Source organism: Spermophilus citellus (genome assembly GCF_964194105.1).
Source record: "Spermophilus citellus genome assembly, chromosome: 6".
NCBI classification, from domain to species: domain Eukaryota; kingdom Metazoa; phylum Chordata; class Mammalia; order Rodentia; family Sciuridae; genus Spermophilus; species Spermophilus citellus.
The window spans coordinates 119,071,237-119,215,415 of record NC_138187.1 but is presented as its reverse complement, the minus strand read 5'-3'; positions in this window follow the sequence as shown (position 1 = coordinate 119,215,415).

The window sequence follows — 144,179 nt, the reverse complement described above, 5'->3', positions numbered from 1 at the left end:
AGATAAGACAGGAGACCTAAGTTCAAGAGCTTACATTTTCAAACCATTCAGTATATAGAGGCCACATGAACAGAAATGCATGTAAGACTGGAAATTTATGCAGCATGCAATAAGCAATTAAGGAGATTTGAAGGGTTCCTGAGTAAAGGAGGGAACCACCAAGTTTAAAGTTTGAGACAAAGAAACAACAATGCCTATTTCAAAAAATAACAAAAAAGGAGAATCTTTATAAGAAACAGTGTAAGTGAAAGATTTCTTTTCCTTTTTAAAGGTTGCTTTTCCCTATTTCCCAATGAATCACTGCTGTTTTTAAAAATAGAAGGTTGTCTGCTACAGCCTAGTGCCAGCTTCACAGAAAGGCCCCAGTTCCCCGGGTTGCTTCATGCACAGAAGCTTGGAAGAGCGCGCTGAGTCAGCTGCGGGTCTGCTGTGCTCAAGACCCCTCTGAGCGCTCCTGGCTGGGGGACCCCAAGGCCCTGGGCGCTCTCTGACCCTGCAGGCAGCACAGACACAGTGCCAGTCTCCAGCCTCCCTGCCGTGAGAGCCAGCGAAAGGACCAATTAGTGCAAGCTGTGATGTGGAGATGGGTCCGCTGAGGACGAAAACCCCTCCCTGTTTTCTTGGCAGAGGCCACTGGCAGGGCCATCAGATGTCAACAGCTGTCCATCACTCCTGCCTGACTCCAGGGGGCTTCTCCAGCATCAGGCCCAGACTCCACCTGGCTGCAACAATTGCTCACCACAGTCCACATCATCTTCGTGTCCCACAGGCTTTCCGATTCTTTACTGGATGTAGAACACATTGGATATCGGTCTACTTTGTTTTTTAAACCCAAAGCAGATTTTTAAGGGAAGAATTTAAGAAAATAAAGCATGGCATTTTACAGAATAAGAAAATGCCTTTGATATAATCAGAAGCATCTTGTTTTGAAAGCATTTGAATGAAAAAAATGCATGTTTGAGGCTTGCTAATACACCCATTCCTTATGTATCTGAAAAAAGAAATTGCCATATAGCTTTCCCAATGTGGGTGGGTGATCAAATCCTGAAAAATTGCTTGGAAATATGGAGTAAAAGAGGACATGGCAAATATTATAAAAATTGCTCTGAGGAGATCTCTTTTTGCACTGACAGGTAGAAAAGCAAGTAGCTCAATAACCAATGTTCTTTTCTTTAATAAACTTTTAGTTTATTAATTCCTTTGAACTGAGAAATGGACATTCAATGCAAGAAATCTATTAATCCAAGATAGTTTCATCAAGTTGGAGAATATATTATATAATTCAACAAGCAACAAACTCCTTTCCTAGTTATTACTTGATGAAACTAATAACAAACTTATGAATACATTTCAGCTTTATTGGGATGTGAGGCATTTTTAAAGCCCAAGGAACCAAAATCAGGATGGTAATGGAGCAAGTCTTCTTAATTTTTTATGTAGGAGGAAAACAAAAGCTTCAAAGTGGTGAATTTAAATATTATGTTGTGCCAGGAGCCATCCGTGAACTGTGCGTGAACTAAAACGATGTTGAAGCCATTAGGCAGGAAAGCCTGGTATCAGGAACTCCCAGCAGCAGTGCTGCTGGCTCCAGAAGGACTGGCTCATGTGGCTTCCTCTCCAGCTCCATCACAAGTTCAGCACAGCATTGGAGGTGGCCTGACCCACTGGAGCCAAACACCCTCTGGGAGATGTGTGTGGCTTGCCAAAATGCCAATCAACATGCCATACCAAGAAGCAAGACTCCTCCTGCCAAAACATTATCCATGCCTTTGATGTACTCCCCCTTAAACAAAGAATTGGAGCCATTTTTCAGTTGTTCAGTTATAGCTCCTATCAGGATTGGAAGATCCATCAGGTGCTCTGCTATTTATATCTAATATCTGGTCACTCCACAATAATGTTGCATATTGCAATATTTATGGTTTTGTTATTCCTTTCAAGACAGAAGAGCATACAATAAGCAGTTAAGGGGATTTGAAGGGTTCCCAAGTAAAGGAGGGAACCGCCAAGTTTAAAGTTTGAGGCAAAGAAACAATAATGCCTGTTTAAAAAATGACAACAAAAAAGGAGAATCTTTATAAGAAACAGTCTAAGTGAAAGATTTCTTTTCCTTTTTAAAGGTTGCTTTTCCCTATTTCCAATGAATCACTGCTAGATAGATATAGTTCTGTCCTCTGAAAAATAACAAAGCACAATTTCTGATCCCAAATGATAGGACTTTCTCTAACTCCCTAACTCATTTGAAATGATACTAACTACATAAGAAAGGACTAGTTTTGAAAGTTTGTGGTGAGTATAATTGGTGCTATTGGAGTTTAGTGATGCACAGGGTAAGCTCAGAATCCAGAAGATTATCAATTTGCTCGTTTTCTAGGACTATATTTGTTGGTTTCCTTAATTCTATGGTCTCCATTTCAGGAACCCACTTTGTTGGAAATACTCCGAACTATTCTTCCTTTGAAATATTAATTGAAATTTAGCACTCTCATAACACAACCTACACTACCTCTAGTTGTCTTCCTCCCTCACTTTGCTTAGTGTATGCTACTCTTGCAGAAATTTCTATGCCTCAATAACTGTGTCTTCCCAATCTGTTTTCACTTCCTACTCACTCTAGCCAAGTTCTTACTTTCCTTCATTCAATCATTATCTCACATTTTGCCTTGCCACTCTGTGTATTGCATATTCAGAAAACTTCAATCCATAAAATATTTAATTGATATGCTTCCTGTGGCCTTCCTCAGCCAGATTAGTGGTCAACCATTTAAGTAGAAAGCTGTCATAAATGAAGACACCAATTTCTTAACTTTTTCATTCAAAAGCCTAAATCCAGGTATCAGACAGGCATGTGATGATTCATATGTTTTTTCTCTATGACCCCTCCTAAGGAAAAAAAATTGCAGCTAGAAACAGGGAGGAGTGTAGGAATGGAGGCAAATGTAAACATGTTCTGGAGAGGTAGGGCTAAATAACTGCTTGCATCAGCTATTTGGGAATCTAAGGCACAGGGTAAGGTCTCAATTTCTCTCTGGAATCCTAGGACACCGCAAGCCTTGCAGATGTGTCTTGCAACTAGAATGGCCTAGATGCAAAGAATAGTGACAGCCAAAGGGTTCTAGAGAGTAGTGAGAGGATAGACTCCTGCAGCCCTAGAATAGCAAAAATAAACATTTACTATTCCCTATATTTCTACCAGCCTCATAAAAAGTTGTGAAAGTTAGACAAGTTAGCTCGTAGATCTGTACAGATATTTGCAATCAGAATGAAGAAAAGCTGCAAAAGAAGAAATAGCCTGGACCAGTCAGTGGAGATCAGGCATTTGTCCTCAAAAGAAGTCACGTGGAAATGAATACCTGAAGAACAAATGGGGAAAGTTATACATCAGTGGAAAAACAACCTTGATCTGATGATTGCAATTTTGCCCAAATACCTCCACTGGAGGGATGACATGACATCATGAACCCATAGTAGAAAGACCATCAGAAAATCCTGAATTTGCCTGAATTTGGAACATGCATGTGAATTGACTGAGTTACCCTGTAATTATCAGACTAAGTTATCTGCCCAGAAAAAGAAACAGGGGACTCAAGCTGCCTATTGCATGTAATTAAAAAACAAAAACAAAAACAAAACAAAACAAAAAGAAACCCTCATACCAGGTCATATACAGGCTTTGGGGACTTAAATTTGTACTTACCACACTTCATAGTTTTTTGATGCACTGTGCACTGACCCTTCAGAACATGAATCTTCCAAATTCTCCACTTCCCACTTTACTTCCCAGGCTACTGAGACCTGCTGAAGAAATTACACCAAACAGTCTGGAGTGTTGGGAGGTGGGAAAGGCGGGGTTTCATGTCTCCTTTCCACTGATGGGCAGTATTTAGACAGGTGAAAAAGGAAAGGCAACAAAATAAGAATTAATAACTATGCAGGTGCTTCAGCTTATAAAGGAAGGCATTTGCACGTACAGAGTTCCACCCAGTGTTCACGATAATCTGGGAGGGAGATAGACTTCCTGAATTTTTATTTGACCACACACAGCTGATCAGCAGCAGAAGCCTAGACTTGACATGACTTTCTTGACTCTAAATCTCGTATTACTCAGGATCCTCCTTTGGTGTGCAGAAATTTTCCTTTGGCTGTTGCAAAGTTTCTGTAGTTCATTTGGTAGAAGGTTGATTTTCACCTTTAGAATTCCATTTGAGCTTATCACTATTGCTCCTATTTAACAAATGAGTAAACTGAGGAATACTCACTTGTTCAGGGTCATGGTACTGTTAAGACATTGAGCCCAGACTGAAAGCAGTTTTTCTGTCTCATGAATTAATGCCCTATCCATTACATTCTACTATTTTTATGTCATACTAGCACATTGTTAAATGTTACATTTTTAGAGAAGCAAAATATGGTCTTTTTCATGGGAAAAATGGATGAGTTGTTCAACTTTTTTCCTTCAGTTCTTATGAATGTCATATATACAGTACAATAGGAAACAGAGCTATAGATATCCATTTCTTTTCAACACACCCCACTAAAATTACATACTTCAGTCTGAAAAATTGAGGAACACAAATATAATTTTTGGTAAATAATGCCTAGCATGAGTGAAGCATTACTCTTTAAGTAGAAAATGTTATTATTGTTAACAAAATGAATTTCTCAATGCTAACTTTAGAATCAGTTTGTTTTTTAAAAATCATTTCTCACGGGCTTCCTTCCCTTCTTTTGCTCATTTTGCTGCACTTGCAATTTGATATCTCATTCATGGCTTCATGGCTCTCCTGTCTGCAAACTCTGTTTAGTGCAAAGCTTTGCAAAAAAAAAAAAAAAATCTCTTATTTGACCATGAACTTTCGATGATCTAGTTAGCGTTACTGTCAAGCTTCCCGCGGTCTTTTTGAAAAGCAGGACTTGTCCATTCTGCCCTCTGGCCAACTTCAGTGGGACTAAAGCGCTAGCAAGAGCCATCAAACTGCCTGACGGCTTGTCACCAGCGAGGCTCCATTAATTTACACACATTTTCCACTGTTTGGCATCTACCATGATAACTCTTTTCTCTTCCAAGCAGCTCCTGTTTGCATTTAACACTTGGGTTAATTTTCATCAGAGTTTAAATTTAGCCATCAGTTATTTCAGGGGAGCTGTCAGCCAACATATGGAGAGAGGGAGAAAAAAAATCCTTCTGAATTCATAATAAAGTGGAATCTGTTGAATGTGAAACAAAAACCAACTGCAATATAGTGAGGCCCCAGTGGGGAGAGCGGGGTCAGCGAAGAATTGCAGAGTGGATTAGTTGTTCTATTCACCAGAGCCGCATCTGGGCACCTCCGGAGCTTCCTGATATATCAAAAAATGATGGAAAGACACAGTTCAATTTGTCCCCCTTTTATAAAGGATAATTAACCTGTCAGTCTTGCTACTTTAACAACTTCATTAAATTGGAGGCGAAATGGGTGCCGAGAAGTCTTGTCTTTATCCAAAAGGAACACAGGGCACTTGTGTAAATGGTGGAAGAAGAAAGAAAACACACTCGCACATACCCCGATAATGCTGTCTGCTTCCTGAAAAATGGAACATGCTTCTTCCAATTATGTAATAATCCTGCTTTTACTATGACCTGCTAAAAGTAATTTTCTTAACTTGGAAGGAAGAGGAAATAATGTCACAGCCCACCTAGGCCCAAGAAGCACACCATTTAAAAATTGAGGTTATAGGGTTTCAAATGCTGTTGGGCCAAACTATTTAAGACCTAGAGGGATGGCTACTAAAGGTGAACAGCATTTCACAAGTAATAAAAAGAAATGAAAACAGAGCTCCCTCAGTTCTCAACCTCTCCCTCCATTGCCCCCACCTTTGGTATTTCCATAACGAAACACATCTTGGACTCTATAAAGATTCTAAACCTTAAAATATATTTATTTGAGAGAAAAGAATACTTCAATCATTTTTAGTGTTTTGTATCCTTGATAATCATGTCTTTTCTTTTGTAAGGTGACCACATTGAATATTTTAAGCAACTGGAATACTATTTAATTATGATTATGCCTCTTTAGAAATTCTACTAAATAAGCACACAGGCACAATAAAAAAATAATTAAAACATTTTTCAAAATTAAAAGTCAAAATTATGTTATTTCCTGTTGAAACAAAAATGGTTTGATGAGCCTTGTCCTTATGTGCTATAACATTTCATTAATATAAGATAATAATTAAATAATCACAAAATAATAAAAATCACAACTAGTTCTAGTAAGAATACAACTTAACATGCTTCTCTTATCAAAGTAGTGTGATCATGTAATTTTCCAAGAAAGGAATTTTTGTATTCATTTAAAAAACATTTTGAGTAATTAAAATTTTTTCTTGATATTTTTCATGAAAAAAAAGTCCATAAATATTTTAAAAGTTAATATTGACCCGTTAAAGTTTATAATCCCAAACCACACTTAATTTATTATCCTTCTAAACCATGATTTTTAAAATTTCAAATTCATTTAAAATGTTTCATTTTTGATAATTTATGATACTAGGAAGACATGGATAGAGAAACATACATTTTTAGTACAATGGATGAAAATCTTTTAATTTTATTACGAGTGATTGTTATAAAAGAGAGTGGCAGTATTATTCACATATTTCATTTGGTGAAGAAGTTAGAGTGCATTTGTTTTCCATTTCTTGTTTTATCTGATATTAGATTTGGTGCAGCTCCTAGAGTAATTCAGTTACTGCAAGAGCTATTTAATTAGTATTTAAGAACGCAATTGTTCTTTTAGATGCTTTTAAAAATGAAAATTGCCTAATTTCGTAAAAACAATCACTTGAAAAACAAAAAGTGACATTTTTAAAGATTAATCACATCCAGAGACTTTCAGAGCATAGTCAGTTGTATCATGTCAACTACAGGATTTTCATTTACCTCATCTAATTAAGGATTGTATTCATCATCAAGAAGACATTTTTTGGTCACAGTATTTAGAAAGAGTACTGGTCCTCAGTTGTCTCCAAAGTGACTTTTTCCTGTTCCTGAACTTGCCTGTCTTGTCTCTACAGTTAGACAATAATTAAGATGATGTGCCGTGTATTGTTCCATGTTAAACCCTGTCTGCATGCATTTGCAGAAAAGAATTAAAAGCTTGATTAGCCTTTCTCCTGCAGTATTGTAAAAACAGAATTGTGATTTAGCATGGCAACTGTTCTTGCCACCGGTGCTTTTTCAAGTTGTACATGATCTCAGAAATCGTGGTGGTGGACAAGAAACACCATGAGTGCCTTTACGCAGCAATGACATCCCACCTTTTTATGTATAGCACTTGGCATGTTTGCTTGCTGTGTCTTTTACAGAAAAGACCCAAGGGCCATTGAGATTAGCAGGCTCCTCAGCCGTGTCACCCTCTCCAGCTGGTCTGGTACCAGGGGCACTGCAGACTGAAAAGTAAATGACTCTGATTCCATCTGAAGTAATGTTGGGAGACTGGAAATGTTAAGAAGGAAAGCGGCATCAGTCAGTGCTTATTGGACATTCACTATCTATAAATGAAATGGAACAGGGCTGAGGGAGAAGGTTTTGTAAGAGAAAATCCTGCTTTAGCATCCAGAGGTAGGTTTATTTTACTGTGTCTCTGAAAGCAGTGATGGAGTGACCCAAAGCTTAATTGTAGAAACCAAGTGATGCTGTGTCTCCAAATAAAATATTCCAAACCTGGAAACACCACTGCCTTATGTCAATGTTGGTTTGTGAGACAATCTGCTTTCATAGTTTGAAATGTATACATGGGACCAAATCAGATTTTGTTTTGAGAGAGGAAAATATTGTTTAATTCAGCTGTGCACATCCTTCTTGTTTTATTCTAAGACAACAAAACACTGCTAATTTTAGAGAGGAAAGACTGAGCCAAATGCTAAAATGAGCAGCTAGTACCACTAAACAAACATGGGGAAGAAGCTCAATTTCCCATTGTAACAAAATGCTTAAATTGCCTCCGATGTAATCACTGTAATTTAGTCATTTTGTGAATGTAGGTCAGCCATTTGTTGGTAGTGATGTTTTTATTCAAAGGGCATATTTTTTTTCACTAATAACCTTCAAATTTGCAGTCAATTTATTCCAAGGAAGTATAAAAATTATCAATGAAGCATAAGTATAATTAGATTTCCTTATATAAAGCACAAGTAAAACTATATACAAAGAGTTGTCTGAGCTTGATTTTAAGATCCAGTCCTCATCATTTGTGACTGAATTAGTAATTGAGGCCAAAGTGGTCATTGTTTAACAGAAATTACTTACGTGTTTGCAGCAACTGTGAAGAACCTGTTATCCTCATTCCATTCTTTTCCTATGTGAATGCCAGATTGTATCATAAAAGTGATTTCTACCACTACTACTTCAATAAAAAAGTAGAGATATGATAATTATTGAGAGGTTTAAATAACTGTATGTTGGGTTAATTATCTGGTTATTTTAAAAATTAATTAATTTGCCTTTATGTCTATAAGGGGATCAAAGCCACAAGGCACAGAGTAACTCAGAATGCCGATTGAAGTTATCACAGAAACATCTATAGGACTCATTCCTTTGGTCAGGCTTCCTTTTCCCACATTTTAGGAGTAGAAATATTTCCAACAAGACCACCAGCTCTCGGCATGCAATACAAAGATTTTCAGAGACAATGAATGAACGACTTCTTTCCTTTTGAGAGCTGGAGGTGATTATACCTTTCAAATAGCATACCCCAGGGATCAGCAAAGAGTTGAAGTTCTATGAGTAGTAAAATTGCAGGCTAACCAACTCCATCTTGCTTTTGAGCAACTTAAAATTGTTATGTTGTAATTTGCATTCTAAATGTGTCATATATTTTGAAATACAAAGTTTTATGGTTATTAGTTTGAACAAATTTAATGTTTTACAGAGCTGAAAATAGATGGTTTTGAAATCATAATTAATTCACAGAGCTTTGTAGTTTGGGTTAGTTAAAAGGTAGATTGTCAGGACTGTAAGTTCACCTTGATTTCTAGGATTTCTCTTTGCTTCATTTTTTTGTGACAAATTTCCAAAATTTTATATGGCAATACCTACATAGCCTCTCTTTCTGGTAAAAATTTTAAAATTTCAAATTCTAGGACTCATTTCTATATGTGTGTCTTAACTTGTGGTCGTTTAGCCAAGCTAGTAAGTGCTATGGGATGTCCTTGTTGAGTGTTCAAAACAAATAAGCACTGTTGTCCCCTGCTAGCTAGCTGTCCAGATTCTCTGCGGGGCCACCACTTATCAGGAAAGGCCAGGGGATCTTTTCTCCTTTGAGACTATATAAAGTGAAGATCACTCACTTTTTTATCCAATTGTACACTGCTTCCTTTTAGTCATTTTCTTTCAGTACAGACTTATCTTCCAAATTATGCATTTCCAACACTTTTGTGTTTTTGCAATCTGATAGGCTCCTGGGTGGGCACTGAGATGTGCTTTGCCATGTCATCCTCCCAATGAGGAAAGCAAGACTACTATTTTCACAAATGAAGGAAAGGAGGTATAGAGTTGTTAACTAACCTGCCTTTGGTGATCTAACTATTCAATGATGAGACTCAGATTTAAAGTCAAGGGTTTTGGCTTTCATATCCCATGTTTACTTCTACCTCACATGTCCACACATCAATTCCAGCACCATAAATGTGGAGAGTGGTGATCTAAATCATAGTTTGTGTGACTCCCAGGGCTGTGTTTGCTCTGGGAGCTGCCTATGCAAAGGTGCAGGTCAAGATGCCCCAGTTGCTATAGTAACGCTGGCCAGGAGGGTTACATGGGAAGGTAAGGGGCTCTATCCGTCAAAGCCTTGAGTTCAGTGCCTTCTCTGAGGGATAGAGAATTCTCAGCAAAACAAGATGACCCTAAATGTCTTGCCAGTCCTGCATCCTTCATTATTGTTTGCTTTGCTGAAACTTTCCCACAATTAACCTTTTGATGATGAAACATATAAACTTGCTAAGCTAGCTCTGAGTCAGTCAGGTCTCACCAGGGCTTGGCTACCACCTGGCTCCAGCTTTTTCTCCCTATATGTATCTGTTTGTCTTTTCTTTACCCCCCCATCGCCCCTGTGTGAGGCAATTAGCACCTGAACAGGCACACATGCATATAGTAATCCACATAGAGAGCAGCAAATAAGAAAGTACTTGCTCTTATGTGTTATATTTTGTCTCCCCAAAATATGTGGAAGATATGATTCCTAGTACCTATTCATGTGTCCTAATTTGGACATAGAGTCCTGTGGATGTAGTCAAGTTAACATGTTGTCATTAAAGTGGGCTTTCTTGAAAACCATGAAGACAGTAGATTTTAAGTGTACTCACCACAAAAAAATAAGTATGTGAGGTCGTGTGTGTTAATTAGCTTAATTTAGTCATTACACAATGTATACATATTTTAAAACATCATTGTACATGATAAATACACAAACTTTTATTTATCAATTATAAAATTAAAAAGAAAGTGATACTGAAAGAGAAAAAGAAAAGCATATAATTAAAAAGAAAGAAAGAAAGAAGAAAAAAAGGAAGAAAGAAAGAAAGAACGAAAAAAAAATTTACTGAGCAGATGTGAGGACCATGTACCAAGTACATGGAGACTGAGCTCTTCCCTCTCTGTGGCAAAAGCCACTCCTATTTTAACGATTTTATACAGTGGGCTCCTGAACAAAATTTCATTTGAAAACAACATCATGCTGTTTAAAAGAAATACCATTGCTTTGATGTTGATTCCTGACATGATCTTTCAAATCTGCATACCCAGCAGTGTAATAGGCAACATATAAATAAGTAGATAGATAAATCCATTCAGTTAGTATTTTTTTTTAAATCGTATGATTTCACAGTATCCCTCAAAATTACTAGATGAATGTCTGAGTATTTCTAAATCCACACTTAGGAACCAGTGATTCTTCTGATCATAACTTGTTTTTCTGTATTCAAACCTTTCAAAATAATTAGTTTGCTGGTATCTCAATTCTCTGATTTGAAAAATGCCAGGACTCTCCTGCACTGAGAACCATTTTTTTTTTTTTTTTTTTGTACTGGGGATTGAACTGAAAAATGCTTACGCACTGAACTACATTCAGTCTGTTCTTATTTTTTGAGATAGGGACTCACTAAGTTGCTTGCGGCCTCACTAAATTGCTGAAGCTGGTCTTGAATTTGAGATCCTTCTGTCTTAGCCTCCGGAGCCATTGGGAATATGTGTGCACCACCACACCTGGTTTCTTCTGCTCTTTTTGGTAATCCTTTTCTTAAAAATGCTTTCCAATAATTATTTTTCATTTTTCCAGTTTTGAAGCAATATTTGTATCTTCTAAAGCCACGTCTATTTTCTCATGTGTAATGCCAATTCTGACTGGTATGTTATCTTCACTTAAGCTGTAAGACCATGTAATAAACACTCATTATAACTAGGGCCTCTGGTGCTGTAGCCACTACTTGAAAGTCTGGCTCCTGGCCAGTCTCGGATGTACCAACAGCTGTGATGTGCTATGTTGAGTTGCATATGATGCAGGGTAAATACAGTTCAGTTTCCATGTGTATACCTCCCCGTTTAAGGACAGGTGCTCTCGGATTCCAATTTTCTTTGCACCCTGCTTTCTTACCACTTCAAAACATGGCCCATTAGGCTCAAGTGCATATGCCCTCATCCCATGCTCAACTACCACTCCATTCCACTCCCATTATTCCTACTTTTGTGTATTTGTTCAGGCTGAGCCTTGTCCAAAGATAGACTACAACCACTTTTACCTTTTAAAAAAACAACCCCAAATTCCTCAAAGTTAACTCAAGCCCCTTGGTCTCCCTTTTCTTCTTTAAAGAAACCAGATGGCCCAGTCCATGATGGCACAAAATGAGGGACTGGTACCATTCTGACTGACCCCACTCAGTGTTCCTTTATCCCGAGTTAGAATGTCCTCAGTGGCAAATGGTGTACTCCTTGACTGTATTACAGTTTCTTGGATGTTTCTCACAATTTCAGGTAAGTCTATCTTCTTTCCCCCAATTATGATAGACCACTTGAGGGCATGAAACAAACCATTTACTTCATTTGGGTTCTTCAGAGAATTAATATTGCTGATCATGCTCAAGTAGGCAATTAGTGTCTAGAGAAGAAACGGATTAAATTAACTGAATTCTAAAGCATCCACAAACACAGAAAACCCACTTACACTAGTATTTCTGCTTTGACTGCAGAAGTAAGAATGATGGTAAAGTCGATTTCAGTGGATATTCTTGACAGGATAATCAAGATGACATTGATGGCAGTATCAGGAATGTACGGGCTCTCAGGCTTCAAATTCAGGCCACTCCTTCAGACTGGTGGTTGGTAATAAATCATTCACCTTTGACACAAACCATTTAGCAGAAGAGTTTCAAGCTAGAAACGAGGAAGATCTTTAAGTTTGAAATCAGGGCCTTGTCACAAACTTTCTTCAATTCTAGGCAATATGCAGGTACTTACTATAAGCCTGTTAAAAACAAACCAACAAATTTTAAGACTAGAGCCACCACCAATGACAATTATCTACAGCACGTGATATTTCAGTAAGCCATATATTCTCATTTCCCCTTATATTTTTGTATTCAGATAAAAAGAAGATAATAGATACTTAAATCGCCTTGAAACAACTCTCCAAAATATGATGCTGAGAGCTACTGCAATTGTCTTCAATGTCCTAATCTAGATTCATGTGTTCAATTTAGAAAAATATTAAAACATAGCCACTTGAACATAAAACAGTATACCAGTATACTCTTCTCTGAACATTTCACAGCCACAGAGAGGAGCAATAGTTAGCATTTATGCTGCTCTCTAAAATACCAGTCTCTTCACTAGTCCCTTTACTGACAAACTGGTGAAAAAGTGACATGTCCTTAATTCAGAACCTGAAAGGTATTTGTGTCATTCACAGTGTTGAATCCATGTGTTCCATGTGTTTGGGTTGGGAGTGTCCACTGACTCAATCCAATTAAATTGTTAATTTCTTATGATCTTTAAAAAAAATGTCCTCTTCTCGATGTTCCACATTTCCTTTTCACCAACTTTGTCTTTCCTTATTATTTTCCAATTTGGAATAGAAAATCCTACATATTTAGAGAGCAGCTGCTGCACATGTCTTATTCATTGCATGCCACCATTCTGTTTCTCCAGCAGTCTGACTGCAAATTTCAGTGATCACATAGGTAATGGGGCATTTGGGATTTCTGGAATAAAACTAGCTGTGTCCCCATAACACTTACCCCAGGATTCCCTCAGCATTCAGATATTGTTTTCAGTTTGCTCTTATCCATATGGTTTTAGCTGGAGCACCTTCATGTATTTCATGTGTTCATCCTGACCTTGCCTGAGGGACTCCCCCTTGTCCTCAAAGGCCAGGAGAATGTATTCTGTATCCCAGCAAATCTGTGAGAAGCTGACAGTGCTTCTGCACATATTAGGGGCAGAGTTAACAGAGGAAAGTTGACTGCCTATTATCTCATTTTTAACGTGGTCCAGGAAAGCAATCACCTACATGTGCATGTGCTTAATGTGTGTGCGCTCTGGCTCGCTCGCTCGCGCTCTCTCTCTCTCTCTCTCTCTCTCTCTCTCTCTCTCTCTCACACACACACACACACACACACACACACACACACACATACACTAACTCTTGTAAGTTTACACATACTTGAAATCCAAGAAATCTTTCACCAGCTTTGCTGACATAGTAAGCCTTCTTAAACTTATACAGGCAAGTAGCTCTTCGCTAGGGTGGGGGACAGGGAAAGATAGTAGCCCCTCTTTCTAATACAGAGGAGCCAAGGAAATGCACCTGTAGTGGAGAATGAATATTCTAATGCTTCCGAACCTTTTGGTGAAGGTGAAGGGGGCTTGTTGAAAACATTGCTGTGAGCAGATGGACCCCTGAAACCATCTGCTATGAAGCAACTAAATGTTCAATGATGCATTACAGAATTATTTAGCTCTCAAAGAGCCTGAAAGTAGTTAGTAATGATGGCATCTGTACTGAGAGCAAACAACCTATTTATATATGATCTATTACTTCATAAACTGTTTGGAGACCCTCATTTCTTAAAGAAGCAGCAGGCTTCTTAATTGTAAGTATAAAATTGTTACTGAAAATCTATACACTGTAATCTTAATATTAGCATGTCTTTTCCTCCTTTTGGGTTATATGAACTTTTTTGTTGAACTCAATTGTTTTCTCATTCCCCTATAAAAGTGTAGCTAAGATAATAGATACAATTTTAATTCAAAGGCAATATTGGATTTTTCATTTCCTAAATCATATTCTCTGGACACTTTAACCTCCATATAAATGTATCATCTTTTCCAAAATAACATTTTTCTCATATTGACCTCTAGTTTTTTAAAAGCTAGACAAATAAGAATAGAAAAATAAAAGAAGTTACTTATTAAAAACAACCACTATTTATTAATTATGTATTTTCCTTGGGTCTTTTTGTATACTGAGTTTAAAAAAAAAACCACAACTAACCATAGTTCTATAATCCTTACAAAAGTATATGTATTATTCTAAAGACTGTTTTTGTGATACAAAAATTGATTGTATATTCCCTTTACTCATGGTCTCCTTGAAATGCCAAAAAGTTGAAACCAACATAGTCATGTCATGGAGTACACCCAAGAATAAACAGAACAACTTATTAATATACACAACAACATGGGTGGATCTTAAATGCATTATGCTAAGTAAAAGAAGCCAGACCTAAAAAGTTACTGTTCTGTGGTTACATTTGTATGGCCTTCTGGAAAAAGCAAAACTGAAGAATACAGAATACATTAGTAATATCTACAGGTTAGAGATGGGCAAAGGGTTTGACTGAGAGGAGATAATATGAGGATTTGGTGGTTTTTGTTTTTTGTTTTTTTTGAGGGTGGTAGAATCATTCTGTAACTTAGTTGGGGTAGGAGTTACATATGACTATGAACCTAAGAAATGTATGAAACTGTACATCAACAGGAATAATTCTTTTTCTATGTGCATTAAAAGAGAAAATTTAAGCATATTAATAAAAGGAGTTTGGACCATAGACGTTATCAGGTTTCAGTTTTCCATTTTCTTAAGAAAATACATTTATTCATTCAACAACTATTTATTCAATATTGATTCACTAGCAGGCCCTGGGGATGGAGCAGTGAATAGAAAGGATCACTTGCATTCATGGAGTTTCTGTTCCACAGGGGAAAGACCGTAAGCAAAATAAGTAAGTGCTAAGGAGAAAATAGAGGCCAAAAAGAAGAGAGGAGAGGGCCTCTCAGAGAAGGTACCATCTGAGCAGTCTTGAGGGAGATCAAAGGTGACATTGGTCATCTAGGGAAGCCAATGCAAGGCCTTGCCGCCCTACGGGAAAAATGTGCTCCATGCAGTCCAAGGTGCCCACTGGCCTGGGGGTATTGGAGGGAGGTATTTGGGAGGTGAAGTCAGAAAGGCCAGGAAGGTGGGTCTTATCAGGATCCTAGACAAATGTAAGGACTCCACTGTATGAGGAGCACTTTTAGAGGTTTCAATGAGAGGGAAGGTGTGATTTTTACCTACCTTTAAAAAGGATCAGATAATCTACTGTGGATTGCTGGGATGGCGGGGAGGGTGGTGGTGATGGTGGTGGTGGTGGCAGAGAATAAAAGCAAAACGAATCAGAAGGCTAGAACAATCTAGGACCAGATGAGGGTAGCTTGGACCAGGGTGGTACTGGTGGAGCTGGTGAAGCACATTTGGATTGCATATATCTGGAAGTAAAGTTAACATAATTTTTATCACAGAAATGGATGTAGAGTGTGAGAGATGGAAAAGCCAAGGAGGCTTGATCATCTGGGAAAACAACTTTTGCTGTTAACTATGATGGAAAAGAGATCATAGCAGAACAGGTTTGGAAGTGAAAATCATGAGTTGGAGATTGTGAGTTCGTTTTTTAAATTTGTTATGTTTGAAATGTGTGCTTCCAAGTGGAAATGTTGGTACACAGTTTGATATATGAGTTTGGAATTCAGGGAGGCACGCAAGATGGAGATACAATATATAGATGGTATTTTAAGTCATTAAACTCATTCAAACAATCTTCTGAACCAGGAAGCTGCAGGCCCCATAAGTATATCCAAATGGCCCCTCATTTACAAAGGGAAAATAGCTCTAAGCTTTGCTATGTATACATTTTTTTATTCTTCTTAATTTTAATTTTATTTTTAAAAAATTTTAATGGTACTTTATGATTATACATAATAGTGGGATTCATTGTTACATTATTCACATATACACACAGTATAACAGCATAATTTGGTCAATTTTATTCCCTATTACCTCCCCTTTCCCTCTACTCCTCCCTCCCCCTTCCTCTATTGTACTTACTACCTATACATTTTTGGTTTGTTTGGGTTTCTTTTGGTACTGAGGGTTGAACGCAAGGACACTTGGCCACTGAGATACATCCCCAGCCCTATTTTGTATTTTATTTAGAGACAGGGTCTTCTCAAGTTGCTTAGAACCTCACTTTTGCTGAGGCTGGCTTTGAACTCGTGATCCTCCTGCCTCAGCCTCCCAAGCAGCTGGGATTATAGGCATATGCCACCCCACCTAGCTTACCTTTTGAAGATGTTATGGTTTGGATCTAAAATATCCCCACAAAGCTCCTGTGTTGAAGGTGTGTTCCCCAAAGAAGCAGTGTTTGGAGGTGGGGAATTGGGGAGGTGATTGAATCATGAGGCTTCTGATCTCATCAATGGATTTATCCATGTATGTATTCATAGCTTAATGGGCTATTAGGAGGTGGTAGAAACTTTAGGAAGTGGGGCCTAGTTGGAGGAAGTAGGTAACTGTGAGTGCTCCCTTGAAGGGTATATGGGGAACCTGGCCCCTTTTCTCTCTCTATGCTTCCTGGCCACCATGAAGTGGGCAGCTTGCTCTACCATGCAATTCCCACCTGCCTCAACCCAGGGCCAGAAATGATGGAGCCAAGGGATCATGAACTCGAACCTCTGAAAACATGATCTTTTCTCCTTTAAGTTGTTTTTCTCAGGCATTTTGTTATAACCATGGAAAGCTGATTAACTGAGAAGGAATGTTACATTTCATGTAGTCTTCAATGAAAATAGTTTTTATTTGATTATTTTTAGAATTATTTAGAGTAAAAAAACTAGATAAGTCAAAATATGCATGTAAATCAATAGAATTTATATTGTGACTATATAAACTATGCATTTACACAAATAGATGTAAGAGAAGATTTAGCTTTTTAGTTTTCAATCAGTAGTTTGCAAGAACTTTTCATATTTCACTCACTTTTATAAATTAAAAAAGTTTACAAAAGTTAGCTATGAAACTGCATCTTTCCATATTATACTAAACTAACACTCTGAAAAGTATTAATTTCTGCCATGAAAAATATAGAAAATGTTATTTTTTGAATTAGCCATCTTCATTTATGTCTCTCCTGAGGTTACTAAAGTAAAAATGTTTTTTTACATGACTTAAAAGCACTGTAATATACTGAGATCTATCCAATATCTTTTTCTCAGCTAAAATATCATCTGAATTTAAACACTGAGAATTTTTCCAACTTGGAGCAAATAACTCTCAATCAATAATCGATCAAATTTTCATCAGGTAACATCTGCTAATCCTGACACCTAGTTGCCTTGCATTTTGATTTTTGAGTTTAGAAATTTTTGTGGCTGTGATTTTTCTCCCTCCTCCTCCTTCTCTGAATTAACAAGTACAATAAAATTTTCACAAAGTGCAGTTGATCTCTAATTTTGATTTTATTAATTTGATTGAGGTGGTTTCATGTAACAAAATATCTTATAGTCAAATGTTCTCAAAGATCTTAAGCAGTCATCCTTTTCATTTTATTAGTAATATAGAACTCATAAAACCCAATGTAATTAAAACAGAAACTTATTTAAAAGTATAAGAATATTATAAAGCAGTAAAAGTGCTAAAAATAGTGTAGAACCTTTTCTCACTGACTTCACAAGCAAACATAGAAAATCTTTTATAAAAAGGATAAGCATACCCCCCCTTTCTGTTTTTGTTTTGTATTATATTGCCTTGAAAATAAATAAAGTTTAAAAAATCTAAAAGAAAACATAGTTCATGAACTATAGTTTAAAAATCTGAAAGGAAACCCATGCATGGTACCTCAAATAAGCTCTTGAAAACTACAGAGGTAAAGCACAAGCCCGCCCCTCTCAGGCTACAGGTGCCTCCACAGCTCACCTGCCAATCAATCACCAGTCAATCAAAGACAGGGGCACAATCAACAGCTTAATGACAGCCAGATGGCACCTGGCTTTCATGAACTGTGTTCCTAAGTCTGAGTCTGCCTGGGACTAGACTCTATGTTCCATCCTTGGGTAATAATGAGATGTTTTTGTATTCAGTGTGAGATATGATGGCTCACCCCTCTGACAGGACCCCCCACCCACCGATCCCTCCCATGAAGAGAGCAGGTTCTCACAGCCACCATTGATTTGACATAAGCAAAGTGGTCTCTGATCATTAAAGCAAGCAATCTCAATCCCTTCATCGAGTTTGACTTCAGAACAGGAATGTGTTAATTGGCTCTGCAAAAGATATAGGCAAATTCAAGGGGTAAATAGCCAGGCCACATTCCCCACGGCCGAGAAGCAGTGATGACTTTAAATACGAAGTGATGTGCTCTTCCTCACACGGGCTTACCAGAGCTTTCAACCTTGACCTGCAGGGAACACCTTTTCTGGAAGTGACAGGTGATTTAGCCTTTTTGCTAAGTTCTGGGGCTCTCTGGTGGTGAATTATGTATGGTGCTTCTATGATACAGACACCTGTCCACTGAGAGCCAAACCAAAGCTGATAGATTCCTCTTAAAGACCTTAGATTAGATATAAACTACCTTTTTCCCCCTAGAAAAGTCGTCATGATGCCAATCACCTCACTTTTCTTTTCTCCCATGATTTCAGGGATTTGAGAGACGCCAAAAACAAACTGAGCAATGTTGGCTTTTATAAAATGATTCTTAGGGTAGCATGCCACTTTCATTTTCTTTTCATTTATCTAAAATAGTCCCCAACCCTTTTAAGTTTGGATAATAAACTTGTGAATTTCAAATTACCAACATTTATACTTCCTTCTCCCATGGTGGGTCTTAACATAATTCACTAAATGTATAAATAAGTGCATTATATGAAGTCAGAATTTTCAGCAAACTTGTCAACCAGTTCACAAGCAGCTTTCAGACTAAAACACTCCCTGAACCCTGGTTGTATCACACTCTATTCCCAGTGCATGATATAATTTGAAGGAGGTAAATCAAATATTTGGGGTCCAAAAAAACAGGTAAAAGGTAACATCAGCAGTACTGCAAAAATCCTACTGGATACAAAGGAACTAGATATATAGAGGGATAACACTTATGAAATGGCTTAAATCTCTCAGTGTGCATGGTGGGGAAGTAGAAGGAGTGAATGAGAATTGCTTTGGAAGGGATCTGCTTCTCCAGAATAAGCTTCATATTTATATTCTGCTCAATTGGCCCCTGGCTGTCCAAACTTTGGAAGAGACTCCATCTGAAATCCATGGAATTGCATCATGCAACTGAAGTGACTCAGGGAATATGGTGTCCTGGAAAAGGCTTGTGAAATGTTCTTTTTTTTTTTTTTTTTTTTTTTTTTTTTTTTTTTTTTTTTTTACTGCACACTATGTATAAGGCTGGTGGCAAAAGAGAAATGAGAACACTTCTACACCAAGGAGCAAATCTCTTTGAAACATGATTCAGGGCCTGGAAATTTGCTTGGAGTGCTTACAGTGAACTGTTCAGCCCAGCACTGACCTTTAGTCCTATTTTCCTTCCTCTGGAAGTGACAGAGACCCCAGTCCCTCTGCAGCAGTGGCTGTTTCCCACTTCTTGTCCAGAAGAGTCCAGGAAGGGAAATATGATCACCTTATGACTCAAGGGCAGGCAGGTCCATATCCATTAAAGATGGGATGTAAATGGGGGAAAATCTCCTGAGACAACCCCTCCCTTGGCCACTGCACTCTGAGTCTCTTGCTGGAACGCAGACAGAGAATCTCATTAGGAATCTAATACAATAAAGACATGTAGATCTTAAGGGTGGGCGCAGAGTGCAAATCAAATTAACTTCATTACTTTATTCTGCACCTCACAGCGCTTCTGCCAGTGGACAATTGCATTAGATCAGAGAGGAGATCAAAAGGCAAAAACTCCCTGGAAATTCATTGTCTGAAGCCAGTCTAGGAGGTGGGGGAGCCCTGGAGGAGGAAGCAGGAGTAAATTGTGTTGACCCAGGACATAAATTTATGACATCTACCCACATTCATGCCAGGTCCTTTTGTTTGCTTTTGCAACCTCCAGGTCAAAGTCTTGTTTTATGTTGGTCGTGGGAGATGGCTCAGGAGACCAAAATCAAGAGGAGAGAAAACAAAACTCCTAACTTGGAGACTGATAGAGCTTCTGGAGTTTTGCTTTTATATTCTTCAAATTTCCAAAAGCCCTTAGAATTGTTAATAAATGCACAAAAATGTTGCTGAAATGTCTCTAAACTTCTTTGTGCCAATAGCTGAAACATAGAAGGAGAAACAAACATATTTGGAAGAGAAAATATAAACATAAAATAAGTGGTGTGTTTTTGCAAGACAGAAACCACAGAGGTGTAATTGTTTTGAAAATTAAGCTGTGAATAAACATGATAGCAAAATAAGCTGTGCTGTGATTCAATACAAAATGGATTTATTTAACAGTTAGTTCACTGAATTGGAATGACATATACCAGGAAATAAGGAAATGCTCATAGCACTCCCACTGAAGTCCCCTAGAAATATGGGCATATCACAGGAGCCAACGGAAAGAGTTCCCAGTGGCCAAACCGGAACAATAAGAGCAAGAAGATAAAGTATTATAATCCAATGTACAAAAGAAATATCTAAAAGCCATGTGTCCACACTGATATAAATAAATTGATAAATGGGAGAAAAGAGACAAATACTATGTACAACAGAATTTTACTTAATTTATGTATATATTCTTTTAAGGAAGAGGAGGATAAATTCCCCACTCTGAAGTGCTGGCTGTGCATAGCGATGTTCTTCCAAAAAAGCACAAAATGAAAAAAGGGCTGAGGGGTAGGGGAGACCAGTTACATAGAGGAGAAACCTAACAAACACTATCACAACCAGTCCATCGAGGTCTACGTCAACCTTGGTAAGTCATGTTGAGAGCACATGCCCTGGGTATGATGTACGAAAATGGCACTTAATCTCTGCGGTCATCCTCCCAGAAACCCACAACCCTAGTGTAATCATGAGGGAAAAAAAATGAGACAATTTCTAATTCGTGGACATCCTACAAAATACCTGACCAGTGTTCTTCAAAACTGTCAAGGTCAGCAAAATGAGGAAACTGAGAAACTGTCATGGCCAAGAGGAACTTAAGGAGACGATTAAATAAATGTAATGTGTATCCTAGATGAGGTTCTGGAAGAGAAAGAGGACAATAATAATGGATAAACCATGGCTTATTAAATGTAGCAAATAAGTCATGCTAATAAAAGATTTTAATAATAGAGGAAGGGCTGGGGTTGTGGCTCAGTGGAAGAGCACTTGCTCAGCATTTGGGAGGCACTAGGTTTGATCCTCAACACCACATAAAAAATAAATAAATAGATAGATAAATAATAGGGGAAACTGGGTGCTTGAGTATATGGGAATATTCTGTACCATCTTCTCAACTATTTTGTAAATCAAAAACTGTCATAACAATAAGGCATATTAAAATAAATGAATAACCTGGCTACCAAGGAGCTTCCAACACAGTGAGAAATAATGGAGATATTTCTATAATAAATTCCTTTTCCTGAGCTTATCAGAAAATCAATCACTAGAGCATTGACAAACTAAAGTTAATTAATTTAATTTTAAGACTAAAAAAACAGGGAATCATAAAAAAAGGCTGGGATTGTGGCTCAAAGGAAGAGTGCTTGCCTCGCATGTGTGAGGCACTGGGTTAGATCCTTAGCACCACATAAAGTAAAATAAAGACATTGTGTCCACATATAACTAAAAAATAAATATTAAAACATAGGAAATCATCATTTACATCATCTGATATTACTAGTATATTATTTAACTATAATTGCTGAAGAAAAGGTAAGAAATCCACTAAGGTAATTTTTTAATCTAAAGATATGTCTTATTTCCCTGTGTAATCATGTGATCATTAATTAAATACTCTTAATACAAATCAAAAAATGGCATACAATACTATTTTGTAGTCATCTGCCTCTTTCTCTCTCTCTCTTTCCTCCCCTACCCATGTAACACTTGGTCCCCAACTGCTTCACCCAACTTGACTAACATAATTGTAAGTGAACCAGTCACATGTGGGGACATAGACCTATCTGGAATTCCATGTAATACACTCATTAACAAATCAACATACACATACTGATAGGCAATTTTGGGTAGTTGCTAAGAGCAATGCAAAGGAGAATAGAATGTACCACAAAAAAAAAAAAAAACTAAAGAAACAAGTAAACAAAAGAGATATTCCAACAGTTGTGTGTTTACTCTTCAAATAAGTGATACAGACAGTGAATGCAATCATTTCTAATGACTTTTCAGGGGAGCACAAATTCTTAAGCTAGTTTCATGGGGGGAAAGTGAACTTGAGCCAGGCCTTGAAAGAGGGTAGTATTGGAATAGGGTGAAAAGTGGGACTGGGGAAATGTGTAGCACAGAGGCATGGAAAATGGATAACATAAGAAACAGTGAATAGTATGATTGGAGAGTGTGGTGGTTCCTGTGAAAGAGTGGGCAGCTAGGGCTGCAGTTGAAGGAAGAGTATAGAGGTTGCCAAGAAGTCTTGTTGATTTTATAGGCAATTATAATATGTAGTCAATCAAACATCAGCACTACACCATTAACAATTCTTTGGTTAGGCCATGCATAAACAGAATGGATTGTGACAAATTTGTTTCTCACATTAAAAATCATGAATGATCCGCCGAGAACTAAAAAATAAATATTAAAAATTCTCTCTCTCTCTCTCTCTCTCTCTCTCTCTCTCTCTCTCTCTCTCTCTCTCTCCCCCCCCCACTCTCTCTTTAAAAATAATCATGAATGAATGTTCAGTCTATTTATCTGAATCTAAGGGGTGTGTGTGTGTATGTGTGTGTGTGTGTGTGTGTTTGGATGTTATGTTATGTAAGCTACATAATTTGGGTGATTCAGCTTCATCAATGATCTATTGATTGATCAATTGATAGTATCTCTTCCATGGCATCTTATTAGCTATTTCACAGTTAGCTATGTGATATACAGGGTGCTCCTATGGTATTCAGGGCTTGGGGCAAATATCTTTGTGGGGCTCCTGTCTATAGAAACAATTTGATGAAAATATTTCATGATCTCATGTGAGATTGAAGAAAAAAATAGGTAGAGAATGGCACTTACATATTTGTTTATTATTCCATCAATATACATGGAAATTTTCTTAGTGTACAGGTACCATCAACACATTTTCAAGTCAAGAAGTCATCCCTTTGTGTTGTTTAATGTAAAATGTTCCATTCCTGGCTAATTTTTTATCTTCTACCATGAGAAAAAAGTAGCAATGCTCTTATTACTATTTCCATAGCTCTGAAGAACCTGCTTATATTAAGGCAATATAGATCTTTACTTCTGTGGTTCCCTAATACCATTTATTCTGTGCTCTTATACATCCTCCATGGTTCTACCCATTAATTCTGGCTTCCAGTGACTCCCTCAACGGTTGTCACTATGCATCATTGAGGATCACCACTAAGGTAAGACTTAGCCAGAGTACACAGGAAAGTGTAACCAATTTTTTATTTCCTGGTCATATTAAATTTACCCATCAGAACTGAATACATAAACAGATCTTCTAACCATGAATACTCTTGAATCCCAGAGCCGTAACATCTACAATCCTAAAATGGGATTCTTCTTTATTGACCACACACCCCTGCCTACTTATAGCCCCTTTCCTTAAGAAACAGGTCTTATGGAGAAGCTGCATGGGAGTAGACTCTCTCAGGTGAGGCTATTGATCTGGTGGAGAAGTGACTATCCGAGGATTGCCTGGCACAGGACACAGACTCTGTGGAGGATGGATGACCATCCTGGGCACCATGCCCAAGTGCACAGAGAAGAGAAAGAGGAAGCCAGCTACCCTAGGAGGCATCATCATGGGTAAGACAGAGGCAAATCTCCAGCTGAAAGGTGGGGCAGTGGCCCTTGGTAGTCCAGAGACCTTATTTAATTCTTCCTTGTGTCTTGAGTGGGAGTCACCCCAATCAGTGCACCAATTTTGCTGCCTAGTCTCTGCTGCCTCTGGGCAGTCCTCTGGGCAGAGTGGAGAGTCAAAAAGTGCCCCACCCCTGGGCTGCTGCACCCTATTTGGTTTCACCCTGGGGGATGGAGGATGGGAGAGCCCATGAGAGCTTGGATAATTTGAGGAAATAGCTACGAAATATGTGTATGGGAGGGTTAAAGATGCTGGGTCTGGGCAAGAGTCCCCTTTCCTGGATCTGAGGGATGGTCTGCTTGAAATGTGCAGCCCTTTTTTTCAAATAAAGTGATTTAATAACCACAACAAAGCTCAATATTGATTTATTGATTCCATAATGGATTTGTGCATCCTGCTTCTGTCCCGTATAAAGGTGTTCATTTAAAATGGGCCCATTTTTGTTGGATGTCATGGATGCCTTGGAATTTAGGCAGAAATTAGTGGCTAATGTGAAAATAATTTATTGAGTTTGGGGAAAAGGGCACACAGAGATTCATGGGTGTGATGGGGATTTATGTTGATCTGGCTGTGATCAAAACCCTTGACCCTAGGATAGAAACCAGAAAGCCAGCACACCATGGAAGGCAGAGCTCAGAAAATCCAGACAAAAGAACTGGCTTCTTGAGTCTGAGGTTTAAGTTAACTCTGGACCTTTGAATAACATGAGCTACTGGGTCCCACTTTAAGTCATTTTGAGATGGATTTTTTAAAAAATATTCAGAACTACAGGGATCCTAATCCAGCCTTAGATGAAATTTTCATCCTATGAAGGAAGTAACTCGAAAGTGAACCTATCTAAAAATACTCTGAAAACTGGGGAGAGGTCCCTGAGGGTCTCTGACATAACCAGAAGGAAGGAAGTGATCAACTTTCTTCTGAATGTCCTTGTCACTTTACCAAAGTGCCACCAGCCGTCATTAATTAAAGCCTTTCATTTCTGTCCTTTCTGACTCTTCCCTGGACTCAGTGACTATATCATATTTGGAATTTGATCAAATGTCACCTTTTCTTTTTCTCATATTGCTCCAAATTTATTTGTATTCTTTCACCAAACAGATGATAAGCTTCCTGCTAGGTAGATTTCAAGAAGGGTCCCCTGTGATTCCACTTCCTGACACTCACATTCTGTAAAACCCTCCCGAATGTGGCTGGCCTAGTGGCTTGCTCCTAACAAACATAATGTGGTAAAAATGATAGAATGTCACTTCTGTCATTAGGTTACAAAAGACTGTGAATTCTGTCTGGCTGGACTCCTGCTCCACAAAGTGAGAAAATCCCTCATTGTAAAATATAACATCAAAGGAATCATTAAAAAATATATGCCATGTGCTGGTTTCTAAATAAACAAAACTGACAAGAATGTCTGTTTTGATTGCCCTTCGATTATCTTTTAGTCTGCAAATGAAAAGATCATCTCCACAACATAAGCGGGTGTCTACATCCTACCACACCTTAAGATTGGCTCTCAGGGGGAGGTTGAGTTAAAAGCATGCATACGTTCATTTTTCTTCTATTATCTTCATTTGTTTGCCTGCCTGCCTTCTGTAAAGCATTTTTGTCACTCTGTTCTGCATCTGGCTGTCTCTCAACTTCTGAACTGCACTTTAGAAAGAGTTTAAAGGGGAGATGATCTGACAAGGAGATTTGCTTGTCTCAAGGCTCGCTGTGCCTGCCTTTAATTAAAAATGGTATTGATTTTTCTCTGTGCTAATGATAGGCACTAGTCTGCCCTCCTGATGTTAGCCACTGACAGTTTAAGTATGAAACAAAGGGCATTTATTCAGCACTTAATGCAAAATTATGACTGATTAAAAAGTGATTTATCATGAGAACTACATCTGTAGAGGTGTTGGTTTCTTTCTTCTTTTTTAAATGCTCATGTTCAACAGAGCTTGGAAGGCAGAGCAGGATGATTGGAGTAATGGAGAAATACTCTCCTTCTCTAATTCAGTTCTACTTCCCTGGTTTCTGCACAAAATGAAACACAAAATTTCCACTGAATTCAGGACCCACAAATATGAGAGGGAAAAGAATCGTAGAATTCAGACTTGTAGCACATCCTCAGTGCAGATTGGTTCATTGCCAGGTTGCTTTCAGGGAGTAAAGCACTCAGTCATGACTTTTCCAGGATCACATTCTTCTGTCATCTGTCTCTCCTTTGCCGTTTCACATAGTGTTTGACATTGTGGTAACTGACCCAACATCCTGATGAAAAAGCACTGCTAGAAGATTTGGAAGGAAGATATTAAAGCAAGAGAAGGAAGATGTATGTACCTACATAATGCAGTTAGCTTTTATTGAACTTTTAAGTTCAGCTTCTTTCCAGCCACAATTACTCCTAGTCAAACTTCCTTTCTGGGAGCAATGAGTAGCTACAGGTCTTCTCTGCTTAAGAACACAAGCTCTGGAGCCAGTCTCGCAAGATTCAAATCACATTTGATCCATGTATTAGCTGTGTGGCCCTGAGCATGTCATTTGTTTATATTTATTTTGTAGTGCTGGAAATTGAACCCAAGGTCTCAATATGCTAGCCAAGCCATCCACGACTGAGGCATACCCCCAGTCCCTTGAACATGTTATTTAATTTTTCTATGCCTTAGCCTTTCTACCTGAAAAATTGGGTTAATGGTATCACTCCATGAAGGGCTAATAGGAATATTAAACTACTGCCAGCTAGCCATGCTGGTGATCTGAGCTAGGTTCACAAGAGCTGGCTGCACTAATAACTTAAGAAAACCAAGAAAGAAGCACACAACACACAGAAATACCTTTAGCTTGCAGAAATCAGGGATAGCTCTTGACCTTGAGGGTCCATTGAAAAAGAGAGTGAGCCACCTGAAAATCCTCTATTTATTGGAGAGAAAGGCATTCAAGAACTTTCAACCCAAATGAGGCAAGGGATTGCGTTTCAGGGGCTGTAGCCCAGTCTCATTGGGTGACACCCACTCTCACAGCATCATTCCCCTGCCCAGCAGAGGTGGGATCCACCTGCTCTCCACTGCAATTGGAAGCCAGTCCTGCACAGCTCCGTTGCTCAAGGCTAAGTAAGGGTCTGTGCTCATTCCTGTGTGGCAGCTCCCAACATTAAACAAAGCAATTAGAATGGTATTTGATTTGTAATAAAAATTTGCAAATATTACTAGGTTTCATGATATAAAAATGTTATAGTTTACTTCTTAATTTCAGAGATGTTAACATGTGAAAAAGATACTTTTTAGAATTAATGAGATACTATAAGTATCTATTGTTGATAATGATAATAATTTTTTTAATAATTATGAGCTATAGACAGCTAACAGACAACTATAGAATATTTCACCCAATGACAGCTGAATTCACTTTCTTCTTACAACTCATGGAATCTTTTCCAAAATAAACCAAATTTTAGGACACAAAGCAAGTCTCAGCAAACACACACACAAAAATTCAATATTATCCCATGCATCTTATCATATTATACTAGAATGAATTTCAAAATTAACAGCAAGAAAACTTATAGAAACCACATAAACACATGAGAATTAAACAATGCTCTTTTAAGTGAAGAACTGTTCATAGAAAAAATGAGAGGATAAATAAAATTCCTGGAATCAAAGAACAGTGGTACAACATAACAAAATATTTGGGACATTATGAAGGTGGTTATAAGAAAAAAGAATTATAGCATTAAGTTACCACATTAAAGAAAGAAAGATCCAAAATAAACAATCTAATGTTACATCTCTAGGCTCTTGGAAAACAAGAACAAACTAATTCTAAAACAGTAGAAGACAGGAAATAATTAATATCAGAGCTGAAATTAATGAAATAGAGAATAAAAACAATACAAAGGTATAATACAACTAAGAATTTGTTCTTTGAAAAGGTAAACAAGATATAATCCCCTACTTAAGAATGAGAGAGAAGACCCAAATCAATAAAATTAGAGATGTAAAAGGAGATATTGCTATAGACATTTCTGATATCCAGAGGAATATTAGGGACTATTTTTTGCAAAGTTATATTACAATAAAGTATAAAAGCTAAAGATATTGACAAATTTCTAGACTCATACAATCTACACAAATTGAACAAAGAGGATCCATAACACCTAAACAGACCCATACCAAGTAACTAGATTGAAGCAGCAACTAAAGTCTTCCAACAAAGGGAAGTCTATGACCAGGTATATTCTCAGCTGAGTTTGGCCTGATCTTTAAAGAATAATTAATGCAATCCTCCTTGAATTATTCCATAAAATAAAAACGTAGGGAATGTTCAAGTTGGATTCTTTCCAGAATTGCAAAGTTTTCAAATATATATAAATCAACATCTGCAATTTATCATATGAATAGAATCAAAGATAAAAATCACATGATCATTTCAACAGGTATAGAAAAAGTCTTTGACAAAATTCAACATCATTCATGTTTTTAAAAAGTAGAGAAATTGGGAATATAAGGAATTTACCTCAACATCATTAAGGCTATAAGGACAAACCCAAAGCTAATATCATACTGAATGAAGAAAAATTGAAAGCATTTTCTCTAAAATAAAAAATAAGACAAGGAAGCCCACTCTCACTCTTTCTATTCAATATAATTTTTGAGACTCTAGCCAGAGCAATCAGGCAAGAGAAGGAAATTAAAGGGATATAAATAGGTAAAGAAAAAGCAAAGCTATCTGTTTACTAATTACACAATGTTATACCTAGATGACCTCTCACACACAAAAGATATCTCCACAATAATATTTCTATATTTGATAAACAATTTCAGCAAAATAACAGGATACAAGAATAACATTCAAAAATCAATAACTTATACTCCAATAATTATTCTTCCAAGGAAAATTATTTCATTCACAATATCCTCCAAAATAAAACAAAAAAACAAAATTTAGGAATAAATCTGAGGACATAAAAGAGCTCTACAAGAAAAATTATAAAACACTGAAGAAATAAATTCAAGAAGGCCTTAGAAGATGGAAATACCTATCATGTTCATAGATAGGTAGGATTAATATCAAAATGGCCTTATTATCAAAAACAGTCTACAAATTCAAAGTCTTCCTAATCAAAACACTAATGACATTTTTCTTAGAATTAGAAAAACCAGTCTGAAAATGTATATGGAAGAATTAAAGAAGACCTAAAGCAATCCTGAGCAACAGGACTTAGTTAGGCTGGAGACATCACCTGATCTCAAGTTATACTATAGATATATATTAACAAAATCTTCATGGTACTGGCATAAAAACAGATTCAAAGACCAATGGAATAGACTAGACAACATAGAGACAAATCCACATAAATATAGTTATCTGATCCTTGACAAAGATGTCAAAAGCATATGTTGGAGAAAAGATAGCCTTTATAATAAATGATGTTGGGAAACCTGACTATCCATATGTAGAAAAATGAAACTATATCCCTACCTTTCAATCTGCACTAAAAAAAAAAAAAACCTCAAAGTAAATCAAACATAGCGACAACACTTTACCACATCGGCACAGGCACTAACATTCCTAATAAGACTACTATCGCTCAAGAAGTGAAACCAAGAATCAACACAAAGGATTGCATCACATTAAAGAGCTGCACAGCAAAAAGAAACAAAAGTGTCAAGAGAGACCCCACAGAATGGAAGCAAATCTTAACCAGTTACTCTTCTGAGGGGGATTATTAACTGAAAAGTATGTAGAACTCAAAAAACCTAAATACCCCCCAAAATTAATAATCTACTCAATTAATGGCAAAAGATCTAAAAAGACATTTCTCAAAAGAAGAAATACAAATAGCCAATAAGTACATGAAAAAATATTCAGCATTATTAGCATCAGGGCAATGAAAATCAAAACTACATTGAGATTTCATCTCATTCCATTTAGAATGGGAATTATCAAGAATACAAATAATGATAATGGCTGCCAAAGACATGTGGGAAAAGGTATACTCATATTGTTGGTGGACTTCTAATTAGTACAACCACTTTGGAAAGCAGTGTGCAGATTCCTCAAGACTAGGAATGGAAACATCAAAAGAGTCAGCTGTCCCAATTCTTGGTATTTGTCCAAAAGAACTAAAATCAGCATATCATAGTGATGCACGAATATTAATTTTATAACATCACAATTCACAATAGCCAAGTTATAGAACCAGTAAAGGTATACTCATTAATAGACAAATGGGTAAAAAAAATGGGGTATAAATACACAAAGTAGTTCTACTCAGCCATAAAGAAGAATGAAATTATGTCATTTGGTAGTAAGTGGATGTAACAGGAGAATATCATGCAAAGTAAAATAAGCCAGACTCAGAAAAGTCAAGGGTCAATTTTTTCTTTCATATACAGAAGCTACAGAAAAAAATAAAAATGGGAATCTCATCAAAATAGAAGGGATATCAGTAGCATATAAGTGGTGAATGAAAGGGGAAGAAGGAGTGGAGGAAAAGGGGGAAAACTGAAGAATGAACTTGTCCAAATTATGCTATGTGCCTGTATGAATATAACACAAAACATTGTAATTTAGTATATATAACTATAAATATATACAGATAACTATATATAACTATAAATAAATAGATAAGTAAATAAAAGGAAGACTAATAGAGTAGAAAAAAAGGTCAGAGTGAGACAGGAGGGGGAAGAAATCAGAAGCAGTGGGAATTGAATAGAGAAACTATACTATATCCATTTATGACTATGTCAAAATGAACCCCACTATTATATATAACTATAATGCACTAAAGCTAAGAAAATTTTTTAAAAAATATATTTTAAAAGAGGACACTACTAGTCCCAAAGTATATATTCTAATGTCTCTAATGTATATTATTTGTATTTGAAGTGATAATGACACATCAATGTAGGTTCAATGTCTGTAACAAATATACTACTCTGGTGGGAGATCTTAATAATGGGAGAGGCTACGTATGTGTAGGCACCAAGGGTGCTTCTGAATTTTGCTATGAAAGTAAATTTGCTCTGTTCTTAAAAAAATAAAGTCAACAAAACAACAACAAAAAAATAAAAACCATCTGGGCACAGTGGAGCATGCTTCTAATCCCAGTAGATTGGGAGGCTGACTAGGAAGATTGCAAGTTTGAGGCCAGCCATGGCAACTTAACAAAACCCTATCTCAAAACAAGAAAGAAAAAAGGATGGTGACACAGCTCAGTGTACCCTTGGTTCATTCCCTAGCATTTCAAAAGAAAGAAAGAAAGATAGACAGACTAACGGTGGCATAGTGAAAGTTGGAAAGATGAGTATCACTTTTTTTTTCAATGAAGAGAACTTTCATAGTCCCTAAGTCAGTAGGCATTCAAGAATAAAGAAGAGAAAAATGTATAGCAGCTAAAGCACAGGTATTGCAAATAGTTGCTACATTCCTTTTGTACTGCCTTCATTTTACAGTTTAAGCAGAAATACAAGCAAGTTAATGACATGCTAAACATGCAAGAGTTTATTAGAAGCAGAGCTTGTAGGCAAACTTGCATCTCACAAATGTCATGACAAGGAATCCTTTCATTAAGATATGAAAAAGAGGTAACTTACCTTTTTAGCATTAAATGATAGCAAGTGCAAAGGGTGGCATGAATAATTATTTAGAGAAGAAGGCCTATGGATCTAATGTTATGATTTTTTGATATGAAGTATCCCCCAAAAGCTTATGTGTGAGATACTGCAAGAATGTTCAGAGATGAAATGGTTAGATCATAATTTAATACACTGATATAGTTTAACTGAGTAGTAACTATGGGCAGGTAGGGTGTGGCTGGAAGAAGCAGGTCAGTGGGGGCATGACTTAGGTGTTTATATTTTGTTTCTGGTGAGTGGAGCTCTCTCTCTCTCTCCCTGGATTTCATGTCCTGGGCTGCTTTCCTCTGCCATGCCCTTCCACCATGATGCTCTGCCCCACCTTAAGCCCAGAGCAATGCAACTGACTTATTATGGACTGAACCTCTGAAACCATGAGCCCAAAGAAATATTTCCTCCTCTAAGTTGCTCTTATCAGACCTTTTAGTTACAGCAACACAAAAGCTGACTTAAAGATGCAGAAAATAAAAATAGATATAATACAGATATGAAATTATATAGATTATAAATCAAGTTAGGGTGACTAAAAGTAAACGCAATGATCAGGAAGGATATTTGAGGCAGCATCTGGGAAAATACTTAAAAAAGGTCAGGGAGTTAGCTAAGCATATATCGGAGCAAAAAGTGTTTCAGGCAGATCAAATGGTTAACAAGAGTGGGAACCTGGCCAGCATGTTGGAGGAACACAAATGAGGCCATTGTAGCTACAGCATAAAGAGCAAGAAGAGAGAAGAAGGAGTCGAAGTCACAGATCATGGTGGACCAGCAAATATAGGAGCCTTGTAGACCCAATCTTGTTAACATGTTCCTTGCTACAAATGACTTCCTTTTGGTGTCCTCACATAGCAGAGTAAACCATCTCTCTCTCCCCTCTCCTTTACCCAGGAAGCCACTAATTCCATTATAAAGGTACTACCCTTATGACCTCATCTAACCCTAATTTTCTTCCAAAGGCTCCATCTCCAAATATTATCACATTGGTTACTGGGGCATGAACACTTGCACTTTGGAAGAAAAAAGTTACTCCACAGCAAACTCCAACATTAAGATATTGGAAAAAAGAAGAGAGACTTCAAAGAAAAATGTGTAGAATTAACCAATAAGTTAGATGGAAAACCAAAAGAAGTTGGTGTCCTGAACTAAATTAAGAGAGAATATCAAAGATGGAAAGTGCTGTTGGGAAAGTCCAATAAGATAAATATCGGCCATTAGATTTAGAAACATGATAATTATTATGGAGATTTATAAAAGAATCTTGGTAAATTTGGGGGATGAAATTTCAATTAGAGGGAGTATCAGAGAGAATGGGAAGATGATAACAAATTTATTGTGAATCTTATTGAAGTTTTCCATGAAACAAATAAGAACAAGAATATTAAAACTAAAAACCCACAGAGAACATCTACAGCAATACTGGATGACATAGTATGCCTAGGTACCCCCAAACACTAAAATGTTAGAGACAAAACATTAAAAACTAAGAGGGCCACATGGTACCATGATATCATGCAGGAAGACAAAGAAAGAAGGCAATGTAATGTGAGAGAAGGAAAAAGAGCTTTTGATATTCTTGAAAATAGAAAAAGAAACCAAATGCCAACAAATTTTCACTACAAAATATGGAGAAATCTGGGGACAGCTCCTAAGAATGAAGGGCATATAATATACAGGTAAGGTAAGTTCACAGGGCGGGAATGGTTTCTGCCCCATGATCTGTCAAAACTAATAACATGAAGCTTATTTCTAGGACAAAGGACCACACTAAGGAGAACCTATTGAAGTAGAACCCCAGTTAATCAGGGTATTGGAAAGAGGAGACCCAGAAAAAGTGAGAAAGGAGACACTGGAGACAGATTTCTGAGAGTAAGAGGGCACATTTGTGAGAAAACAGCAGAAAATGAAACTTAAAGCCAACAAGCTAGAAAAGACATTTTGGTTCATTCTTGTTTCTTAAAAGTACGGGAAGCTCACTTTCTGAGGTATATAAAAGGATCATAATCAAATATCATAAAGAGATTTTATAAAAATAAGAAATAATAATGAGCAGGACCACATCCTTACAGACAATAATAGTACACCAGAAACTCAAGCTCATAGACTTATGAAAGTGAACCAAAAGAAATTTTAAGTGGGGCTGGGGATGTGGCTCAAGCGGTAGCGCGCTCGCCTGGCATGCGTGCGGCCCGGGTTCGATCCTCAGCACCACATACCAACAAAGATGTTGTGTCTGCCGAAAACTACAAAGTAAATATTAAAAAATTCTCTCTCTCTCTCTCTCTCTCTCTCGCTCTCGCTCTCGCTCTCTCGCGCTCTCTCTCTCATCTCATCTCTCTCTCTCTTTAAAAAAAAAAGAAATTTTAAGTGGTAGAGTCTATTAATACTCTTCTTAGAGTATTAAAAGGTAGAAATAAAATAATTATAGAAAATTTAAATTCAGAAAAAAAGGTGAAAACGCAAGAAAAATTTTGAAATATGAGAATTATTTCAGAAATAAAAATTAGAAGAATAGTTGAGTGAAAAATAACCTACAGAAAATAACCTAATTTAAAAGAAACAGAAATGGGAAAGTAGTAAAATTCTAAAGCTTAAGAACTAAAAAAGAAAAAATAATTTGAAAAGAGAGTGATGGCTTTAAAAATAGTAACAGTGCTTTAAAATAAATATCATAAGAATCTCAGAGAAATGAAAAAATATATTAATGAAACAGGATAAATATTAGAAATCTTATTTCAAGGAATCTTTCTAAAAATAAAAGGTAACTTAAAATTGTATGCTGAAAGAGTATACAATTCGGAAAATTGAATGAAAATGGCCAACATTTTTATTCTAGCAAATCATCAGACATTAAGTTTTAAAAACTAATGACAAGACTTTTGTTTCTATGCAAGTAAAATGACTATAAGGAAGAAGATATAGTTTATCATAATGCTTCTCCACAGCAAAGCATATGGTATAATATTAAATATACTCAAAGCAAAACATGGAAGCCAAGAATTTTATATACAGCCAAACTTGCCTCCAAGACTAAAAGTCAGAGACAATAATTTATATGCAAGTCTTTAAGAAATAATATTATTTCAGGGAACGTTTCAAGATTTTTGAAAAAATCTAATGTCGATAAACCTCAGATAACCAGAATGGTGCTAGATAGATATCAAGAAAGATTGGTGGCAAATTTGGAATATTTCGTTATCTATAGAATTAAGTTAAAATAATGTTTTTAACAGAGATATAAAATGTAAAGGTTTATGTTCTAACATTTCAAGTACTGCATAGTTACCAAAATATGGGAAGGGGTCAACTACTGTTTTTGGACATAATGGAGTGATGAAGACTAAACTTGTTCTCCCCAATACAGACACTGTAAATAACTATAAGTAATGATGCAACTGGATAAGGTATAAAAAGCAAATATTTTTAAACATTGGACAACAGTCATTGGAAAAATGTCTGATATCTAAGAGAAAGGAAATTAGCCAAATAAACCCTGTGATTACCCAACTTTCTGCCTGGAACAGCAGTTCAGAAGAGAATCTAAATAGAAGAGAGCAGGCTCATTTCATTTAATAGAAAGAAACCTGAATTTAGGGAGGTTACAGTGGTTCAAATTCAGACAGACTTCTCCTTAATCTTATTTAATCCCCAAAAGATCAAAGTAAACCAATAACTTGGCTATATGGCCAAATTAGTCATTTATCAAAAGGTATCTAAAACTATTCTTTTTATGACTTAAAATTAAAACTTAAAAGGAGCAAACTAATCCGCAAGTAACTTTTCTGCCTGCCAAAATAAAGTTCATTATTATTTTTTAACAGCCCATCCCCAAAATTCCAGCACTTAGCAATCCAATTAAAAACAGTTTATAAAAATTCAAGAAAGTATGGTCCATAATAAGGAAAAAATTGGTCAACAGAAACATACCCAGGGATAAGAATGCTGAAACTAGCAGACAAGATATTTAATCAGCTGTTATAAATATGTCAAAGAGTTTAAGGGAAAATTAACATAACAAAGAATAAAATTAAATATAAAATATAAATTTTTATAGTTAAAATTAAAAATTCACTAGATGGAATTAACAGGTTACATGTTGCAGGAAAAACAAAATCAGTTAAATTAAAGACATATTAATAAAAACTACCCAAACTGAAACAAAGTGAGAAAAAAAGAAAAATAAGCATCTGTGTTTTTAGGACAATATTGTCCTTTCTAACATAAGTGACATTTGAAGTGCCAAATTTGTTTTTATTTAAAGATGATCTTACAAAAAGTAAAAAATATTTTTTTTCAAAGTAATAGCCAGAACATGGTGAAAAATATCAAATCACATTCAAACTTGATAAACTTTAGGCAAAATAAACATAAATAAATCAATAATAAGCTATATCATAACCAATACCTAAAAACAAGTGATACTCTTCAACATTAGAACATTAAAGTAGCCAATAAATATTAATATTGGGACATAAGAACAAGAATGACAGCATGTTATTCTTCAGTCAGGAACAGTGAAAAAAAAATGTTTTTAAACACTAAATGATACAAATGGGAAACCTGGAATTCTTTGGTGAAAACATTCTTCTAATATTAAGATGAAATAAAGACAATATAGGATTTAGGGGTGGAAAGACTGAGAAATGTATTGCTAACAGTACTACAAAAACGTTAAAGCAGTTCTTCAGAAGGAATAAAATGTTACCAAATAGAAGCCTATATCAACTAAAACAATGAAGATATCCAGAAATGGCATATATATGGGTAATTAGAAAATAAAATTTTCTCATTTATCAATTTCTTTAAAAGATAACTGTTTTAAAATAATAGTTATAACAATAAATTTTGGACTTCATAACATGTAGAAGTATAATGTATGATAATAGCTGAATGGCAGGAAGGAGACATTGAAGTATATTATTGTTGAGTTTCTTACATTAAATACTATGTGGTATAACAGAACTTGAAGTTAGTCTGATAGGTTAAAGATGCATACTGTAAATCCTAGGCAATCACTAAAAAGATAAAGACGTATAGTTAATAAGATATTAATGGTAAATACAATGCAATCCTTGGTTAGTCCAAGAGAAGTCAGGAAGAAAATAACAGAGGGAAGAAATAAAGTATGGGACAAATAGAAAATAAATTAGTGTTAAATACACTTTTATTGAAAATTATATTAAATATAAAAGATCTAAAGATGTTAAATAAAAGACAGTCATTCTCAATGGCATTGAAAAAGCAAGACCTAACTCTATGGTGTGTATAAGAAACCTTTTTAAAATGCAAAACCCAATACAGGATAAAATTAAAAGAATGTAAACAGTATTAATGTAGCTGGAGTGGCCATCTGGATATCAGACAAGGAAACCTTCAAGAAATTAATATTATCAGGGTTAAAAAAGAACATTTCTGGCTTCCGGCGGTGTTTGTGGCAGTAAGCGGTGCGGCAATGGCGGCCGGCGGCAGTGATCCGCGGGCTGGTGATGTGGAAGAGGACGCCTCACAGCTTATCTTTCCCAAAGCTTGCTGATCCAGAAAAAGCTACATAAGTTTGAGTTGGCTTGTTTGGCCAACCTTTGCCCAGAGACTGCTGAGGAGTCCAAGGCTCTGATTCCAAGAATGGAGGGGTGATTTGAAGATGAGGAACTGCAGCAGATTCTTGATTCTATCCAGACAAAGCGCAGTTTCCAGTATTAATCTCCAAACTTCACTCAGCTTCTTGGGGGACTCATGTCCCCAGCACACCACCACCCTCTCAGGGGCTGGGGCTGGGCCTGCCTTGCAGAAGCTATTGCAAAAGACATTTGGAATTCTTGAAGAAGACAGTCCATCTTGGTGTGGGTTTAGGTTGCTGTTTCCAAAGTGACTGTTAGACCATAATGACCATATAATTTTAGAGCAGCCTTGCAGTGACTGCCTAAACATGCTGCTGGGAAGGGTGAGGTGGGGTATTATATAAGCCATGCTGTTGACTATCTCATACTGTGGATTTTGGACCCCACATTTATTTTTTATTCATAACATTTCATATTTTAATTTCAAAGTGTTTGTAGTTTTTGACTAAAGTAGAACATAGAAAACTTTTATAGGGAAAGAATAGTCTTACCTAGGTACAAAAGAAAGAATTAAGCCAGACCAATGTCAACGTTTCAAATTATTAAAGAAAGGGTGAGAGAAGCTGGGTGTGGTGGTGCACACCAGAAGGATCAGGAGTTCAAAGCCAGCCTCAGCAATGGTGAGGCGCTAAGGAACTCAGTGAGACTGTGTCTCTAAATAAAATACAAAATAGGGCTGGGGATGTGTTTTAGTGGTTGAGGGCTCCTGAGCTCAATCCCTGGTACAACCCCCCACCCCCCACCCCCGCAAAAAAAAAAAAATTAAAAAGAGGGAGTGCTAATAAAAAAAAGAACATTTCTTAATGACAAAGTATTAAGTGAGTAAGAATACTTAGCATTCCTAAGTGAGTATGTACCTGGGTGAATGAAGAAAGATGGAAGGAAAGAAAGGGAAAGAGAGAAAAAAAACTGAAGGAAGAAAGAATTACACAATTGTAGATGAAAATTTTCACACTTGATTCTTGGCAATTTATTAAAAAGATATAACAGGAATTGAAAGACTTTCTGTAAGAGGCCAAGAAGTAAATATTTTAGGTTTAACAGACCACATTCAGTGTTTGTTATGCATTCTTTTTTAAAAAACCCTTCAACAATTCTTTTCTTTTTTTGCATTTTTTAAAATTTGTTCTACTTAGTTGTACATGCCAGCAGAATGCATTTCAATTCATTGTACACAAATGGAGTCCAGCGTTTAGAGGTGCACCATTTGTGCAATCATACATGTACCTAGGGTAATTATGTCCATTTCATTCCACCATCTTTCATACCCTCTTAACCCCTCCCCACCCTTTGCCCAATCCAAAGATCCTCCGTTCTTCCCATGACCCCCATTGTAGATCAGCATCTAATACTCAGAGAAAACATTTGGCCTTTAGTTTTTTGAGATTGGCTTACTTCATTTAACATAATATTCTCCAACTCCATTCATTTACCTGAAAATGACACAAGTTTATTCTCTTTTAATGCTGAATAATATTTCATTATATATATATATATATATATATATATATATATATATATATATATATCACATTTTCTTTATCCATTCATCTATTGATGAAAAAATCCCTTCAACAATTCTTAGCTTGAAGGTCATATAAAAATAATTTTGGATAGAATATGTAGGAAACTTAAACAATAGTATTACCAGCTGAATCTAATTGGTAATTATAAAGCACTTCATCCAATAACAGGAGAATTCATACTCTTTCAAGTAGGCATAATACATGTACTAAAATTTATTGTATACTAGTTTATGAAAAGTTTCAGTAAAAAAAGTCTCAATAAACCCGAAAGTACTAAAATATATAAAATATATTGTCTATGTTCTCTAGCTCAATAGAATTAGATTAGAAGCACGTAACAGAAGGATAGAAAAATAATTAGAATCCCCAAGTATTTGGAAATGAAATGACATGCTTTTATATAATACAGAGGTCGAGGAAAAACTTATAAGATAAATTAGAAACATTTTGAACTAGATAAATAAAAGGCAATATACCAAAATTTGTGGATGCAGCCAGTGATGTGCTAGAATTCTTTCATATAGCTCAGAAGAGACAATTGTTTGCATTCTCTATATTCAATGACATCACTTTGTAACTGGAAATTAGCCAGGGTAGAAATATTTACACTATGGATATTGGAAAATGCTACAAATCAGGATTTCTTTTTCTTTTATGCCTGGGGAATCAGTTTAACTGGATAGAGTTAAAACAGAGGGTTTCATGGTTTAAAATTCTTGTATAAGAAAATAAGACAAATGTAAAATCAATGATGTAAGCTTCCATCTTAGGAAACTACAATACAAACAGCAAATTAAATTCAAAGTAAGAAGAAGAAACCAAAATAAAGATGAGAATGGACATTTCTGAAAGAGAATGGATGAACAACAGAATAAGAAGTCAGTTTTCAACATAAATAAAGTCAATATTCCTCTAGTTAAAACAATAAATAAAAATAAGAGAAGGAAGCTACTAATATTGAGAATAAAACAAGTGACCCAACTACATATTCTATAAACATTAAAAGTCAGTAAGAGAGTGTTATAAACAAGTTCAGTGCAATAAATTGGACAATTTATTCAAATTCCTTGAAAGACAAAATTTATAAAACTAACTCAAGGAAAAAATAGAAAACCTAAATATCCCTATATCAATTAAAGAAATTGAATTGACATTTAAAAACTTTCCCATGAAGAAAATGCCTTGCCCAGGTGACTTTGCAACAAACTCTCATAAACATTTAGGGAGGATATAACACCAGTGACCACAGCACTCAGAATATGGAGGAAGAGGAAAATAATTCCCAACTCATTTATGAGTTCAGTATTAATTTAATTCAGTGATAGTGAAGAGAAGGAAAATACTAGACCATGAACATAGATACAAAATCTTTTAACAAAATATTAGTTACTGGAATCCAGCTATGTGTATGTGTGTGTGTGTGTGCGCGCGCGCGCACGTGTGTGTATGTATGTATGTGTACATACATTTTTTTTTTATTATTTTATTGTTGGTTGTTCAAAACATTACATAGTTCTTAATATACCATATTTCACAGAATGATTCAAGTGGGTTATGAACTCCCACCTTTACCCCGTATACAGGTTGCTGTGTCACATCAGTTACATTTCCATTGATTTACAAATTGCCTTTCTAGTGACTGATGTATTCTGCTGTCTATCCCATTCTCCACTATCCCCCCTCCCCTCCCCTCCCCTCCCCTCCCCTTCTCTCTCTCCACCCCCTCTACTGTAAATCGTTTCTTACACTTATATAATTTCTCTCCTACTCCTCTTTTCCTCTTATATGTAATTGTGTATAACCCTGAGGCTCACCTTCCAATTCCATGCAATTTCCCTTAACTCTCCCTTTCCCTCCCGCCTATCATCCCTGTTAAATGTTAATCTTCTTCTCCAGCTCTTCGTCTCTACCCTGTCCTTGGTTACTCCCCTTATATCAAAGAAGACATTTGGCATTTGTTTTTTAAGGATTGGCTAGCTTCACTTACCATAATCTGCTCTAATGCCATCCATTTCCCTCCAAATTCTATGATTTTGTCATTTCTTAATGCAGAGTAATACTCCATTGTGTATAAATGCCACATTTTTTAATCCATTCATCTATTGAAGGGCTTCTAGGTTGGTTCCACAATCTTGCTATCGTGAATTGTGCTGCTATGAACATCGATGTAGCAGTGTCCCTGTAGCATGCTCTTGTTAGGTCTTTAGGGAATAGACCGAGAAGGGGGATAGCTGGGTCAAATGGTGGTTCCATTCCCAGCTTTCCAAGAAATCTCCATACTGCTTTCCAAATTGGCTGCACCATTTTGCAGTCCCACCAACAATGAACAAGTGTACCCATTTCCCCGCATCCTCACCAGCACTTGTTGTTGTTGGACTTCTTAATGGCTGCCAATCTTACTGGAGTGAGATGGTATCTTAGGGTGGTTTTGATTTGCATTTCTCTGACTGCTAGAGATGGTGAGCATTTTTTCATGTACTTGTTGATTGATTGTATGTCCTCCTCTGAGAAGTGTCTGTTCAGGTCCTTGGCCCATTTGTTGATTGGGTTATTTGTTATCTTATTATCTAATTTTTTGAGTTCTTTGTATACTCTGGATATTAGGGCTCTATCTGAAGTGTGTGGGGTAAAGATTTGTTCCCAGGATGTAGGCTCCCTGTTTATCTCTCTTATTGTTTCTTTTGTTGAGAGAAAACTTTTTAGTTTGAGTAAGTCCCATTTGTTGATTCTGGTTGTTAACTCTTGCGCTATGGGTGTCCTATTGAGGAATTTGGAGCCTGACCCCACAGTATGTAGATCATAGCCGACTTTTTCTTCTATCAGACGCCGTGTCTCTGATTTAATATTGAGCTCCTTGATATCATTTTGAGTTAACTTTTGTGCATGGCGAGAGAAAGGGATTCAATTTCATTTTGATGCAAATGGATTTCCAGTTTTCCCAGCACCATTTGTTGAAGATGCTATCCTTCCTCCATTGCATGCTTTTAGCCCCTTTATCAAATATAAGATAATTGTAGTTTTGCGGATTGGTTACTGTGTCTTCTATTCTGTACCATTGGTCCACTTGCCTGTTTTGGTACCAGTACCATGCTGTTTTTGTTACTATTGCTCTGTAGTATAGTTTGAAGTCTGGTATCGCTATACCGCCTGATTCACACTTCCTGCTTAGCATTGTTTTTGCTATTCTGGGTCTTTTATTATTCCATATGAATTTCCTGATTGTTTTATCTATTTTTACAAGAAATGCTGTTGGGATTTTGATTGGGATAGCATTGAACTTATAGAGAACTTTTGGTAATATCACCATTTTGATGATGTTAGTTCTGCCTATCCATGAACAGGGTATATTTTTCCATCTTCTGAGGTCTTCTTCTATGTCTCCTTTTAGGGTTCTGTAGTTTTCATTGTATAGGTCTTTCACCTCTTTTGTTAGGTTGATTCCCAGGTATTTTATTTTTTGGGGGGATATTGTGAATGGAGTAGTTGTCCTCATTTCCGTTTCAGAGGATTTGTCGCTGATATACAGGAATGCATTTGATTATGCGTGTTGATTTTATATCCTGCCACTTTGCTGAATTCATTTATTAACTCTAATAGTTTCTTTGTAGACCCTTTTGGGTCTGTTAGGTATAGAATCATATCGTCTGCAAATAGTGATAATTTAAGTTCTTCTTTTCCTATTTTTATGCCTTTAATTTCTTTCGTCTGTCTGATTGCTCTGGCCAGTGTTTCAAGAACTATGTTGAACAGAAGTGGTGAGAGAGGGCATCCCTGCCTTGTACCAGATCTAAGAGGGAATGCCTTCAATTTTTCTCCATTCAGAATGATGCTGGCCTGTGGCTTATCATAGATTGCTTTAACAATGTTGAGGTATGATCCTGTTATCCCTAATTTTTCTAGAGTTTTGAACACAAAGGGATGCTGTACTTTGTCGAATGCTTTTTCTGCATCTATCGAGATGATCATATGGTTCTTATTTTTAAGTCTATTGATGTGGTGAATAACATTTATTGATTTCCGTATATTGAACCAGCCTTGCATCCCAGGGATGAATCCTACTTGATCATGGTGTATAATTTTTTTGATACGATTTTGAATCCGATTCGCCAGAATTTTATTGAGGATTTTTGCATCTAGGTTCATTAGAGATATTGGTCTGTAGTTTTCTTTCTTTGAAGTGTCTCTGTCTGGTTTAGGTATTAGGGTGATGTTGGCCTCGTAGAATGTCTTTGGAAGTTCTCCCTCTTTTTCTATTTCCTGAAATAGCTTGAAAAGTATTGGTGTTAGTTCCTCTTTAAAGGTTTTGTAAAACTCTGCTGTATACCCGTCCGGTCCTGGGCTTTTCTTAGTTGGTAGTCTTTTGATGGTTTCTTCTATTTCTTCTATTGTTATTGGTCTGTTTAGGCTGTCTATATCTTCCTGACTCAATCTGGGCAGATCATATGACTTAAGAAATTTATCGATGCCTTCACTATCTTCTATTTTATTGGAGTATAAGGATTCAAAGTAGTTTCTGATTATCTTCTGTATTTCTGAAGTGTCTGTTGTGATATTGCCTTTTTCATCCCGTATGCTAGTAATTTGGATTCTCTCTCTTCTTCTCTTCGTTAGCATGGCTAAGGGTCTGTTGATTTTATTTATTTTTTCAAAGAACCAACTTTTGGTTTTGTCAATTTTTTCAATTGTTTCTTTTGTTTCGATTTCATTAATTTCAGCTCTGATTTTAATTATTTCTTGCCTTCTACTTCTTTTGCTGTTGTTTTGCTCTTCTTTTTCCAGGATTTTGAGATGATATATGAGGCCGTTTATTTGTTGGTTTTTTCTTTTTTTAAGGAATGCGCTCCAAGCAATGAATTTTCCTCTTAAAACTGCTTTCAATGTGTCCCATAGATTCCGATATGTTGTGTCTGTGATTTCATTTAACTCTAAGAAGTTTTTAATTTCCTCCTTAATGTCTTCTATAACCCATTGATCATTCAGTAACCTATTGTTCATTCTCCAAGTGATGCATGATTTTTCCTTCCTTCTTTTATCGTTGATTTTCAGTTTCATTCCATTATGATCAGATAAGATGCATGGTATTATTTCTACTCCTTTATATTGTCTAAGAGTTGCCCTGTGACATAATATATGATCTATTTTTGTGAAGGATCCATGTGCTGCTGAGAAAAAAGTGTAACTACTTGATGTTGGGTGGTATATTCTATATATGTCAATTAAGTCTAGGTTGTTAATTGTGTTGTTGAGTTCTATAGTTTCCTTATTTAACTTTTGTTTGGAAGATCTGTCCAGTGGTGAGAGAGGTGTGTTGAAGTCTCCCATGATTATTGTATGGTGGTCTATTAGACTCTTGTACTTGAGAAGAGTTTGCTTGATGAACGTAGCTGCACCATTGTTTGGGGCATATATATTTATGATTGTTATGTCTTGTTGGTGTATGGTTCCCTTGAGCAGTATGCAGTGTCCCTCTTTATCCTTTTTGATTAACTTTGGCTTGAAATCTATTTTGTTTGATATGAGTATGGACACTCCTGCTTGTTTCCGCAGTCCATATGAGTGGAATGATTTTTCCCAGCCTTTCACCTTCAGTCTATGTATATCTTTTCCTATCAAATGCGTCTCCTGTAGGCAACATATTGTTGGATCTTGTTTTGTGATCCATTCGACTAGCCTGTGTCTCTTAATTGGTGAGTTTAAGCCATTAACATTTAGGGTTATTATTGAGATTTGGTTTGTTCCTCCAGTCATATTTGTTTATTTATGTTACTAAACCTGATTAGTTTTCCTCTTTGATTACTTTCCCCCCTTTACTGTCCTACCTCCCACTGATGGTTTTAATGTTATTTTCAGTTTCCTCTTCCTGTAATGTTTTGCCAAGGATTTTTTGAAGAGATGGTTTTCTAGCTGCGAATTCTTTTAACTTTTGTTTATCGTGAAAGGTTTTAATTTCATCTTCCATCGAAGCTTAATTTCACCGGATACACGATTCTTGGTTGGAGCCTATTTTCTTTCAGTGTTTGAAAAATGTTATTCCAGGATCTTCTAGCTTTCAGAGTCTGTGTTGAGAGATCAGCTGTTATCCTGATTGGTTTGCCCCTAAATGTAATCTGCTTTCTTTCTCTTGTAGCTTTTAAAATTCTCTCCTTATTCTGTATGTTGGGCATCTTCATTATAATGTGTCTAGGTGTGGATCTCTTATGATTTTGCACTTTCGGCATCCTGTAGGCTTCTAGGATATGGGATTCTGTTTCATTCTTCAAGTCTGGGAAGTTTTCTTGTATTATTTCATTGAATAGATTGTTCATTCCTCTGGTTTGGAGCTCTGTGCCCTCCTGTATCCCAATGACTCTTAAGTTTGGTCTTTTAATGTTGTCCCTTAATTCTTGAATGTTCTGTTCATGGTTTCTTAGCAGTCTTGCTGAACTGTCTATGTTCTTCTCAAGTTGAAATACTTTGTCTTCATTGTCTGATGTTCTATCTTCTAAGTGATCTATTCTGCTGGTAGTATTGTCAATTGAGGTTTTAAGTTGGTTTATTGTTTCCTGCATTTCTAGGATTTCTATTTGTTTGTGTTTTATTACTTCTAACTCCCTGTGAAATTGATCTTTTACTTCCTGGATTTGTTTCTGTAGTTCCTTGTCAATGTGATCTTTCATTGTCTGATTTTGCTGTCTCATGTCTTCCTTGAGAGTCCAGATCATCTGAAGCATGTATATCCTGAACTCTTTATCTGACATTCCATCTGTTGCAGCTATTACCTCTTCTAGAGTTGAGTTGACCTGCATTGCTTGTGGTCCTTTCTTTCCTTGTCTTTTCATATTGCTTGCGTTTCTTTCTGCTTGGTGAAACTGTTGTGTTTTTGAAGTTTTTCCCCCTGTTTATTTATATTGCTCTTGTATAGTTGGGATATCTCTCTTGTAGGGCGGGTAGTGGCTGTGCTCCTCCTCTAATCAGGGTGATCTATCCACTACGCTGGTTGGTCGTAGGTCTGCCCACCCTGCGGGCACGGGTGGCTGCTCTACTCTGCCCCCACTCCAATTGCGGTGACGTTCCTACCACGTCCTCGGATCGTTGGTCCTGATCCGGATGTGGGCGGCAGCTCTTCTCCACCCCTACTCCAGTTGATGTGACGTGTCTACCACGCTGGTCGGCCTCCAAGCCTGTTCAGCTGGTGGGTCTCAGATCTGCCCACCCTGCGGGCCTGGGTGGCAGTTCTGCTCAACCCCCACTCCCAGTGGGGGTACCTAACTGCCTCTCCAACGGGTCTCTGGACTCCTTCCAGATGCTGGCGGCGGCTCTGTTCAACCCCCACTCCAACCAGTGTGACGTGACTGCCTCGATGCTACTCGTCCACCACACTGGCAGGCTGCCGAGCCTGTCCTGCCAGTGGGATGCAGGACTGCCTACCTTGCAGGATCAGACGGCGGCTCTTCACGGCCTCCACTCCAAGTGGGTTGACTTGGCTACCCTGCCGTCGGGTCGCTGGTCCTGTTCCAGGCGTGGGCGGCTACTCTCCTCGGCCCCAGCTGCAGCTGGGGTGTCGCGATATCACACCGGCGGGACCCTTAGCCTGCTCTGGGCGCAGGAGGCAGCTCCACTCTGCCCCCCAGGCCCCCGCAGCACCCAGCAGGACCCGGACCAAGAAGCATTCCCCGCTGGATCCCCAACCCTGAGCCAGAGCCGCTTCGGGAGCCAGGAGCCGGTCTCTCCGATCCCCGCCTCGTTCTGCTAGGATCAGGCTCCTCAGAGCAACCGCCTCGGGTTCCCCAATCCCAGGCCAAAGCAGCCCCGGGAGCCCCAGCCTGGCTGCACCAGACTCTCCCTGCTCGGTGCCCAAGCCTGGCCGCACCAGATTCTCCCTGCTCGCTGGCGCACTTCCCGCGGGCTCCCCAGCTCCGGGCCAAAACTGTTCCGGGAGACAGAGTCCCGCTGCCCCTCGTAGCAAGCCTCACTTGTGGCTGGCCTCAGCTCGCGGTCCCTGCAGGCTCCGCGGCCCTGGGCTCAAGCAGCCACGGGAGCCAGAACCCAGCCTCTCCGATCCCTGCCACACTCTGCTAGGAGCCGGCTCCACAGAGGTACCCCAGCCTCAGGCCCAAGCAGCCCCGGGAGCCCGAGCCTGGCAGCTCCAACCTCTCCCAGCTCAGTGTACGCTCAGCCAGGGGCAGGGTCAAAGACGCAGTCCCTGCGGGTTCCCTAACCCCGGGCCAAAACTGTTCCAGGAGTTAGAGCCACGCTGCCCCTCAGCGCACAATCCACTTGTAACTGGCCTCCGCCCGGAGTCCCCGAAGGATCTCCCGCCCTGGGCCAAAGCAACCCGGGGAACCAGAGTCTGGCCGCTCAAAGTCCGGCGCCCGCCTTGCCAGGGGTGAGGCCCGAAGAGTATTCTCCTCAGGCTTTCCAGTCCCGAGCCAGAGCGCAGGCAAATACCAGCCCGGAATCACCTGCTCCGTAGCTGAATGAGCTGAGATCAGCAGAAAACAGGGATGATTGCATCAGCTCTCCATGATGGCGGCCGCTGTCCTCCTCCGTGTTCTGACCGGTGTCGGGATTCGAACTGGACGGGTTCTCTCCTCTGTTTCAAATCTGGAACTCAGCACTCAGCGCGGCCAGTGCGCCACTGGCAGGAGCCTCCAGAATCCGCCTCGCTGCAATCCCGGGAGCGTCCCAGACTCCATCCACGGGGCGGTCTGCCGACCAGGTACTGCTTCCCTCCGTGTGGAGAAATCACCCGCGACCAAGCCCCTGCAGCTGAATCCCGCGCGCTGGAACTCTGTCCTCTAGATTCTGGAGCACCTCAATTTCACTGGGGATTCCCACCAAGGTAGCCTTCATCCGTTTCACCTCGTCTTTCTCCCGCACAGTGACGCAGCGCACTGGGGTGCTGCGCTCCCCTCGCCGCCATCTTCCGGATCCTACATACATTTTAAAACTGAGAAAGAATGAGTTAAAGAAACTGAACTGGAATCCATTTTTCTCTGAATTGCTAGGGTAAGATGGAGGGGAGATAAGTCTTACTCCCAGGGAAACCAGGTAAATGATCTTTTATAACCTCCCTGTAAACATGCTAATCGCTGAGATTCCTGGTAAATAGACTAATATTTGTTAGGAGTACATTCCTTATCTATGAAATGCCCTTTATAAAGATGTCCCTGATTTAGGACTCCATATGGCAAACAAACCTACATGTTTATATAAAATCTAGTGCTAATTGAGGTGTGGGTTCCTGGAGAATATTGTCTAGGCTATACAAATAGCTGAGAAATAAAATGGAAGCATCCCTCAACCCAAAGATTCTCTAATATGTAAGAGGAGATCACTTAGAGACCTCAGCAATTATTCTGGCCCACAAAACACAAGTTCAGGGTAGGGAAGGCAGTATCTGAGGAAGCAACATGAGATTTTCACAGACTTTTCCCTGACTGGCTTATCCTTCTTGATTGCTTGTATCCTTGGAAGTATTAATAAAGCTTGATCTTGGGAGTTGGTTAGCTCAGTGTGTTAGTTCAATTGCCAAGTGGGGTTTATGTCAAATACAAAGTGTGGTTTACATTTAAAAAATCAATCAGTGTGCGTCATCATATAAACAGGATAAGAGTGACAGGTGTAAACATAATACCATCTATAATAATTTATTCCATAAATATTTATTGAGTGCTTTCCACATAATAGGGACTACTTGAGACTTTGTACAACAGTGGAACACACACATGCACATACCACCACCACCCCTGCCACCACCACTATCAACAACATTCTATTCATCTTAATCTGGCATCTGTTGAAAAAATTCAGACAAAGATATTTCAATACAGAAAATGGTAGCTGTTGACATCTTACTATGTAAATATATTCCTAACATATAAAATTTCCCAGGAATAAGAATTCTTGCTTATCAAAATTTCCTGTGCATGCAAAGTAATCCAGCTAATAAGATACCACATCTGTTGTAATCTTAATGTTACAATAAAACCTAGAATTTCTATTGGCTTCATAGTTTTGGCAGGTGGGGATGCATGTAGAAGATTGGCTAGTATTCTGGTCAACTCAACTGTCCTATAAGCTTCTTCAGGACTACAGTGAGCCATACTCAATTCAATTGCAGGATCCAAGCCTTCAAGATAGTGGCCCAAGCTTTTTGCCTTCTCTGAAATTTAAAAGAATTGACTGATCTATAACTATAGTACAATGAGTTCTCTTTCAGTGAACTGGAAATATGCATACTTTGCATGTAGCAAAGAAGTTTGCCCAGTAAATGATGACAAATAATTATAGTCGTGCCCCTGAGTATTTTCATCAGTAGGAAAGTTCCCTTGAAGACTGTGTGGTTCTTCATGCACATGACTACTCTTTTCCCACATGCTGGAAACCAATACTGCTGCTGGTTTAGCATTGCAGCAATGACGTTAAGTCACTTAAGCAAACTTAAGTCACAAGCAAAGGAGCCTTAAGCGTAATCTCACTACATTCCTATTTTCTGGAACCTCAAAGAAATTTCAAGATACAATATAGTCAGTGAGGCAGAAGGCATCATTTCTTGGCCAATGGCTCTTACCAGGCCTGCCAGGGCTATGAAGCAAATAGATGTTCTAAGAATACTAGAGTGGTGGTATGTGACCTGCTGGACAGTTAATAAGTTCATAATTTACCAAATATGGTCAAATTTGGTATGGTAAACATTACCAAGGAGAGTTTTAACAGTCAGATTCAACATGGTCTAATAGATGAGAAGGGGCTCCCTTAAGCAGATATTTGTGTTGAAATTGGAGAATGCAGTATGAGTTACCCACTGAATAGAAAGAGGAACTTTGGAAAATACTGTCAGTTGGTGACTCGGCCACAATTTCCTACCCTCTCTTCTTTGCCTGCCTCTATCACAGACCACAGAGTTTATAAACTTGATCTCTAGGCTTGGGATGTAGCTCTGAGGAAGAGCACTTGATTAGTGTTTGTGAATGAGACTCTGAGCTCCATCTCCAACTCCACAAACAATAGAAACCACAGAAATAAAAACACTCGATCTCTCATACCTCCTTCTAGCTAGAAAAACCAGGAAAGAAAGTTCTGGCTAATGAGATATAGAAGATATAGAAGGAGCTCACTGAGAAGGGCATCCGTTCCCTAAAACAAACAAACAAACAAACGCACAAAACCTTGCAATGGGAGAACAATTTTTGTCCTTTTACTATGGGATACTTTATTTATTTTTTTTAAATTTATTGGATGTTCACAACATTACAAAGCTCTTGACAAATCATATTTCATACATTATAGTAGAGGATAGGAAAGGTAGCAGAATACAACAGTCACTAATATGGCAGTATGTAAAAATGTGATGTGTAACCGATGTTATTCTGCAATATGTATTTGGGGTAAAAATGGGATACTTTATTTTAAACTCCTCCCTTCTTACTGTCTCATTTATTGATTTGATGTCCAAAAATATTGCAGCCTTTTTGCCACAGTGAGGTGACAATCATGAGACAAATGATGGGAGGAGAAAGTAGTGCCTGAGACATTGTTGTGTGGCATCTCCAAACCTGCAACTACTTTTAGAGTATGTTCAAACTTATTTTTTGTGAAGAAGAAAAAAAGACCCTATTCCTAGGATAATTTTATTTGGGTGTTCTATTACTTTCAGCTAAGTGTGTTCTTAAGTGAGTAAAAAAATTACATAAGAAGATATCCTAGTAACCTAAGAAAGAGATTTTGAAGAACTTGAGGTAATGTGATGGGAGGGAGATGCACAGAAGGGAATCAATTTGAAGGCCATTTGAAGACTGAATTTTGATGAGTGACTAAGATGGAGACAGGAGAGTTGAAATGATCTTTGGGTGTCTGGTGTACAATAGACATTTATCTACCACTTCCTGAGACCTTAGGACTGGAGGTGGAGTTAAACCATTTACTGAGATACAGAATTCTAGAGAAGAAGTAGATTTAGAGGTGACAATTATAAATGCCATTTGGGGGTGGACTATGGCTACAAACAGCCAATGCAACATATTTTGCAGATGTGTTGAGGAAGCAATTAGATGGTAAAGTGTGGATTTTCATATTCTTGAAAATATTCCTTATGGAAAAAAAAACAGAGATCCAGACTGGAGATATCATAGTAGGAGTCTTTTACTGGTACTTGGACTTGTGAAAATTGGTGGGACAAGACCAGAGTGAGAAGTGGCAGGTTGAAGGACAGAGTTCCACATTGATCTAATATTCACAGCTGGATGACTCGCAGGAGACTGGCAAGAAAGATCCTGCTGCATATTTGAGGACTCAACTTTAGTCTTAAAATCTGAAATAGACAATATCAAACAAATATGTGAATATCCCATGTTGTTCAAAGACTTCTTGGTGAGAGGCTGGGGAAATAAAATAGATCCATGTACATGGCTCTGGAACAGAAGAGACTTACCATTAAGACTAAAGTTTCAAGTTAAATAGGCTTAGGTACACATCCTCACCACATCCCCAACTCTGTAATCTCAATTAGGTTACTTAATATCTCAGAGCCTCAGTTTCCTCATTCATTAAATGGAACTACTTCATACAAATTGGGGGGAACATTACATCATGTATTTCATGATATAACAACTCAGTTAACATCTAATTTTTAAAACTCCAATTCTGTAGCATACTTAAACATATGTAATGACTAAATTTTTTTTGAATATTTGCTACACACCCGGTAATAGTTTAAGTGCCTATGTGACATCAGGAAGCATAGCATGCTACATAAGAAATCTTTTATGAAAGGAAGAGTCAATGGATGCAGCAATCAATTTGAAGAAATCCCCACAGCCACCCCAACCTTCAGTAACCAGCACCCTGATCAGTCAGCAGTCACCAACTGTACCCTCCACCAGCAAGAATATTAGGACATCCTGGAGGCTCAGGTGACTGTTAGCATTTTCTCACAATAAAATATTTCTAAATTAAGGTGTGTCTGTGATTTTTTATACATAATGCTATTGCACACTTAAAAGACTAGATAATGTAAAGCTATCCTTTTTAATCCACTGGGGAAAATGTATGAATTGCTTTATTGCAACATTCACTCTATTGCAGTGGTCTAAGGAATGTCTATACTTTTCTCAAGTCTGGATATAAACTATAGATGCTAATATAAAATAGGCACTAGAGAATGGCTAGATTATAAAAAAGTAAGAATCCCTTTGTTCTTGTTTTATAAGTGCATTTTGAGAATAATGAGATATTTGACAAGGTATTTTTGTCCTCGATATCCTACTATTTTGGTTATAAAGGTATATTTTTGCTTTAGATGCTCTTATCACAGCACACCTAAAACTGACCCTTTCTTCTCCTGGATCATCTCCCTTCAGTTCTTACCTGCCTTGTTTTCATCTTTTTTTTTTTTTTTTTTTTTTTTTTTTTTTTTTTTTTTTTTTTTGCTGCAGTGTTCCTTTCTGCCTCTATGTATGCTCATATCTCTCTAATGGGAAGCCCATTCCCTAAACCCAATGATGTTGTCAAGCTACCACTCAATACTATGCATTCCCTTCCCTTCACTTCTATTTCCATAATGATCCTCAGGTGTTGTCTCTATTTCCTGGATATCCACTCACTTCTTAACCCTTCTACCTACCTTCCATTTCTATGGCTATATTGAAAAAATGGTTGTCATAAAAGATCTTTTTATCACATAATTTAAAATCTTAGGCATAATCTGTTCAGAATAGTCTTGGTACTGGACTGGATTTTCATATTCTTGAAAATCTTCCTTATCTGTCTTCCATGATGTATCAGTTCTTGTTTTATCTTTTAAAATTTTTCTTCCTTAGTTTCTTATCCTGTTCTTCTAATCTTGAATTCTGCTGAATTATCATATCACTCTATTACACAAAGACTTTTATCAGCTTCTTATAGTTCATTGAGTTAAATTTAAATACCTCACTCTGTCATTCAAAGCTTTTCATAGATTGAACCTAGGTTTAGGATCAAGTATATGCTAGAGTCAAGAATGATAGAGAGCACAGAGACCTATGCATTGGCCAACATGTATTGCAAATGTAAAGATCCCTAGATGAAGGGAAGAGTATAGAGCCCCAGCTATGCTTCTATGAGACATGGCATTACCAAGGTCAAGTGCACAGAGCTCCAAGCCTGCCTAACCCTTTGCTGTCACTTGTCTCTACCCAAACATGGATGACCTCAACATTCTCCAATCAGGAATGTCAGACAGGCGAAAAAAAATGGTGACAAATGTACCCACAAGACCATGAGCAAATGGAAATTTCAGCAAAAGTGAATGGGCTGCTTTTGAGGATACACACAGAGATCCACTATCAGCTGTACAACTGAATAGAAAATAGCAGCATCACCTGGGACCAGTTGATGTACACATATAAGGATGCTCAATCAGCAATGTGTGAGAGTAAAATAAGATCCTGCAGGAAAGAAAATCCCAGTGATTTTTCTAAGTTTTCATAACTAATTCCCAGAGAAAACCAGCCAAGAAACAAATTAGCATCAGTCAAATGGAGCTTTTCAGTGATTCCTGGACACACTGTGGTTTTCCAACCCAGGATTCACTTCACATATTTTTTGTCCTTATCTAACACTTTTATAACATGACAATGTGCTAGGAAGGGTTCTAAGCATTTTACTAAGACAAACTTTACAAAGTCTCATGGCAACACTACGAAGCAGGTGCTATGAACCTCCATCTTCTTCAGGTAAGGAAACTGCAGAACAGAGAATTTAAGCAACTTGCACAGGTCCCATAGCAAAAAGGGACAGAGCCACAATTTAAACCCAGGAAGCTCCAAAGTTTACACTCCTAATCATGATGCTATCAGTTAACTTCTATTCATCTCTCAAGATGCAGGTTAAATGTCACCCTTTTTAGGAAACATCTCAGTGTCATCAAAATTGCAATTACACATTCCCTCTTCAGTGATCCAATGCTTCTCAAAATACTCCTATCATATCATTTAACCCATTTTGTCTTCACTGAGTCCATATTGTGGTAAACTTCTAAATGGCGGGGATTATGTCATAAATTGTAGATCACCTTCCCTAAGTACAATGCCTGGCTCATAGCAGGTGCTCAATAAATATTTGTTGAATTGAGATAAATGCAAATAAATCAAAATGTGGAACAATGTTGAAAAGAAACACAACCACCAAATTAAAAAATCAAGATTGGTTTGCATTCTCTAAAGTAATTACCCATTAAATAAACAAACTATTAGGTGGAGGAATCAAGACACCTTCACAAGTAAAGGTCACCTGACTGTGGTACTCACTAGAAGAGCTTAACCAGCAGTTATCACCCATCCCTCTAAATCAGAGTGGGGTGGAAAAGACCTGGGTGAGGCTATGAGTCTTTCAACCCTGTGTTAATTTGCAGTATGGTTTTTATATTTATGTTGGAGAAGTGTTTCTGCTGCTCTCTTCCAAAATCTCTACTTTTACTCTCTTACGTGGCAGAATTGACTCCAATACATCCTCAGCCTTGTCTAAACTTGATACTTGCAAGTACATCATACTGGCAATCATTCCCCATTTGTTTTATTCTTCATATTGAATAATCACTACGGATGGCAAAAAATAACATCAGTAGAATTTAGAAGAACTTATCCATCAAAAGTGAGATTAAAAAAATAGTACTATCTTTCTATACTGTCAAAACTTATGATCTTTTTATTGTCCAAAATTTCTCCTAATTTCTATGTGAGAAGGGTAAAATTATATTCCCATTCTACCCCTGGCTCAAAAAGTGTTCATTAAGAAACAAAAAAACTTTAAAGCTGACTAGGAAAAAAAGGTTGACTCAGGTACTGGGAAGAACCTTTTCTAGGTTGGTCTCTATGAAACTGTTATTTGAGGAAGCAACTAGATGATCTAGTTTAAGAATTTACTGAATATTCATTCATTTATGTATTCACTTTTGATACACTCAACTGCAAGTCTAATAAAACACTTCATAATTCATCCAGGAATAGGAAACACTAAAGTAAATATAAACTATTCTCACACCAAAGAGTGTATTCTTTAAGAGAAATCATGTATTAAAGAATACCAAAAAATAACTACATACTTAATTATAATGTGCTAAGTTCAAGTCTAGTAACTTGGAGAGGGGTGTCTAGTTACTAACAAGAGCCATAATCATAATCAGGTGACAAATGCCAGTTGCATAAGATGTGTTTAATAGATTTTAGACAGTAACATAGGAAGCAACAGATTTCTTCTTTTAAATAATTGATCAAGCTCCTACGATGTGCCATATGCACTGTGTGTTTTCATACACTGCTGATGTGATCCTCATGGCAAACCTGCAGGTGGAAACTGTTACTACTCTCATTTTACAGATGAGGAAACTAAGGCTCAAAGAGGTTAATGTACTTGCCCATGATGATGGCAGAGCCAGGAATGAAATCCAGAAGATCTGAATCTTCAAGATCTGTGCTCTTCTCTACTGTAAATGCTTAATAAATACTTCTTTACAAGAAGATTTAATTAAATTTAACTGAAATTTTTAACAAAAAAAAAATTGTAAATCCTTCTCTGTTCTCTCAGAGAACATCACTCAGCCTTCCCAGAAAAACAGCTGTGGTTCACCAACACTAGAACTGGGAACAGTCTGGATACTGGAAACAGCTGAGATGTTCAGTTTTCTTAACAAAAGAATGAAGATTATAACGTCTACCTTGCAGGATTGGAGGGAGGAACTGTACATTCACCTACACCTGAGTCACACAGGCATCTGCTCTGCAACCGATAATGTAGTAAAATACTGAGATACTAAGAGCATCAAGTAAGGCAGATTCTCCCTACTACTGTGAGAACTGAGAAGTGGCAGACAACAGATGTGTTGAGAGCTGTGTTGGGGAGCATATGATATGTGCAAATCTCATAGCCCATAGTGGGTGATCAGCGGAATTCCTTTTGTCACCACTTTAAAAGTTCCTATACATCTGCAATGTTTTTGTGTCTGATTTTCCTGGGTACTTGGTGGCCTTCACAGCTGCCAGGAGGAGAGCTGGCCTCTAATCAGAACCTCAGGGAGAGGGGCTTTTCCATAAGCCCCCCCTCTCCAGCACTTGAATGGCTCGAATGCCAATCAGTGAATGGCATCCACAACATGTGCCAAAGCCCCTTCCCAGACTTTCTTTGCCATCTTCAGTTTCCGTCAAGACAAGGTCTCTTGGCAACGAGCCCCTAGAAATATGAGGCTTTTTTTTTTTTTTTTTTTTTTTTACCAATTAGACTAGGAAACCACAAGTCAGAAACACAAACATCCAGGTTTCTGCTGGATCCGGTTCAGCTGTGCTTGAAGACTTTCACCCCCATCAGGCAAGACAGCCCCACCACACCAGCGAGGTTTCTGCAAGCGCCTGACCCTCCAGCTTCTTCTCCCCCACAACCAGGTAGCGGCTTTCTTCTTGCTTTGAACTTCGTTGGGGGAGAACAGGAGGCGGCCAGAGATGCCGGCTGGCGACAGAGGGAGAAGTGGCGGAGGGCGTTTCACGCCGAGGAACTTACACGGAGAAACTCCCAGCTCAAGAGAAAGTGGCCCGGGCTGAGGGCAGGAGAAAGGAGCTTCCTTTCAGAGCGCTGCTAATGACCTGCGGGGAAACCGCACAGCAGTCATTTCGCAGATCCCATGGCAGGTCACGGCGACAGATGTTCCCAGCATATGTGGAGAATTAATTACCCACTAGTAAACAAAATCTGTGATGCGGAGAGTCATTTTGTCCAAATTTCTTACGATTTTGCTGTTATTAGGAGCTTAATTTTTCTTGATCATCAGGATCCTCTTGGATTAAAGCGCTCGTTAATGGGCTCTGAGGAACATTCCAAAGAGAAATCAGGGCCTTAGCGGGCTGCGGAGGGAGGAGGAGGTGCAGGAGCGCAGGTCTCAGCAGCAGGGAGGTCGGAGTAACCGAGCGGTTGATGGGGAGGTGTGCTCAGTGAGTGATTAGCAAATTATTTGATTAAAATAGTGGATGCTAGTCATATTTTTTTAAAAAAATATTTTAATGGTTACCTCCTATTTAACAGCGCTTACACTTAATTTAACCGCGTGCTGGGGAACAGCTGGAGTTTCCAAAGGAAATTACAACATCCTGACAGAAGCAGGATTCCAAAGGGTATTTTTTTTTTTTTTTTTTTTGAGTTGCTTTTAAGATTCTGAACATGTTTCCATCTGCGATCCTGGAAGAACAGTCTGATGCTCATCAGTTAAGAAAACAAATTTTTTTAAAAAAAGTATTTGAGTCTCTTGATTTTTGTAGGACAATTATTTCTTGGGCCATTTTCGTCAACCACAAAAACTTAAAAATGGAACGATTCCCTAGGTGAATAAATCTGAATGGCTATTGAAAATATGATGCTTTGTCCATTCCAAAGTTTGTGACTCCTGTATACCTTACTTAAATTCCTAAGTATTTAGGAATCAAATCTTTTATGTAACAAATAAGTTGCACAAAATCCATTTGTTTCATCAAACACTGTCCTTAATCTGTCCATAATTAAAGATACCCCATTTCTTGTTTTCTTCATGCATTCATTTTTTTCAATTCATTCACTGTCTTCTTCATTCAAATGACATTTATGGAGCTTAGTGGTGGCAGAACAAAGATGGATAATAGAAGGTCCCCGGTTTCTAGGACTCATGCAGAAAACAAACATGTAAACAGACAATTCTCTTGCTACCTCTAACCTCCAGGGCCAGCTCCCTAAAGGCCAGGAGTCCCTCCACCAGCACCACTCTCACGGTGAGAACCAAAGTAACCTCTAGGGGGCAGTGCTGTCTCCAGCCCAGCTTAGAACCACAGCTTTCGGCCAGGGAGACCACAGTGGGTCAGAGGTTCTCTGGAGTGTTCTTGAGAGGCTTTCAGGACTGGGACTTCTCTGGGCAACATGAACAGGGCAAAAAAGTCTATTGCTGAAAAAAGACAAAATAGAAGAAAACAACATGTGTTAGACAAAGTCCACTTTTATTGCATTTCTTACTCTCGGCATTGATTTCCTGTCCTTTCTTTCTACAAATTTGACCCATCACAGGAAAACAAAATTCTTCGTAAAAAGGTCTATGATATATACTGTCAGTTTGGTATTCATTTTTGCTGCAAGTACTAGGATCTGACAGTTGAAATATTTGGGTGAAACTGCTCTTAGAAAATAAAAATTACTTATCCCAATTTCCTAGGTGTTGTGAATTTCTTCCTGAATTCCTAGAAATTTGAGAGGCACATCAGGAACCCACCGTGGATTTTTCTGTATATAGGAGTTTCATTACATTAAAAAATAGACACTTTCTTTGTGAATGTTTCGTGAGGTAGTACATCAGTTCTGTTATTTAGCTTATTTGATGTGATATGACATTAATGTTCTTAATTTTAATTATAGCGGTTGGTATTAATGACTACAACAAACAATAATTTACCATGATTGGAAGACTATTGTAAAAATAGGAGATTGACTTCTGTCTTTAATGGTAGATGTTCACAAGTGAAAACTCAGGAAGTGAAGGGTCATAGCCCAAAGAAGTGAACTTGCTACAACCCCCTTTCTTAGTTGCACATCTACCCATTCATGAACCAGTCTTCTTGTATCTTACTTCATTAGGTAAAAACAATAACAACCTAATACAATTCATATGTTTTCTTGCTTCTAATCTCCATACCATTTTTTTAAATTTTTCATTCCAGGGCTTATACATAATTTAATCCTATTTGAACATGATAATATGGCACAGTATGTAAAATATTTAGAAGCAGGCCCAAATAGACCTAGCTCAAGAGAAGCCTCAGACAGAGAGTCCTCAGCTGCAATAATTTATTATTCCTTGCAACAAATGATTAAACCAATTCTCTGATTAATCAAAACTGTACTTTGGAACTAGCCACATGAGACTAGAATTTTAAATCATGTTATGCAGACTGTGGCAATATAAAGAACAAGATTGAAAAATTAATTCTATAAGAAATATTTAGCAAATAAGCGTTAATCTTCCTTCAGACTTCATGAAAGATCAAAGCCACACTCAAGCGAACTTTAAAATATATGCCTTGCCAAGTACCAAGGAAAATGTCACATTCTTTTAATAGGTGCACAGTGTTACTGTGAATCATTTCTCCTTGAAAGACTTCTACCCTGTTTATGACATTCCCTGATGACACCTCCTCCCTCACCACCTTGTCTAGTTACTGTTCATGCCCCCTCCCCAGTGCTACAGGGAAAGGCCTGAATTCTTCTCATTTCCTGTTGCTACTTCCACAGGCATAATCTAAAAGCACTCCCTCATTTGAGTTAATGTCATTTAATTAGACCCTTTCCCAGTCCTGTGTCATTCACTGAACTTCATATTCATTTACTCACTTTCTTCAAACTTGAATTACATTTTTTTCTTTTCCATCCTTGATCTACTTAGTTGATTCCTTCACTCATGGCTTGATTCATCAAATATTTATCAAGCATTTCCTAACTGTACAAGATCCTAAAGAATATCAAGTACACAACAGTGAATGAAAAAGAGATTCTGTTCTCAAGGAGCCCAAACAGTAGAATAATCACCAAGATTTGACTTAGATGGGAGGGAGTGCACTTAGTGTGTGGGTAGAATGGCCCTTTTCACACATCATAATATAATCTTCATATTATTATGGTATATGAGGTTAATCTATTATATATATGATTCTGGTATAAGAACATCAACATCCCATTATATCATCCTGATATGCAAGAAGAAAACAAACATCCCAACAAACATATTATCCTAGGATACAAGAAAACAATTAGCATGATGTTGAATGATTCAGTGGTATAAATTATGAAAGTAAGTGTAGCTATATTTATTCTATGGCAACATACATTTATGATGAGATATAAACCAAAACTAAAAGAAGTGCATAAGATCTAACACATCCTGGGTACCATCACCCCTAGGCATGTTTTTCAATGAAGGGGGATATAAATCCTAAGATTTTCACTGATGCAATTATAACAATCTCATGTGGACTTCCTGCCTTCATGATTACAAATTCTGAAATGCACCTGTTTTATAAATCTAGGTTGTTCTACTAGGTCACTTGTGTTTCCACTGAACTCATTTCTTTCCCAGTCTTTTAACATTCCCTATTTTCAGGTTCTACAAATCCTTCCTATTTTTATTTTCTTCCCTACTTTGGTTATTAGACACAATTTTAATTCTTCTATTCCTAGCAATTTAGATTACTCCAAGAGTACTCCAACTTTATGACTGTAGTACTGACATCTCACTGCTAACCATGGATTCATGGAGCTTCACAGTGTATAGGTAAAGGCTGCTTTGGTTGGATCCTCAAAATAACTTATCAAATCTTCAACTCACCCTTAACTACCTTGCGCCCTCTCTCACCCCCAACCACCCCCACTGGTCTCCCTGTTAGCTTCTATGAACTTAAGTCTACTGAAATTTTCAAGTAAGGAGAACAAGGTCATTTTAGACTTTTCCAGTTTCCTTCCTTCCATAACAAATAGGTCTGCATCTCCTATCATTCATCTTTTAGAAGATAAAATACCCTTCTTTGTTGTTGAGATAATTCATTTGTGTTCTCCAAATGATGTAGATTCTTCTCCTCTCTTATAAAACTTAGTTCTATCAATTTGTCTATATTAGCATATTTCACATCTCTCAGTATTTCTCTTTCTTTTCCTGACCCTGTCCATGTGCTGCTGGAATGCCAAAAAAAGAGCTCATGAAAGAGTTGTTGTGTAATTTCACAACAGCTCAATAGGTTAATAGTCATGGCTACTGAAGTTAAGCAGGTTGATGAGTTATTTCCTTCTTTTCTTTCATTTACCACATAATAATATTGCAATTGAAACATTTATCTATCTTAACCAACAATACAGTTAGTCTGAGGGACTCTTTTAAAATATCTTCCTATTTCTCTAGGTACATTATAATATTGCAATTGAAACATTTATCTATCTTTACTGACAATATAGTTAGTCTGAGGGACTCTTTTAAAATATGTCCCTATTTCTCTAGGTAGATGGGTAATGTCCTACTTACTTCAAAGAGTTACTTTTGTGACCACAGTTGTTGTTTATTTTTTCCTAAAAATTTAAATATTCCTTGCACTTTTTATACTTAAAGCACAAGAAGCTTTGAATAACTAAATAAACATATTAGAGACCTATAATTAAGGCTAATTATGAAGTGGGCAAGAGGAGACTTATACCATGATTGGCAATTAAGAATCCTGGGCATTGAAATTAATTCAGTTTAATTCCCTAATCTGAATACACTAACTTCATAACAAAATTAACATTTAAAACATTAAAAGACATTTATAAAAATTATGAACAAAATTAAAAGACATTTATAAAAATTATGAAGGAAATTCGTTTATCTTTAATTGCGTTAACAATAATCACTTGATGTTCCAAGCACAACTTAATTCATGTCCTGTTAATTAAAAGTCGACTTTTCCTTCCGTTTGCTGTTTTGAAGGTAAGAGATACACATGTAGAATGACCTATTTACTATAAAGTATCATTGGTATTTTCAAATAATTGGGCATTCCAATAAATTACCTAAGATAGATAAGTAGTTATAAAAGAGACAAAAAAATAAAAACGTATCTAGTGTTTGCTCTCTTTAGTGTCTAGGTTTTCTTTAGAAAAGATCTTTGCTACTGGGTGTGGTGGCACATGTGTATAATCCTAGTGGCTGGGCAGCTGAGACATGAGAATCCAAAGCCAGCCTCAGCAACTCAGGGAGGCCCTAAGCAACTCAACAAGACCCTGTCTCTAAATAAAATATAAAAGCGGGCTATGGAAGATGTGGTTCAGTGGTTAAGACCCTTGGGTTTATCCCTGGTACCAAGAAAAAAAAGGTCTTTGCATTTTGGTGGTCAACAGCATGAGAGAGTGGTCCATTTTTCCTTGGCAAACTGCATTTCCTGTGAGCTTGGAGTGTACATCGAAGTTCCATTTCACAGCAAGCTCACCCTGCAACTCAAAGTCTCCATCTTTGTGGCTTTTACAACTTTTTAAGCTTGTTCAAATGTCTGTTAAAATCTATAGTTGTTACGAAGGAGACCATAAATTTGATCATGTTGAAAACAATGTGAGAAAGAGTAAAAAAATAATGGTGTTTCCCCCACTGACTCTTAACTCATTTTGTCTGAAAACCTATTGACTTAATTTGCAATGATTTTTGTGGAGTAAATGGATTACTGTCATGTGAACAGTTTGTATGTATGTGCAACTTTTGTTCCCACAGCAAAAATGTTGGCTGAGATGCCAACATCATTAGCTGCTTGCCTTTTATAGTCACCAAGGGAACTCCCATTGAACTGCCACCAAACGAGGACACTTAATCTAAATTGAATAGTGCCCCTAATGTTACATTGTCATTTAGCACTCAACTTCCAAGTAAGTGTCAGGGTGGCAGGAGCCAAATTCTACTCTGGGACCTGAATAGTGATTCATGAATCATTATTAGTGTTTCCAGCCATTACAACAAAAGTATGTAGCTGAAGTTGAATAAACTATCCATCTAGTGATGCCTTTTTTTTCTCTCCATAGTGGTTTATTTTCATATTGCTCATTCCTTATCTAATATTTGCATCCCACTCATTCCAAGAGTATTTATAAGAAGATAGTAAAGACCTATCTTTACATAAATAGGCCTCTCCAGCTAAACCTTTCTGATGGGGTGCATTAGATATGATTATGAGGCCAGGGCAAAGAAAGTAATAAGCAACTTTAAATCATTAAGCAAGAAAGCTTGGCTCAGAAATATGAATGTCAACTATGAGAAAAAGGGAAGGGATACAAATACAGAGTGAAATCAACCACACCGTCAGAGTCAGACTGGGAAGTCAATACCAAAGGCACAGAAAGATCAGAATCTGGCCTAGACAGAGAAAGCAGACAGGACCACTTACAAAAGGGGTGAAACCCAGAACAACAGTACAAATGGAAGACCATAATTACATATATTTAAAAGTTACATCTCAAGCTCTGCCTGAGTTCAGGCTCATGTTCCCAGCCTCGTGCTCCCCGCCAATCAGGTCCTTAACCCACTCTCTGGGATGCATTTGTGAGGCTGTCCTCCTGGCTTCTGGCCTGAGTGAGAACAGATAAGCTAAGGCAAAGCCTGTCTGAAGACACCTACGCATGGACCAGCCCAAATCCAGAATGGAGACCAACACGTCAAGCTTCTTAGGGAGTCGGTTGCGAAGATTCCCCTTACCAATACTTATCCCAAAAAAGATCCCTGGGTAGTTCTAAAGGTCTTTCAAAATGTAACCCCTGAGCACAAAATGGAGAAGGATACAGAAGCGGAGAAGCTGGTCTGTCTAGACACCCACCCTGGATACTAGAACAGAGAAGTTTAAGCAAAATTGGTCTCTTCTCCTCTGATGAGCCAGGACTGGGGCTGAATCTCCACCCTCATGCATGTCCATGCTCTCAGCTCTGCTCTCTGCCTGGACACCTCTGTCTGGTTCCTCTAGAAGGTACCTTGCTTCTGATACTTGATTGCTCTGTTAGTTACAGATCCTTCCAATATTTTTCTTTGGAAAAATAAAATCAGTCTCATGTTAGAGTATTGTAGTATGAATGTCCTCTATTATTCAAACCCAGTTCCAAAGGCCCCTCTTGCCTGGATCTAAGAGCAGAATTGAAAGCACCCCATCATTTTTAGATCCACAGAAACCAAGAGGAGTGTAATCGATTGCCTTAGGTACCAGGCATGCCCTGACAGTGGCTCCTGTGCCATCAGTCCTAGAGGTACCCAACCAATCTTGTCTCAAGAGTCCTGAAGAACATTATTGCCTTCTGTAAAGGAATAATTTTTAAAAAAATGAAATTTAGAAGGTACTAGAGAACCTATTCAAATAAGAGGGTAACTGTCTACTGCAGAGAATCAAACTGGACAAATGAGTCTAGCACATAGCTTTTAGGAAGAGAGTGATTATAATGGAGCACCAGCTTTGGAGTAAACGCTCAGCCTACTAGACAGCCTTAAGATAGCAATGGGTACTGGAAGTTATGATGCCAGTCTGGGGAAGATTAGTGGTAACCCATAATTTTTATTAACCATACCCATTTATAAAAACGGGCAGGACTTACAGAAATAATACCTTCAATTACATATGTCATGAATGCCTACAATTTCGTGCTGTGTTTACCTCACAAGAGGAAATATATACCAAACTAAGGAGATTAGCTGAGATTTCACAAAAAAAAAAGTCTAAAATAAGTAGGGAGATAAGGTCTGTGTAGAACTCATCGTAATAAATAAAAATGACGGTGCAGTACCAAATCAAGTTTTCTTAAACTGAGAAGTATCATCTTTCTGAATGTAAATACAATTGTGATTTATAATTAGAACTCTTAGTATTGAGCTCATCCATCCCACTCATCTGAAGACTGTCAGTTTGTTTACTATGTCTACTATGCATACATGTGACCAAATGATTTTGATTCTGTATAGAATCTCTTAGGAAAGATGATAAATAGAAAAAGTATTTTTTTAAAACTGCCCCATAGGAAGGGGTGTGGCTCTGTGATGGAGCACCTGTTTGGAATATTTGAAGTTTAAAAAAGAAATATATATATATATATATATATATATATATATATATATATATATATATATATATATTGCACTCAGCAATTGGTTTCAACAACGAATCATGAATAACATAAGAACTTCAGAGATTCAGAAATCCATGCTGTGCATGAGACAAGGAAACTGCAATTTTAGATGTCCTCCCATTAGTGCCCAAACAGGCTCACTGAGGAGCCATCTGAAGTGGACTGGATATAGGAGTTTAAATTTATAGGGTTGACACATATCTTGAAGAATGAATGATATGCATATCTATACACAAAACCCAGAGAAGTGTAACTGGCTAACTGCCTTTAATTTAGAATAAAAATTAAGCTCAAGATAAGTTACATCCAATTGGATAAGTTACATCCAATTTTGTTTCAAAAGTGGGGACCCATCTACAGAAGATATGCTTTAAATTTGAAAGACCATACAAATATTATGTCTATGTATTAAATAGTAAATCGACCTCTTGACTTTCAAAATAGGATCCATCTATAATAAAACAGTTTTAGTTAACTGTAACATCTTCCTAGGCAAAACTATATCCAACTAGGACAGACAAATTTTATCTGAGTACATTCAAACTATTGCACACAAATGTCCCCCTACCCCCATTCCATCTCCTGTCTGCATCCACGAAAGAGGAATAAACAGCATTTCAATCTGGATAAACAACCCATCTCCATATTTTCTGCGGAAGCTTATATATCGATGATAACATGAACAGTTTTCCAGTAAATAAAAATTAAATAACATGATAACATTATGTTTAAATTTTTTTTCTTGTCTTTTTATTTCTCTTTTTTTTTTTTTTTTTTGGCTTCAGAGAGCAAAATGCTTAAGCACAGAAATAAGCAAAAAAAAAAAAAAAAGCAGTTTTAAGAATATAGGTCATGACATTAATATAAATTTGATCACCTCCTTTTTATTCTCTAACATTCCCCACAATAAATCAGCCCCATTTCCCCCACCTCTTTCTCACACGCGCTTCACCCTCCCGTCCTGATTTCGGATCGCCGCTGAACGTAAATCTGTGACAAGGGTATCTATATATAATATTAATGGCGCCGAGGAGGGCTGGTGTGAAGTGAGAGAGCTTGCCAAGAAAGGAGCGATCCGAGCCCAGCCGTTCCTCCTCTGCAGTGTGCTCTCCATCATCTGCAGGACAAATGTAACATCATTAGGGGGGGAAAAAGGAAAGAAAAAGAGGTAAAAAAGAAAGGGGGAGGAGGAGGTAGGAAAGTAGCCATTCTGTAAGGAAATGGCTAAGTTGGAGGTTCCAATCAATCTTACTAATCCAGGTCCCCTGAGATACTGTCAGCCTCTAGGCAAAACAGATTGCTGGAGAGATCACTGAGAGTCAAACAAACAAACAAGCAAACAAAAACAGAAAACCAGGAAAACAAAACTCAGTTATCAGAGATTTACTCAACTACCAATTGGCACTATATATTCCTTTACCAGGTTAGATCTATACTCAGGAAGGAGGAAAAAGTTTGCTTTGTTGTAAGACAAAGGACTCCAGGCAATTGGCAGTGTAGGAGGATCTTTACCAAAATAGTCAAGAGCATTCATTGGTGGTGCAAGAGAAAATTATTGCAGATATCTTGTGAGGTAAGGTTTTTTAAAAATGCAAGGAAAGAAGTATGAATTTGGTCTTTACCTAAGGCTAGATTCTAGGTTGGTGTGAGCCTGAGTTTATAAGATGGCAGGACGTTCAGTTCCTCTTGTCTGTTCACATCAATCAGCTGAATGTGTGAGGATGGTATCCAGTTGAAGATCTTTAATCAGTGATGCTATGTATCAGTTGATGGCGGTTATGGACTGAATGTTTGTGGCCATTCTGAACTTACATATTGGAATTGTAAGCCCCCACGGCAATGGCATTAGAAAGTGGAGATGGTATTAAGAAATTTACAAGGAAATAAAAAAAACCCAGCTCTCTCTCTCTCCCATTATCTAAGGATGTAGCAGGAAGACGGACATCTGTACACCAGGGAGTGGGTTGTCATAGGTGACCAACCAAGTGGCACCCTGACCATGTACTTCCAGCCACCAGAACTGTGTGACTTGAGAGAGAGATCAGTATTTGCTGTTTAACACACCCTATCTACGGTACTTTGTGTTAGCAGCCCAAACAGATAACACATGGGCCAACTGAGAGAATGAAATTATGACATTTTTCTTATTTGAGAAGGATGAATGAAATCCAAGTTCATTACTCCTTTGATTTCACTCAATCACCCTCACTTTATTCAGAGTTTGATTATTCAGATTTGTCATCTAACACACTGTCACATCTACCCATGCAACTGTGGAATTGAACTTGGTAGGTTTTCTCATACATATATTTTTAGAATTTACTTTGAGTAGATTCCCAAGTCCTTTTACAAAAAGTGTCAGAATTAGTCTCAACCTGGTCGAGAGTTTTCTTGCCCAAAGTCACCATCACCACTCACTCTTGATAAATTAGTTTTATTTCAATTTTGATGAACAAAATATTCAAGATAACCAGAAAATGAATAACATAATTAAAAAACCCAGCCTCCCCTTTATATCTCCAGTATCTTTTTGAAGTTTATTCATTAACAGCTCAAAGTAAAGCTCGGTCTTGGTTTGCAAATTATACAAAGCTATTTCTCTTGTCAACCCTTTAATTTAGGGCCCTGTTTACTACAGAAGATGACATATGGGTAGTTGCAGATTTAGGCTCACATACACACAAATGGTATTTAATGCGACCAAATTAAGAAAGTATAAGATCATCTTTAGCTCTATCAAATTCTATTCTTTACACGCTTTCAAGTCACAATCATCAGTAACATGGAATCCTGATCTTGGCTAATAATAATTCTTTTCTTGTATGATCATAATTTTTACTTAATGTAAACTGAGATGTATAAAGTTATGGTAGTGATTATGGAATGAAATCAGAATAACTTGCTTTATTAACAATAATATATATAGGGTATACACAGTATGCTCTGTTACATAAATAAATAGAGTGAGTCTCTAGGCAATGTAGAAACATGAAGCTATTTAAGTAGAAATTTGATTTAAGTACATATGGCCAATTATCTAATTCTGACTTTGGAAAGAAATGTCCCCTAATCATAATTCTGACTGCAATTATAATTCACCAGCCCATTCTAAAAAAAAAATTGAAAACTAGACAAATGAAAAACGAGGGGATACTAGGAAAATTATTTACATTTCCCATTATGTCTCTCTTGCAAAATCTAGAGTAGATGGATTGAAACATGAGAATCAAAGCATTAATGAGAATTATTTTCTTATTATTCTTAAAACAACTAAGCAATCAGTAAATATAATTCACACTAACTTAAAATGAAGATATGATGTATATACCTATTCTGTTTAATTTTGTACCATTTCATTTATGTAACAGTGGAGAAGTTTTTAAAATTAAAAACAATGTGCCTATAATTTGATTTAGATGATCTTGGTTGGTGACTCATTTTTATGGGTCATCTATTTGAGATCTTAAATTAGTAGGAAACTAATTTACTTGCTAACATTTAAAAATTTTCTAAAGTTGTCTCCCCAGATAGGACTAATCTTTTATTGTATTACAAAAGTGTTAGAAAACATAGAGTACAACACGATTTTTACAATACTTTTAAAAAACAGATCTGTGATTTATTAATTAAACTTCTCAGATGTCTTGATTAAATTCTTAGCTCCTTGTGGATGGAACTGTCCCTCATTCATCTTTTTATTCTGAGCACTGACACAGTGGGCCCTGAGCTGAATGCTGTGACTTTGTGTAAGTCACTACCTGTCTACAGGCTTATTATTTCTTTGATTAACTGGAGGTTTGGATGAGATGATCAGAAATTTGTTCTCACAGAGAGAGCTATGATTTGATGAATTATGAACTGAGGCTACAGTACCTGCTCTATTGAGTCTTGATAGTCGTAGGTCGTTGTAGGGGAAATCTTGTAAACATGCAGCAGTTAGATAATAAAAAGCAAAACAAATAGCATCATGGACAAACTGTATGGAAAGAGCTGGTTGGTCATAACCTAGGAATGAAGAAGGACTTAAAATAAAGAAGACTTTGAGCTGTGTCTCCAATGATATGTAATATTCCCAGTAGGGGAAAAAGAGGGCATTTCAGTCTGCAAGAATAGCCTGAGCAAAGATGAAGGTAGTTGGGGCCCATTATATATGAGTGGATATAGTGGAAGATGGATAGGATTTGAGAGGAAGAGGACAGAAGGTTTGGTCATTGTGTGCATTGGCTTTAACAGGGGAGGTAGGATTTGAGCCAAACTTTAGAAAATGAATAAGGTTTGAAAAGAAGCAGAAGAGGACAAGACAGAATTTAATATGAAGAAGGACATATTTGAGATTATGTGTGTGTGTGTGTGTGTGTGTGTGTGTGTATATATATATATATATATCATGCTCTATATATAGAACGGGTCGATTAGAAAGAAGCATTTGAGTGAAAATCCAGACTGTAAAAGAAGAGTAGGAAGATTTTGGAGAGCATGAAACACGGCAAACTAGAGAATTTGTCTATTTTTCATGTATTGAGTGATCTTTGGTATTCTAGGTACAAGGCAATCAAATAAAAATAGCACTAGGAAGTCTTGAGTGGTAGTGGAATTCATATTGGTCTAGAAAGTGAAAGAACCAGTAGGGAAACTTTTATCCAGATGTGTGCATGAGATGATGAATAAAGAAGAATCTCAGGACTTAGTTGACAAAACAGATATATTGGACATATAAAAATGCTTCATTCATTTTGAGCATTTTCATTATTAACATGAATTGCCATTACAAAAATGCATCAGGTATTTCTCCAGATCTTCCAGAGCAGAGGGAACTCATTGAAAAGTAACAAAATTGTTTAAAATGTTTCGTTGCAGGCAGCATAAATTGGAATCATAGGTTACAAAAACAGGATTTCAATTATTTCACATGATGGCTGTTAGAAAGTATTTACTCTTTAGGTTCAGCTAGTTGGTAGACTATTCTTTTACTCTGACATTCTTAAGATAGAGATGTTTGGGCTGGGGTTGCGGCTCAGTGATAGAGCACTTGCCTTCTGTGTTCGAGGCACTGGGTTCGATCTTCAGCACCACATAAAAATAAATAAACAAAATAAAGGTATCAAGTCCATCTACAACTGAAAAATAAATAAATAAATAAAAGATAGACATGTTCATCTTTATGCTTTCTCTCTCCTGGTCCCAATATGGCTGCTGCATCTCCAGACATTTGATTCATTTTCATGGCAACAAGAAAACATAAAAATTTACCTCTTACACTAGGAAACCAAAAAAATCTCTAAAAATTCCCAGCAGAATTTCATTTACATCTTACTGGTCAGCTGATGGACATAGTCATTTCTAGCAACAAGGGGTTCTAAAAATATGTTTCCTGGGAGCATTGGATACTAAAGTCAGGATTCTGTTAGCATAGCAAGAAAGAAAGAAAAATGAGTATTATAGAAGCAATTAGAAAATTGTTCCAGAGTATGCTTTATAAGAGTAAATAAAAATTCTAGAAGGTGGTTACCAAAATTGTTCTTTTGATTGTCCATCTCCATGAATGGCACCCATCTGGCTATACCACAGAAATGACCTCATTTAGTTATTCTGCCACCATTATTTTATACTGTCACTAGCTATTTTCTGTATAATAATAATAAGAATTTTTATAGGAGGAAGTTGTAGTTTATGTAAAGATCAAGGAAAATGGGAATGCTACATATCCATGTGGCCAAGTTTTAGTCTTAAATAGTTTTATTATTAAATATTGAAGGTAAGTTAAATAACTTTCATTTACCCACAAAAAAAACACAAGAAAATATATTAAAATTATATGGAAAAGGAATTAATAAAGACAAAAGATTAATAAACATCTCCTTGGAAAACGAGTAGGATTTGAAGAGAAGCAGAAGAGGACAAGACAGAACTTTATATAAAGAAAGATATAATTGATATTTATATTTAAGCCAGGAGAACAGTTTTCGAAATAGAAAAAAAAAAATCACAAAATTGATGAGTAGTCAAAAAAGGTAATATTTTGAAAAGACAGATAGGGGAGGGAATTCCTCTGTCTGCCTCAGCTCCTAACCCCATCCCTACCACTTTCTCAGCTCTCTCTAGGAAAATTCTCTTCTCATTTTTGTGTCTTCGCCATTTCATCTTGTTGAAACCTTCTCATGAGCACTTGAACATTCTCAGGTCTTCATTCACCTAGGTAATAAACCCTCACTTGATGAGTAACCTCCTTCATCTGGTCACTTTTTTTATTCAGGCCAGTTTCCTTAAGAAAAAAAAAAAGTTATTCGGAGATGTTTCTTCTAATTCCACATTTCTCACAAACCTCATCATCAACATGAATATGGTGTCTGCTAACCTTACTCAAAGATTTCTTTTGCTGGTAATAATAAAAATTATTTGTAACTTGAGAATAAATCCAGCAGAAATAATATGATCAAATACATGTCATAGAGAGCATCTTTTTATATAATAGAAATACACTAGATGCATTCTTAGTATAGTGAGAAACAAAATGTAATAGCTATGTTAAAGGTATCACATGTTATCGATGGCTAACCCTTCAATGGCAGTCTAGCTACATGGCTTGTAGTGTCCCTTCCTGTGGGAGAATTATACATTTGCATCTTGATGACAGTAGTACTTGCCATGGGATTTGTTTGGGCATTTTATTTTAAGCAGAAGTCATAATAATATTCCTAAACCAAAGCTTTAAAGACCATCTTATTGTTCCACCCCACCAAGCCTCTTATTTCCTATGATATTGCAGTGTTCCTGTTAGAGGTGACAGTCACAGCTTAGGTCTAGAAAGAAGGCAAAAGAGAGCAGAATTAAGGCTGACAATGCTCATGAACTGTGAATGAGAAATAGGTCTCTGATGATGAAAGCCACTGAAAAGTAGGGGTCTCTATTACTAAAATCTAAGTCAGCTTAAGTAGACTGATAAGGCACTGTCTCGTTAATATCCTACATTTTCTGACAGTCCTAGCCAATGTGATAAGGCCTAAAAAAGATATACAAATATAAAATAAATTAATGTCATCATGGGACTCCAAGAGAATCAGCTGAAAATCTATTAAAATAATTAGAATTTGGAGCTGGGAGCAGTGGCACACACCTCTAATCCAGTGGCTCAGGGAACTGAGGCAGGAGGATCCCAAGTTCAAAGCCATCCTCAGCCACTTAGTGAGGTCCTAAGCAACTTAGTGAAACCCTGTCTCTGAATAAAATATGAAAAAGGGTTGGGGATGTGTCTCTGTGGTTAAGTGCCCCTGGGTTCAATCCCCGATACCACAAAAAAAAATAATAATAATAAAATAGAATTTGGGTTAGAAACATTTATAAAAACTAAATCTTCCTTTATATCACAAATAAACCAGTTATAATTAAAATGTTGGAAATTTAAAACAAATGAGCAAGACTTATGTAACTATATTAAGAAAATCATTCATTTGACTTTCCATAAATATATCTTCAGTGCCAAGTACCAATGTGGGCTCTGATAATTTGCAGTGAACTGGACTCTGCTTGTCTGGAGCTCAGAGCCAACCTAGGGATAAAAGACAAACTAATATATAGTAAGTGAAGTAGGGACTGAACTAATGAGAAAATTTAAACAAGATTGGGGGGACTGAAAAGATGGGGAAAAGCAAGAGAGGGCATGCTAATATATGGAGGGTGGCCAAGAACTTTAAGAATTTGACACTTAACTAGAGACCTATGATCAGTGAGGAGTAAGGGAATGTTCCAGGCAAAGGGTACAAGCACAGAGGCCCTTAAGATGAGAAGGGCATGATTCTGGACTATTGAGATGGCCAATATGGCTGAAATGGGGCAGTTGAAGAAAGGTAGTAGGAGATGATGATCCCGAAGATCACTGGGAGTAGCTGGTAATGGTGGAGCACACAGTTTTAATCTGAATGAGATGGGAATCATAAAGTTTTATTGAACAATATTAAAATCGACAGGAATAAATGCAGAGATAGAGCCCATTCCAAGATTAAAGGCTCAATATTCTACAGATGTCATTTCACTTCACAGTACCATAAAAGATTACTACGGGTCCCAAAATATCTCAATAAATTGTATTTAGAATTTGACAAATTGACTTTTGAAAAAGTTTATCTTAAAAAAATATGCACAGGGACTATTCTAGAAACTTTTATATATTTAAAAATAATGAAAGCTGGGTGGTAGAGCACCTGCCTCGCATGTGTGAGGCACTGGATTCGATTCTCAGCACCACATAAAAATAAATAAAGATATTGTATCCATCTACAACTAAAAATATATTAAAATAAATAATGAGGTACTCAGCCAACCAGACATTAAAATATATATTTTAGCCATAGTAAATAAAAGTATCTGATATTATATGGGAACAGATTAATTAAACCAGATAGAGCCTCAGAGTATGTATGGGAATTTCCTACATAAGAAATGTGTCATCATAAATTAGTGGGTAGAAAATGGATTTTTCAGAAGATTTGGTCAATTAGTTAAACATTATGAAAAGTAAATCTAGTTTCCTATCTCATACCATATAAAATATATTTTCAACTAATTGTAAACACTTTAACTGTATAAATACTAAAATAAAATATAATAATTTTTTCTCATTTACAATATTTAGTTAAGGAAATCTTTCCTCATGTCCTCGGTGAAAGAAACTAAGAAATAAATAACCAAGAGATTGACCATGTGGAAATTTAAAGCTTCTGTATGGAAAGAGAATACCAGAAATAAAGTTAAAAAACAAATCACAATCAGAAAAACTATTTTTAACTCTGTGACAAAGAGATACATCTTTGCTCATTGGTATAGAGAATTCCTATAAATCAACAAGGAAAAAGTGACTCGTCTAATAGAAACAAAAACAATAAACATTTATTCTTTCAATCTACAAACATTTGTTAAGCAAGTGGCTTCTCCCTGTGCTGAACAAGAGGCATAACATTCTAGAGGGAGGAAATGCATAGTAAGTACATGGAAAATAAATAAACTGAGACTGAAATAACAAGGAGCCAGCCATTAAAGAGTCGAAAGAAAATTCTGGGAAGAGACAAGAGAAGTCAAGGAGCTCAAAGGTAGAAAAAGAGGGTAATATGGCAAAGGGAAAGGGTAGGAAGTTAAGCCTTGGGAAGTATCAGAATGTTAGGTGGTAGAAAAGATTTTATGCTAACCACAAAAGAAAGTCATTGGACAGTTATACATAGCTGAATGATAGGATCTGATACTCAATTTTTAGAAGACCAGTTTGTTTGAAATATGAGTAGCATGCACGAGGCACTGGGTTCAATCCTCAGCACCAGAGAAATGTAAAATAAAGATATTGTGTCCACCTAAAGCTAAAAAATAAACATTACAAAAAAAAAGTGGAAGCTAAGAGATTAATTAAGAGGTATTTTTAGTAGCCAGTTGGAGAATAATAGGTGAAGTTGGACTCCCATTTTTTGGATTGATAGTCATACACGGGGAATATTTTTCTAGATATTGTCAAATTGCCCTTTTAAAAAAACTAAAGCATTAATTGTATGAATATGCTTATTTCCCATCATTCTTCTTAAGAAAAGATATTCCTTTTTATATTCTCTGGCAACATGATAATCAAAATTAAACTTACATTTTGCATTTATTTGAATTGTAGTAAGATCATGTATCTCTTATATGTGGTTGACATTTGTAGATTTTTTTAAAGTTGCACACCTAATTCAGTAAATTATTTCCTCTTCATCTTAACCCATACCTCCACAACTTTTGACACTTGGACCATTTCCTCTCTTTTGAAGTACTTTGTTCTAAAGTCTTCTTAGGCATCACAACACCCTGGATTCCCAGCTCACACTTTGTCCTCTTTTTCTGGGGATCCTTTGCAGGCTTCACTTTGGCTCACCTCTGAAAGTTGAAGCACCTAAGGATGTTGACCCTATTCTGTACTCACCTTCTCCCCTAGATAATCTCACCATCTCGGGCCTTTTGATACCATCCCACATCAATCTCTCTGCTCCTACCTTCTCCCCTGGTTTCTAAGTATTTTCACTTACATCTTGCAGATGTCTCAAAATTAACCTCTCTGAAACATATTGGCTAGCAAAATTGCCAGAACTTGCTGCTCTCCATCTCAGTGAATGTGCCTTTATTCTCTCAGTCACTCGATTCCTTCTTTCTCACTCTCTCTACTCTATATTTTTAAGGATCTGACCTCTAAAAACAAAGAAAAGAAATAGAAAAAATGGCAAATGGGAGTCAAAATAAAAGGACAAGAATGTCTGCTTTACATTGTAATAATGGAAAAAAACAGAAATAAGCTAAACATGCATCATCATCGATTAAGTAGACTGTGATATAGACATTGAATGGGAGAAGATGAAGCCTTTACAAAGCACAAAATAAATTTACCATTAAGTGAAGAGATCAGGTTGCAAGGCAGCTTAACATCAGACTGGGCGAAGACAAATCGGAATGTAAAATGGAAAGTGTTCTTCAGAGGGTAGGACTCCAAAGTCTATGCATTGAATATTTTTGCTTTGTTTACATTTTTAATGATGAGATACAGTATTGTTTTTATCACATAAAATCAAAACTTTAAAAAACAGGACTGACAAAGTGAGGATTAATATAGAGGATCACAAACGAGCTCCTTCTCATTTTAAATTTCCATAGGAAACCTTCAATAAGGCCAAAAAAAGGAATGTCATTGGACATATAGAAGCCCTTGATCACAGACTGATCAAACAGAGAAGTATCAAAGAAGTGGAGGCCATGCCTCCTCAGCCCTAAAGCTCATCAAGGTTTGAAGCTGTGTTTAGCAAAAATCGTGAGCTGGGGATGTGGCACAGTGGTACAGCACTTATCTAGCATGTGTGAGGCCCTGAGCTTGACCCTAGCACCACACACACACACACACACACACACACACACACACAAAACCATAAAACTGAACCGAACTGGGTCATAGATACATTAATGCAGTAACTATGTCATATGTCCAGCTATTTAAATACAAGTTGAATATCCTTGATCCAAAATATACCAAATCTAAAATACAATTTTTTTTTACATGCTGACATGACCCAACCAGTGTAAAATTCCACACCTGACTTCATGTGACTGCGAAGCACATTAAATGTGCACTAAAAATATTGTGTTGTGTTTAGTATAGGCCCACTAAAATACTGTATAAAATTATCTTCAGCCTACATCCATAAGGCATGTATAAAACATAAGTGAATTTCATATTTAGATTTGGGTTTCATTCCCAAGATATGCAAACATTTCAAAATCCAAAAGAAATTCAAAATCCAAAACACTTCTGACCTGAGCATTTCAGATAAGGGTGTTCAACTGGCATTTATGCTTTTAGAATGAGCTACTAAACTTATCTGGAAATCTTGACAAAAGATGGTGGTTGGTTTGGTCTAGAGAAAAAAAAAAAAAAAACACTGGGCTGGAAGAAGTATCTTTTGAATATGCCATCTCTAGTGTGACCTTGGGTTCCATGTGTAGTCTCCAAGTCTCAGTTTTCTAATCTTTCAAATGGAATTATTGCTACATGCCTTTTCACTGTATGTAGTTGTTTTGCCAGAATCAGATAAACAAATGAATGCAGCCCCACACCAAGGTAAGACTAGTCGATACTTAAGAGAATCTTTAATAAATTTTTTGAACCACTTATAATTATTCCCTCTCAAACTATGATACCACTCCTATAAGCCTCTTCGATCTAGAGTGAAAATATGTCCCAAAAGGTTATACTTATGATTTACTTTAAATTTTTAATTAAAAAAAATTGTAGTTGTAGATGGATACAGTTCCTTTATTTTATTTATTGATCTTTATGTGGTGCTGAAGATCGAACCCAAGGCCTCACACATGCTAGGCAAGCACTCTACCACTGAGCTACAACCTCATCCCCAAAATTTACTTTAAAATGCCTCAAAAATTAAGATGAGTTGATGGATAAAAAATTTTTAGATATGTGACAAAGCAAGGATAGTAAATATGAATGACAATATTGAAGTGGTGGGTATAAGGGTATTCACTGTCAAATTCAAATTTCTATATGTTTTAAAATTTCACAAGAAAATGTTGGTGCAACACTCATTAAAAAGAGAAATATACTGTTTTCCTTCAGTTGTGTAAAAGCAGGAGACTTAGACTCATATACATAGGCAGAACTCTGTGCTGGTAGAGGGAGAGTTGTATAATGCTAATTCAAATTCCTGCAGTTCTATGTCAATTGATGATGTCATAAGCACCAGTTAATAAAGCACAGCCAAGCCAAAGCAAGAAGCAAGGATATGGCAACAGCATTCCAGGACTGCTTAAACACAAAGCCAAGACACGGCTATTTAAAGTAGGAGACTCAGCTCTGTAGCTCTATTGCTCTGTGACCTCAAGAAAAGAGTTTAACCTCTCTCTGCTTCAAATGTCCCACAGAAAAATGGTGACTGCTACTGATGATCAAGAAGCCACTGAGGACCTTACAGAATGATTTTTAAAGCACTCAAAAATGCCTTATACAAATTAAATGTTTCTTTCCCTCTTTCTTATTGATGACACTTTTGAGTATTTTCAGAGATATTCCTGAGAATTTTAAGATGTGGTTCAATATGCACTTCCCTTCCTGTCCTCCAGGGCCTAACAGAGTGCCTTATACATAGTAATCACTCAATAAATATTTATTGATTTGATCTGATAACCTAACAGTGTTAGAATGCATTTATTCAGAAAACATATTAGTTATTTGATTGTTACAATTGCCTCAACCTAAAGTACACATTGCAAACCTTGAGACCCGTCTGATACAGCAGAAACTAAGTTTGGACGCTAATCCTAGGAGACCTTGAAGTGAAGGCAACATTATGTCTAGGGCTTGCTTTTTTTTTTCCCCACAGTGATACATACCACAGAGTCAAGAGAAGAGATAATAAATCTAATTGATTGCCTCGTTCGTTATCTTAACACGGAGTCAGGCACACACTGTGCTGTAATATTTAAATGAAAGCCACACAGAGTCAACACGATGCCAGGGATGAGAATAGACCGAGATTCTTAATTCTGAAAAAGTGTATTGGTAATCAATTGGAATGCGAGAGCAATTGAAAAGCTGTCCAATTTTCAATTGCAGTATAAGTTGGGAAACAATTTGAAAATAATAGCTCATACAAAGAGTTTTTGAAGCAGTCAATATGGACTTCATGTGAAGGACAAATAGGAATTTGGCAACATACCCTGCCTTCAGCTACTGGGCGCATCACAGTAGCTAGCACCCGCCAAGGGGTCCCCCTTGGAACAGAGTGTGAAAGCTTTCAGAAAGAGCTCAGCTCTATGGAGAGGCTATTAAATGGAATAGTCACTGAAAAAGCATTTCCAATGAATGAATGCACAGGACTACGGACATTCCTATTAATAGGTAATCATTATATGTGTATTTACATATGCATTTTACAGAATGTATTCACATGAGAAGTTTTCATCTTCTGTGCTAGAGCTATGTTAAGAAACTACTCATAGAAGTGGAGATTTCTTCCCCCATCACCCACAGATTCTGATCCATTGTTAGATCCACCCCTCACCCCCAGTATAAGAGCCTAAATGTTTTTTTTATAAAAACAAAATAAAAATCTGCAGGTTGTTATTTATTTACATGAAGGGGAAAAATAGTTTATTGGCTAAATTTCACTTTATCACAAACTATGGAAATAGAAAAAGTTGACTGAGCTCTTGACATTCTAGAGGACTGCATCTATTTTTTAAAAGCTGGTGTAAGCTGAGGGACCCTAAAAGAAATTATATAGAGGGCCCCCTCCACTCCGTCCCCACCCTGCTTATGCTTCTCTGTATCCGGGTCCAGCATTGTACTATACTCCACAGCTAGTACAGTGCAAATATTTATTACCATTGGAAGCAAAGCAGCACTTAATTGAGCCAGATATTTTATTGTACTACAAATGAATTTAACTCCAGTTTTAAAAATAGTGAGTATTCCAGAATGAAATAATTTTGCTAAAGTTCTATCAGACTGATATATATACCCTCCTCTCCCCCCTCAGTCTCTTTAGAAGCGTATCTTTGTCTTATGATCTTAACAAATACACCAAGGTCTCTTTCTGGGACCATTTAAATTTAGTGTGCCTGAGTATGTCCCGGATGGCTTCTGAAACTCCCTTCCAACCCCAGGTTTTCTATTTCCAATGGAGGCACAATTTCCTAAGGCCTCATTTCCATGCCTACACAAACAGCAGACAGCTGTTTGCCCACACTGACTGCACTGGACCCACACAGACATGCAAATGAGGTGATGCATACTTAGTGCAGTTGAGTGTTTATTATATTTACTCACTTCCTAATAGGCCTGCTTGACAGGGGCTAAAGGAAGAACTTCTAAATGTAGAACTAGAATGTGGACAATATGCTATTTAAAAAAAAACACATTGACAAAACATAAAATTATGTTATTCCAGAGAAGGATTTCCTTAATCTCTAACTATAGTGGCTAAATTAAAAAAAAAAAAAAATCCCAAAAGGTTAAAATGAGTTGGAGTTAAATAACTGTGAAATTTGCATTGTAAATAGCGTATTACTTTCCTCTATGCTTCAAGTCATCTCTGATTACTGTTGTCATTTCTTTCAAATTTGACTTCACTCTAAAAACAGATTTTCTTTTCCACTTATGCTGCTGCTGGATTCTAAGATGGAAGATGTTGTTTTCTTTAGCAGAGGTTCCTAACCCAAGGGCAAGCTGTCCTTGAAGGAACCTGAGGACAGAAGTCAGTTTGTACATACCAAGACAGCCATGTCATGAAGACAGAAGAGCTTTTTTCCATGTGTTTGTAAATGCAGTAATTAACAAAACTTTGAAAATTCATTTTAAAACAGGTATTGTGCATCTGCAATCATACATTGTCCTTTTTATATTTCTCAAACAGGCACTAAAATATAATTGCAGTCATATACAGGTTGTATAAGTTTGATAATTTTTTATTTAAAGATTCCCAGCCTCAAATTGGATGTGATTATGAACTACTGCTTTATATAATCTTTGTTTCTCTCCTGTTACAAAAAGAGAAGAAATTAAAGGACAAAAATCTATAATGTCTACAAAGTCCCCAAATTAATACTAAAATAGGAATAATTCACACCAAGTTCTTAGAAGTCCTAACTCCTCCTCCAAACATCAAACCTCAAGAACCCAATGAAAATCAATAATTTCCTAAGGTTGCCAATCACAGATTCAGCAAGTACAAGAGGGTCCATATATGAGTCTTATGAATAGGTTGAATATTTAATTTGGGGGAATCTTAGAGAAAAAATTTACCATAAGTATATACATAGAAAAGTATACTTTCCTCAGTATTCTATCAACAAAAAAATCAAACTATTCTTTCCCATTGATATACTTTTGCTGGATTTTTAACTGATTTCCTAAAGATCCTGTTTTTATAGCCAAGATAAGAGATTTTTAGGCATATCTTTCTTTAACTCTAGATAGAATGGCATTAGCACCATTCTGGGCCAAAATATATGATTTCTCTTGTATTTTTAGTGATTTCCAAGGAAAATGGTTCCAGACTTTTTCTAGTTATAAATTTCATATAATCTGCCCTGTCCTATTATCTCTGAGATTTCTAACCTCAACCTCCTTCATGCATTTTAAACTTACTGTCTCTTTTCCCACTCTGGTGGAAAATGGAAACATTTGATCACATTTTCCTTAATCTCTTAAAACTTCTTATATAATACAATATTAATCACAAATCACCTCATAAGCGGGGAAACTAAAACTTCTTATGCTCTCTGCCTAATTTGGACATTCTTTCATGTTCCTCTGACTCTCCTAAGACTTATTTTAACATATCCCATTTAAGACCTTGAAACTAGGTTTTGATTGCTGTCAATATAACAATAAGATTAGTGAATTATTTCTTTGGTTTCTTCTTCTGTTTGTGCTTCTAAGAGCATGGTCTTACAAAGATGCTATAGAGCTGAATTAGATTCAGTTTGTGAAACACTGTGGAAATGCCTTTTTTTCCCCACAGCATTCTTGCCTGTCTAGTCATTTCTCAAGCTAAGATTTTATTTTCCTAGAATCATCTTTTACAAAATGAAAATCCTTTGGACAAAGGTGCTTGCTGTTAACTATTGAAAATACAATGCATCTTACTGGAAATACATAGCATACATTCCAAACATTTTTTTTTCTCTCAGCATGTGTATTTTCGATAAATATCTCACTAATGCTTTTGGCAGTTTTGTATTTTTTAAGTGCTCATCTTGAAAATTTTTCTAAGTCAACACAATTGAAGAAATCCATGAAGATAGTAAATAGTGTTCCTATAGGACGTAGTACATATTGGAAGGACAGGAAAAATATCTTCAGTCTCGGGAATACTGGTAATCATGATGCTTAAAATTTCCATTTTTATTCTAATCCTTATTACCAGGGTTTGAAGTTCTAACCCTTCATTATTGGATCAAAGTATCAGGCTAATTAGCATTCCAAGAGATGGGTCTGCAAATCACCAAGAACCCTGATGATCTTCCCAGCTTCCCAACTCTGAGAAACAGCCCAAGAACTTCAGAAGAAGCCATTAGCAAATCTATTTTCCAAATTCCTGTTGCATTCATTATTCATGCTATGAAATATATTACTTTATTGTGTATTGTAATGTTTGACCCAGTTTCTTCCTGTGTGTTCGTTCCCCCTCCCCAGTACCATTTTAAGATAGAGTCATCATCAAGTTATGATTTTTATATTAAGTAGTTGATGGATACCATTAAAGTCTTAATAGAGAAATGAAGAGTACCAGTGCAATTCATTTTTTCTTAGTAAATACTTTATCCAAGTAGGTTCTTCATTGCCGTATTGCCTTATCACTTGGCTAGCTCTTGTTCCTTTTTCTTTTTTCCTAGCCCATTTTATTTTTTAATTAGAGACAGGGTCTCTCTGAATTACTTAGGGCCTTGCTAAGTTGCTAAGGCTGGTTTTGAACTTGGGATCCTCCTGCCTCAGCCTCTGGGACCACTGGGATTACAGGTATATGAGGCTTGACTAGCTCTTTCTACCACCTCCTAATAGATGTGTATACTCAAAATCTGAGAACTAATTTTTCACCTGCATATGAGGGGGAGATAGTCTTTATTGAGCGCCAACACTGTGTAGGTCTCTGTTAGGTACTTAAACCTTATTTTGCCTACTATTAAAAACCTATTCTGACAGCTCAACATCTCTGCTGTCACAAATCCACCTTTCTATTGTCAGTGATCTCAAGGTAAGTTTTTGATACATGTGTCTATAATAATCCCATCTTCATTAAAAACAGATCTGTGAAAACTGGCTGTATTTTTAGTCCACATTTGGTCTTTATAGAAGAAAACTATAACTGTTCAAAGAAATTTACCCCCCAAAAAATGACCTTTTGGAGGTAGATAACTTATTGGTTTTTATTTCTCAAGTCGACAGAATAGAGGTTTACCAAATAGTTGTGCATCTAACCATTTAGTCTGTAATGAGCTGGGGGCTCCAGGGAGCCCCAGGGTGTTCCCCCATGCAGCTGCCTAAGAAATAACCAGCAATCAATGTTCCTACATCAAGGCAACAGCAGTGCTGAAATGGAATGCAGAGTTAAATAAAACCCTCACTCCAGATTTCTTTAATGAAAGGGCCTATTTTTTCCTTGGAGTAGCTCTGAAACAAGGTTCATTCTCCAGGCGAGAATGACTGTGCTTTGCTAGCTGATTGCTCGTGACATAATTAGCTGACAATCTGGCACCGGAATATTATGTGCGAATAGGACAACAGTGCAAGGGAGTGTGGTAAGGTTAACCAATTTGGAAGCCTCTCAACATTAAAAGAAATTCTGAAAAAAATAGATGATCCCCGGGTGCTGATCTTTTAAGCTGGAGTCAATGTGAGTCATTATAGTAGAGGGTAGAAAAAAGCAAACAATGACAACGTATTACAGGTTTAGAAATACTTATCACAAGGAAATGCAAAAGCTCCCATTTGATCCTGCCATCACTCCAGTTTTGCTAGTGGAAGAGTCTGAAGAAGTGGTAAATTAGTGATTTTAAGATTAGGGATCTGGTGTTTAGAATTTGCCATTCCAGTGTCTGCAAGCTCAACGTTTTGCTCCCGAGGAGATTTGAGGGTTATTTTTCTGTGACTTTATCTTTGGATGATTTGGGGGAGGGGGGCAGATTACCACAACTCTGAAATCTATGGTGCAAACATGAAAACTGAGCATGGGAAATGAAAGAAAACAAAACAAAATAGTAAAGTAGACTATGATATCTGATCATGGCTACTAGATAGAGAAAAACAGAAAAATCTACATTTTTAGAAGTAAAAAAAATAGAACACCTTAGCTACATGCTTTTAGAAGTTTGTTAGGACATTAGAAGTGAAGTCTGAATTTTTCTTTGAAGGCAATAAGCTGTTCAGTTGCTGCCATCTTATGTCTCAATGTCTCAATCAATAGCTGGTTTTCTCTTCCCTTTTTTCTGTTTTTTTTTTTTTTTTCTTTACAGAGTGGAGTTTATAGTTTGTGGCTGTTCTGCCACCTTTTTCTTCTTCTGGGCTGTCAGATTTCTAAGCAGACCTGGAGGGAGAAAGCCTGAAGAACTTGTGAGTGAGTCCGCAGCTGCCTGTATCGAGCACGGTGGGTTTGATTAAAGGGGAGCGCCCCCCTGGCTCTCACAGATACATCAATCACGTTGATCAGCCCCCGAAAGGCAACATATTGTCTGGGACTCGGCCAAGGAGGGATATCAATTTCACGATTGCACTTATGTCTTTCAGCCAGGAACCAGTTTATTTTTGGCGGCTGAAGTCTGAGACCCACTTTGGAAACAGCGTTTACACTTTCACGCTTTCCCCCAGCTTCTCCGAAACTTTCTCTCTAGTCAAATAGAGCATCTTTACAGAGCAAATTCTGCTCTGCCTCCCTTTGAGTTTGGAGTACCACATTTCTTCTCCACCAGTCCTGTTTTGTGTGTTTTGACAGAGCTTTGAGGGTTCACCCCCACTTTTGTATCATTAATTATTCTATATGGAAAGATTTTGTGAAGGAGGTGGGTGCGTCTCCTTTTAAAGGAAGACCTAAGAAAGCAACATCATCAGAACTGGCAATATTAGGAGAATTTAGAGGAAAACAAAAAGCTATCCTTGAAATCTTCAGTTTCTGTTGTGTGCTGATAGCAAAATAACAGTAGTCAATAACACTATAAGAAAGTCAATCCCAATGGGCACATCTGTTTTTAAAATCAGGTACATGGTATGACTAAATGTGTTTAAAAAGATTTTTAATATTGCATATTACAAATTGTGAAAAATTATAGCATAAAACCTCATCAACATTCCATAATCTACTCACATAAAATTCTGACCCGTGATCACTCTATATTATCTCTTTACCTTAAAAACACAAACTCCTTTTAATCCATTTATTGTGGTTGTTCTTTCATATTTGCCCACTTCTCATTCTGTACCTTCTTCTCTGGAATTCTGGCCCACAAAGAATAAGATGCTTACCAGGAAATGCTTTATAATAAAAAGTATATTTATCATTAAAACAAATATTTGGAGAAAAAAAAGGAAAACATAACTTTTAAAGTCCATAAGTAAAAAGTACATTTTCCAACTATTAAACACATCCTGCAAAAATATTCCAGGCTAGTGAATTGAAACAGATAATTAGAGCATATTGTCTGGTCAATTTTATAAATTGTACATTGAATTATAGAATTAAATCCAATGACTTTTAAAAATAAGTCTCTAGTTGGTTTTAGTAGTCAAAAATTTAAAAAACAATATAAAATTCAAAAGCCAAATATCGTATAATCCTGCCAAAGGTTTAATTAGTGACTTAGCATCTGTAAAATTCTCTAATAATAAATGATTGTCCCTACATATCATGTACATATTTGTGAGTTCTCATGTGTATTCAAACTTAAGGTAGAATTACTATAAGATTATTTTCTAATTTAATACCCTGAACAGATAGATTTTAACACCAGTTTCAAATACTGAATTTGACATATTGTTTGAATCATTTTCCTTCAGTAAAACAATTTGAACTGCATAGTTTTGTCACAATCTTATTTATTTGTATATTTTTTGTAAATCATCAGAAGGTAAAACTTTTCTTCAATTATTTTCTCAGCAGCCCGTAAAAGGACATGATCATATTGTGTTCCTGAAAATTAACTTGAGTTCTCAGATTCAGTTTTAGTGATTATATTACAGGCATTTGGAACTATAGTAAGTTCGAAAACCTTATTGTGTTTAAATGAGGTTAAGATGTGCTAATTATCATCAGCAATAATTATCTTTGAAATGTATGGATTCTTTAATTACCTTTAAATGCTTTCCTTAAATTATTTTAAAATGATTCCTTTTTGGGTTCTGGGACTACAAATGGCTCTTTCACAGACTGTGTTTACAATTTAATCTTTATATCTATAAACAATCTTACTTAAGTTTTTAGCCATCAGAACTATTTTATTTAGTATTTTTAATTAATACAATGTACTGCAAAATCTAATTTTAATTTCTATGCCTGTTATTTCTCCAAAGGAGCCTGTTCTGTTGTGCAGTCAAATTGATCTTGGAGGGCAAAAATACAACCACTTTTAGATCAACCACCATTAAGATAAAAATCCTTATTTTTAATCTCATGCCTTAAATATGCTTTTAAGTGACAGCAATGTCTTTCACTGAATCATATATAGAAGATAAACAATTGAGGTCGGTACTGTGGCATCATCTGTCACGGTGTGATGTACTTGAGAATATATGGGGAAACATATTTCTCTAAAATTTGGATTTTGATGAAGTGAATGTTTTGTATTAGTTTTGATTAATTCTTAAGTTAAAAACGTTTGTTGCTCTCTAAATCATATATTAAATCTTGGGATAGAACATACCATTAAAAACTGGAGGAAAGCTATTATTAAAATAATAAAGCTATTATTTGCCTAAATGAATTTCATAATCTGTGATAATTTATCATTAATTTAACTGAGTTCCTTGACTCTTCATCTTGATTTTCCTGCTAGATATCTAACACTTCAATACATAGCCAATATTACCATGCACTGAACTAAGTCAGCAGTTTTGACATCTTCATTTCAATGTCCTTTTCTGTACCTTCGGCAATGTTAATGTTACAAATTATAGGAGGGCATATTAATAGCCATACCCAAGAAGCAGAAAGAAAAGTGCATTTTTTTAAACTAAGTACTAACTTGGGATTTCCCCGGCCCATTGTCAAGTCAGCCGAACCCACGGCTCCTCCATTGTGATGATAATAGATTCCGTGTTGTTGGCGCAAAGGTCATGAGGTCACCGTAAGCTCCTTAATGGACTGTGAAATAACTTTAACTGCATTAACCTCTCTGGATCACATGGGTGGCACCAACAGCCACTCCTGAAATTCTCATTCGCTTATAGAGACAATACCATTAGATTATTATATTTTCCATTTGGAATAGCAATAGGCTCCAAGCAATTATGCAGCTAAGCATTTCCATTAAGTGAATAGGACCTTAAAGAAGATTAACTAGAACATCTCTGACACTAGATTTGTGGGGGGTGGGGGGGTGGGGGGGGGACAGATATTCAAAAATTTTACCAGACTTTCAGAAGCTTTAAACTAGGTTTAAATTAGGTTTTAGGTGATAAAGTCATTGGGTAAAAGGAAAAGAAATACCTTATACCTATCACTAAGCCCAAATGGACTCTACTGTTATCTAAGCTGAGAAATACATGCAGGTGATACCAATTTTCCCATCTATTGATTTTCCTAAATGAAATCATCTATGAAACCAAAGGAATGGTGAGAACCAAGAACTTGAAAACTATACTGGAAAACCATATGCTGTCCCTGCCCTGGCTTTCAGAACTCCCTCCCTGTAACAGATATCCTTTTCCCCTGGAATTTAAATGCTGCTGTTCTTATTTCTGCCTGCTGCTGCTTGTGTTTTAAAAGAACAAAATGACTTCCCTTTGAAATTGCACAAAGCTGAGAAGCCCTTATTTCTGAAGGACAGGAATAATTGCTACTGGTTTGCATAGATATCATCAGATATCTATTTACCCAAAAGTTCAGCCCTGTTGGATAAGTATCCAAGAGAGATTTAAAGAGTGCTATGGTCATCAGTATTATCATTAAAGTACCTCATTGTCATCTTGATATGACATAACAGAAAAAAACACATCACATTAAGCACATGTTTTAAATGCTATTTGATTTTCTACTGGGATATCATGAGCTGAAAAGTGAAAGCAGAACATATTTCTTTGCTTCTAAAATGTCTATTTTATAGTTTGGAAAATTAAGATCCAACTTGCAATCCATTTGTACACTTTGCATGGTACATTTATAAATTCTGGGTAACCCATTAAAATTGAGAGTGTCTTAGAATTGAGAACATGTTGTGAAGTAATTGGAGATATAAACGTCCCTTTACAAATATTGATCTGCGTATATGTTGCGTGTGTTTTAACCTTGGAAAATCAGCGTATGTGTGTTTTTCATGATTTGTTAGGAATTGGTAATTGTTCTTTTCTAGAAATGAGGGAGAGAAAATATTGGCAAATGTAGCAGCTTGGCTTTTGGTATAAAACAATATCACTTATGTTATCTAAAAATTCTCATAGAGAGGGTCAATTGGACTTCTGCTAGAGCCAGTTGCCTCAAAATCTGTTATTTGATCACAGTAACTAGTCTTACTAAAAAAAAAAAAAAAAGTGTTTTGTGAAAGTCTTCACCTCTTTCCCTGGGAGCTGCTTTAATTGATCTGGCCAGAGCTATTATGATTCTGACAATTGCCTACCAAATGGATCAGTTTGCTATTCACTCATTCACAGGTAATTATTGCACACTTTTTGTATGCCATGCACTTTCATTATGCATACATTCCAGAAATGGAAACTGGCAAGTAAATCAGCAGTGAGGTGTGGTAAATGTTATGATTGAGGTCTGCACTGTCAGTGTGGGCACACAGTCACTCGCTCATGGGCTTCCTGAACAGTTGAAGTAAAGTTGTGTTTTAAACTTCCATATTGCTCTTTCTGTGGCAGTTCATAATAAAATGACTACCCCAGGACCATGAACATGTTTAAGACACCAGACATGACATGCGGGTTGCTTCTGTGTCTCATGGCCCAGTTGCAAAAACATTAGATATATATCAATGTATACAAAAGTCAGTGCATCTATTATGGTGTGATTCATATGATATGATGTGAGATATATATATATATATATATATATATATATATATATCCAATTGATTAATTAGTCTACAAGTCTACAGCACAACTACTATGTAACAGAAAGGAGATGTCTGTTTTTGGAGTTTGGATTGATGTGGATACAATAAGCTGTCATGTGATAGAGTGAGCTCCCTCATAATCCTTAGAGAAGCCAAGTATTTTCAATAATAGTTAAAGTACAAGCCAGCAAATAGTCTCAACACATTGTAATGAACATAAAAAGTAAAACCTTTAGGGCAGTGCTTACATTTCCCTTGTCATTATTCTGCCAAGAATATGGACAAACTCTATAGAAGTATAAAACTTTAAAAATTCTACAATATATCGAGCAACTTATAAAAAGACTAATGACTCATAACTAAGTGGGATTCATTTCAGAGACAAAAGTTTTATTTAACACCCCCAAATCAATACATTGATACATTGTGTCAATAGATTAAAAACCCAAAGCCACATGATCATCTCAATTGATGCAGAAACATCATTTAACAAAACCTAATGCTCAGCTGCGTGTGGTGGCACATGCCTGTAATCCCAGTGGTTTGGGAGGCTAAGGCAGGGGGATTTCAAGTTCAAAGTCAGCCTCAGGAATTTAATGAGATCTTGTCTCCAAATAAAGTATAAAAAAGGGCTGGGGATGTGGCTCAGTGGTTCAGTGCTCTTGGATTCAATCCCCAGTAACACACACACATATACGCACACACACACAGAGTAAAGCAAAATAAAACAACAACAACAACAACAAAAATGCTCTTCTGTGATAAAACACTCACCAAATTTTGGACATCTACAAAAACAAATAGACAAATAACAGCAAAAACTTAGGTAACATTAAAATTAATAAAGACAGGATGTTTTTTTCTTTAGATTAGAAATAAGGTGTGTCTGATTTGGTCACTTCTCTTCAACTTTGTGCTAGAGGTTCAAGTTAGGGTAATTAGACAAGAAATAAAAGGAAACCACATTGAAATGGGAGGAATATTATCTCTATTCACAGATGACATGACGTTTTTAAGTAACCCACTGAAAAACTGATATTCAGCAAGGTTGCCAGTAGATGGGGTAGAGAGAGAAGATGGGAGGGGAGGGGAGGGGGGATAGTAGGGGATAGGAAAGGCAGCAGAATACAACAATTACTAATAGGGCATTATGTAAAATTGTGGATGTGTAACCGACGTGATTCTGCAATCTGCATTTGGGGTAAAATTGGGGGTTCATAACCCACTTCAATCTAATGTATGAAATATGATATGTCAAGAGCTTTGTAATGTTGTGAACAACCAATAAAAAATAAATAAATAAATAAATAAATAAATAAATAAAGCCCATAGGGAATTTTGAGGAGCCCAAAATATTTAACATGATCCTGAAAAAGAATCGAGTTGTAGAACTCACTTCAAAACTTACTACAAAGCAACAGTTGTCAAGACAAGGTGGTACTGGCCCCGAAATAGGCATACAGATGAGTAAATGATGGCAACAATAACAGCAAAACAACAAGGTCAACTGATTTTCAGAAAGGGTGCCAAATCTATTCAGTATTGGGGGTGGGGGGAATAGTTTGTTTTTCATCTTTGTTTTAAACACATGGTACAGAGACAATAATAGTCACACAAAATAGGTTGAAGCCAGCCTTTTATCTCACATCTTATACAGAAATTAACCCCAAATGGAGTAAAGATCTAAATATTTATAAATCATATTTCCAATAAGAAGCTGGTATATGATCTATACAAAAATATGATAATATAAATATAAACTCATAAGTCAATAATAAAAATGCAGTCTAATTTTTTTAAATGGGCAAAATGTCTGAATAGACATTTCTCCAAGGAAGACACGCAAATGGATGACAAAGCCGTAAAAAGAGGTACCACATCCTTGGTCATCAGGACATGCAAATGAAATTGTAATGAGATACCACTTCACACCCACAAGGATGACTAGACCCAATAACTTTGACATTAACAAGTGTTGGAGAAGATATGGAGAAACATAACTCTCTTACACGGCTAATGGGAATGTGAAATGGTGCAGACGCTAGGAAAACAGTAGGAAAGTTTCTCAAATGATTAAACATTGAGTTACTCTATGAGCTAGAAATTCTGCTCTTGGGAATATATCCAAGAGAAATGGAAACATACATTTACACAAAAACTTGTGCATTAATGTTTATAATGGCATTATCCACATTAACCTGGATGTGGAAAAAAACAAAATGGCCATGAATAGGCCAATGGACAAAGAAAATACAGGATGTCCATACAATGGACTATTCAACCAAGAAAAGGAATTGATGAGCTGATAGGGATGAATTTTGAAAATGCTATGCTAAGTGAAACAAGTCATTCACAGTAGGATTCTATTTTTATGAAAATCCAGGATAGGGAAATCTATAGAGACAGAAAGTAAATTAGTATTTGCTTAGGGCTAGGACACAAGATGGAGGAGTTTGGGTAAAGGAATGGTAGCTAGCTAATAGATATAGGGGTTTCTTTTTGAGGTAATGAAATTGTTTTAAATTGACCATAGTGATAGTTGCACATACCTGTGAATATACTAAAATCCATTGATTTGTGCAGTTTAAATTGGAAAATTGCATAAGATGTGAATTTTATCTTAATAAAGCCATTGTAAAGCAAATTTTACAGTATACATATTTCAGATATGTACGCTAGAACTATCCATCTACCGATATAGGAAATAATTTCCCAACAATAAACATGCATGATAAATTCATTATTCTCAGTTCTCAGTATTATGCCTTAGGAATGAAATTAGAGTGGAAGTTAAAATAGTTGGCAGCAGATCTCTGAAGCAATAGGAAACCTGAGGTTTATGAACAAAAAGTACAGGTTGGCTTAACTTCTGCTCTCATATCCACAGCTATACAAACAAGATTGGAAACTTGAAATATTGACTCTTAAAATTTTTAATATCTCAGTACCAGTTACCTGAATACCCATTCTTTGAAAGAAACTCTATCCTTGGTTTTGCCCCTTTTCCCTTATAATTTAGACTTCTTATCATTCTTGTTCCCACGTGGTATTTTTCAGTTCCCAGTGTTTGTATCCTGCCAAATCTTTTCTCTAGAGTTTTTAAATAACAATTGATCTTTTCTGTAGTAGATACAAGTAACAGCATCGCATAAAAATCCAGAAATAATATTTTTATATTCCAGAATGAAGCAATATTTAACAAGTAAGCGTTGACCACTTCAGGATAAATATAACCACCCGGCTCAAAGAAAGACCCTGAGATCCATTTCTTGTCCTTGTAGAGAGGAGAGATAATGGTGGCCGTGTCTTTATGTAAGTGCTCCTGCTGAAGTTTATTTGCTCCAGGTCTTAAGGTGGCACAGCATCTGCCATGGAGGCACTTGCAGCCTGACTTTGTTCTGTCTGAGGTGTTTTACCTTTGCAGGTCTTGCTCCCATTAGTAACCGCTGAATGATGGATTTTTAATCCACACAGGCATTTTTCATATATCAGAAGACAATTTTAAAAAGCTTGGAGATACCTATATTAATTTCACACTCTTCAAGGGCATTTCAAATTCCCTAGAGGGCTGTTTCACTTTCTCTGTTCATTGTACATGGTCTAAGAAAATATTGAGCCCTGTTAGGCTTGGCCTTTCATCTTTAGGAAAGGATGATTCAGGAAATCCTCTGGGATGGTTCACTGAGGTTGGCCTGATGACTAATGTCTTCAGAAAAACACATCAAGAGTCAGTGATATTGTCAAGCGTGTTAGCTTGCCATTGCTGTGACAAAATACCTGAGATCAGTAACTTAAAAGGAAGAAGGATTTATTTTGGTGCTCAGTTTTAGAGGTTTCTAGTTCATGATCATTAGGTCCATTTTGCAGGGGGGCTTAGACATCATGGCAAGCAGCCTGTGGTAGAGCAAATCTGCTCAACTCATGGCTGCAAGGAAGCAAGCAAAGAAAAAGGCGCTGGAGTTCCAGTATCCCCTTCAAAGGCATGCTCCAATGAGCTAACTTCTTTCCAGTGAGTCCCACCACTTAAAGGTTCCACCACCTCCCAAGAGCACCAAAGGCTGGCAATAAAGCCTTCAATACCAGGCTATTGGAGGAAATTTAAGATCCAAACCATATTATCAAGTCATCCATCATTCAGGAATTGTGAATTGTGTACCTACTGTGTGAGGCATGGAGCCAATAGTGAGAGTGAAACAGGATACGTGAGCCTCAGCCCCCAAGGGTAGTGAGAGATGGTGTGCAAGAGGCAACCAAAATATCAGGTTACAGGTAGTGAAAGGCTTAAAAATATACAAAAATGAGAGGCAGGAACCAATTTCTGTGAGAATTCAGAAATTTCCATGGAGGTGGTTATATTTGAGTTAGAACTACAGCTGAAAGGGACAGTGACCTCACTAAAGACAAAGGTGATAAACCAGGATATTTTAAGGAAAGCTGAACAACAATGCCACGGAAAATCAATAGAAAAAATCTGGAAAGTAAGTTGAAGAGAGATAATGAATGAGATTATAAGACGGACTAAATAAATCTGGATTTTCCAAAGACTGTGTCAATTGTCAGGCTCTTGTAACAAGTCCAGGCAAGTGTTAATGAACATGTCCTTGATATAGAGTAGGTGGCATTTTAGCAGCATGTACAGCATTTGGTTTTTCAATATGCATGTGGTTGGTCCCCCAAGGGTTCAAGTGTCTTCAGTGAGTAAAGATTCAGTGATGGTGCAGAACCTTCAATAGGTGGAGTCTAGTGGGAGACAATTAGGCCATTTAGGGCCCTGCCCTCTGAAGGGATTAAGGTCATTCTTCTGGGACTCTTGAATTATTTCTTGCAAGAGAGTTCTTATAAAAGGGCAAGCCTTGCCTCTCTAAAGTCTCTCTCTGGCTTACTACATGATCTCTTTCTTTCACACACACTCCTCTCATGATGCCATCTACTATGATATTATTCAGTTAGAGAGATCCTAACAAGAGCCAGTATCATGCTGTGTGGCCTTTCAGCTGCATAAACCTGTTTTCTTTATAAGTTACTGAGCTCCAGATATTTTGTTATAGTAACAGAAAATGGACTAATACAGTTGGAGACTAATAGGATATAGAGCATGAAGTAAGAAAAGACGCAAAGATCACTCCTGGGTACCAAGGTTAACATGTAGAATAGAAATGGGAATATTTTTTAAACGCTTACTTTAGGAGAAAGACCATGGGTTAGGTTTGTAAAATAATGATGTTGAACATTTCTGTTCATCCAAAAAGTTATCTCAGGCAGTAGGTAAAAGTATACTATTAGAGTTTGAAGAGAAGTCAGAACTACAAATTATAGATTTAGGGTCCACTTATATACCAATGATGGCTTAAAGCCTCTTGAACTTCTAAATAGCATGAATAAGTTTCAAATAAAATTTAATAAGGACATTATTTTAGAAAACAAAAGAAAACACTAAAGAACAAAAGATAGGTGGGGAGAGAAAAAAGCAAAAATATAAAACCAGAGATAAGCCAAGGACAGAATATTGAAGATATCCATCTATACAAAGATAGTATGGCAGAGGTAAGATGGAAATTAGAAGAGAATTTCAAAGAAGAGAAGTTTACAGGAGACAAGGGAGAGATCACGATTATGATTATAGATGCAACATTTGTCATTTGATAGTGAGGCAGATATTTGGAGAAAAATAAACAACAAAATTTAACAGGCAGTAATATTGTTATTGTCTGAATGTCTGGGTCCCCTCCAAATTCATATACTGAAATCCTCACCCTCAAAGAGAGAGCATTATGAAGTGAAGCCTTTGGGAGATAACGAGGTCATCAGGGAGAAGCCCTAATGAATGAGATTAGTGCCCTTCCAAAGGAAACCCTTCACCCTTTCTGTGACGTAAGAATCAGGTCCTCATGAGGCATGGTATTTGGTATTTCCTAGCCCCCAACAAGTAAATTTCTGTTGTTTATAAGCTGCCTGGTAGATTTTTGCACTTTCAAACCTTGTGTGCAAATAGGAAATTTTGCTAATTAATTTAGTGTTCAAACAAAGTTTCTAACTGAAATACTCATTTTCAGGAAGCTCACTATGAAATCAATGAGAAAACCAGCAATAGAGAATAGGTTAATTATCATTTAGGGTATAATTAATGCATCTTATAATTAATTAATAGAGACTAACCTCAATGAGACCCTCAAATTTCTGCAGTATGTGTAGGCAATTTAAACTCTAATTTCTAGGAGAAAAAAACCTGCAGATCTAGCAATTTTTTTCTTTTTATTTTCTAATATCTCAAATATAAAGGCTGTTTCATTTAACTTGTTGGGAAGCCCATTTGTTAAGGTGACTATATTTGGTTGGAAGAAAATAGTTCTATGATTGCTTTGAAGGGTAGACTTGACTGTACTGATCAAATACTCAGTTGTACAAACGTAAGAGCTTTCACTTAAAATTAGCACAGTGGCAGAAGAAGGTGAATGAGGAAACTCTTTGCCAGGTGTATGCAAATTCCATGTATCTATTTAATTTTTAAAAAATTATTTAACCACAAACTTTCAAAGAACTCATAATCATTTGATTCTTTAAAAAAAGTAAATAAAGGTTATAAAAACTATCATTCTCATTTCACAGTGACTCTTAAGAACATGCCATGACCATCTGGATCCATTGCAGGTGGCAGCTGCATGTTGCCTTTCAAGATAGGCAGGTGATACTTGTGATTGGCACCTGTCATGGTGAAATGAAAGGATCTGTTGTTCATTGCTGCAACCTATGAATTGAGAACCTGGCCTGGCATATACTCATTTTTGAATTAATGAATAAACCATGACCTATTCCAATGAAATGGATAAACATCACAACAATAGTAGCACTCAAGAGAAGAGGACAGGACAGAATTGTGGAGAACGTGAGAAACTTCCATCAGCATTATGAAGACTGTGCCCCTTAATTCTGAAGAATAGGTTTATTGTGGAATACATCACATACATCATTCCTTATGGCTTTACTGAGGTACAACTGACATGCAAAAAACTGCATGCATTTAATGTATACATTTTAACAAGTTTGGAGACATGCTAGCACCCATAGTATCACCACCAAACCCAAGGTCTTCATCAAAACCATCATCTTCAAATATTTCCTTCTGTTCTATATATCACCCATCTCAAATATACAATTCAGTGATTTTACAGAAGTGTATAACCAAGCCATGATATAATTTTAGGGCATTTATATTACTCCCCAAAGATGTTCACATCCATTTTCAGCATACCGTATTCCCACCTCGAGGCCCAGGTAACTACTAATTTACCTTCTGGTAGAGTTATTTTCCTTTTTTGGAATATCTTTTATTGAGATCTTTTGTGTGAAGCTTCTTTAAGAAAGTATTTTATGTCAGCCTTCTTTCACTTAGCCCAAACTTTTGGGCTTCTGTTTAAATGCAAAATAAGATTCCATTGTTCTGATATACTGTGTTCCATTTATCCATTCCCCAGTTAATGGAATTGGGTTTGTTTCATTGCCATAAACCAAAGGGTTCATTTCTAGACTCTCATGAAAGACTGGGTTCCTACCTGCAGCCAACTAAGTCATTTTCTTATTCTTATTTAACAATTATGGCAACACCATAATTTTAAAAACTGTGTATGATATAATTTTCCTTTGAGTTAATGTTTGTGATCTCTTGTTACAGTTTACAGTACTGCCAACTTTGGTACTCATCCCTGGTGGAGAGCATGGGAGGCCATCGATGGAGATTTTGCTTCCTTCCAGAACCAGGTAGGGTGGGGGACTGGAGGAGGAGTGCCTGAGTGAGTGGAATCCCAAGAGCTGTAGGATGGCAGCTAGCAAAAAGAGAAGACTGGCTGAGGCACCACGACCTGGTCCCAGAAACAAAGCTGAGTAAGTAAAACCCATCTCGCCAGAGAAGATGCTCCTAGACCTAGCAGATGGAGAACTCCTGGAAGATTCTCCCACTAAGCCACTAACACCAGGGGCAGAACAGAGCTGAGAGTGAAGATACAGTTAGCTTTTTACATTGTTTTGAAAAGCCATAAATGGTCAAGTCCTGGCATATGTACTATGTGACCTTGAAATGTGACCTATGTGATCTTGGTGTCTCAGTTTCTGTTTACCATTTATAAATATAATATAAACCAATTATAAATATATATAAGTGGTTTATACTATAAGTTTATCTATTTACATGCAATTTTCAATGTCTAGGAGACATAGCACAAATATATTTAGAAGATAGCTGGAAATATATTCTGAAAAGCAACCAAGTCTAGACATATAAATTTAGGAGAAAACCACAAATATAACATCATCATTTGGTAGGTAAAAAGTGAAAAAAAAAGTGCTAGCGAACAAAATGTGTGTAATGAGTTAAAAGTGCAAGAAGCAGGGTAACATATACAACCAAGAAAAACCAAGTTTTTAGGAAGGATGAGGGTATCCACATTTAGCCTGACCATAAATAACTCCCAATTTTCCTTATACAATTCATTTTCGTCTATGACCCCAGAAAGAAGTTCCTAATGCTAATGTTAAATTATATGGTTACACTATTTCAGAGATCTGAGAATATAGGAACTGAGACAAGGCTTCTCACCATGGACCCATCTGAGAAAGTAGGGTTGACAGAGGATTGAGTACAAAGTCCTATCAATATGATATATGATATATGATATGTCAAGATCAATGTAATATTTTGAGCAACTAATAAATTTCTGATATTAAAAAAGGGGGTAAGGAGAGAATTATAGGCAGAAAATGCTGATTGGTGTTAATTTGGAGAAGTTTTAAGACAAGGGAAAGGAGATAGGACAATATAAATACAAATAGAAATACAGAACACCCAGTTAAATTTGAAATATTTGGAACATGCTTATACTAAAATATTATTTATGAGAGACTCAAATTTAACTGTCTTCTGTTTTTTGTTGTTGTTGTTTTTCTGGCAACTCTAGAATGAGGGAGATAAAATGGCAACTCTAAAAATTGTACAAATTAAGGAAGGTTTTATAAAGATTTGAACTATGGAATTATATTGTATCTGACAAATTCCAAAGGAGGATTTTTAAAATTTTTATTTATTTATTTATTTATTTATTTTAAATTTGGCTGGTGAGTGATATTAAAGGTCAAGAGCCTGGTTTACAAATAAAAAAGACTTTAAGGCTGACGGTATGAATTTGAATTCTACTTATTTAAGTACTGGAAATTAAACCCAGCGTTGCTGAGCCACATTGCCAGTTCATGTTAAGGCTGGTCTTGAACTTGCAATCCTTCTGTTTCAATATCCCAAGTCTCTGGGATCACAGGCATGTGCCACCATGCCTGCCTCTAACTTTGTAGGCTAAGGTAAGTGTCTATGCCTCTTCATGCCTTAGTTTTGTACTAATTTTGTGATGATTAAAGGAGGTGATTTTTAACATACAGGGAGTGTATAAAACTTAGAACATAGTTGGTGAAACAAATATATGTTAGATAAAAATCTTAAATTTTTACTCAGAAGTAAATATTGGTGCTATTTCCAAAACACTAATAACTCTGTTTCATAAAGCAAATATTCCTGTCTTCCAAGAATTATGATATCACAGTATGTTCACTGTCCAAACTTTCACTAGAAAATAATCAGCAAGGCTAAAGAATATTTTAAATTCACACAGTTGCATAAAGGGATCAACTATAAATTATCAAAGTGCACACTCACTGTTGAAAATAATATCAAGTGATGCAAAACAATCTATGTCATTTTAACCATTTAATTCACAAACGTAATATATGTAAATACTTTTAATGCTAAAGAAAAAGTTAATTCCTGACCATTGTCTAGTGGAATTTAATGATATAATTAGACAAAACGCCATAAAATGGATGTGACATTGAACATACCTGTCTTTTGGTGAATTCTCCTCAATGGTACCAAAGAGCTTAAAGCCCATAAGACAGCATAAGGAGTCCTACAACATGTTTTTGATGGCAGCACTTAATTAAAAGGCAATTCATAAAATGACAAACTAGAAAGACCAAACAAGATAAATGATTAAGAGAATCAGAAGCAGAATGGAATAGAAAGTATTAAATGATTTGGGAAGTATTCTGACCCTCAGAACACACTATGCATCCTATTTCAAAAAAATCTTTGTTGTGTACCTTATGAAACCTGCTAGAGGAAAGTTTGATGTTCTGATTGATCTTATATACTACGTTAAACCAATAAGAACTGTACATTTTCTCTTTTTGCCTCGGTGTCTAGGAAACTTAAAACTGAATTTAATGACCCATTGTTGCATAGACCGCCATGTTTTTTTTTATTATATCCACACTTTAAATTTTAAAAATCAAATAATTATCTTATCTCTGCTTTTTCCTTTTTACTGTAATATGTCTTGGCTTTTAAAAAAACAGAATACAGGGGGTTTTTTTAAACAAAAGATTTATAAGGTACTTGATTCTAAATCTGTAGACTTTCTTTTTTATTGATTTTTTAAAAAATGAATGACAGAAGAATAACCTCTAGACTTTCTACCGGGCATTAATTTCTCTGCCTCTCTATCCTCACACAAACTTACTACTACTATCCCCAGCCTAAATCCAGGGTTACTCTTTTTTAAAAGAATATAAATAAATAAATAGAAGGAATTTTATTTTAAAAATAGGATTTTATCTTTTAACATGCTATAAATTAGTAAGATCATTATTTTGTTTATTTTTTAAATAGAGTTAAGTGCTAATGAAGATAAAATAGTAAAAGTAAAAATAGTTGAAAGACAGAATCAGTGTATAAAAATTTGTAATATGGATTCTAAATTCAATACAGCAATATAACTTGAGAAAATTCTTCTTGGGGAGAGTTAGGAACTATTGAAATGAACAGAAACCCTTTTAATTTTTTCTTTTTGTTTGCAAAGGGTATTTCATTCTTCGGGTGGCATTTAGGTTAAAATATAAATCTTGGAAGAATAGGAACAACTCAATTCAGCTCCTATGGGAACCATACCAACAGACCAGCTGTATTCGTTATGGGTTTATTATAATATGATATTATTTCAGAATAAAGAAATTAAAGATTGTAAATGTAATAAGTATTATTCTAATGTATAATATAATAAATGTAAAAATATACAATTAAAAACAGGATGAAAGTGGTATTACATGGGAAGATAATTTTAAACTTTGAGAACCAGAAATATGCCTGGTAGATTCCAATTCCTTAAAGCCTGGGATGGTGTGATTCTGTACAACCAGGCTGAAAACCAGAAATCAGACCACAGGAATTCTGGACATACTAAGGAAACAATCAGAAATGAAGAAACCAAGCAGGCATAAAGATGTTCATCACTGCAATATTTGTAATAGAAAATTTGGCAATTGTTAAATAAGCATGTTATATATGAATGGCTAACATCCAATACTCCTACTCTTGCTTGATTAGCTATTTATGATTATGAATATAGAAAATTAAGGACCTAGGAATTTCTTATAAAATTAAGAGTTCTAGGTTGTAGTCTCTATGGGGCCGAGACAAACGTTTATCTCTTTGGCCAGCTACTCTAACCCCAGGTACCTAAATAGTGTGTGGCACATAGTATGTGCACAGTAAGTACTTGTTGAATAGAATAATTAATAAATAAGTTAAAACAGTATACAAATCACACATAAACCAATAGCTCAATTATTTTTTAAAAAAATCATTAAAAAGTTAAAGAAAACATATTATGTGGGTTTTCTACAGAAAAAAAGCCAAATAAAAATATTTTAAGTTAAAATCTATGTTTAAGGTATCTGCTAAACTATTATGTGGTGAGATGATTCAAATTTTGGCTGTGGAAATAGCGATCACCTGAAAAACGTTTACTCGAACACTCTCCTAGATCAAAAGAGGGTGAGAAAATTGAGTGTTGGCAGCAAAATATTAGAGAAGGGATTGAAGGAAATCACAGAAAGACCTATGTGTCCCTGCAGAACCTGCAATTACTACTTTCTTCCTGCCACCCATAAAAACATCAGAGATTTAATCTGACTCTTGACACTTTAGCTGTGCTTCTAGCTGCTGTAGAGGGCACTCTGGCTCTGTGAGCTTGTCCCCTAGCAAAGGAGGCCTGTTGGGCACATAAGGTGTGCACAAATTCTCGATGATTGACTGGTTGATTGGAAAGAGGAAGCTATGAGTCTGGAAGACAGACTGTCAGTCCCAGATGGTCCCATGAGGAAGAACAGGAGGCCATCTAGGAATCTCTGCCCCAGAAAAACCACAGGCTGTCAATTACATGCATCAAGCAATGCTGAGTACAGGCACAGTGGAAGCAAAACATAACTAAGAAGTTATTCTTGAACGTATGGCTTTCCCGGTATCTTCCATTTCTCCTCTTCCAATTTGTAGGACATTCCCAGAAGTGCTTGAGACCCCACACAGCTCCCCAAGAGTCTCCACATCTCCTCGTGTTTTAGATGTGTGTGAAGTCAAAACAAATTGGTTTCATGATTCTATTTCTGTTTTCCCCCCAAGCACTGGGCTTTCAATAATTTTTTTTCTCTCTCTCTCAAAAAAAAAAAAAAAAGTTTATTTGCTGCCAAAGAGAAAGTGTGGGTCTTTGTTATTAATGTTGTAGAAATACAAATATGTCCACCTCAGAAAGGAGTCTTCATTAACTCCCACAGCCCAGAAAATTAAGGCACGCCTCATCAGGATCTGCACTTGCAGTCGACTAAATTGCAAGGGACTAGTTGAGTTGCTGAGGTCCATAATGCTGATAGAGCGGTTTCCACGTGAATGAAGGATAAACAGCGATTAATTTCAGCCAATAAATAATGGTTTGAGGCCCACATTGAAAGAGGAACAATTACTTTTCCATTTTTCCTGCCAAATGAGCTGATAAGAGAAAACAGGGGAGTTGGCCACGTAAATCAGTCTTAATTTTATCTTCCCCATTAAAAAGCAGCCATTAAGACCATCTTCGGCTCATTTCATCCTCCTCTTGTTTCACTTTTTCAATTTGCACAAAAGGGGGGAGTTTGCTCGTCATAAAATTTCACTTTGGCCAACCTATCATTTGCATCTGGGCCAATAAATAGCAATTAGCATAAACATTTAAATCAGGAACTGGAACAAATTCTTGTTCCCCCAGCAAGCTGTTAAATTACAGTATTTTACTATATATAAGAAGCACTAAACAAAAGATCTGTTGGGCATTATTATCCTCTTCCAAATAGGACATGGTTGAAAGAGAAATAATAACTCCAAACCCACAAACTTCTCACTCAGATTGAGGGTATCTGTCTTATTGGTGTTACCTATCCAATCAGTGTCTCCTGGCCACTATTTAAGTTCCCATCCAAACAAGTAAGTTTTAACTCAGTTTTGTGAAAAATGAAAATTGCATTGAAGACCTCCTTGCCAGAATGTTCTACATTCTTAATAAATGAGGTATCTAGAGGAGTCATGCTGTGCTCTAATCAAAAACTGCTACACAAAGTACAATGAAATATATATAATAGAGGGATGAGAACGGCACATGAGTTCAGAAGAGAAAAGATCATTCTGTGATGGAAACCTCTTTGTGAAATGGTCCAGACCCATGGCTCATTCTGGGTGCTCATTTCTCACAGTGGCCTCCAGAGACAGTTTATTGTAAGGTATAGATGGTCTTACATACCATTGTTCTTAAAGGCAGAGATGTAATTCCAAACTTGCCTTTATCTAAACCTAGTTACATTTTGGCCCATGCTCCCTCCTGACATGTCACAGGGCTACAATGAAGCTTTACAGATAAATATTAAGAGAGAAAGCACAGAGACATGTTCCAGGTGACTTGTCCCCAAACCAAATATTAAGGCTGGCTCCTCTTTTTCCCTTTAAGCTCCTTTTATTGTCAACTGAAACTTAGTTCATTATTTATCTATGGCTCATTGAAAGTCAAGGTGAGTGCTTCTCTTGATTAGGCCTTAATTAATTTTGGCTAGGAACCCAGAGTGGAACAGAGTGGTTTTGATGTTTTCTGTGAAAGCTTTCATGGGAAAGGTTTGGATTTACTAGAGAAACAGTAGTTACACTTCAAGTTTGCATATGTGTGAAATGTTTATTTGCAATCACATAGGTGCTAGTAAGAAAACATTGCAAGTTTCAATTTGTTTCTTATTGCCAGTTTTTTAGTAAATGATCTTTATTTTTTTTCTACAAGGCATTAAATAGGGTAGGGGGGGTTATTGCCTCACTTATAAGGAATCAGAACCTAGGCAATCTAGGATCAATTAAATCATAAGAGTAATGCTTTCACTGTCCCAGATATTAGCAAAATATTAAATGGTATTGCTTCTACCTCTTGTAAGACATCAAATACAGCTCAACTCTCAACTATGAGTCTACACTCCATCAGTTTAGTTATGTGAATATGTCTGTGCCTTATTCATATCTCCAGACCTTGCCCCTTCCCACGTTGTCTAAATTATTTTATTGCTCCTTATTGCCATTGGACCTATGGGGGAAAACTGGAGAGAAGAGGGAAGAGGCATAAAGTAGATACATTTAAACTTAGATTCTGCCCCAATGTTCAAGAGAATGAGCAGGACTAAAGAAAATCAAAATTCAAAGTAGATGAAAAGAACATCTTCCCAAAGTAGATGGCAAAGCAGATGCATATAATCTGCAAGTATTTATTGAGTCCCTGCTAAGTACCAGATCTTGGCGAAACCGCTGAATGGAAGGACTATAGTAGTCTAGCTTCAAATTTGGGGGTAGTGTTACATGGAAAGTTAGAAACATTGCTGAGCTCTGAATCAGAAGATTCAAAGCACTAATAATTATATCCTTTTGTAAAAACATGTAAACTCTTTATTCTCCCTACACTGTGGTCTAATGTTTATTACTCTATCTCTAGGCTTCAACTCATTTTTCATTTGGTTAGAGTTTAGCTTGAAGATGCTTTTTCCCCAGGTAAGAAACAAAAATGATATATTTTTGATCCTTATTTAGCTTCAGTCTTCTTAATTTGGCTTAGCACTTGAGTGATGACTTGGTATTTAATTCTTAGGTTGCAATTCGTTTCCCTGTCTTCTTTGGCAATGAAGTGTGATAAAACAGAAGTTTGAGACCAGTGTTACTTGATGTCCCATTGTAGTGTTGATGTGTATATTCCTATGATTTATAATGTGAGCATCTTTGCATATGCTTATTGCCAATTGGTATATCTTCTTTGGAGGAATGTCTATTCATATTCGTTGTAAAATTTTTAATTGGGTATTTATGTTATTTCCCTATAAAAATTCTTTATATATTATAAGCATCAGAACTTTACTAGATACGTGATTTAAAAATTCTTTCTCTCATTCCATGGTTTATGTTTGCATCTTGTTGATACTGTCTTTATTTATTTATTTTGGTACCAGGGATTGAACTTGACAATCAATCAGGGGCACTTGACAATCTCCATCCCTATTTTGTATTTTATTTAGAGACAAGGTCTTACTGAGTTGCTTAGTGCCTCGATAAGTTGCTGAGGCTGGCTTTGAACTCGTGATCCTCCTGTCTCAGCCTCCCCTGACGCTAAGATTACAGGTGTGTGCCACCTCACCCAGCTGATATTGTCTTTTCATAAACAAACATTTTTTTTTAATTTTGATGAAGTCAAATTTATATTCTTTTTCTTTGGTTGCTTATGCTTTAGGTGTCATATTCAATTGCCTAATCCAAGATCATGAATATAAATACTTTTTTCTGAGTTTTATAGTTTTAGTTCTTATATTTAGTTTTGTAATTAATTTTGAGTTAACTTTTGCATACAATATGAAATAGAGGTTCGGGCCCATTCTTGGTACAGGGCCAACTGGACATCTAGTTGTCCCAACATAATTTGCAGTTCTCTTCCCAAGAGCAGTCTTGGGATCCTTGTTGAAATCACTTGATGTGTGGGTCTGTTTCTGGATTCAGTTCTCTTTCACTGATTTATATGTCTATTCTCATGCCAGACCATATTGTCTTCCTTACCTTAGCTTTGCAGCAAGTTTTGAAATTGGAAAGTGTGAATCCTCCTTTATCAAGGTTGTCCTGTCTATATGAATTTTAGGATTAGTTTGTCCATTGTTATAATATGAATTTTAGGATTCGTTTGTCCATTGTCATAATAAAGGCAATTAGGGTTTTAATAGCTATTGCATTGCCCTGCAAATTAATTTGGGAATATTGTACTCTTAACATATTGACTCTTTACATCCATGAACACAGGATATTTTTCCATTTATTTCTATCTTTAACTTCTTCCAGCAATGTTTTGTAGATTTCAGTTTGCAACTCTTCTTTGATTAAATTCATTCCTACTTATTTCATTCTATTTTATTCTATTATTAATGACCCCAACTTTTTGTTGAAACATTTTAAAATCAGAGAAAAGTTGACATTTTGATAAATTTACACTCTCTCATTTTCCTTTTCCCCAGTTTCCCTCTCATTCTCTTTTCCCACTTTGGAAAGTTTTTAAATTTCAAAAATTGAATTATAAATCAATATTTTTGATGAATACCTTTATATTATTTGAGGAGTGCTAATTTTTAAAGGAATATTGCTACTCTACATTTATTTATGTTACAGGGGCTATTTCCCCTTCCTGAACATTATCATTTTGAATGCTGATTATAAATCCTCTGGGCATGAAAGACAAGGGTGTTTAATAATACCTCCAATGGCCAAAATGAAGATAAACTGGTTTTATTGTTACATATTCAAATGTTATGCACCTTCTGTTAAGACTACAGATAACAAATAGATAGGAAGCCTTCTGTGGAGCTTCCACTGGTGCTATTTAATTACAGTATTTTATGGGAGCACAAAGAACAAATAAAGCTTGTTTGATAAAAAAATCATTTTTGTTCATTCATTCATTTAATAAATATATTTTGAAAGTCTGTTATTACCAGATATGATGCCAGTTACTAGGGATATAGTTATGAGCAAATAGATCTGGTTTCTACCCTGATGAAAGTTATGGGCTAATGTGATTACAGACTATGAACAAATAAACACACACACATTATATATATATAACATATATTATATATATATAAATATATATATATTAGTCTAGAAATATGGCACTCTGCGTGCATCTCCTGTCAATCTCCCTGAAAAGCAGGGAGTGTAACCCCTACTAAAGGTGAACCTTATAAAAACAACTTGATTAATAGCTGAAATATATATATATATATATACACACACACACACACACACACATTAGGATATATATATGTATATATATATATATATATATATATATATATATATATGTTAATTTGATAACTAAAAAGTTCTAAAAAAGGAAGTATTTTCTTAATTTCTTTAGCAGTAAGACCCAATCTGTATTAATATAAAGTCTTATTTATTTATGTATTTATCCATCCATCCATTCATCCCACTTGGTGTTAATATTTGTGTTTCACTATAGAAGTATTAATGTGTTTAATTATAAGCTTCTATCTCAGATTCTTGAAATATTATTTATGGGCCATATATCGTCTGTCTGAATAAAAAAAGCATAAAATACAATAAAAATCCAAATTCTGAAATACATCTCACATCAATAGTTTCAGGTAAAGATAATAGGAGATATTTAAGTGACAAGTATCATGCAGGAAACTATCAGGATGCCATGATAGCAAATAGTGAGGGTATGGTTGGTGGAGAAGCAATTGAATTTATTTGAAGTCTTCTGAAGTTGGAGTATATATGCAAAACCTGAAAAATGAAAAGAAACCAGTCATAGAAGGTTGAGGTGGGAGGACAGGGCAGGAAGTGTATTTCTGGCAAAGGGAAAGCAAGTGTGAATTTTCTGATGGGGTAAAGAAGGACTTTAGAGGATGGAAGACAGTAACTTGCTATTTTAGAAAAGTGGGAAAGGATTTCTTAATTCAACTGTAAATGTAGGTCTTTCCACCCTCCCTCATGCTACCCCAGGTCTTTCAATGAGAGTGTTCCATTTCTAGACATTAGATGAATCTGTGCAGGCTGAACACAAAAGCTCTTCCCTTTCCATAGATATGTTTAAAATAGAGACTTACCTGAGTGGCTGGGAAAATCTTATTAGTCTAGAAATATGGCACTCTGCCTGCATCTCCTGTCAATTTCCCTGAAAAGTGGGGAGTGTAACACCTACTAAAAGTGAACCTTATAAAAACAACTTGATTAATAGCTGAAATAATCCTTTAGACCAAATTTTGCCACCATCTGTAGAAAACTTCCTTCACAGTCCCCATTCTCAGCCCGCTTCCTCGGAGTTATTTTGTTGAATGCAAACAGGACAATTGTTTGTATTGAATGGAATTCAGACAAGCTGGTCTGAATCCATAATGAAATAAAAACTAGTAAATAAAGGAAACCCCTTTGTTTATTTATAGAGAGGTGCCAATTCCACTTCATTGCACCATGAAAGCATCTCCTACCCAGTATGGACTTCATCCTTGTGAGAGGGGCTGACACATGGTGATTCCTGTTTGGACAAGGGTGGCAGCTTCGGAGTGACTTATGAATGTGCATTAGCAAACAATCTTGGAACTCTTGAGGTCAGGAAATTGGCAGTTCTCACCAAAGCAAAGTGTGCGGGGATGGCTTAATTCTGCTCAGATAACTAAAAAAAATTAGGCAATGTGATTTTGACCAGAATTCTTTCCTCTTAAAACTCTTTTTTTTTTTTTTAATGAATAGGACTTTCTTTGTATTTGCTAAATGTTCAGAATAATGTTATCAGAACACAGAAATTTTAATACCCATCAATCATATTTTAAACTACTTCAGAAAAATGGAAAAAAAAAGATTTCTAGGTTGTGAACATTTCTGGAAATGTGTAAAAAAGACATCCCCCCCCTCAAAATCCATTGAATCTAAAGCTGGGTTTACATGATGGCAAATACTGGATGAAGGAGAAAACCCTGTTATCTGAACGTTTGCTCACCCGCCACCTACATCAGCATAATGGAAAATAGCTGATAATTGGCCAGATGTTTGGCTTCTCATTTGATTGGTTGCTTTCAGATTATTTTCTCCTCCAACACACCTGAGGGTTGCCTCAAACCCCATCAGTTTGGGTGGGGGGGTGCTCAGCTCTGAATTGAGGGAGGGGGTTGGGAAAAGTCCCTCAGGTGATTCTGCTATGTCCCCCAAGGGGACCATCATGTGGCAAAGACTAAGTAGAAATGAGGCATTTTATGAGTGAGCTGTTTCAGTGGCCTCTCTCTGAAAATGACATCATCAATTACGGTATTTAAGTCCTCCGTTTTCAAAGATGAAAACTTGAAGCTGATTTTAAGGCTAGACTTCCATGAGCAAACTGAGGGGAACTCATCGGTTTTGATAATGGCGTGAGAATATGGAGACAAAACAACTACTCCCATCTTATTTCTGCATAATCAATTTGAGGATGAGAGAGTTTTTATTTAAGAAAAAAAAAATCATGTATTTTCAATTTTTTCTTTTTTTTTTTACTTACCTGTTAATTTATTCAAAGTTCTTTTTGATGAATCTTCCACAGAATATTCTACAACTTCATATTTTATAGCCAGTTTCTTAGGAATTAAAATATATTGAATGGCTTTTAAACTCAGTCCAACATATGCATTTCAGTCTTAGGAATATGAAACCAATCAAAAGTCCATTTTAAATTTCAGAAGTTAATTTATTTTTTTTTTAGGTTTTAGTTTTGTAAGCCATACCATAAGTAATCTTCTACTTCCCACTTTGATGTGTTTGTATAAGTACATGTTATGTACATGTATCTAAATGCTCACAATATGCAGACACACACAATTTAACTATATTAAACCAAAGATTAATGTCCAGAATTAGGTGACTAATATACCACACGAGCTTGATCACTTAATTAATATCGAATGTTCAAACATAAAATAAAATACAAGAACTCTTACCCTCACTTTAATATATAATTTACCTAGACAATTAAGAAAGATGGAATCACAGAAGTATAATATGCTTATAACTCTGTTCCCTTTACCTTGATTAATTGTTTTGTTCCTGACCATGCCTGGGTGGATTCCCAATTTCTGAGGTTCTAATAGATATACATCCAAATGAGAAGGTCTTTCTTGTTTCCTTTGAGTCAAAAGAAAAATGGACAGAGCCATATCTATGGGGCTTAAAAGGACTGTCAGCTCTAGAAATGACCTTGATACTGTCCAATTGAAAAATTTCCCTGCAAGCTCTAGAGATAGGCACAGTTCTGTTATATGCCCAATTACAAGGACAGACATTTTCAAAATATTATTCCTGAGTAAAGAGATTGTTTAAACTTAAGGCCTTAGGAACTTTATCCCTTATTCAGGGGGTTTACTCTCAAATTATTTCATTTTGAAAAGTAACATACTATTTAGGAGGAAAAAATGAACAGCCCTAAATGACCTCAATTAAGATTGCTGATGGAAATGACTTAAGAAAGAAAAAGAGTCTAAGCAATAATATAACACACTTTAAAAGCAATTATTCTGAGAACATATACCACAATTACATGTGTGAGCTGCTATTGTACTCCAGTCTTTTAACGAGCACTTTAAAACAATACAAGTGTATACATGTAGGATGAATAGAAAACCAAAAGCCATCCAAATAAAATATAAATAAGCATCATAGCTTAGGATAATATTTTTTAGTACACTATCAATTTGAATGCGTTTTATCTTAAACAGCTTTGAATAAAATTCAAGGAAAGCTACTGTAAGGTCTTTGATGACAAATCAGTCTCAGTGGCAATAAAGACACTGATGTGAAAGATTATGGGGAAGAGTTTGAATAAGACTGGCAAGACATGCAAGAGTGGACAAAGTATTATGCTATGTACATATGAATCTCTAACATAAATCATATAAGTAGACATTTGACCATTGCAAATTATCTCAAAAATACTTATTCAATACCAATAATTGGTTTTTTAAAATTCTTTTTTTATGGTCCTGGGGATTAAACCCAGGGCTTTGCACATGCTAGGCAAGTACCTTCTTAAAATCTTAGTGAGAGAAATCTTGCCTTATATTGTCGCTCATATCCTATCTGGGCACATATGGTGTTATGTTTACTATTTAAATCTCAGAATTAAGTATGCTAATGTGTGTTCAACGCAGGTAAGTTATTCTTTCACTTTAAAAAACAATCATGATTATTTATTTAATAATTGTTTCACGTTAATTATAAGAGTGAGACGACAGCTCTCTTTTATCTTTGCAAGAAGTCTCCATAGTCAGAAGATAATGTATTGGCTGCTTGAAATGTTACTGTTTTTAATATGAAATTGTTCCAGGACTAGGGTAGTCAGATTTAGCAAATAAAATAAAAAGAGTGTTGTATTTTGTTTATATAAAAATGTCCATTGTTTACCTGAAATTCAAATTTAACCAGATGTCCTGTATTTTATCTGGCAATTCTTTTCCTGGATCGAATTCAGAATTTACTGTTTTTACATTTAAAAGAAATGAGTGAGAGAAACTGTGCTAACTAGGAGGATAAATTTATTTGCTCAATTCCCAAACATTGAAAAATAGGAAAAAGCCCATCCCATTATGTTGACTCTACTTAACTAGCTCCCATCCAGAATAACCCCTTTCCTGTTTTCATGTTGCCTGCTCTCACACAGCTGGCTTATATATATTTTTACTTTCACTCTGTAGAGCTGTTTCAGACAGCAATTGCATGAAGGATGCCATATCAAACAGCGCAACGTGGTACAGGATGCTGGAAAGAATGGTTTGGGGGACTGCACATTATTCTAATGGTGGGAAATACACAGTACATCAGGGAAACATCCCTCTGAGGTGTATTCCAGAGACATATAAAAAAAATCATAAAGTCTGAAATTCTTTTTATCTTCTTACCAGCCTTCAAGAAAACGGTTTTTAAAAAGTGTAACATATAGGACCTGGTGTTATTCCTGCATGACATTAGCGCCCATTACTGTTCCGCATACATTATAAACATTACACAGGGGTCATCATGAACCCTGCAGTGCAAATTTTCATAAGGCGATTTATTCCTACCTAGTGGGCACTTAAACCTCCTTTGTGTATAGGAGCAAGGTGTGCTCCAGCAATAAATAGCCGAGAAAGCAGTATCATGTCTCCTTTCCCCCTACAAGTGCAGACCTTGGTAGATCAGACTAATTCTTCTCCTTTAAAAAAAAACCTATCAACTGGATGCTCTGGCACTATTACAAAAGTCACACTACTCTGAGTAGTCTGTTATTGGTTAACTAGATAAAGCCCAACAGGTCGGGTGACCTATTTTTGCTTTTTGACAGTGCAAGTCAAAGTACTTAACTTCAATCACAATCTCATTTACAAACCCCCCAAAATAAAAAGCATGACAGTGAACACTAATATGATGGTAATTTCATATTGTTTCTGCTTATGAATTTGTCTTTCCCTTATTAATCATCCAATAAAGTACTGACACTGCAGAATCCTGACGTGGCTCAACAAACCATGGACTAAGGACAGTAGCACCCTAAAGGAAGAGGCTACAGCCAAACTGGAGAAGCGCAAAGCTTTTATTAACACCAGAGGCCCATTAGAGTGCTCTCTGTTCACCTTCAGTGGAGCAATAAATGAAGAGAGCTTCACCGGAGAGGACTCCTACTGTCTTTGTGCTGGTAATGCACAGCCAAGCTGTAGTCATGTTGTAACGCTTGTAAGAAACAGATGTTCCTTCCCTGACAAATCTCCTTTCTTGATTTATTATTCATTTGCTCAAATCACAATGGAAAGTCTTTGGCCCATTAATTAAATTCCAAGCAAAATAAAATTTGCAGCAGAACTCATTACTGGTAAATGACTTTGACACTTCATCAGATTTGAAGGTAAAATAGGCGACTTTAGGAAGTTAAAGGTGGAGGAAGCCTAGGCCTTTTCTGCAACCACTGCAAGATGATAAAGATTGTGATGAAATTTTTATGTTAAGTACTGATCTTGGAAAGTTCAATTTTCTCCCCCCTGACTCACCCCCACCCTTCCTCTGTCCCCACCATGATCTGCTTTCTGGCTTCTTTTAAAGGAAGTGTGAAGGGGACACTTAGATTTTAAATATGTTTATGCATGTGGGTATCACATCTTGTTCAAACACAAAAGCACATTTTTTTTTTCAGTATGCAGAGAAACTTGGCACTTGTGTATTTGATGTATTACTTTTTGAATAGAGGGCCAAGGGAAATCTAATAACCATGAACTGCATCATGATAAAGGAATTAAAACTAGGACTTGAGAAAGGAGCAGAGGGAATTTTGACATCCTGATCCAAACATCCGAAGATATTAGCTAAATTGCAACAACAACAACAACAAAAATGTTAGAATTTCAAGCCATGCATGAATTACACCATAATCACAAGCAACCCAAAGGAGAGAAGATAAATGTTTTCCAAAGAAGGGAAGAACTTCTGCTTTTTTTTTTTCAGAAACAGAACACACATTGGAGTAAGAATTTTAAAATGTCAGAAACACAACCAGCTCTACAACAAAGTTTGCTTGGATAAGAAGTGGAATTTGAGTTCTGCTTATGGAGTATCAATTTTGGTGTGCATTTTATTAATAAGATTGATCTCATTTTAATGATTCAAATATAGGTTTTCCCCATGTAATTGTGTGCTGTGATACTTTTCTCCTGAAGATATTGTCCAATCATGGCATTAACAATTAAGGGCTTTTATTTTTAAAGAAGACATTACATCTTCAATCAGACTACTGGATGAAGAAATATGTAACAAATACCATATCAAAAATGTCTCTGTTAAACAATGATACAAAATAATATATTTTTTTCACTTGAATCCAAGAAACAAAGACTATAAGTAAGAATCCAGCTTCCAGGACTAAATAGTTCTGCCCATGCAATTGAAGCAACTTCTTCTTATGAGGCATGTAAGATGCAACATGAAAATATGGTGGAAAAATTTAAGTAAAATGTTGTAATGTTTGTCCAGGGATCAGATTATGGTATCGATTTGGTTAAAATTAATATGAAATAAAGTTGATATTAGACACAGGTAAGCTTTAAGCAAACAATGAAATTCTCAAATTAGCAGTGTTGAATAAGTAATCCTGGACATGTAAGCATCTTTACCTAAAGGCTGATGGCAATTCCAGAAGAGTTGGTGCATTTTTGGTACCCTGTCAAGTAATGTTTGTTAAAACACAAGTAAAATGGTACCAAGAAAGAATTGGTAATGTTACCATATTCTGGAAAATAGAGTATGTTACCTAAAACAATTGATAGAATTTTGTGATTTACTTTTGTGAAAATTTAACTATATCCACAAAGCTTCCAATTGTAAAGACAAATAAAAACTTATTTCATATGGACTTCAAATTAGCAGCAGAGGATCTGCCAAAACATTTTTTCTCACTAATCCACATTGCTCTTGTCTCAGCTCTCCTAACTATGCACTCTGTCTTCAATTTCAATCTTTTTATTTGGTCTGAGAAATAAAAATACAAGAAACAAAGAAACCTAGATGTGAAACAAACAACGAAAGTCAGAAAGAAGGTTCCTTCCAAGCAGAGTCAAAGAAAGCCAACTGCATGTTATAAAGTCTAAAGGAAGCTCTGCAGCCTGGTCCTGGGTCCTGCCAAGACCTGCCACCTTTGTCCTTGACACATAAAGAGGATCCTTTTGGCCTCATGCTAGATGACATATGCCTCTACAAGGTGAAGAAAGTTATCAATTCTGAATCTAAATCATAGTTTTAATTGAACAAGAATACTAGAGACTTCCTATCAAATAGGTAACTGCCTATTCAAGTAGTCACCTGAGTTGGCTACCCACTCATTCTAATGACACAGTCATTGCTAAAAAATTCCTATGTGAAATGCCTTCAGGACTGTGTAATTTACTTGGAGTCAAATTTCTTTTTAGACTTTAGGTGATATGATAAAGAACATTTGTTCTTTAGTGACAACTTTGAAGGGGGCACCACTCCTTTGAATGAATTAGCTCTAGCTTGTTAGATAAAAATGCCATATGACAGTCATTCAGAAGCTCTAGAGAATAAAGAAACTTGTATACAGATACCTCTGTTCACTTATTTTTGTCACTCGAAGAGTATTAAAGGGGGAGACGAGAGTGTTATAATGACAGACCCCATCAGGATCTGCTTCTGTGGCTTAAAATGAAAATTAAGTCCTCAAAGTTTTAAAAGTACACATCTGTCCTTTGAACACCCAAACAAAAGTATTAAGAAAATACACTCTATTAGTTCTGCTTACATGAAACAGTAGATATTTGATGCCTAAATGATTATGAAAAATTGAATAGTCTTGAAGTAACTTGACAAGAAAATATAGACATGAATTAGAAGATGAAATTAAAGAATACCAGGAGCCAAAAGTTGGTAAAAGAAATAATTAGACCTCTCAAAAATGTTCTTAAAAATTGTGAAAATTTAACTATATCCACAAAACTTTCTTTAAAAAGTGTTCTTAAAAGCAAAAATGTTCTTAAAAAAAAAAGAAGGGGAGGAGGAAGAGTTGGGAGGCAGTGGCTGTAGATTTTATTTGATAGGTGTATAAAAGAGAAGAGGTCACAGACGCAGATGTAAGAAAAAGGAGAGCGGAATGCATCCTGTTGCTCTGTCCAGTAGAAGAAAAAAGGCAATGTCAAGGTTCCATGGTTTAATCACATTTCAATGGTCCCTTAGTATAGTCATTCCCCATCATCCAAAGTTTCTCTTCCTTCAGTTGCAGTTATCCACAGTCATCCATCAACACGGTGGATCCATGATCCCCCTTCAGAAGCTCCTAGTGCTACACCCCAAAGCCCACATTGTTCACCTCACTTTGTCTTAACACCTGGGCATCATATCATCTCATAGCATTGCACAAAGAGGAAGGGTAAGTAGAAGACGATAAAATGCTCTGAGAGAGAGAAACCACATTCTCACAGCTTTTTTTTTTTTACAATATATTGTTGTATGTGTCCTGTTCCATTCTCAGTTGTTGACATATACCTGTCTTTACTGCCCCTCATTCATAAACTGTTTATATCAGGTATGTCTGTATAAGGAAAAAACATAGTATGTATAGTTCTGTCCTACTTAAGATTTCAACCTCCACTGGAGGCCTTAGAACATTACATTATAAATCCATGCCCTTGGCCTGGCATGGTGGCATATACATGTAATCCCAGTGGTTAGCGGGGCTGAGGCAGGGGAATAGTAAGTTCGAGGCCAGCTTCAGTAATTTAGTGAGGCCCTAACCAATTTAGTGAAATCCTACCTTAAAATTAGAAACAAACAAACAAGCAAAAACCAACAATAAAAAAGCCAAATCATGCCCTTTGTAGCAAAAGTAATTCTTAAAGGGTAATTCAAAGGTCTATGCCAATTTGAGGGACAGAAAACTGTTATATAGGATTTTTAAAAAATAGATTAATCTATGAGTATGTACAATAATCCATAGTGTAAATAACATGCTGTGGAAGTTCAGATACTTGTTTGAAGACAAAAATACCAAAAGAATGGCAAAGACTTTATAATATATACTCCCTTATCATGCAAAAAAAGCATAAAAGTTAGGAAACATCATATACTATGCAAGCGGAATTCTAGTTACTGAAATAAATTAAAAGTCTTACATATTCTTGGAAAAAACTGTTACAACAGCTCAATCTCAGTATTTAGAATAGAATTAAATTTGAAACATGAGAATTTGCACTGAGGATTCCAAAGACACAACTGTATAGTGGCCTAAGTTCTAGACTCATTGCTACCTATTCTCTTAATGGCAAGTGACAATAGTGAGGAGGTCACTCCTACCTATAAGTGGAGCTCAGACCCAGTGAGTACCAGCTTATTCTAAATCATTTTATGCTGAGATGCTAAGTGGGAGAGTTCCATGGTGACCCTGGTGAGTGACAAGTGGCAACAAAGTAGAAAGCACCCAAGAAAGCATAAGTGAATCACGTTGGAAGGGCCGTGTGTGAAGCTCAGCAGTAAAGAACAGAAGGGTTAGAAACACAGAAGATTTGCTTCTAAAGTTCTCTTTACGGCATCTCAGTCTCCAAGCACGTGCAGTTCAACATATGGAGAAAGAGCTTTACTCTCCAGAAAAGGAACACCTCATTATTTTCCTCTCACTCATATATTTCCACTTGCATTGCTACATGTCTTTGGGTAATCCAGCACATGTAATCCAACATATGCCAACATGAATAGTAAGGGAAGAGACTACTGGGCACCAGAATGTAATGGACAAAAGCCAGATTCACAGATTGACCAGAAGTAGCCTTCCTGTATAGTCAACTTTTCATTACCATAATGAAATACTTGAGATAAATCACTTTATAAAGAGAAAGGCCTATTTAGTTCACAGTTTTGGAGGTCCAAGATGTCAAACCTCATAACCTATTCCAAGGGGACAACCCCAATGACTTAAAGACTCTGACAGGGTCCTGCCTCTTAAAAATCCACACCACTATACTACCTCAATACTGCCCCACTGTGAACCAAGTCTTTAATCACATGAACTTGTGGAGGACACAAACCATATTCAAATGGTGACATGTTCCACTAGTAGTCATTCAAATATTATTGGTGTGAGAAATAGAATGTTCAGTGGTCCATTTTTCAGAATAAAGTACTTAGCCTTATTTGGGATACAAGATCCAATCATACCCATTTTAACTACAGCTCTTCCCTTTACCCTCCCCAGTTTTAAAATTAGCCAATTGCTGGATTGTAACCCTGCACTCCTCCTATCAGAGCACAAGGCAGTGCTGTGTTGGGGATGAAAACAGGTGGACTGCCTGCCCAAGTGCATTTGCTCACCAGACTTTGTTTGGTTGCTCACCCTTCTGCAGAAGTCAAGTTTGTGTTGCTGAGCTACTTTTAAATATGTATTTGATTCCTTGTGGCACCCTGGTATTTCTAAGACTGGATATATTTTTAAAACCCTTTTATAAGGTGAGCAATTTATCTGGAATCAGAAGACCAAGACTTTTATATATGCCAACACTGGTCCTTCGTTGCTGTAAAACCTTGGGCACCTAAGTCACTTGATCTCCCTGAGACTTGAGTCTCCTCATCTGTAAAACATCAGATTATTAATCCTAAACCCTTTCTGATCTAACATTCTACAGTTTCTGCATTATGGTAAATTGATTTTCATTTTTATAGGCTCTTAGTTATATACTTGGGAATGATAAATTTCACTGAATAATAATAATCGCAATTGCTTATTGAGTGCCTATTATGTATGAGCTCTGGGAAAGACATTTAGAAATTTATTGTATATTCTTTCTAACAATCTTTCAACTCCCTTTGCAGATAAAAAACCTAAAAAATCAAAAATCCAAACAAGAACAACAAAAACTGGTCTTCAGAGATATTAAGAAACTTTGCCAAAATCATGTAACTCTTAAAAGGCTGAACTGAGATTAAAACCCAGATTTCTTTAATTCCAACACCTACACATTCACTTCCAAGATCTCAAATAAGTTTTTCTTAGAAATCAATAGAGGTGTTTCTGCAGAGACGGAAAAGTTGCAGATGAAAACATATTATAAGAAATAAGAAAAAAATAGCATAAGTATTCACACACGCATGCTCACACACACACACACACACACACACACACACACATACACACACATACTTTACAAATATAATTGTGGAAACCCTTTAAAATTAAAACATCAGGAGAAAGGATTTCCTTCTTAACATTGAAATACTACCCAGGAAGGGATTTAAGCACAACTCAAATCAGTACACAATACTAATTGTTTATTTCATTCAACAAATATTTCTGGAGCATCTACCATGTATTGGGTTTGATGAGGGGCCTTGGGAATAGACACAGCCTCTGCCCTTAGAGAAGTCTTGACCACAGCAAGAAAAGTCTTGATCATGATATGCTATGTGTGCAGAGAGAGGATAGGTGTGGAGAAGTATGGAGGGGGAGTTTCCAACACAACCTGGATATTAGGGAAGACTCTCGATTGAATCTTGAAGCAGTTCAAGGATGTGCCAGGGAGTGGTGAGAGAGAACAGAGAGATGAGAAATGGTTTCTTAGGCTAGGGAAACCATGAGTTCAAAAAGATAAGAATAACCATGGAAATGACCCTTTGGAAGATAGTTTTCATATAGGAACATGGTGAACATGGTTGATGATCAGGCTGGAGAGAAGGGGCTGGGCCATTTCATGGAAGCCTGTGGAGTCTTAGTTATCAAATTGACCTTGTCCTGAGGGGAACTGGAGCTGTGAAAGAATTTTAAGATACAAAGGAGTATAATAATTTTGGGTGGAAAACTGACCATGGCTGGGGTATGAAGGACATACTAGAATAAGGTGAGGTACAAGACTAAGGTGAAACAGTTACCAAGCAGATATTATTAAAACCCTCAGAAGTGATGCTCAGGATCATCCACACAGGACATGTGATAATAATGTGCTATGTAAGAAAACTATGGACAAAATGTTATAGAACACAACTATTACAGTATGAAGTCATACAGGGACTCATGCTCAAAAAGACCCTCAGTGTGATGAATGGTCTGCTGTTGGCACCTGCTGTTTTATAGGTGAAGTTTGATGGGGCAATAGAACATGAGTATGAACAGAGAGATGCACATGATATGCATGCACTCTGTTCCTTGACATCACATTTGTATACAGTGTTTGTAATGCCCTGTGAACATAGAATTCCAGAGGATGCATGGTATGCAGGATTCAGCAAGACTCAAACAAATACAAGATTAGAGTGTTACATTTGTGATTAAGCAGGGGGCTTGACATCCACAAGCGACTGCTTTCTACTTGATCCCAAAATGCTTCGAACACAGAAGGCAATGATTATCCAAGAAACGTGAATGACTAGGGAGCTCTACCATATCTTTCATGAGTTCTTCTTTGTGCTGCACTTAGGGTGAAAATGTGTACAGAGAAGAAAAAAGAAAAAAGAAGGCAACCGATTGTTCCTGTTCAGTACCTGGGCACTTATCATCTGAAGCTAAAGGTAAAGGGTATTAATAGAGCGGAGTTTGTGTCAAGAAGTGAAATGCAAGGAGTTGTTTTCACTGATTGTGGAAAGATATGCATGTTTAAGCTCCGAAATCTGAAAGGTGTAATTTTGGTGATTCCACATAAATTACATTTGAATTTAAAACTGGTATTATGCAATATAAAGATAAATAGCAAAATTGATGCTAATTATTTAAAATGTTAATTTTTCTTTAATTAGAAAAACAAGGAGAGAAATGAATTACAGTAGATGGGGTAGAGAGAGAAGATGGGAGGGGAGGGGAGGGGGGATAGTAGGGGATAGGAAAGGTAGCAGAATACAACAATTACTAATAGGGCATTATGTAAAATTGTGGATGTGTAACCGACGTGATTCTGCAATCTGCATTTGGGGTAAAATTGGGGGTTCATAACCCACTTCAATCTAATGTATGAAATATGATATGTCAAGAGCTTTGTAATGTTGTGAACAACCAATAAAAAATATATATATATATATATAAATAAAAAAAGAAAGATTATAGCAATTGGACAGAGTAATTTTATGTCTGTTGAATCTAGTAATAAAAATATTTCAGCTTATGTATTGTATGCATTTGGGTTTCCAAATTTGTTTCCCAGTGACTCATTTTTTTTTTACTCTATTTCACAAAAAAAAAAGAGATCAGATCACAACAGATTGGAAATTAAGATAAGCCAACCAACAAAACCTACTCTTTCCCCACAGATTGCTTGAGGATCCCTGGTGAAGGACATCTTCCTCCACTCCATGCTATGTACATTTTGTCCATAAACTGCTGTTGATACAGATATATTATTCTGTCTTTGGAGGAAGGCGATCAGTTGGGGGACATATGTTTAATTCTTTCTAAAAACAATGACAGGAGATTTTTATAATCATACAGCCACTTGTGGAAGGAACTGCCAGATAGCAATCAAGAATGCCCCTGGTTAGCAGAAGTTTCTCCCTTTCTTCCTTAGTTTGCCTGCTCACTGATCCATGGACCTAATCTGGGTCCATGGATCCTCCATCCTTTCCTTCCCTCCTGGTCTATATCTTCCATCATTGTCCTTCTAATCACAGTAGAACTTTGGTTGCCTCCCTCTTTCATCTTCTGTCTGAATTTGCCCAGTCCCATGGTTGTCAATCCTGGATACTTGTTACAATCACCTGAGGAGCTTCTTTAAAATCCCTGGACTTCACCATTGGTCTCTTCATATTACTGCTCTGGGATGGGTCCCACTGTATAGTATTATTAAAAACTCCCCTATAGATTCCACTGTGCTAAAACCCCAGGCTTGGAAAATTCACTGTTCTTCTTCTCTGTTTTGACAATTCAGCTGCAATATGTGATAAAGAGTTCTACAGTGGACCAATTACTTCCACTCCCAATGAGGAAATATGCTTCACCTATGTCACAGGAATTGCCAGCCATCCCCTTTGCTTATGACCAATGAATGGTTATCAGGAGAAAGGTTGCAATTGCAGAGGAACCGTACTGGAACAGGACTTCCTGGGTGTTGCTGGCTCTGCTGCTTCCTGGTTGTGAGACCTAGGACAAGTTTCTTAGCCTCTGTGTATCTCAGGTTCCCCATCTACAAAATGCAGGTGAAGATAACACTTAGGATTATTTAAACAACAAAACTTATATAGGTAATGCACTTGTATAACTAGTGCTTGGCACATAGTAAACACTGTTAACATTCTTATTTAAATAATAATGACCATAAATCAGATTTTCTACAGTACCTACTCTAATGCACTAAACCTATCCTCAGTTCCCTTCCATTCTTCTTTGAACTTAGTCTCATATTTTATTGCTCCATTCTTTTCCTAATTCTTGCCAATCCCTGAGACTGATGGTCTACAGCTAACCATCCTTACCCATGCATTTCTTTTCATCCCTGCTTCCCTTGCCTAGGCTATGTTCTGATAGTCTCTCCCCTCTCTCTTTTTCAGGATTGGATCATTATTCTCATTTTAAAAACATGCTAAGGTTGCTCCTTCAAATAAAACATCTCTGCGAGTCATATTATGATTTTTGTTTCTCTGCCAAGCTTCTTTATTCTTGCTGAATATTTTTTCCTGGATGCTTCGATTTCAATATATTTGTCCTCTGCGAAATTCATGTTTAAGCCCAGTAAGAGGATGGGAACTTAATTGAACTATGGCCTTTTGGAGTGAAGCCTTTGGGAGGTGATTAGGACTGAACAAGTTCTTAAAGGTGGAGCCCTCATGATTGAATCCTGATGGCTTTATAAGAAGAGAAAGAGACCAGAGGATGTGTACATGTTCCATGGTGATTCTGTTCAATGTATTGGAACTCTTCCATCATGAAAGCTATCCACAGATATGGCCCCTTAACCTTGGACCTCCAGAACCATAAGCCAAAAATAAATCTTTTGTCTTTACAATATATCCAGTCTATAGCACTGTTATTAGCAACAGAAAGTTTGCTAATATGCCAAACAACTTTTCTAAACTCTTAACCAGTTAGTAATCTAGAGATCAGTTAGTAATCTAGAGTTGACCACTTCGGCTCAAAAAGTCACTTTCTTTAGTGATATTTTCCTCCAGTTATTACACTGTTTCTTTGCAGTATTTACTGCTTTGACCACCTCCTCTTACTTGACAGTCTCTTCATTCTCTGTCCTCATGATGTTCCACATGCTGCTTCTCACCTCTCCGCTGCTTCTCAGTCTAATTTGCTGATAGGTTTTCCTGGGCAAACCCTCTAAAGCTAGCATTTCCTAAAGTACTGACTTAGGTTCTGATCTCTTTTCTTTATTCTATCTCCACTGAAACCTCATTTGATTTGTTGATTTCTCTACATGGGTGAAATAGAATTCTCTATCTCTTCTCTCTCCTAGCCTTTATTTTTAACTTCTAACTAGACATCACTACCTTGTTAACACAAAGACATCACTGACTCAGTAAAAATAAAATTACAGAACCTCTTTCCCTCTATGTGTCTGCTGTGTTTCCCAATTTTATCAAACGCATCACCTTCCTACTAGTAATATAGACCTGAAACATCCACGCTAGGTACCATGACCGGCTTTTCCCAGTTTTCTCCCCGACTGAATTCCAGAATGCAGCATATCAATGCTATCTATGCAATGTATTTAATATCACTTTCTTATTTCCATTGTGACTGCCAAAATTATATGTCAGGACTTCATTACCTTCAGCAGAGCTACTGATATATCTTTAACTCTTACCCTGGTCTCCCCATCTCTAATTCATCTTAGACCCTACTATCACAGAGCTCTGATTATATCTTGTGCCAAAAGCTTCAAAGGCTCCCTATAGCCCCAAAAGTAAAGAAGTAAACTTAGCCCACTATTTAAATTCTTCTACAGTGAAATCTCAACCCATTTTTCAGTATATAAAGCAAGAATCTAACTTAACTACTGAAGTTCCTTATCTCTGTGTTTTTCATTCCTCTGCTCACTCTACTCTATTATGCCCAGATACTACCCGTTTTCTCAGTGTAGATGCCTTGAGTGAAATTTAGAAACCAGGCCAGGAGCTCGTTCCATATATCAGGATTGTTTGGCAATGGCAGATGGAAAGGTAGGCTTATTTACTTTAGATCTTCACGATGACAAGAGCACGGTGGCTTAGAGGGCCACTCAGCCTGGATTAATGATTTGGTCTGTGCCCTAAAGAAGGTCAAGAAATTGCCAGGGTGAATAATGACTGTAGATGCTGAGAATTTGTCTGTAACAAAAACAGCCTAAAGTAACAATAATAGTATGTGAATAGTTGAAGAGTTTACACACACACACATACACACACACACACACATACTGCTTATAATTGCTATTATTGTAATTTATTCATTTAAAATAATATAAAGCATAATAGTAACAAATGAGTCTTCATGTCCATTGGATGTATTATGATTTGGAGTAGACAACTTATAGCAGTAGAACGCTTGCATTGTGTCTTATTACAGCTTTGTCTCACCTTTCAGGGATGTTCTGGCCCATCATATTTTCTTTTTGATCCTCATTTTCTCCAGAAAACTATAGCTAAGAAGCTCTACCCCAAAATACAACTCTCCCTCCCTCTCCTCACCCACAACCCATGGTCAGCCACAAGTCTCACCCACTGAAAGTTTATTCCCCATAAGATGATTCTTTGGGGGAAATATGCAGTTTGATTACAAGGTGCCTTTATTTTTCAATTAATATCTGAGCTTTCCAAAGGACTTGGTCTACTTTGTAATAATGTTTTAATTTTGCCAATTGAACACCATCAGAATATCCCAGTGGTTGAATATATGGAATGATAGGACTAGAAATGGAAAAAAAGAAAAAAGTAGCAGCAGAAGATAAAATGTGAAGGGGAACAAGGACAGAAAGAGTAAAATGGGAAATTAAAGAGAGCTGAAGTCCTGTATTAAGTTGGTACTTTGAAGAAAATAAACCAATGTTTCTCTTATACCAGTTTGTAATCCTGAACTTAGCCAGGCCATCTGTGCGTACATCGCTAACTCCTGGGCATTAGAGAGCCACAAAACATGTTCTCCTGAGCAGAGTGGGTGCTTATAGTCTCTGTGTTACAGGTCAACTTTATATCTGTCAAAGCACCAATTTACAGAACTACAAAACCTTTGGGTTAAGTTACTTCTTACGAATGGTTCATGATACAAAAGTGTGACTTATGCTAAAGCAAGAAACATAGAGGCAAAAATGCAGGGATAACTTGGGAATCCAAAAGTTGACTTCGGGTATGACCTTGGAAAAGTCATGAAGCATCTAGGCCTGTTTTTATACCATAAAATAATAACTTGGATTTCTATGAAAACCCTTTGAGCAACTCTGAAAGCCAGCATGTGACAAGGTATTTTCTCAGCAGCCAAAACATTCTCTATAACTGATTATTTTTTTTATGCACAGAAAGACAGACACAAATATTAGAGATCAGTCAATGTTTGCAGCTTTCTCCTGCACAAAATAATAATGCAAATAGCCAGAACACACAAAGCTAAGTGTAATAATTCTATCAGGTTTAAATACTCAGAGGCTTCCAATGCAAAGTAATTTGAGCAGCATCAGAAACATACACCATGGGCAGCAAACAGTCCTTTTACATTTAATTAGGCAAAGAAATGCCAGCTGAATGGGTTAAAAATTGCCACTATTTCACAGTAAGTGATTTTCTTAACCCCCAAGGGTTCAAATTACTTTGGCAGGAAAAGCAATTATGCAATTAATAGGGGAAAAATCTCCAGAGCTCTGTAATTTGCAAAGAGGTAAAGGTTCTGCGCTGGCCTGCAGGGGACAGCTGATCTCTGAAGCCCATTTTCATTCTCTTTTTTTCTTTTTCTTTCTTTCTTTTCTGTCTTTTTTTTCCTTCCATTTTGACCACACCCGAAATAAAAACCAAGGATATTTTGAGGAGTAGGAAAGCACAACAGCTCAGATAATGTCCCCACCAGTATATTCATGACAGGCTCATCAGAGTGGAGGCCTGCAATCGGAAGATTAAATACCCATTTACCAGCATCAGAGGAGAGTTTGGTTTTATAATGTATTGTCCTCTATTCCCCGGGAGGCTGCTTTGTTTGATAAAATGCTGAGTGTGGTGTAAAAATATCCCTCTCTCTGTAATTTGCACTCCTCTCCATTTAGAGCTATTCTTGCTGCAAACGAGAATTGAAAGCTGCTAAAATTAAGTGGTGTCAGTTCTCAATGACACTTTAATGATAGAGCGCTCAGCAAATGAGATGAGAATGAATTCCAGCATCTCTGCTAAAGATAGTAACCAGTCCCAAACACTATAATGTTCCAACGGGGCCACACTTCACCTGCTTCATTCATATTTAGTAGAACTGAAATAGAGAAACTAGCATTTAAGTGGCCATAAAAAGAAAGGTGAAAATACCTGATGGCCATTGGTTCAAACTAATTGGAGTTTGGGGTTTTAAGTCTAAGATCCTCCCTTGGGCCTTGCCTCCTACTGCTTTATCACAGAAACAGGATGTTATATCTCAAGAGAGTACAGTATGTGTCCCATTGACCAAAAAAGCCTCTTCTGGTACTGTGACCAAGAGGCATGAGGCTCTGATTCATTTGGCTTGACATTTGTTGTATTGTCATGTTCTCATGGACTTCAGTGTCTGGATCACTTTGCAACCAACATGGTGTCTGTGATGGACAAAGGAGATTTCATTCTCACCATGGGGGAGAAATTGCCATAGATCCCTAAGCATCTAATGGGTGCATTGTAAAAACTAGAGGAGAAAACATGGGAGAGGGAGGTATGTTGCAGTGCCTCACAGGTAACGCACAGTAAATTCTGGGGCAATAGCGAAAACATTACAGAGGTCCCTGTGCATCTGCCAAGGCCACACAGGAGGCCAACTGACTAAAGCAAGAGCCTGAGTGGATAGATAACCTTCCTCACCCAGACTCTGGTGATCAGCATCACATATGGAGTCAAGGAAACTTGAAGGCAAATTCACAAAAATCTTGTTTTACAGGCATACAATGCAATCCAGTGATTAATTTCAGTATCAGAAGCTACAAAGGCCACCCCAGATAATTTATATATATGTGTATGTATGTGGGTACAAAAAACATAAAGTGTTTAAGGAACTTATAATCCACTAAAAGCAACAAATAATTATGAAAAATAATTCTAGACAACTGTTTATTTCAAAGAATTTTATAGGCATGTCTATATCAGGCACAGAGTAGATAGATAAATACAGGAAAAAGACCATTTTATTCCCCAGGAGGCCCTTGTTTGAGAATGGTTTCCTGGAGAAGGTGATCTGGGGGTGGACTTTGAGGAAGTAAAAGACATGGATAGGAGGAGAAGAGTGTTTCTGGCAAGAATAAATGGTGAAGTAAAGATATGGAGAGATTGCCCCATTTGGCACCGCATTAGAAGGGATAATGAGAGAAAGGTGGCTGTTGGCATGGGTAGGTACATACTCCATGGATACCTATGTTTTCATCTAAAGAGTTTGAATGGAATCTACTTAATAACAAAGTTTCCATAGATCCCTAAGCATCTCATGGGTGCATTGTAAAAACTAGAGGAGAAAACATGGGAGAGCGAGGAATGTTGCAGTGCCTCCCAGGTAATGCACACTAAGTATCAGTGTATTGTGGGGTTATTTTTGAATGGGATGAGATATACTGAACAGGATGCTTTAGGAATTAATCTTTGCAAGACGAACCACAGATGGGGAGAACTGGGGCTGTTGCTGCAATCCGACCACAGGGTGACAAGCATGACTCTCACCACTGTGAATGCAGACCATATGTCACTAGATTTCCAAAAAGCTGCCATCTGCCACCGTGGCAATCTGATGGACCTCTGCTGCCTAGATGATGCTGACCAGGGACCTTCTGGACAATGTAGCCTACTGTAAAATGTAGTTCACACATGTTTCTTGAAATTACAGCGTGGTTTTAGAAACAGGCAGATGTGGCACACAGGAAACTGAAGAAAATAGTGAGGCTCATTGATTGTTCTTTTATGGGAGGGGGCTTCATTAACAATCTGGAGAACACTGGAATTCTGTGTGGCAAGGGTTCCATAAGTGTTTGTAAAAAAAAACTTCTTGGATGTTTTAAAATGAATACTCGTTTTTGCAATCAGACCATAATGGAAAATATTGAAACAATTTTATTTCTATATCACTCAAGACCATTAGTGGTTTGGCAGCACAGAAAAGTGAATTGAAATCACACTACCTCTTCTGAGCTTCCGTCTTCTTTTATATCCATCTATCAACTTGCAACAACCAAAGAAGGGCCACCACTTGTTGTGATTGACATGACAGGAGCTAAAAGGGCTAGCAATGTGCTCCACATCAGCGAAGGGCTTACAGTCTTTTCTTTTCAAAACATGGGTGAACAAAATGTTTACAGGTTCTTTTCTTAACTTCATAGAGTAAAGGATACCCAAGTGAATCATTCCATTTTGGTTTTTGTTGAATTCTCTATAGTTTGGATTTATTTTAAACTCAGCTGTTCTATTATTGGTACATAATAATTATCCATAATTGTTATTACATGTTTGTACATGCACATGATGTAATAATAAACAGTTATCGTTTTCATTCCCTAGCACTTCCTCTACCTCTATCTTCTTTCTTCCCTGGTTTCCCTTCCTCTATTCTACTGGTCTCCCTTCTATTTTTCATAGCATTTTAAAAATAAACTTTATTGAGGTATAATTTGTGTGTTATAAACTGTGGTTTAGAGTATCCTCTAAATGTACAATTCAATAAGCTTTGACATTTGTATGTACTCCTGAAACCAACACCACAATCAAGTTCCTTCACCCCACAAAAGATTCCCGATGCCCCTTCATGGATCAACTTTTTTTAAACACTATATATTGGTTTGTAGTTTTTTGAAAGTATTATATAAATGGAATCAGTTCATTGATCCTTCTAATTGTTCATTGTATGAACATACCGTATTTTATTTCACTATTTATCTTGTAGTGACATTCATTTTGAACATGACTGAACTTTCTCAAACCAGAAGGAGAGCATAGTCACCCTGGGCACAGTTTCCAGTTCTCCACCTCCTCCCAGTTCCTAGGGTGGTCAGTCCACGAATCTGCCTTATACAACTATCTCCCAGTGGCCACCTTCCTATGGCACTGCAAGATACAACCCACTTGACTTGCCCATTGACCCTCATCCCACAGGGACTGCACAGATGTGCCACAGAAGCTTCCCTCTCAGTCACAGTGTCTCTTGATGGAGCGTGTGCCTGGTTTCCCTAGAGCCCCCTGTTAAGAACTCCCCCAGGGAAACTTGCTGGATAAGGCCTGAGACCACATGGGCCTCTCACCTTGTCTTGCTCCCCACCCTGTGGTTGAGCCTGCCTGGAACTGCTCCCCCATCTACTGTGGTTGCTCTCTTCTCTCTGGAATCTGTAAGTAGTAAACTATACTTCTGTGACTCTGAGAGTTTTGCTGTGCTGCCTCCTCTGCGTCTTGCTTGACCGACACACCCAAACCTGACTCTCCCCCATCTCAGGCTCTCCTGGAGAGTGGCTATGTTGGTTGACACAACTCAGACAGGAACTTAGAGGATTTCTATTGGTCTGAACAAGTTTCCTATGAGAGGGACACTTAGTCACAGGTTAGACACTTAGGCATTAGGTCATCTACCAGGATAAAGAATCCTGCGAAAGGCATTCTGTGAATGTCCAAGACCAAGTCCCCAGAGTCCCATCAGGGCTAGACTATAGTTTACAGTAACTCTACAGAAAAAGACCTCAAGGCCAAATTAGAGGAAAATACAAAATACCCATTGACCTGTGTGTTAATTTCCTAGAGCTGTCTTAATAAACTACCACATGAGTGGCTTAAAAACAGAAAATTTTCTCTCACAGTCTTAGAGTACGGATATTTGAAATCAAAGTGTAGCCAGGACCACATTATCTCAGAAAACTCTAGGAAAAATCTATCCTAGGACTTTTCCCCAGTTTCTGGTGGTTGCTGGCAATCCTTAGCCTTGTAGACTCAATTCATTTTCTGCTTGCATCTTCACCTGGCTCTCTCTCTGGTCTGTGATGCAAATCTCCTCTTCTTAGAAAGATAATAGTCATACTGGATTTAGGGCCCACCCTATTTCAGCATGACTTCCTATGAACTTGATTTCCTTTGCAAACCTGTATTTCCAAATATGATGACTTTTAGAGGCACCAGGTAGATATGAATTTGGTGATGGTGGAAGAATAGTATTCCACTCAGAACAGTGGGCATTTACTATTTTACTTACTTACTATTTTACTTACTATGAATTAGGCTGGAATGAGCACTAATGTATAAGTCACTATGTGGATGTATACTTTCTTTTGTCTTTGGCATGGAATGTCTGGCTTGCATGGTAAATGTGCTTTACTTATTAAAAACTGCCAAGAATTTTATAAAGCAGCTGTACCATTTTATGAGAGTTTAGTTATTGTACATCCTTGCCACATTTGGAGTGGTCAGATTGATTATTGATAGAGCTCCTTACCTAAGTTGATACAACTTCTTTGTCAGACATACATACTGGGAATATTTTCTTCCAGTCTATAGCTGGCCTTATTTTTTTTTATTTATTTTTTTTTGCTAAGAGCAAAAGTTTATAATTTTGATGTTATAACCAATTTATAAATAATTCCACAGTTTGTGCCCTAAGAAATTTACCTATTCAAGGTTTCCTCTTCTTCCTCCTTCTCTCCTTTTCTTCCCCCTACTCCTCCACCTTCGTCCACCTCCTTCCTCTATTTCTGTAAATGAAAAGAGAACAAAATGGACATGATTCCATGTAATGCAAGGCAGCTCAGATAGCTGATTTTAGATACTTTAAATTGAGAATATAAATTAGGCATCCAGGTGGATCAAGTAGATATGTTTAGAAGGTAGCGGTGAAGGATGGGCTAGAGATGTAACTTTGGGAGTTATTGACAAAACAATGTATTTAACATCATCAGACTCAGTAACATCAACAAGAAAATTAGTGTAGATTAAGAAGTGAAGACTACCAAGGACTGAGAACATTTTAACTTAAGAGGTCTGGGAAAAGAGGAGGAACTAGCAAAAAAAGAATGAAAAGGAGTGACCAGAAAAGTAGGAGAGAATCCACAAGTGTGGTGTCCTAAAAGCTAAGATGAGAAAGTGTGTCAAAGAAGAGGGAATGGTCAACAATTGAGGGCTGATGGGTCACAGGAAACAGGCAGGCATCAACCATGGTTGTGCAGAGGAGTTTTTCAGTGACTGAGATCAGAGAACTTAAGACTTCAATGGAAGACAAATAGAGTAGAGTAGGTATGATAGAGAATTGGAGGATGTGGAGAGAGCAACTTTTTTTTTTTTAAGAGAGAGAGAGAAATTTTTAATATTTATTTTTTTAGTTTTCGGTGGACACAACATCTTTATTTTATTTTTATGTGGTGCTGAGGATCAAACCCAGCACCCCCACACATGCCAGTCGAGTGCGCTACAACTTGAGCTATATCCCCAGCCCCAGAGAGAGCAACTTTTGGAGAAGTTTTGCTTCAACGGAGCCACTCAGTTTCTGGTGGGGGAAATGGAATGGAAACTATTTTTAGTACAAGTTTCCTTGAAGGGCTGTTGTGGTAACTGTGTATATACCGATCAAAGTGAATACACATTAGATCTAAACTGTGCAGATTACACACAGACTATACAAAGACACAATTGAACACATCTTACTGGTTAGAGGGAGATTTGACTGGTTAAAGGTCACATTAATTAGGACTGCTTTGGCTGCAAGGAACAGAACCCCTCTAGAGCCAACTTAAACAAAAAGGGAGTTAATTATAAGAATATGAATATCTTGCAGAATCTGAGGGTGCAGATGTAGTTGGTCTCTGACATGGGTTAATGGATACTTCTAGTACACATTCTTTATCTGTATCTCTACTTCCCTCCGGAAGTCGTTCTATCCATTTCTTTTAGTTTTGCAGGCTTTTTTCCTCTGTATCTCATGGTGAAGTGGGAGAGTGTCAAGAGCCATCTGAGGGTTCTATGTGGAGTACATCAGCATTGCAGCTGATGAGGGGATAGGTCTGGCATGGGAACTTTCCATGGCACCTCCCCCCCACCAGGAATAGACCACCTGATGCAGGTGAATTCCCCCTCTGCTCTGTCAAAGGTCCCACACAGCACCCAGCACCAGAGATGAGGTGACATGTTGTAGCAGCACAGCCCCTCTGAGTTAGGTGTGATCTGCCAAGATGCCAATCAACCTACTGACTGCAAGACATCACAAAGCAAGACTCCACCCCTGAAACCTTATTCCTGCCTTTGATGTACCCCCTTAAATAAACCACAGGAGCTATTTTCTAATTGTCTAACCCCAGCTCCTGTGTGGACTGGACCTCTCAGGGGCTCCATCTTTTGAAAATATCTTTCTGACTTTGTATTTGTTCTTCATTAATTATTCTAGACTTTAATTTCCTAGGTGGCTTAAATCCTCCTGAACAGGAAGAAGAACCCCCTAATGAGGCACTGGATGCCTCCTCATAGTAGAACCTTCTCTACCGCTTCCCTACCACTGAAGTGTCTCCTCCCTCAGACACTTCTCCATTCCAACTGTCCTCAGCCCATCTCAAAATTAGTTTCTCTTATTGATGTACCTATGTCAAGTGCCACCCCTGACCTAAGCAACTGAAGTCATGGGAATCAACTTTTATAGTAAAACCACAACTGAAAGGAATAACTTCTGATGGGTAGAATGAGCCATTCCCAGATTATAGGGAGCTGAGCCCTGGAAGATAATACAAAGTGTAAAATACTACACGATGAAGCACTCTTCTGAATACAGTAAAATGAGGTAGAAGCTCATGGAGATCAGTCAAAACAACAACTACATTATACAAGTATACAGAATTCACAAAAGTTATGTACATATATGTGTGTGTACATACATTTGGCTTGAGGTTGAATTTCTTGACTTTACTGGAACATTTGTCTTCCTAATTGTGATGTACCTAGTCTTATAATAAAATTGATTTATATTCAATTAACAGTGAGTTTAGACAGGATAGAAATGGCTTGATGAATGAGGAGGTCTCACTAGCTCCCTACACATGTATCCATCTAATCACGCTTTTTTTTTTTTCTAGTGAGAAATTTGAGCTACTGAAAACTCAAGTGCCATATGTAAGATCTTTTGGCTGGTTAACAAAAATCCAGAAGTTTTTTCACCTACTTTAATATTACCAACTGCTACTCAACTTTGCCAGAAGAAACACAATATTCATGCAAATATGTCTGTAAGGAGCTCTCTTTTCATCTTCAAAGATGAACTGATGGAAATAGTAATTGTGTGGGTTGAAATTTAAATATATTATATATATTATATATATATATATATATATATATATATATATATATATATATATATATATATAATATACAATATATATCATCCATATTATAGACCAAAATGAGGAGAAAAAAGAGGAGACCCCATGAAAATAGAAGATAGTTCATTGGAGTATGGGAAAGTGATTGAGTTCAAGGGAAAAGGAATAGGAAATGTGAGGAATGTTGAGATGCAATTGACCTAACTATCCTTTGTGCATATGTGAATATACCACAGTAAGTTTCACTTTCATATATATCTATAAAGCACTCATTTTAAAAACCTTTAGAAAAGGAGAAATTCTCACATTTAAATAAAAGCATAAAATTATTTCATCAAATAAAATTATTCCAATTAATTTAGTGCTCTTTGACTTTTAGATCCAGAATCATTTGAAAATTTCCTGATTTGAATCCATTTTAGATACTTGGGGAATAAAAAATAAAACAAGATGCCACAGAGTGTTTTCAAAACATATAAATGTTTCATTGACTTTTTAAAATATTTTTATTGTATAAGTGCCTTTGTGCAGACATAACCAGGGAGTTTTTCTTCTTAGATATACTGTTTATGTCGTGTTTACTAAATTCCCTTATTTGAACTCACTTTTGACTTATCCTATGCATATAGTGCAGAAATTATGTCAGCTACATATAAATATATTTCCAAAGAATACAGTGACATACTATAAGAATTCTTTTATCCAACAAATAATGTTATATACTTGTTACCAACAAATACCAGTATATATAACTGTGAGCAAAACCAGGTGAGATCCTTTTCCTAGCAAAGTTTGCAGTCTACGGAGAAGACATCATTCATCAAGTAATTATAGGAATAAATATGTGACTATAGCAATGAAAAATCTTTGAAGAAAATGTGTGTGGTGCTACACAGAAGCTTACTTTAGCAGGAACTGATTTTGTTCGGTACATCAGGAAATGCTTTTCTAGAAAATGATGCTTGAATTGAGCTTTGAAGAAGTTAATTCAGAAAATGTTCTGGGAGGAAGACTAGTATATGCAAAAGCCCTGCTTACACAAATCTGGTAAGACTGGGTCAGAGAGAGATCCAGGGTGGTCTTTGTTTAAGAGGATGCTGCAGAGGTACACTGAGACAAGCCCAAGCAGCTCACCTGAGGAATTTTACCTTCAATCTTTTTTTTTTTTATTTTATTGTTGGTTGTTCAAAACATTACATAGTTCTTAATATACCATATTTCACAGATTGATTGAAGTGGGTTATGAACTCCCATTTTTACCCCGTATACAGATTGCTGTGTCACATCAGTTACATTTCCATTGATTTACAAATTGCCTTTCTAGTGACTGATGTATTCTGCTGTCTATCCCATTCTCCACTATCCCCCCTCCCTTCCCCTCCCCTCCCCTTCTCTCTCTCCACCCCCTCTACTATAAATCGTTTCTTCCACTTATATAATTTTTCTCCTACCCCTCCTTTCCTCTTATATGTAATTGTGTATAACCCTGAGGCTCACCTTCCAATTCCATGCAATTTCCCTTCTCTCTCCCTTTCCCTCCCGCCTATCATCCCTGTTTAATGTTAATCTTCTTCTCAAGCTCTTCCTCTCTACCCTGTCCTTGGTTACTCCCCTTATATCAAAGAAGACATTTGGCATTTGTTTTTTAAGGATTGGCTAGCTTCGCTTAGCATAATCTTCTCTAATGCCATCCATTTCCCTCCAAATTCTATGATTTTGTCATTTCTTAATGCAGAGTAATACCCCATTGTGTATAAATGCCACATTTTTTTAATCCATTCATCTATTGAAGGGCTTCTAGGTTGGTTCCACAATCTTGCTATCATGAATTGTGCTGCTATGAACATCGATGTAGCAGTGTCCCTGTAGCATGCTCTTGTTAGGTCTTTAGGGAATAGACCGAGAAGGGGAATAGCTGGGTCAAATGGTGGTTCCATTCCCAGCTTTCCAAGAAATCTCCATACTGCTTTCCAAATTGGCTGCACCATTTTGCAGTCCCACCAACAATGAACAAGTGTACCCATTTCCCCGCATCCTCGCCAGCATTTGTTGTCATTGGACTTCTTAATGGCTGCCAATCTTACTGGAGTGAGATGTTATCTTAGGGTGGTTTTGATTTGCATTTCTCTGACTGCTAGCGATGTTGAGCATTTTTTCATGTACTTGTTAATTGATTGTAGGTCCTCCTCTGAGAAGTGTCTGTTCAGGTCCTTGGCCCATTTGTTGATTGGGTTATTTGTTATCTTATTATCTAATTTTTTGAGTTCTTTGTATACTCTGGATATTAGGGCTCTATCTGAAGTGTGTGGAGTAAAGATTTGTTCCCAGGATGTAGGCGCCCTGTTTATCTCTCTTATTGTTTCTTTTGTTGAGAGAAAACTTTTTAGTTTGAGTAATTCCCATTTGTTGATTCTAGTTGTTAACTCTTGCACTATGGGTGTCCTATTGAGGAATTTGGAGCCCAACCCCACAGTATGTAGATCATAGCCGACTTTTTCTTCTATCAGACGCCGTGTCTCTGATTTAATATCGAGCTCCTTGATCCATTTTGAGTTAACTTTTGTGCATGGCGAGAGAAAGGGATTCAGTTTCATTTTGATGCAAATGGATTTCCAGTTTTCCCAGCACCATTTGTTGAAGATGCTATCCTTCCTCCATTGCATGCTTTTAGCCCCTTTATCAAATATAAGATAGTTGTAGTTTTGTGGATTGGTTACTGTGTCCTCTATTCTGTACCATTGGTCCACTCGCCTGTTTTGGTACCAGTACCATGCTGTTTTTGTTACTATTGCTCTGTAGTATAGTTTGAAGTCTGGTATCGCTATACCGCCTGATTCACACTTCCTGCTTAGCATTGTTTTTGCTATTCTGGGTCTTTTATTATTCCATATGAATTTCCTGATTGTTTTATCTATTTCTACAAGAAATGCTGTTGGGATTTTGATTGAAGGCAATATCACAACAGACACTTCAGAAATACAGAAGATAATCAGAAATTACTTTGAATCCTTATACTCCAATAAAATAGAAGATAGTGAAGGCATCGATAAATTTCTTAAGTCATATGATCTGCCCAGATTGAGTCAGGAAGATATAGACAGCCTAAACAGACCAATAACAATAGAGGAAATAGAAGAAACCATCAAAAGCCCAGGACCGGACGGGTATACAGCAGAGTTTTACAAAACCTTTAAAAAGGAACTAACACCAATACTTTTCAAGCTATTTCAGGAAATAGAAAAAGAGGGAGAACTTCCAAAGACATTCTATGAGGCCAACATCACCCTGATACCTAAGCCAGACAGAGACACTTCAAAGAAAGAAAACTACAGACCAATATCTCTAATGAACCTAGATGCAAAAATCCTCAATAAAATTCTGGCGAATCGGATTCAAAATCGTATCAAAAAAATTATACACCATGATCAAGTAGGATTCATCCCTGGGATGCAAGGCTGGTTCAATATACGGAAATCAATAAATGTTATTCACCACATCAATAGACTTAAAAATAAGAACCATATGATCATCTCGATAGATGCAGAAAAAGCATTTGACAAAGTACAGCATCCCTTTATGTTCAAAACTCTAGAAAAATTAGGGATAACAGGATCATACCTCAACATTGTAAAAGCAATCTATGATAAGCCACAGGCCAGCATCATTCTGAATGGAGAAAAATTGAAGGCATTCCCTCTAAGATCTGGTACAAGACAGGGATGCCCTCTCTCACCACTTCTGTTCAACATAGTCCTCGAAACACTGGCCAGAGCAATTAGACAGATGAAAGAAATTAAAGGCATAAAAATAGGAAAAGAAGAACTTAAATTATCACTATTTGCAGACGATATGATTCTATACCTAACAGACCCAAAAGGGTCTACAAAGAAACTATTAGAGTTAATAAATGAATTCAGCAAAGTGGCAGGATATAAAATCAACACGCATAAATCAAATGCATTCCTGTATATCAGCGACAAATCCTCTGAAACGGAAATGAGGACAACTACTCCATTCACAATATCCCCCCAAAAAATAAAATACTTGGGAATCAACCTAACAAAAGAGGTGAAAGACCTATACAATGAAAACTACAGAACCCTAAAGAGAGATATAGAAGAAGACCTCAGAAGATGGAAAAATATACCCTGTTCATGGATAGGCAGAACTAACATCATCAAAATGGTGATATTACCAAAAGTTCTCTATAAGTTTACCTTCAATCTTAAAGAACTTTGAAACATCCAAGGGTTTTAAGAAATGGGGTGAAATAATGGATTTACATTTAACAAATAAATAGTATTTTGACTTCTCATGAGCAGCAAAGTATATATATGGAAGAGAGTCAATTTTGATAGGCTAATTAGTAGGATATATCATGAAATATGAAAAATAATAGCTTGGGAATAAAGGAAAGTGGCTATATTTTTAAAAAAATTAGAAGATTTTATTTTTACCATGATTGTAAAACTGTTATCAGACTTGTTCTGCAGTAAGCAAATACAAAACTGTATAAGTGTAGGTAACCAAAATATATAATGTATTGTTTTCAGTTATTAAGTAACAGAACTTCAGAGAAGGGAAACTCTTGAAGCCAACTTTATAAATGACAGTCCTCCGAATGGAGATGTTTTCCCTACTGCTGGTACAAGAGGTAGATCTCAAAAAGCAGCAATCACACTGAGCTGTGGAGAAAGAGTTCAGAATTTGAGGCTGCCAAAGCAGTAAAAATTTATAAGACAAGTTACCTGAGAAATGGGAGTTGTACCCAGGTTACGGCAAAGTGACTGAAAGTCTGCACTGGGAGTTCACTATGAATCTTAGTTTGAGGCTAAGCTAACATGAATAATATTAATAATAATAAGACTGCAAGACATAGCAGACAGTGATCTCTACAGTGATGGAGATATCTGAGATCCAACTTAGACAGAGCAGAGAAATCTCATGAGCCTCTCCTGAATTTGGTCGAGACTATGTGCCAAAAAGACATAATTTAGGATGAAGGATGATGTCACACTCAAGGACTAAAATTAAATTTAAAAAGATTTGCTTTAACAACAGATAAAACCAGGATTGGCAAGTTCAATAGAAGTCAGTGATGTAATTGTTCTCCAGAATAAAACAGCACTTAAAAGAAGCTAATATGTCAAAATACACCCTATCGTCATGTATATCTAAAAGCAACACATTAAAAAAAATAGAAAAAAGAGATTCCACAAATAGGTGATACCATAAACAAAAGAAGAAGCTAATGTTATCTAGAATCCCTCTAACTCGTTGTCCAAGGTCTACCCATGATTTAAACAATTCAAGACTTATAGGAAAATATAGACCACAATTAAAAATAACAGCAATTAAGAGAAATAGAATTTAAGATCTTAGGTATTGGAATTAGCAAACAAAGACTTTAAAAAGAGTTATTGTAATTATACTCCAAGGATTAAAAGAGAAAAAAGATCATTTTGAGTGAAGAGATAGGGATTCAGCTTTGATGTAGAAATGATAAAAAGAGAATCAAGTGGAAACATCTAGAGCTAAGAAGTACAACATCTAAAATTTAAAAAGAAAACAAAATACAAAAAAGGCTCAGTAAGACAAATCATTAGATATTGTATTCAAGAACAAATAAGTAGATATTGTCAGATACTGTTCCATCTGTAGAACATAGAAAAAAAGATTTAAAAATTCAACAAAACAAATGTAAAAACATAAAAGGTCAGTTATCTGAGGGACAATATATGCAAGACTAGTATGCACGTATTTAGATCTTCACCACAGCCTGTGTGCACAGGGGTCCTGCATGGGGAGGGAGTAGGTAACCATCAGAGGTGTGAGCTGGCTGGAAATAAAAAGTCTGAAAAGTAGTATTAAGGAATAAGCACAAAAGATGAGAAATATATTATTCAAAGAGGGGACATTGACAGGTGGAAGAGACCTGATGGGTCTGACCCTAACAAAGGGAAAAGACCTCGAATGCTGAATTTATAGTGAAACACATCAAAGGGATTCACTGAGGAGCTTCTTTAGGAAAACAGAGTGAAAATGGAGAAAACAAGTTATACAGAGCTTGGCAAGTTATGCCCATTCCTAGGCAGCTGTGTTTGAACCTAGGGCTGTGAGCTAAGGCAGGGCACCAGCAAGATCTGTTTTTTTGGAACTGGGGAATTTCACCCAGGAGTTCCCAGAAAAGCAACTTCCCTGCCTTATGATGGCTCAAACAAGCCTATAATTCAAACACAACTTTCAACATTTAGATGTTCTAAACCAACAGGAGATAAGGCGCACACACGCACACACACACACAAAAAAAAGGTAAAAAATTTTTGAAAAATTACAAATATTGCAGGATAATAGTACAATAGTGCTGAAAACCAAAAATATCTTCCTATTTCCTTATATTTTCTTTTAAATTATATTGATCAATTATATTATTATATCATGCACATGTATAAATACATAAAACCGAATTCCACCATGTTGAATTATAATGCACCAATAAAAAAGGAAAAAAGAAATAAGCCTACACTTTAAGAAACTAGAAAAAGAAGAATAAATTAAATGCAAAGTGTGTAGAAGTACTTAAATAAAGTCAGTGTCAGATATCAATGAACTAAAAAAGAGAAAATTAATAAAGAAATGTTTCTTATAAAGGATAATAAAATTGACAAAAATGAATATTACCAATGTCAAGAATAAAGAACATACTGAAGGCATTTGTAGACTAAAAAGAAAATATTATGAATATCCAATGATTAACAAATATATAAAGTAGGCAAATTTCTTTCAAAATACAACTAACCAAAACTGACACAAGAAGAAATAGAGAAATTCAAGTTTCCCTTTATCTAGTAAAGATATTGAAATTGTCCTCAGATACCTTCTTACAAAGAAAATAAGACCCCAATTGTTTCATTAGTGAATTCTATCAAGTATTTTATAAAAAATAAGTACCAAGTTTACACAAATTATTTTTAAAAACAAGAGAAAAAGTGAATGCTTCCCAATTCATTTTATAAGTTCTAAATAACTCTATTAACAAAACCCAATGATAATATTATAAGAAAATAAAATTAAAGACCAATATCACTCCAATAAGTGTAATAAAATGATCTACTGTTATATGCAAAAAAATTCAAAAACATTGTGTGAAAGAGAAGAGTCAAAAAATATGTTATAAATTCCTTCCAAAAAACAGTTCAAGAAAGGAAAAACAAATCTAAAGTGGGAGAAATTTAATGTGCAATTTTTTTATGGGGTGAGGGAAAGAGGTGGAGATTGACCAGAAAGGGCAAGAGAGAAATCTCTGGCATGCTAGGTTGTTCTATATTGTGATTGGGATGATGATTATGCAGATTCATGGTGTAGAGATGGATAGAAGAAAGACGACAGATAGATGATGGAATAAAACACTCATCAAGTCATATACTGTATATTTTTGTATTCTACCTCAGTTTATTAAAAATTATATTTTAGATGACAAAATGATCAGAGTTTGGTGGCCAATTACAAATGGTGTGTTGATAGAAAAATGTAGTTATGACTGAATAACGGGAAGAAAAATGAAGTTCAGAGGAATCTTTTTCAGCCTTAAAAAGAGTGCTTAAATTTCTTTACCTGGAATTAGGTAGAAGATGGATGGAATACATAAATAAGAAATGTCTTTAAAAGTTTACAACCAGGGGAGGAATCAGAAACACAGGTATTTCTGCTGTAGTCAACAGTAACTCATTCATCCTTTATTTGAAATATAACAACTTCCAATAGGAAATGGAAAGTGCTGTGCCAAGTGCGTTATTCCTGAAACTTGTTATAGTCTATCCACAATGGATTACCCTGGATTTTAAACTGCACATCAGGCAAGTTTTTGTTTATGTTTTTGTTTTGTTTGCCAAATAAAGATGTGCAACTGGAAAAAAATGGCTATTTCAAAAGAAGGGGATACTAAAAGAACCAAGGAAAGAAAATAGCATGGGAAAGCATTGCTTTATAATTCTACTACAAATTGATTGATAAAACTGGCATTTCTCAAGCTCTGTCATAACTGCACTATAAAGCCGTCACTGTACAGGACATTGATGAATACCCTAAAGCATGCAAATAGCAGAACTCATTTTCCACAAACTTTTGGTTAATGAGAATGACTTAGGTCCTCTGGGGAAAGGAAAAGGAGGGAGGTCAGCCTTGGCACTCATTCTGAGCAAAGCCAAGTGACTCCAGCTGCGCCTTGGAAGTTATGATGAGTTACATGAGCTCTCTGCCAGCCTTCCACCTAGTGTGGGATGGGAAGCCACACACTGCCCCTCCTGCTAACTGAGGAGCACAGAGACTCTAGTTTAAAGAAAACTTATAAAGAAATGTTATTCCTTAAAAATCTATTGATGAGGCAAATTAACCTAAATACATTTTGGCTCATAGTTTTTTTTTTTTTTTAAAAGCATATACTTCAAGGATGAAATATTTAGCATACCATCAATATGTGAAGGATGTGAGAAATAATAGTTATTTATTAGCCATTTTCTGTATATAAAATTAAGGTAAATTCAATATTTTTAAGAATGTAAGCCCAGTCAATAAACTAACCTTTGTATTTCCTCCAAATTTTCCTTTTAATTTGAAGTTGTTTTAGGTAGTAGATTCAGAGGTAGAAATTTTAAGATAAAAACATATTAGTGTATATATATATATATTATCTGTATGTATAGATATAAATAAATATATGTATTTATTATTATAAATAATGCTCCTTTAAGCCTTTCTATCTTCCCAAATATTTATTAAGATAATTTGAAATTTTGGATATTTTTCAAACATTATTTTGACATTCATTTTGGTTTTTGAGCATGCTCACGCGTAATGTGAATGGAACCCCATAGATATGCCCTCTAGGGCACTGGGGTAATGCTACATTTTATGGTTCTCTTGCTCAGGACTTTTTTTTTAAACTAGGTCTTATTTCTTTTTAAGTTCTTTATTTTTTTCCTCCCAGCTCAGATGTATTTATTTTTTAATCCTCATAAATGAAGTTCTATAGTATAATCTAGCACCAATAAGAACATAAAACATAAATTTGAAATAAGTCATCAAAATCACATTGTGATATTCAGTCATAATGGCCTTAAGTAACACTCATATTACTTTTTGTAGATGACAAAATTATCAGAGTTTGGTGACCAATTACAAATTGAAATGAAAACAGAAGCTTAAAACTCATAGGAAACTCAAATACTAAAAAAAAAAAAAAAAAAAAAAAAAAATCCACAAAGCCTATTTTAAAACACATGTGAGATGAAACCTTAGTAGATAAGAATGTATTCTACTAAAACAATCATCCATCAGAAACGTCACTTCCAGCATTCTAGATGGTATGGATCCGTTAGGAATAGATTCTAGGATACTGGTCTAGAAATTACTTCCTTTTTCATCTCAATGATAATAAATCTACATAACCATTACTTTTTATACATATATAACTTCATAGATAATATACTAAATTAACTGTTACTCCATTGAACAGTTGAGATATTTAAATTTTTTCACCGCTATAAGTAAATATATATATATTTATAAATATATATATTTTATATATATATATATATAGTATTTTGGCATTTTATCCATTAAGTTCTTTTTTTTTAAAGATAGAGTGAGAGGGGAGAGAGAGAGAGAGAGAGAGAGAGAGAGAGAGAGAGAGAGAGAGAGAGAGAGAGAATTTTTTAATATTTATTTTCTAGTTATCGGCGGACACAACATCTTTGTTTGTATGTGGTGCTGAGGATCGAACCCGGGCTGCACGCATGCCAGGCGAGCGTGCTACCACTTGAGCCACATCCCCAGCCCCTCATTAAGTTCTTTATTATGACTCACTTACCAGTCTTCCATGGTTTTCCTGAGAGATCTTTGTTTCCTGGAAAAATTTAAGAAATTTTTTATTTTGTCCTTTTATGTGTCAGAATCATTATGTGCTTTTGCACATAAATGAAAAATAATACAGGATAGAGAACTTGGAGGTGATTACTCTTTTCATAAAAATTTTGGGAAGTGTATTCTAAGGGTTTCTGGTTAATTTAGTGTAAGGAGAGATCTAATACAGAAGGGATTTCTTAATTCTTTTATAGGAAATCAGTTTTCTATATTTATTTCTTTTTTCTTTTCTTGCTTGAATATGTAAAGACATGTTTTTCTTTATCCTTTAAATCCAAACATCCCACAAGCAAACATAAATATAGATAATTTTCATTGGTTTTCTCTAATCCTTAGTGAGCCCTTTCGATAAAATTTACTTATTTTTATACCTTTATTTTATTTATTGTTTTTGTGTGGTGTTAAGGATAGAACCCAGTGCCTCACACATGTAAGGCAAATACTCTACCAGCTGAGCTACAACCCCAGCCCCCAAATTTGCATATTAATTTAACAAATATTTATTAAGTACTATCTTTATGACAATCACAAAAAATCTCTAGGGACATTGAAACGAACACAAAAGACAAAAAATACCTGCCTTCATTCCAGTGGGGGAGGAATAAAACTAAACAAGTATTTGTGTTACATGCAATTGTTATTTTTATAGGCCAGAATGATTTAATGCCAGTTATTTCATACTGTTCAACATGTTAAATTTAGAATATATAAGATAGTAATAAGTGCTGGGGAGAAAAACTATAGGCAGATAAAAGGGAAAGGGAGAAAAGTTGCTCCTAATGTTGCCTGTTTTAAATTGGTAATAGGGCTATATTCTTAAAATGCACATCAATCTCATCACAAGGTCTATAAGCCTTTATCTGCCATAACGCTTGCCTATTCTTTCAGTCTCATTTCAGACCATTCTCCATTTTTGCTTCAATCATACCATCCATCATACTTTCCCTTGAACATACCTATTCTTTCTCTCCCAGGAGATGTTTTTTTTAACTACTTTTAAGTTTAGTCTTTTGTTTGCATTTTTTTCTTGCTCAAATCATGCTGTGATCATGATTCTAGTTCTACCTTCTCAGTCTTCTACTCTCCCCCATGCCTAAGCTGGATTCTGAAACTTAGTAGGGAACCCCAGTTTGTCCAACTCTGATAATTGTTCTTGCAAGTGTTTGTACCTACCTCTGGCAATTAGCCCTAATGGTTCTCAGTCCTGATTGTGCATTTGATTCATTTGGGATCTTGTTTTAAAAACATCCATTTCCAGATGCCATCCCATATTAATTAAGCCAAAAATACATAAGTAGAGACCCCAAATCAATACTACTTAAAACTTACTCCAACTAATGCTAATTTGCTTAAAGTTCTGAGGTGCTTTGTTAAATTCTGATGCCTAAGTCCCACCTCCAGATACTCTGATTTATTGGTTTAGTGGTCTAGATTGGACAATGTTAAAGAGTTCCCTAGGCAATTCCACTATGGTTTGGGTGGCTAATTATATCTTATAATAATAGAATCTGCAGAAAAAGAAGTTACTTATTGGTTAGAAGTGGAGGAGAGAAAAAAAATTCTTTCTACTGTCTTAGATTCTGCAATTGGACATGTGACTTAAATTTAGAAAAGATGGATTAGTGAAAGACATACAATTTTTATTTAATGTTAATATTTTAATTTTTGCATGCATAGAGACCTTTATAGAAAACAAGTAAAGACCCAAGAAGTGGTTATAGCCAGGAGTTTATATAACATTTTCCCACAGGACAATAAATTGTGAGGAAGTGATAAAACAAAGAAAAGAGGTTTGAGCTTCTAGGGGTAGCACATGGATGGAGAGTATATACATGGGAGAAAACTAATGGAAGACAAGGGTTGTTTGATGAGGTTCTTTATGCAACTCATCTCACTGGTGTCTCCATCTCTGATTATAAAAGTTGTTTCCTCTCTCATGGTACGAGAGCAGGGAAGCTTCTTAACAGAAATGTAGTCCCTGCTTTCATGCAAGTCCAGGGAAGGTAGAGAGATTTTCCTCTGTCTGCTTTCTCTCAGTTAACTTCAGCACAAAATAGTCTTTATGTCAAAGGGGCATATTTTGTGGATGGCATATTTTGACCTCCTTCAGGTGAAATACAGATGGAGAAAGTAAAAATAATAAGTAGCCACGGTGAGGCACAAGGTGTCATATGTTCACTCATTTTCCACCATAGTAATGCCATTGTGTTTCTAAAATTACAACTAGAAGACAACAAACAAATAAATACATAAACTTTCATGCCTGAGGTCATTCATCTAGTGAGGAGTCAAGTTGAAACCCAACCTGGTACCATATCTACCTTCTCACCCACAAGAATAGGCTACTTTGCCTCTAAATGGAATGGAGTATCTCTGATGCTACCTTTAGATAACATTAAAAACATTTTAATTGATGTCAACTTATGACAAATTAAAATGGGAACAGAGTCGCATTGATAGCTACGGGTCTGTGTATTGTTTGTACCCCAAATCATGCAAAAACACACCTGAACTCAAGAAGAGACCTTTATCACAACCCAAAGCAGTGTTTTCCAAAGATTCTCTTGAAGATAATAAAAGGGGTTCATGAAATATCTTCAGTAATTTGAAAGCCCCAATATAAATTCTGTGTGTCCTTAGCTCTTTTTGAGCCAGCATAAGCCAAGTCATCAGATTTGGTTTGGTCTAGAATTACATCAACTCAGAACAGTAAAACTGACAGCACAGTTAGCCTAAAACTCTTGAGGTGACAAAGAGCTCCAAGATTACATTCTGGACAACTGATAAGAAAGAAAAGACAGAGTGTACCTCTTCCTGAGTGCTCTAGTGAATGATTTAGGGAAAGTAAGTATAGAGCAGGTTTGGGTCGCAAAATCACTCTCAAAGCCTGGGAGTGAAGTTAGCCAAGACAGGCTTTTTCAAAAATATAAATAAATAAAATGCTGAGCTGAACAAAAGGACATATACACTAGTGGGAGAAACTATGATTATACTCCCTAAAGATGGAGGTTAATCTACACCCTTCTATTGTTGGTTAACTTCTGTGAGTTTTCCTGTCAATCAGAATCACATGGAAGCTCTAACAGAAGGAAATAACATCATTAAACCATACAGTTTTGTATTTCAAAACAGAAAGTAATTTTTAATAATTTCAAGGATATTGCTTCAGGTCTTCAATTTTAGGAAATACATTACATTTTAAAAAATCTTTAATGTTTGACACACTGATTTCTCTTTCCATGATTTTGGTACTTCTTTGAAAAATGAAGCAAAAACTTTGAGATTTAAGTTGGATCCAGATTGAATCTCTCCAAACTCGTTATCTTATGCAGATCCAAACACTACTGCTTAGCAACCAGGACATTCAGACCATCATTTTTATCCTTTCACACAAGGTGGGTTGGATTTCTTATGTCAGAGTCGGCTTTGTAAAGCAAAGTACAGGAACCAGGTTT